This window comes from Amblyomma maculatum, chromosome 3 (assembly GCF_055883805.1).
Source record: "Amblyomma maculatum isolate TAMU_Amacu chromosome 3, ASM5588380v1, whole genome shotgun sequence".
In the NCBI taxonomy this organism is placed as follows: Eukaryota; Metazoa; Arthropoda; class Arachnida; order Ixodida; family Ixodidae; genus Amblyomma; species Amblyomma maculatum.
Genome location: NC_139346.1, coordinates 53,720,120 through 53,864,298, shown reverse-complemented (window position 1 = coordinate 53,864,298; position 144,179 = coordinate 53,720,120). Strand labels below are relative to the sequence as shown.

General features: G+C 46.9%; 1 protein-coding gene and 1 long non-coding RNA gene across 2 annotated transcripts; one reads left to right on the top strand and one right to left on the bottom strand.

Annotated features, from left to right (window-relative positions):
- Positions 1-29,975: 29,975 nt before the first annotated feature.
- Positions 29,976-45,262, bottom strand: LOC146194776 (uncharacterized). The gene is made up of 5 exons (XM_084596636.1): positions 45,128-45,262; positions 41,369-41,549; positions 39,807-39,950; positions 36,270-37,256; positions 29,976-30,172 (listed from the first exon to the last, which is right to left on the bottom strand). Exons 1-5 carry the CDS (start codon positions 45,260-45,262, stop codon positions 29,976-29,978), a joined length of 1,644 nt encoding a protein of 547 aa, XP_084452762.1.
- A 24,702-nt stretch (positions 45,263-69,964) lies between these two features.
- Positions 69,965-91,811, top strand: LOC146194775 (uncharacterized). Its single transcript, XR_014705910.1, has 6 exons — positions 69,965-70,211; positions 73,687-73,766; positions 74,217-74,297; positions 80,914-80,986; positions 87,491-87,598; positions 91,696-91,811. It is a non-coding gene; the product is annotated as an uncharacterized LOC146194775 (long non-coding RNA).
- Positions 91,812-144,179: the final 52,368 nt, after the last annotated feature.

Here is a 144,179-nt window from a genome sequence, read left to right as displayed (position 1 = left end):
GTTTAAGTCGAAAGAGTCAGTTAGGTGATGGTCAGTCGCAGCATTCCACTCATCATGCCATATTTACTGCACAACGCAACGTGATATGGGTATTGTGAACTGCATATCATTCGATGTGTGCGGACAAATTCATATTGGTCCTTTGAAATCATGCTGAGAATTTGTGTACTGGTATTCTTACCAATATCGCATTTTAACATACCGCGACTGTACAGAAACTTCTGATGTTTAGGCATAAAAATAGTTCGGCGTGCCTAAATTCGTACTATCAGTCTGGCATAGCAGAAGCTGTCTCGGCATAGTGAGTATGAGCATGCGGGCCTTGGCAGTATCCTAAGCGGACGTCTGAAATGGTAAACATTCGGCGCCCTGCAAACAACAGTCAACTGTGTAGTACGTTTGCGGTAAAGAATAAACTTCCTTTGTGTGATTTTACCCAAGCGCCGATAGTAAATGCAAAGGTGTCTAATCGGTACGGATCAGAATGTAGTAGTGAGCGCCGCTTAGTATGTGGCAAGGATCATCATCGCAGTTGTCCCGTTCGGCCATGGAGGAATGTCTGAACGCGTTCCAGACAGTTGCCATGAATAACAATAGGGCAATTGATGGATTGGTGAAGGCCATTGCGATGCAGCCAGGTTCAACAGTAAGTTGGCAAACGACAGGGGTAGCTAATACTGTGCAGTGGGTTGAAGTCGTAGATAGCCGCGAAGATGACAGCCCTGTCGAAAGATATGCCGAGAAAAGGCAGGAGCCCGGCAGAGCTTTGTGGGACTGAAACGTCGTCAGGCAATGTTAGTTTGGCGCACGATGTAAGGATATCGATCTGCGTGCAATCATATGAGGAAAATACTCAGATTTCAGCATGAGTTAAAGATGCGGCCAGATGATAGGATAGAAAGTCACAGCCCAAGATGATGCTGTGCGACCATATTGAATGTACGATGAAATCAGTGAAATACGGAACAGCCTGCATACAAGCTCTCGTTATACAGAAAGCCACTTTGTCGAGCTGTGAATTCGGCAGTAGAATGTGAAAATCCAGACGGCGTCCTTATCACTTTCCGCATCTGGAAGGACCAGTCTTCATTCAACACAACACTGCAGCACTAGTGTCAACAAGGAGAAGAGCACTGATGCACTGTACAGAAATTTTTATCAAATTTACAGGCGAAAAACGATAAGTTTGGTCGTTCGATGTAAACACACTTCTTGCCTACGGAATTGCGATCTCTATGGCTTTTACACCAGTGTCAAACGACGATACATGGGAGATACCGAGCGGCGATGAAGAGATGGGGGTCATTCGGACTCGAGGAGCTCGGAATTCGAGGTTCGGGTCAAATCTTGAGGAGGGTCTTATGCGTATAATTGACGGTCGCCTTCGTCAAAAGCAAACAAAATGCGGCAGCGGATGTGACGTACGATGCATTCAATGATGTCACAGGTGTAGACAATCGGCAAGTTATCAGTTGTTCGTCATGGGTCTAAATGTCCGGGGACCGGCCGGAGAGCAGGGGCGGGGATTAATCGAGCGGGAGCTCGAAAAGAGCGAGCACTGGTGGAGGCTTTGTAGCGATTTTGGCGTAAGTAAGGGGGATGCAACTGCGACCGACGCAGCAACAGGAGGAGCTGGAACGGAAGAAACTGCAATAAGCTGCGCGTGACAAACTGACGGAACAGCCTAACACACTTGATCCAGCGCATGTGTGGAAATGTCGGTGCCATTTGATGGCGAGGTCGAACAAGGGGAACAGCGACAGCTGCCAAGCGACGTCCACTCCTTGATCTGCATCATTAGGGAAGCGCTGGCTACAGTCTCCAAACTAAGGCAGGTATGAGTAATGACCTGCGCTTGGGGCCACCGCGAGAATACTCGTCCTTGACGCAGCCAGAAAGAACTCTGGCATAATTTGATACTCTCGCTGACGGATGTGTGGTCTTGGCAACAGGCATGTGGAATTCTTCGTCCTCAATGCCTTGAGCCCAGTTTGATATGGTCAGCTCAGTCACAGATACACTGACGCGCTTGCGGATGTCCTAAACACCCATATAGCTTTTCAAGCTTTCACAAATCTGCAGAGCGCGAGGGTGAAGACGTCGCTTAGTGCGAAGTTTGCGCACAGCTCAACATCCAAAGATGTCATTGAAGGCGGTCTTGAAAGCGTACAGGGTTGCGAAGTCTCATTCGTAGTGTTTGGTTCAGAGGTTGGAACATGGGTGTTATGAATGCGACATTAGCGAGCTTCACGCTGTCGGCCTCCTATCGGTAGTGAGCGCTCAGCCGGTCGTTCGACAGCTAGTCCTCTAGATCGTGCTTGTTGGAGCTACCGAGCCTGACAGAATCCCGTTGGCAAAGCGCAGCAGGGAAGGTTGCATGTAGCGGTGAAGAGGCGGCTAGTGTATTGACGTAGAATGACATTGTGGTATCAAGTGTTAGACTGCGCAGCTCCAGGATGATGCGCTGCACACTCCAAAAAGAATATAACGAGATTGATTGTAGGCGAGCTTGAATTCTTGTCTCGTGCAGGCACGCCGGCGACCGATGATCGTCTTTACAATGTATACGACCTTTACAATATACGACCTTTCTCGAGTTCGCCTGTTCTCTTTATCGAATGGGTTTAAGTTCCTCAGTAGGGCCACCTCGTAGTCCCTTTACGCATCTAAGCGTGGATAAGGGTTATTACACAGCGCACATTCTGAATTCACCAGGTGCGCCGAAATATCTTCAATGCTACTAAAATTAAAACTAGGCCTTATTCGACTTAGTGCAGTTTTAGGTGATGAAAGTCAAGTGATTTCACACTAAAAACCATCGGAGTGGAGAGGATTCGATCCGATCGTTATGAACCGGGGACCGGCTTACAGTAGACGATCGTCATAACCAATAAGCTACTGCGGCAAGTGCTTTCAGTCGCTCTAAGAGTATTTGCATTGGATTAAACCTACGTATCTTCTAGCTCCCCATCTCCCGTCAGGTGGAAACTTCAGTTTCGCGACGAATTGTGCAGCAAAACAAAATTTTCAGTCTATTTTCAGGCAGTCGAAAAAACTACAGAACATTGTCAAAAATACGACAGAATGTTCTGCATTTTTGTCGTAAACTTCACAGTTTCCTGTAGTTCTGAAGTAGTTTTCTGTTGTCTGTAGGTCTGTGGTACCTTTCTGTTGTAACTACAGAAAACTGTAATGTTTCTACAGAAAGTTCTGTTGTCACAACAGGTTTTCTGTCAAGAACCACACAGCAATTCTGCCGTAACAATATAAATATCTCTGTAGTTTTTTCCGACTGGGTAAGCTGCAAATTAAAAATTGAAACGAATTCTAGGACTTGAACAGGTACATTTCTGCTGTGAGGTGTAGTAGCACACAACTCTCAGTAGAGGCGGGTAGAGGTATGAACAGGAGCGACAAACGCATTATGCTGCCAGTAACCAGAACCCATTCAAATATTAAATATTTATTTTTACGGTCACAATGAGTATAAGGCAGGAAACTTGTTGTAGACACCTTCTAGACTATCGGCTGACTGCGTGTGGGTTGATCAGGTGGGCATCAAAGTGTGAATGGCAGATTGAATGGAGGGTTGAAAGCAGAAGGCGAAGCTCTCAAGTATGACGTGCACACATGGAGGTCATCAAGAGAACATTTCGAAGCCTAGCTTTTTAATTACAGATATGATGCTGAGGATTTGTGAAGTATTCATATCTGGACAAACTACCTTGTTCAGCCAACATTGTAGAGAGCCCGTTGACTCAAGTTGGCCGTATTCGTTTTACTATCTCTCTGTGATATCAAGTCTCAATGCGAGTTCCCTAAACTATCCCCAGTATTCTAATTCCCTAACGTACGCTCACCCCTTTTATTCCCGAAGCTTGTTGTGCGCATGTATGCAGACGCACAACATTGTTGAAAAACGGTGCATAATTAGCTACCCACGTAGCCCCCAATGCACTTGCGACATTTCGAAGAACTATAACAAGGAACACTGGTGTATCCTTATCCGTAATCAAGCCTCGCTTCCAAGAACACGTTTTAGAAACCTAGACGAAATTCAGTATCATGTGAACATAAGAGTGTGAAGCAGTTTTATTCTAAACTTCTATTTTACTGTCGAGAATTTTGAGCCGTCAGACTTTTTGAAACTGCTTTTTTTGAGTTCTGCACCACACTTGCAGAGTCGCCTATGGCGGATTTCATAAACGGGTGTCTAATATTTCATACCATGGTAGAGTCCACTCCTTACCTGCTTCAGTGTAGGTGTGGGGAAATATTACGCAGTTATTACAATTCCTGTATGCCACAGTGAAAGTGAAGTACACGCTTGGATCTGGGAGAAATATTGTAAATGTATGCTTACATTGTTCCTCAGGATTTAGCCGTACGAGTAGTAAGCTGTCATTTTTTCAAAGTGCCAGATTACACCACATATTAGTGTGTTTAAGGTTAAACGGTTAACGAATTAGGATCAGAAGCCGTACATGCGAAAATGTGTTCGTCCGCCAGTCTGAAGTGCTCGAAGGCGTGTGATAAGCTGTAAAAGCCAGGTTCCCTGGTAGCAAAATTATGCATATACAAAGACTAGACGCCTAGTGCCTTTTGATCCCCGTATTTTCCCTCATTGCCTGAGTAGCTACGGGAGCTTGAACTGTTTAACATTTTTTAAGAAGCAAAACTGAAACTTTGCAAGTGAAGAGGAAAAGTAGGCTTCATAAGCTCCAGGACTTCTTCACCTGAGTATTACATCTTTATCTTAGCTTGAAAAGTGAAAGTGAAAGTTTATTAGATTGAGCATATTTACAAAATGCATAAAAATACATACGAGGGTTCCATAGTCATAAGACTGCGCCGGGACCCTCGATAGATCACTACAAGAAAATAAATAATAACAGTGAATAATATTATCAGGCAGCGCAGGGGCGGGAAAGTACGTGTGAAAAAGAAGTTCGCCAGAAGGAAGGTAAGAGGCAGCTCGCCAACGTTCAGTGAACGCGCCTGCTAAAATGAAGTAATCTCTGTAAATAAACCTTACAGCGGGATGGAAGAGCTAGCACAATCACCGCTGACCTTTCTCAACCTCGTTGGAGCACACGACTCTAAGGAATTCCGCCTTCGCTTTTAAACATATCCACGAAAACGATGCACGGTAGCAATGCGCAGCGGCACCCGCTTGGAAGCACTAACGTGAGCCGCAGTGGTTTTCTGGTAAGGCAGGCGAAGATGGGGCCAGGTGGCTTGCCAGTTACCAGCGGGTGAGCAAGTACTATCGCTGGAATGCCGCAGTAAAGCTGGCGAATGTTTTTTTTTTTCCTTCGATGCCACAGCTCTGACACAGTTTGAAAACCATTGAGTATCCATAACGAGCTGGGATTGCCTTTAAGTGGAGATTCGCAATGGTTTCGGGGATACCGCAGCAAAACGAAATTGCGCGAAGCTGATAAAACTCACTCCAGTAATCGCAAGTACCGGGAGAAACATGCACAACGTACATTGCAAGGCGTACATTGAAACTTTCCAAAGCGATGAATCCCAGAATGTCTCAAGAAGACAGAGTTGGCCACCTCTGAAAGGGCATTGGGGAGGATGTATATGACATTTAATTACAAAAGATAACTGTGGTGCATAACCTTGAAGTTCGGCCGTTTGCCTATGGTGACTATTGCTGCAAATGTGGATACTCATGAGCCTCTGAATTTATGACACATGATTCGCCAAATTGCCCAGGATGAACTCTCCCGCCATCAAGATGTGAGCCGGAGCTAAATCCCCTTTGATATCTGCTCCCAGGAGGCAGCTGCGATCCATCGCTTCTCTTCTTGGGGTGCTACCATTCCAACTGATCTTGTCCGTGACCCCCCGAACGAGTGCTACGGCCCTGCTCCTCTACTAGCTCATTCCTACTAAAGCGCGCCACCTCCTCTGAACGACACCAGCGGCTACCCAAGTAGCACGCCGTCAATGGACCGCCATCAGCCCAATATTGGGGGACACAGGCACCAATAGTGGGGCCAATAATGCCGTTTCATTGGGGTGCTACCCGTGCCAAGATTTAATCCAATATACTAGACTGGCTTTCCTACAGTGGCTATCAGTGGCAGACTAGGGTATTTATTGGCATGCAGCCTCACTCAACGGCTACCCAATATCTTTCACCCAAGCATATCCACTGGCTCCTATGCAACGTACATCCAGCTACTCTCACTGGCTATCCAATACTTGCAACCAGGCTTACTCACTGACTTTTAAGAACTGCTATCCAGCTGTGCTCATCGGCTGCCAACATCGGCCACCCAAGCTTGGTCACTGGCTTTGCATCTTTGGCATCCAGCCAATCCCATTTATTTTGAATGTTGTTTTTGTAACTATTTTTTATTTGATGGGTGTTACAGTGCAGAGGCAGCTAAGGTCATTATGCGCCAAACACAATGTGTAGTTTGGTTTTGTGCAGGTATTTTACATTCAGCTAATAATATATATACAGCATCCTGAAAGTATACGTGTATTTACACAAAAAAACTAGAATTGTCTGTTTCATAAATATTTATTAGGTGCACATGCGGTACATAGTGAAAAACACTATCGGCAGAATTATTTCAGACTTCCAGGACTTCACCTTTGGCTGGGTCCATTGAAAAAGGTATCGCCAGATCCCAAGTTTTAGGTAGACACCACAATAAAGGCAGCTTCAGGTGTCTGTCAAGCCAGTATCTCTAGCATGCTCCTTTTGCTCTCGGTTATAGGTACAGCAGCTATCAGCAGCCCTCGTCGATGTATGCTCGAGCAGATTGCATGTCACCTCTTGCCGTTTGTACAAACATCTGCAAGCGAAAACACAAATAAGAGACAATATTATGCAGAATTGTTTTTTTAGTACAGCTTGGGCAAAATGTTCATGAGCAGTAAAATTTACCACTGCTAAAAAATAACTTTGTCCAAGTCAGTGTGCTGAAACTGGAATTCATTAAGAATGCATATTTTCTGTTCGGCACAAGAAAGTTGAAGGAAAAGTTATTCTTGCTCTCGATGTAAATAAACACCAGATAAGCACATGCTGTTAATCGTAATTACCAGGTGCCCATGGCTGACAAAATGATTAATTTCCAGTCAATACCTCGCACCGTATAAGAAATGAGTATCTTACCGGTTGTCCAGCACAGCCTTGCATGCAGTATCAACCGAAGCAGCCCAAGAGGAAATTGACACGCAAAGGTCTGTCCTAGCGATCCTGAGTCTTTATTACTGCAGGAAAGTGTAAAACAAATGCTCCCCAAAACAAACTCCGTTACGAACATATAGTAGCGTGTGCAGCTGCTAGGCGGCTGCTCATCGAGAGTCTTTTACGCGAATTTGAAGTAGTGGCCCGTGGCGTTCGATTAGAAGAGGCAGAAGTTGGCTGCTGTCTCTCGGTGCTCCGGACCTGCTCTCCTGTGCTGTTCCTGCTAGACTAACCCCCCATTAAAAACCAACCTTCTGGTTACGGGTCTAAATGGCTACGTCACACTGGTGGAGGTGAGGCCTTGAACTCCGTGTGTCGGATCTCTCGCAGCCGCTCATCGAGTCCCAACCGGCTTCCGCTCGTGTCTACGCCCGTTCATCGCTGTAGCCGTCGCCTCCGTGGTCTGGCGCCGGAATTTGCTCCTCTACCTGAACCGGCGCCTGCTGACCAGCAGTGCTATATTTCTTCAATGGCCCAGGCAAGTCAACATCATTTGCTGCTTCAGCAGCCTCGTATGCCCTCTTTTCATGGCGGTACTGGGGAAGATGTCGACGACTGGATCGACCAGTTCGAGCGAGTGGCGCAGTTCAATCAGCGGAGCCCTGCTCAGAAACTGCGCAATGTATATTTCGCGCTTGAGTACTGCGCTAAAACGTTGTATGAGAATAGGGAGGCCAGCCTTCAAGCTGGGATTCTTTTCGCCAGCAGCTGCGAGATAGTTTTGCCCGCCCCAACCGCAATGATCGCGCACGCCGCCTCCTAGAAGCTCATGTGCAATTACCTAAAGAGAGCGCGGCCATGTTCGCTGAGGACGTGACCCGTCTTTGCCGACGGGCAGATCCCGACATGGCGGAGTCAGGGAAGTTGTGCCACTTGATGCAGGGCAAAAAAGAACCCTTCTTTGCTGGTCTGGTTCGAAGCCCACCGCAAACCATCGCGGACTTTATCAATGAAGCTACCCTCATTGAACGAGCCCTGCAGCAGCGATGCCGGCGCACGGAGTCTGCCTGTTGTCAGCCCTTCAGTAGTGCGACAATATTGAACAGGTCCACTGAACATCACTCTCTGCGTGAGCTGACCCGCGAGGTAGCACGCGAGGAGCTCCTTAAGTTTAATCTTGGAGCGCCTTATCCAACTGCCGCTGCTCTCTCCGAAGCCGTGCGCCAAGAAAGCCGCGAAGAAAACTGGCGAGGCCACATCGACCACTATGCCAAAATGCATTCAATGTACATACGCCAGCTATACCAACAGGATCATATCAATCAATGCATACAAAGATGCGTGCAGTATTGGCAAGCCATCGCAGCTCCCCATAAAATATTGACCACTAAACCCATGATGGATACAATACTGGGAAACCATCTCAACTAGTAGTAAAATATTCACCATTGTATGTCAGTAAATATTTAAAGTTGACAGGCCATCAATGATGCCAAGAGATTATTGAATAATCTATGTAAAATATTAATTACACTTCGTCAGGCAACATCGACCACTGTGATTGCAGATATAAAATATTGGGAAGCCATAACGACTGGCCAGAGGATATTGACCAATGTATGCCAAGCTACATTCGATGCTGACAAGCAATCAATATTGGCATTGCAATATTCCCCAATGTACGCCATGATAGGTGCAATGCTGGTAGTCGCAACAGCTCATTCGGCAATATTGCCCACTAGAACCAATAAGTAAACATTGTTGAGAAGCCACCAAGACAGGTTGGATAACATTAACCAATATATCCCAATATATAATTAATATCGACAAGCCAGCTATAATGGCAGGACAATATTTACCATTGTATGCCATCATCGACCATTTTATCTGCAGATATACACAATGTTGAGAAGCTGTCACGATTGGCAGGAGGATATAGACCAATATATGCCAAGATATTGTTACGGAGCACAGTATATTGAGACGACGACGACGCGCTGATGTGAAGTAGTGAAGAAGACAACGCTCAGGCCTAGCTAACTTTGTTCTGTGGTGTGCGGTGTGTGGTGTGCGCCTAAGAGTGAACTAGCGTTTACCACTGTGTTTAATATTTGGTGGAGGATTGCTGGAAGTAGGTAAGTCGCCAAACCTAGATCTCTGTAGTGGCCAAACCTGGATCTCCGTAGTGGCCGCCAGATCTGTACAATCACTATGCAATCCGACGCGACACCTTCTTCAGCGCCACCATAAGCTCCCACCGTCGTCATGACGCAGCCTCGCGATCCAGGCACCTTTTGCGGCACCGACCACATCGACGTAGAAGGCTGGCTCGCCATGTACGAGTGGGCCAGCAAGCACCACCGTTGGGACGCGACCCTCATGCTCGCCAACGTAATCTTCTATCTGGCAGGTACGGCGCGCGTCTGGTTCGAGACGAATGAAGACGATATCACATCGTAGGAGATGTGCAAGGAGTAGCTTCGAGACCTATTTGGCAAGCCGATCGGACGCAAGTTTGGCGCACAAAAAGACCTCGCATCCCGTGCCCAGTCTTGGACGGAATCGTACTTGTGTTCTATTCAAGACATTCTAGCACTATGCCGAAAGGTGGACAGCGCCATGTCCGAATTAGGCAAGGTGGGCCACATATTAAAGGGAATTGCAGACGATGTTTATAATCTGCTGCTTTGCAAAGATTGTCCAACGGTCGACTCAGTTTTCCAAGTTTGCCGCCAGTTTGAACAAGCAAAACACCGCCGTATTACTCATCGCTTCGAACGCTTGCCAAACACAGCTGCTACGTCCTCGTGCGAAGATAGTCCAACCTTACAGCAGCCATCTCATCCCTCCAAATTGACCAGGATTGTTCGTCGAGTGATAGAGGCTATGACACCCGTTGCGTTCGCTCCTCAACCAGCGGGTGCTACTATAGCCTTAATCCAATCTGTCGTTCGCCAGGAGTTCGCAAATGTGGGCCTCAACGCGAACGTGGGCTTCAACTCCGGCCAACCTTCCGCACAGCCCTCGCTCCAACCTAATGTTCCTGTCGTAGCTGCTGCGGCTCCGACCACGCCCTTTCAGACGCGGTACCGCTACCACTACCGCAACCCGGACGAATGGCGAACCTCGGATGACCGACCAATCTGCTTCAACTGCTCACGTGTCGGCCACATTTCTCGCCATTGCCGCAGCCGTTAGGTTCCGCCACCTCGACCTCGCTACTATTCTGATCGCAGCGCTGAATATGTTCCACACCCAACCTATGTCCGTGATACGCGCACTCGTGACTTTAACTCGCCAGCCCCGCGCATGCCCAGCTGCTCGCCGTCTCCTCAGACCCGGAGGTCCCGCTCGCCCCATCTCGTCGTTCCTCATCTCCCCACTTCTCCGGCTCTCATCCGGAAAACTAACCAATGCAGCTCCCGGAGGTGACGCTGCATTGACGACCCGGCCCGAAAATCCTCTGCTGACCCTCGCTCATCGCCGCAGCCTTCTAGACATCTGAGTGGATGGTGCCCCTGTTACTGCCCTCATTGACACTGGTGCCCAAATTTTAGTCCTCAGTTCATCCTTTCGCCGCCGTCTCAAAAAGGTTGTCACACCCGCCGCTTCATCCGCCGTTTGTGTTGCCGATGGAAGCGTCGCTGCCGTGTGGGACTGTGCACTGCGCGCGTGACTATTTCCGGTCACACTACCCCTGGCTTCTTCACTGTTATCGACCGCTGTCCTCACCACGTGATTCTCGGCAGCGACTTTTTAACGGCCCATTCTGCCCTGATGGATTGCTCAACTGGTCTTCTTCGCTTAGACCTGCCCTACTGCTCCGAAAACACCGATGCCAAGCCCCGCCTCCGATCCGCCGAATTTGTTCGTCTACCACCCGAAGTTGCTATTTATGTCCCGCTGGCCCCGATCCCCGCAGTTCCTGACGGCACATACGTCACTTGCCCAATTGTCGATGTTGTTCTCCGTCGCAACTTCATACTCCTCCATACCGTCGTGACTGTGACTGCTAACCGCACCTATCTTCCCGTACTGAACTTCAGCCGTTCGACTCAAGTTTTACCCCATGGTATCGCACTCGCTGATCTGTTTCCTTTGGCGGACTGCGAAGTTGCGGCTCTAACCCCTCAGTATCTTTCGGAGCAGCATATATCGGCTTCTCATTCGAACCTCTTTTCAGGCATGATCGCCACAGATCTGCCAGATGACCAAGCCAGAGCTTTCTCCGACCTTTTGCTGTCGTACAGCGATATATTTGATTTCGGTGACCGACCATTGGGCCAAACATGCGTTGTGACCCATCGAATCAATACGCGTGACGCCAACCCCATCCACAGACGGCCTTATCGTGTTTCCCTTACTGAGCGGCATGTTATACAGAAAGAAGTGGACAAGATGCTGGCGCAAAATATTATTGAGCCTTCCTGCAGTCCCTGGGTGTCTCCTGTCGTATTGGTCAAAAAGAAGACCAAAGTTGGAGATTTTGTGTCGACTATCGCCACCTTAATCAAATAACAAAGAAGGATGTTTACCCTCTTCCGCGAATTGATGACGCGCTGGACTGCTTGCATGGTGCCAGCTATTTTTCTTCCATCGACATCCGTTCAGGCTACTGCCAAATTGCTGTCGACGAACGGGATCGCGAGAAAACCGCATTTGTCACCCCCCACGGACTCTATCAATTCAAGGTGATGCCATTTGGACTCTGTAACGCTCCTGCGACATTCGAGCGCATGATGGACTCACTCCTCCGTGGCTTTAAATGGACAACATGTTTATGCTACCTGGCTGACGTCGTCGTTTTCTCTTCCACGTTCGAAACCCACCTTGATCGACTTTCTACGGTCCTGGACGTTTTCCGCCGCGCCGGTCTTCAATTGAACACCAAAAAATGAAGCTTCGGCCGCCGCCAAATCATAGTCTTGGGTCATTTGGTTGACGCAAATGGTGTGCAGCCCGACCCTGACAAAGTTCGAGCCGTGTGCGACTTCCCTACCCCACGTAGCTCAAATGACGTGCGAAGCTTCCTTGGCCTTTGTTCTTACTTCCGCCGCTTCATTCGGAACTTCGCAGACATCGCTCGCCTACTTACCTCTCTTCTGCAAAAAAAACGTACCTTTCACATTAGGTTCTGACCAAGCCTATGCCTTCACGACACTTATTTCCGCCCTCACCACCCCACCTGTTCTGGCGCACTTCGATCCTTCTGCACCTACCGAACTGCGCACCGATGCTAGCGGACATGGTATTGGTGCTATCCTTGCCCAGTCCCAGCATGGTTCCTCCCGCGTCATTGCTTATGCTAGCCGCCTGCTTTCGTCCTCTGAGCGCAATTATTCAATCACAGAGCGGGAATGCCTTGCACTTGTTTGGGCGCTGACCAAATTCCGCCCTTATTTGTTTAGGCGGTCCTTCTGTGTAGGGACTGATCATCATGCTTTGTGTTGGCTGTTCTCACTTAAGGACCCCACTGGCCGCTTAGGTCGCTGGGCCTTACGAATACAAGAGTATGAATGAATTTACTTTGATTTACAAGTCCGGCCACTTACAACAAGGCGCTGACTGCTTGTCCCGCCATCCCGTAGATCCTCCCGATTTGTCCGCTGACGACTGCTGACGACTATGTTTTGTCCATCTCGGACTTTATCAATATCGGCTCCGAACAGCGTCGCGATCCTGCCCTGCAACCAATTATTGACCAGCTGCGCAACATCACCGAGTATTCCGCCAGCATGTTTGTACTCCATAACGAGACATTTTACAGACACAATATGCATCCAGATGGCGTGGATCTTTTACTGGTCGTTCCGGCTCATCTGCGCTCTAGTGTCCTCGTCCAACTTCACGACGTGCCTATAGCAGGACACTTGGGAGTCACACGCACTTATGGCAGTGTGCGACGCAGATTTTTCTGGTCTGGTCTCTACCACTCTGTACGTCGCTACGTCGCGGCTTGTGAGCTGTGTCAGTGCCGTATGAGACCCTCGCTTCAACCTAGTGGGCCCTTGCAGCCAATTCTAGTGCCGACAGAGCCGTATTCTCGTGTGGGCCTCGATCTTCTTGGGCCTTTTCCGACATCGACACTTGGAAACAAGTGGATTGCTGAAGCGACTGATTATACCACCCGATATGCTGTAACCAGGGCTATCCCTACCAGATGCGCCTCCGACGTTGCCGACTTTTTTCTGCATGATGTCATCTTGATTCATGGCGCTCCACGTCAACTGCTCACAGATCGTGGCCGCTGTTTCCTCTCTCAAGTGGTTCATGACCTTCTCCGCTCATGCGCTACTCGTCACCAGTTCACCACGGCCTACCATCAGCAAACGATTGCTCCTACTGAGCGCCTCAATCGCACTCTGATCAACATGCTGTCTATGTATGTGTCTGATCACCATCGTGACTGGGATGTCTCCTTACCTTTCGTCACGTTCGCTTATAACTCCTCACGCCATGCATGCTGTCTATGTATGTGTCTGATCACCATCGTGACTGGGATGTCTCCTTACCTTTCGTCACGTTCGCTTATAACTCCTCACGCCATGTCACCGCCGGATACTCTCCCATTTACCTACTCTTCGGCCGTGACCCTCTACTCCCATTCGACACCTTGCTGCCTCTTGACGACTCTTCCTGCAGCTACGCTTCGGATGCCACCGCCTGCGCTGATGCTGCCCGCCACATAGCTCGAGAGCGTCTTGGGGCGTCTCAGCGCTCTCAAAAACGTCGTTACGACCTTCATCACCGAGACGTTCACTACCCTCGTGGTTCCCTCGTACTTCTTTGGCACCCGGCTCGCCGTGTCGGTATGTGTGAAAAACTTTTGCCTCGTTACGTGGGCCCCTACTCCGTCTTGCGGCAAGTCACCGATGTGACCTATGAGATCGCCCCTTTACAGCCCAAGAATCCTTCCACAGCCCCGCATCCAGAACTCGTGCATGTCGCCCGTCAAAAACCATATCATTCGAGTTCTCCTGTGTAGGACGCACCGGGACGGTGTTTCGTCGGCGCGGGGAAAACTGTTACGGAGCACAGTATATCGAGACGACGACGACGTGCTGATGTGAAGTAGTGAAGAAGACGACGCTCAGGCCTAGCTAACTTCGTTCTGTGGCGTGCGGTGTGTGGTGTGCGTCTAAGAGTGAACGAGCGTTTACCACTGTGTTCTTTCCTTAACAATATATTTGATGTTAAGAAGCCGTGAATACTACTAGGCAATATTGACAATATTGACCAATGCATGCTATGATATGTCCAATGTAGGCCAGTGGCCACCACTCGTTGGGAAGTATTGGCCACTCTAACAGTAGAGGCATACAATGTTGGCAAGCCACTAAGACTGGCGGGATGCTATTGACCAATGAATGCCAAGCTATATTCGATGTCGACAAACCATATACACTGGCAGGAAAATATTTACCACTGTATGCCATGATTCGTAATGTAAGGGCGGGACATTGCCGATGGCTGGATAATTTGGCCATCATATGTCATTGTGTATATAATTTTGGCAAGCAATTCTATACGCAAGACCGTTATTGCCCATTGATAGCCCATGAATGCCAGTCATGGGGGGAATTTAAATCACTGGTCCAAGAGTGGTCAATGTTATTGCATGGCTGTACCATTACTGATAGCGCATTGGCAACGCCGGGCCACTGGTGAAGCAGACATCGCCAATCAATTTCCAATATCGGGCCGCTCGCAAGTGCTACCTGGGTAGGCGTTGCTGATTGCTTCGGCCCTATCTCCGAGGGCTATTATTCGGAGGATTCTCATGTGCCATCAGTATGTTACCGCTCTGGTATGCTTGGCCACATATCCAGATTCTCCCGCTACCTGAACCCGGTGCCATGCTACCAGCGCCCGTGGCTATCGAATAAACGATATAATGTCACTTAAGATGCCCGTAACCCAACCTATCCACCTCCTTCGGGTTCCTGCCGCTACGCAGAACCATGAACCTACTCTCCAGCTTCTAACAGGAGTCTGAATTTCCCTACTCGCCGCTGCCGACATTGGCCCTCTCCTCGCGGTTCTTCGCCGCCACCGGGCAACTAGCGTATTCGGCCGATGGAGATGCCGTCACCAGGTAATCAATATTGCCAGTTCCCCTACCTGTCATTAGGCTAAAGAACAGCCCGGAAGTGTTAGTGGACGGTGTTTGTGTTATGGTCTTAGTGGATACTGGTGGTGCAGTGTCCGTGATGAACTTAAATTTTAAGAACCGCCTCGGCCGTAAACGTATGCTTGCTTGGGTTAGAATTGCATATTTCGAGGTGTAGGGGAATCATCATTGGTTCCCATTGATATTTGTTATGTAGATGTAACGATCGCTGGACACGTGTATGGTGTGTGGTGTTCTTGGTGTTGGCTGTTCACAACAGCGTGGCGCAACTCTCGATTTTAACTGTGGTGGGATATCACCTTCAAGAGTGGCGGGATGTCAGTAAGCCCTAGCCTTCGATCAGCCCTTATAGAATTGCCGCGGGCTGTCCAAGCGTTTTCTGTCTTCGACTATACCGTCGTCCCGGCAATGTCCGCCATCTTCGTCCACGTTTTGTCCTCGGACGCGGTTTCCGATTCCTTAGATGCTCTGGTGGAACCCGCTTCCCTTGCCGGAGCTAAACATAATGCGTTTGGTGACCTGCAGCATTGGTCGTGTGAACGAGTGCCGTACCAGGCTTTGGACTGTCAATAATTCCAACGAGCCGGCCGTATCGCCACGTGGTTTGAAACTCTCCGACTTTGAAGAACGCCTTCTTTGTACATCGCCGCATTCAGTGATGGCATTGGTCGACGAACTAGACGTCCTGATCTTACCAATTCCCAGTTCCAGTCGATGATAAATGAGCCGCTATCTACCAACGACCACCGAATATTGATGGAAGTTCTTATGAAAGAAGTGGGCATGTTCAACTTTGCTCCAGATCAGCCACCACCGATTACAACTTCCCGCTCCCACCACATGATCGATACTGGGTCTGCACACCCGGAACGACAGACGCCATACTGTGTCTCACCTTCGCAACTTAAGATAACTGACCAATAGACCCGTGATATGATTCAACGAAGAATTATTCAGGAATCATCAAGCCCGCCGGCCACCCCTGTGATTCTCGTGAAAAAGAAAGATTTAATGAGATTTTGTGTCGACTATCACCGCCTAAATACTTTCACAAAGAAGTATGTTTACCCGCTCCCGCGAGTTAATGTTTTTGACTGCCTGCATTCAGCTTCCTACTTTTATAACTGATATGTATGCTATGCGACTTTGAATTACGCAACTGACTGATATATGACTTAGATGTGATACAATTTGTACAGTGCTTATTGACTTTTTTACGATCATGGCTTCGGCGACACAGTGGCACAGTGTATGCTGTAATTATGTTTCTTTCTCCTGAGATATAGAAGCATTTCCTCTTATTACATTCGACCACTTCAGAATCATTAGCACGTGCTGACATCGCACAACACGAAACTATTGCCGTTTTGCCTCCATTGAAAAGCTGCCGCCGCTGTCAGCTTCCAATGCACATGCTCCATCGCACTAGCTTAACCGCTGAGCCATAGCGGATTCCTCTCCAGGATGTCGGTTACCACTTCGTGGAGTGGCATTCAGCAAACAAGGTTTAGCTTTAGCAGAAATTTGGTCAGTAGACGTGCATTCGAGAGATATTGCGGCTAAATTCGGGAGCGTACTTGCTGTGATTATGTCTCTGACAGGAAACACTTAGTAGCGTAGAAATAAAGTATTTTCTTCCTCCGCAGAGCCCATGTTCCTTTTTACGCGTTTTGCGAACATTTGAACCCGCCGGCATCGGCAGTAGAGGCTTGGCTGCGCCTGACACGGCACGCAATCGCTCCTAGCTCACGTGGCCAGTGATTTGTTGAATGGCGATTTACGTTTTCGGCAGTACTCCTGGTGTTTGGAAGTGGCGCGTTTTATTGGTCGCAAAGACCCATTATGAATCTACCAGAGGAATTACGCTAGTCAGACCATTTTGTGCAAACGATAGGTGTACGAAAGAAGTTTTGGTCTTTCGTTTTCAGTGTCACCGGCGACGTAGCTACTTTTGCCCGGAAATCTTCTCGTAAGATATTCTATTAGCCTCACTCAGCTTGCCATTTACGTTTAGTGTCCCTTTCACAGTGTGATTGCTATGAATATTTCAGTGATGTGCGAAATTAGGTGGCTCCTGGCAAGGTAGATTTCTGTTACCTTGTAGCTGCTTACAAACAGTAAAAATCAGGAACTAATACAATTTAGTTCCATTTTTGTCATTTCAGGGAGATTCAGGTTGAAGCATCATAGTTTATGATTCAGCACTGCTTACTTTTCTTGAAAAACGTTCGGCTAAACAAAAGTGAAGCCTCCTTCCTTGCAGCTTGAAGATGCCAAGGTAATTAACACGAAAATTGCACGCTATTAATGTAGCAGCCGGAATATCATATGTGAAATTACTCATCACTAAAAGGTTATACTTGTCAACCAAAGGCTACAGCCATGGTTTAATATTCTCCACACCTGATCGCTGTATTGCCGAAGGCAGTGAATGAGCCAACGTAAATTTCAGCCTTTTATTGGCAGTTAGCGGTATTGCGAAGACGCCCTTTTTTGTGTATTGCTTTACAGCTACTAAATGTCCTTTGTATGCATTTTATCTTTAACACCAGAAAGATTCATTTCATCACATCCTTATAAGGGAAGCTTGACTTTTTTCATCAACCTGTTCCATATCTCTCGTCACATTACTTCTGTTTAAGCTCCACTGACAACATATTTGTGATTTTTGGACTTCAGTAAACAATTACTCACCACTTCGCTTTCGTAAGCTTGTAAAGCAGGGTTATTGTCTGGCACGTCCTGACTCGCTGAACAGTGTGCCAAAAGTAGGTACATTGTGATACAAAATACTAGAGTCCAATTAATACCAGAGACTGCAGATCGTTTCGAGACAATTTACACGTTCCCAAGCAAATTTTATGTCAGACTATGGGTGTAATATAGGCTGGACAAGTGCCACGTGTCGCGATATAACATAAAAAGATCAGGACTGTACTTACGGCCTGCATCCAACTTTGCGCCAATGTTACCTCAATGACCTACTCTATGTGTTTGGTTAAAATATATTACACAAAATTTATCAGTCGTATATCACCCCGAAAACAGTGCCGCTACTATTTAATATTTTGTTTATTTGCTTTTTTTCATATCACGTGGAGCGTGAGAGTTTATTTCAAGAGCTGATGCTCATATTCGGGCAGTTTTGAGGGTAACTAAAACATGAAGGTATTTAGGCAATCTGAGTGCATTGCAAACATTTTTTATTCATTCCTAATACAGTAAAAACATAAACTGAAAGGTTGCAACTGAAACCATTTGTGAAGTGACGAGGAGAAACAGTCGGTTTCACCATCTCAGCTTTAAAAGAGCCAGTAATAAATGAATGTTTTGATGAATATGTTCACCACCGCTGTGCTTTTGAATTTTAAGGCTATAGTGTGGCTAAACTACCCTCGGTTGCTTCCATAGTGATCTACTCTGCTGAAAGAGTTGAGGAGATAATTTTTATGGTAGAGACGTTACCATCATAGCCGCGCAACTCCATTTCTTACATTCTCCATATTTCGCTCTCACGTCCCTCCGAGTGCACTTAGTACTGCCTTTTTATCTTTTATTCAAAGACTTGGTACATGTCGATGTCTGTGCAGGCTGCAGGTTGGAGTGTACAGTTGCCCCTAAACTAAAGTAGAGCATTAGTGCGCGGTAAAAGTTTATCTACTTCACCAGGTCGGTTGATAAGGCTAAGGTGAAAAGTAGGGAACACTAGGCTGCCGCTTATGCTGCGTGCTGCCTCATTGCATAAATTCACGTTAACTAGTACACTCTAATAAAATGCTTTCGTACACCTGCATTATCTGTTTGATTCGCGCATCAAAAGCACTACGTATGACGCCATTGAGTCAAATTTGTGTAAATATCAATTTCTTTCCTGCACCGCAGAATAATTTTTAAAGGACGAATTAACAAATTATTATCAGAGTGGTTATCACTGTGTTGTATTAAAATAATTTGTTTTAAGGTTTCTAATAAATAATTTATGGTTTTGAAGCAGGGTTGGAAGTATCGATAGGCACCTCTTCAAGGCGTAAGGAAGATTTAGGGGCTTATTGTTGACGAGTGGGTGTAGCACCTCGAAGAAATCCCGGAGGATTACTAGTAACAATATTTGTAAAAATTGGTTTCTCAAAGCGCACACACTTGCAGGCCCATTCTTCTTTATGACATATTGTTACGGGAAATATTCACAGTACTGCATTTGTCTACACCACTGAGGATGATCCGAGCACAGCACTCGCACAGCACAGCCCTCGTCTGCGTCTTCTTCTTCTGGGAGTCTGTCGCACTTCCTTTTCTTCAGCGCGGCCAGCGAATACCGCTCAGTAACACTACCCCCCCTCGGGAAAAGCACAGTCCCGGTGCGTTCTACGTTTGTGAAACAGAACGTGCATAATAGGGCTTCAGGCGGGACACATGCACTATTTCAGAGGATGGCGCTCTGGGCGAGGATTTCGGAGGCACAGATTCAACTTCGTATGTGACGTCTGTCACGGGGCGCAGAACTCGGTAAGGGCCTGTGTAACGGGGCAAAAGTTTTTCACATAAGCCCACGCGACGGCACGGGAGCCACAGCAAGACGAGTGACCCAGGAGTGTAGTGGACATCACGGCGGCGACTGTCGTACCGAAACTTTTGCGAGTCTTGGGATGCAGAGAGCCTGGCGTGAGCTATCCGGCGGGCATCATGAGCGCGGGCTATGGCATCACTGGCGTAAGTACTGGTGGCGTCTGCCGCGGGTAGTGAGGTGTCGAAGGGCAGTAACGGATGTCGGCCAAATAACAGATAAAATGGGGAGTATCCAGCGGTAGAATGTATAGATGAATTTAGGCGAATGTCACAAAGGGTAGATGAACGTCCCAATCCCGGTGGTCGTCAGACACATACATGGACAGCATGTCTGTGAGGGTAAGGTTTAAGCGTTCCGTGAGGCCGTTGGTCTGGGGGTGATAGGCTGTGGTGAATTTGTGGCGGACGGAGCACGAACGGAGAATTTCGTCAACTACTCGCGACAGAAAGCAACGGCCACGGTCAGTTAGTAGTTCACGAGGTGCACCTTGATGTAGAATCACGTTTTCTAGGAGGAAGTCAGCGACGTCTGTGGCGCAGCTGGTCGGGATGGCTCTGGTAATAGCATACCGCGTAGCATAATCGGTGGCGACGGCGATCCATTTGTTCCCTGAGGCGGAAACTGGAAAGGGCCCAAGAAGATCAACACCTACACGGGAAAACGGGTCAGTGGGTATGGGGATCGGCTGCAAATGGCCCGAAGGCAAAATTGCGGGCTTCTTTCGACGCTGACACAATTCACATGCGGCAATGTATTGCTGGACGGAGCGGTAGAGCCCTGGCCAGTAGAAGCGTCGGCGCAGGCTGTCGTATGTGCGAGAGACACCCAGGTGGCCAGCCGTTGGAGCATCATGAAACTGGTCAAGGATGGTGGAACGCAGATGTTGAGGAACGACGAGCAAAAGGTCTGCGCCGTCTGGTCGCATATTGCGTCGGTATAGGGTGTTCTCGTGAAGTACATATAAGGCAAGAGATGGGTCAGGTCGGTCGCAAGTCAGACGGAGGATAATGGAATGGAGCGAAGGATCTAAGTGTTGTTCGTCGGCAATGTTAGAAAAGGCCGACACGGACAAGACACATGCGTCATCGGCAGAGAAGGTAGGACTTGGGGAGTTGACGGGATGACGAGACAAGCAGTCTGCATCTTGGTGAAGCCGGCCGGACTTGTACACGACGGAAAATGTATACTCTTGTAATCGAAGCGCCCAGCGCCCCAAACGGCCTGTAGGATCTTTGAGGGAGGAAAGCCAACACAAGGCATGATGGTCTGTTATAACAGTAAAATGCCGGCCGAACAAATAAGGGCGGAATTTTGTAATAGCCCAAACAAGTGCCAGGCACTCTCGCTCTGTGATAGAGCAATTTTGTTCGGACGTAGATAAGAGGCGGCTGGCATACGCAATCACCCTTGTGCGGCCGTGTTGTCGCTGGGCAAGTATAGCTCCAATGCCATGGCCACTTGCGTCGGTGCGGAGTTCAGTATTGGCAGATGGGTTGAAATGGGCCAAGACGGGTGGAGTTGTTAGAGCAGCAATAAGTTCCGAGAAAGCTGCAACTTGTTCAGGTCCCCAGGAGAATGAAACGTCTTTCTTTAGGAGATTGGTGAGAGGACGAGCTAGCGCGGCAAAATTTGGGACGAATCGTCGGAAATACGAACATAGGCCAATAAAACTTCGAACATCGCTGGATGAACGTGGAGTGGGAAAATTTTTAACGGCACGAATCTTGTCGGGGTCAGGCTGAACGCCGGCAGCATTAACCAAGTGACCAAGGACTTTGATTTGTCGGTGACCAAAGCTGCACTTTTTGGAGTTTAGTTGCAGTCCCGCGCGGCGAAAAAGCGCTAGGATTGTAGAAAGGCGACGGAGATGGCTTTGAAATGTAGACGAAAAAACTATTACATCGTCAAGATAACACAAACAAGTGGTCCACTTGAAGCCTCGGAGCAAAGAGTCCATCATGCGTTCGAAGGTTGCTGGGGCATTGCAAAGGCCAAAAGGCATGACTTTGAATTGATAAAGGCCGTCAGGGGTGATGAACGCTGTTTTTTCACGGTCTCTCTCGTCGACAGAGATCTGCCAGTAGCCGGAACGAAGGTCGATGGACGAAAAGTAGCTGGCTCCATGCAAAGCATCAAGAGCGTCATCAATACGCGGAAGCGGATACACATCTTTTCTGGTTATCTTATTTAAATGACGATAGTCAACGCAGAATCTCCAAATGTTATCTTTCTTTTTGACCAACACAACCGGGGATGCCCAGACTACGGGAAGGCTCAATTATGTCGTTCGCCAACATTTTGTCGACCTCTGTTTGGATGACGCGTCGCTCGGCAAGCGAAACACGATAGGGCAGCCTGTGAATAGGACTGGCGTCACCGGTGTCAATGCGGTGACTGACAACTGTGGTTTGACCCAATGGGCGCGTACCGAAGTAAAAAAGGTCACTGTAGGTGAGCAAAAGCTGTTCTAACTCTGCGGCGAATTCAGGCTGGAGATCAGCTGCAATCATGCTTTTAACAGGATCAGGGTGCGATGTAGTGGACGAGGACGAGGGATGGGTTGTAGGGACGGCATTTGGATTATCTGTAGTCAGAGCTGAAATGGCACAATCGGTCATCGGCGACAGCTCTGCTAGTGAAATTCGCTCGGGCAGAACTTGAGTTGATAAGCTGAAGTTAAGGACCGGGAGAGTGGCACGGTTCTGGGAGATATGCACAATCAGATGAAGAAGGGTGACGTGCCGCTGCAAGATGACATCAGTAATGGGACACGCGAGATAGTCCCATCTGGGATGGGTGGGAATGGTGACATAGGGATGTAGACGGCAGCTTCAGGAGGAAGGCGGCAGAACTGTGCTGATCGAAGGCGGGGTGAGCAGGAGGGGTCTTCAGAGCAGAGCGGAAGGTACAAGCGAAGTAGGCCAGTAGAGCAGTCAATGAGGGCAGAGTGGGCTGTTAAAAAGTCAATGCCAAGCATAACGTCATGGGGGCATTCTTGGAGGATGGTGAACAACACTGGAGCATGACGACCACCAATGGTAACTCGCGCTGTGCACATGCCAACTACGGCAGCAGGGCTGCCATTGGCGACGCGAACTGTGGGCGAGGCGGCTGGAGTAAGAACTTTTTTGAGGCGACGGCGAAATGAGGAGCTGAGAACGGACAGTTGGGCACCGGTATCAATGAGAGCAGAAACGGGAACACCATCCACAAGGACATCGATGCGATTATTTTGTAGGGCAGGGGTCAGCAGAGGTTTTTCAGTCCGGGTCACAAATGCAGCGTCACCTCCGGGAGCTGCATTGGCTAGTTTTCCGGTGTGTGGCTGGAATAGGACGGGGACAAACGGCGGCGAGGAAGAGGAGAACGCGAGCGTCGGGTCTGCGGGGATGGTGAACGGTTGGCAGCACGAGCAGGGACACCGGGGTCAACAGTGGTCTGGTCGGGGCGAGGTGAGTTGTAGCGAGGGGCATAGTCTCCGCGGCGGTCGACGTAGGTGAATTGACGAGATGGCGTGTACCAACGGCTACGGCAGTGACGGGAAATGTGGCCAACGCGGGAGCAAGTAAACCAGATGGGACGATTGTCATGGGTACGCCATTCATTCGGATTGCGGTACCGATATCGGGGCGAGAAACCAGCGGTGGGTGAGGCAGCTGCAATCACTGGAGGGGCAGGTCCTGAATCCACGGTGTCGGTGCGGCAGGTAGAAGGGAGACCCATATTGGCCACCTCTTGGCGAACAACAGCCTGAATGAGTGATATTGTAGCCAAGGTGTTGTCGGGGGTATGCAAGAGTGAAGCTGCAGGAGTCATTGCCTCGAGCTCTTGGCGGACGATGCGGGTGAAAGTAGTGTCATTAGTTGGCGGTCGAGGAGGCGGAAGATCGACACAGGAAGAGCTGGCAGCCGTGTTCGGTAGCCGGTCGAAACGTTGAGATATGCGCCTCTGTTTAGCTTGTTCGAAACGTCGGCACACTTGTAGTACAGAGTCCACGGTGGAACAATCCCTACATAGAAGGAGGTTGAAAGCATCATCGGCAATGCCTTTTACTATGTGGCCGACTTTATCCTCCTCAGGCATGGCGTGGTCGACTTTGCGGCACAGGGATAGGACGTCCTGTATATAAGTGATGTAAGACTCTGTAGACGTTTGCGCGCGAGAAGCGAGCGCCTTTTTGGCGGCAAGGTGGCGGCCAATGGGCTTTCCGAAGAGGTCGTGGAGTTTCTGCTTACAGATATCCCACGATGTGAGGTCCTCTTCATGTGTCTCAAACCACACCCGCGCTGTCCCAGTCAGGTAAAAGATGATATTAGCGAGCATAAGTGTGGGATCCCACCTGTTGTGCTTCCTGACTCGTTCGTACAGGGCCAGCCAGTCGTCGACATCAACGTCGTCGGTCCCACAGAAGGTTCCGGGGTCACGGGGATGGGCCATGACGACAGCAGGTGCGGCGGCAGCATATGTAGCGGCGTCAGTAGTCATAGTGGTGGTAACGATGCGTCGGCCGCTGCGGAGATCCAGCTTGTGATAGGGATCGAAAGATTCACCTCCACCAAGAGATGTTACGGGAAATATTCACAGTACTGCAGTTGTCTACACCACTGAGGATGATCTGAGCACAGCACTCGCACAGCACAGCCCTCGTCTGCGTCTTCTTCTTCTGGGAGTCTGTCGCACTTATTTTTCTTCAGCGCGGCCAGCGAATACCGCTCAGTAACAATATAATCACTGCGTACAAGAAACTGAGATTTAAAAACGGCATATATGTCACATTAGTGGTACATCTCAAACCCTCCTTTGTAAGTTGGCGGAACTGCAGAGAGTGCGGTCAATAAAGTGAGTGTAAACAGCATTACAAACACTTTTGCTAAAACTGACTTGTGCTCATATTTGATTAGGAATTGTGCACTGTCCTAAGATACTGTTTAAGAATGTAAAACTAAATTGGAACCGCAAGTGATTTTTTGGCAGAAAATGACGGTCTGGTTGATACGTTATTGGCGTCATATGCAGTATCAAAAAAGACTCTGGCCCACGCGTTCAGAAAGCATGTGAGATAAAAATCTCAAGTCATGCGATGCAGTTAAGGAAGTGTGTAAGATATATTTATGCGTGCCTTCCTAAAGCATGCACTTTGCATTCCACTGCAGAAATGGGAATGTCCTAGCGTTGCTGGCCCACACGGTGCATCACATCTGCTCTATTGTAATTATCAGGTAAATGCACAGTAGTTATTATTGCTAATGCTATCATTATTATTATCACTAATCACATCATCATTCTCATGGGTACTAACATCCTCACGGTAGCCAAGATAATTATGGCGCGCGTTTCACGATCCCGGGAAGGGCGCAGTTGATTTAAGTGCTCGGCTGGGTATCCGAGGAATGGACGCTCTATTCCCTATGAAGAACGCATTTTTATTTTTCTAATAACTTAAGTTTCAATTTTGTGTGATGACGTCATTTGATAGACAGCCTTAGTGTGACCGAACGAACGAGGAATGTATGAGTCTTTAAAGCTGTAGCCTTCAAATGTGTTTTTCACGGAAGTAGAGGGCAATAGCAAGGCTGCAATATATCTAATGTCACAAACTCTGTGTTGCCTGAAAATTCAACTGAACTAATGCTACTAAAATTGCTCATTTTAAAAGCGTTAGTGCACAAGTGAACTATCGCGAGGCCCCTAATTGTGATAAAATGCGACACAGTGAACAACGGCTACATAATAATTTGCCAGAATACTCGAATGTAAAAACCAACGGAGTTACCCTTGAAAATAAACACATTTGATAATTAGTGCAAAGGGAGTACGAAGCCACTCAGACGATGATACTGTGCCACTTTTTTAAAATATAAATATTGCACTAAAGCCCTTCATTCCGTGAAATATGTTATATTTGTTTCCAAAAAAGAACGATGAAGGCCGCATTGGATGGTGTTAATAACCTTCTTCTGCTTTGTAGCCCTCAGTTGCAGTCACCATGCAGTCTCAATGGCTAGCATTTTCCTTGCAGCAAGAAGCAAACTCAAAGAGGTCACATGATTAGGCAAAAAAGGGCAGGTGGTTTGAATTGGCTGCCCTAGTCAAGGAACCACATCGTGAAAGTCGTGTTTCTACCAAGCTTTCTGAGCCAAATACCCTATAGCAGCTTCTGCCTTGCGAATCCATCAGCTTCGAGCGCTAGGAGTAAATTTTGGGTGCCCCTGCAGCGTACAACAAATACTCCATATATGGTTGTGGATATTATCAGGATTACGCAGCGCTACCCCTGCCCGGAGATTTGCACATATCTCGTTTTTTTTTCGCACTGCAGAGGGCTAGAACGACTTGCCTAGAGCCGTCCTACTCTGTGCAGACCCATCATCCTTATTATCGTCCATAGAAAGTTTTATATGTGCTCAGACGCACTTACACGTGCAATTACCCTTGAAATGGGCCTTTGAGCTACTAATCAATACAAAATAAATAAGCAGCCAACAATGCCTTAATCACTGCTCAAGAATTGAAGGAGGAGCTGAGACTTGACGTGCTTTTGTGCCTCAAACATCAGATGACGGCTGAAGAGATCGGTGCTGCAAAACTGCGTGGCACCTCCGAAGCCCCATCTGATTAACAAGCAGCGCCGACAAAGGACCAAGTTCGCACGGCCCTTGTAGCGCAAAACAGAGGACGACTACTGTTACGTAGCCCTCATGGAGGAAGCGGTTTTTAGTACCCGGTGGAACCATGAGCGCCGCTTATAGGAGCCAGTCAGTTCCGGGTCGGTAAGTTTGGCGTTTTCGTTATTAAGGCCATGTTGGTGCCACTTACACCTAAATCCCTGCTTCTTCACTGCTATATTTTCGAAACCAAGAAATGCAATAGAAGAGACATCTGGGCGAGTTGGTATTGCGACATGATAGAAAAACAGCGCAACAGACGTGGACGGAGGTGAAGAACAGACAGGACGGGCGCTGAGTGCAATAGAGTTGCCTAACGCATTGCGATTGATTGTAGAAATGCTCTTTCAATACTGTCAATTTGCTGTCTAGCAGAGTTCGCTAGGACAGGTGAAAAATGCATTAATTGGGTGTGTAGTGTTTGTACACGGGAGTAAATGTTTGTGTCGTTGTTTTTAATCGAAATACCACTTAAGAATTTTCAGTAACACATGTATTCACTGTGACCATTAAATATGTTCGATTCAATATTTTGCAGAAGCACTTGTAGCAGCACTGGCGTCATTGAAACATATTATATGCCAAGAAGTATGCTTCGCAGTACAAGCAGTCCTGACAGAAACATTAGGCGATGCTCATCCACTGCCTTTAAAGGGACGACGCGGCTACCTTATTTTTTCATTCTGCCAGCTCCGCCTTGGAGTTGAGGTGTTGTTGGGGCGTTCAATTGCTCTATCGAATCCAGGCCGTTGCGGCCGCTTTTCGGTGCACACTAAACCTGAGGCGAACATGTGGTGTGTGTCATTAATGCGCGCTTAAGAGCCCCTGTTGTTGGAAATTTCCTGTGCCCTGAACAACGTTGTCGACAATACCATAAGCTGTTTGGCACTTTAAACCCTGTAAACAAAAACAACCCTACCTGCTTCTCTTGCAGATCCTAGCTGAAGTGCACATACACGTGCTGCCAGTCTTGTATATCGCTAATCATTTATCTCCCGCTTATATCACCGTAGACCTACTCATCTATTACAGAATAGTCGTAATATACCGGATAATATCCAACCTCCTCGCATAAATATTAATTCAAGGAGGCTCCACATCTTGCTTGATATTTATATCTAGAACTTGTTTACCAAGTCATTCGTATGTTCAAGTTACCCATGCACCACAAACGGGCAATCATGGCCTAAGGCCGCATATTCGGCTCGGTTAACATGTGTATTGGGAGAGGGCACTTCGTCCTTTCCCTACTAACTAAGATGTAAAGTACGACTTAGCAGCGCCTACAAACTGCACAATGCCGCATTAGGCGACACGTAAAAACAAGCCGGCGTGCAATATAGAGAGCACGTGTAAACTGAAAAGCAGTTCAGGAAGGCTTGATTCCTTACACCCCTACGAACCCCACCCAACATGTGCCGTCCGCATTTCCTTTCGTGCTATAATACCAGCCATGAACCACATTTGAAATTCGAAACTCGTGTTGACAGCGGCTGTCAACTCTGTCATTCCGTGATCTCTTGACGTCACCAACGGGACAACCAATTTATGCATGCTAATGGCACCTGCCGACTACCATCTGCAGAACGAGGCATGTTATTTGTAGTCCAAATTACCAAAGCTAGATTTCCTGGTAGGATGAGACTTTAACTGCTGGTGCCTTATAAGATACGGGAGGCACACATGCTAAGGTGACAATAATAGTGCATATGCCCAAGTTGCGCACGCGTCGTCTTGCTGTCTCGACAAAACTATTTTTGTTCAGAGGCGGCGAGAGGTGAGTGCTGCTGTTTCTCAGAGCGAGAACTGACCAAAACTATACACTTCTCATAAAATAGAGCACGATATACAAGAGGGCCACTTTTTGGTTCAATCCCCATGAGGAATATTGTCATGCATTCAGGCCAGTAGACGAAAGAAGTCATACTAAATTCTGCCGAGGCAGAGCGCTACGGCAAGTCGCGGAATTCTGCGCAGCAATTTACCGATTTAACAATCCGGCAATATTGATTTCTCAGCCATCACCACTAATACCTGTATCTATTGGTAGCGCCTCAGCTAGATGAAAGCAATGTAAAAATAATACGGCAAGCCCTAATTAATTGCAACCAGCTGTATTATATTTGGTGTCCTGTAGCTGATTCTCCACTGATATCCATTTATCAGAATTTAATAATTTGTCTACACTGCATGGTTACCTATCTTAAATAGGGGTTTGAGAAAAAGCTGCTGCTGTAAAAGTTGTAGACCTCACAAAACGGCTCTCATATGTTGTTTTCTTTAAGGTAGCGTTTACCTAAAGAACTTTTTTTCTGTCCAAAAACTATCTTGCGCAATAAATAATAAGGCAGCGACTCCACTTGAACATCCTGGGGTGCGACATTGACAAAAAAAAAAACCTGCTTCTCTTTTTAACAATTTTGTTGAGTAGCTTTGTTCACACACTGGGCGAGTCATTTGTTTAGCAGCTATTCTCCTGGCACCTTTTTTTTGAAAATCAATAAAAAGATACAAATTAATACTTAATAGAAACACCGTACTTAGCCGTTTTTAGCAATATACAACTTTTGATTTGACTTTGCCTTCCTTAGGCCAGAAAACGAAGCTAATTATTGCTTTTAGCAAACTTGGCATATCACAAGCCACCCAAGATTGGAATAAGCGACTCTAAACGAAATTGAGTGTTTCGTAGAGCTAGGGCTAACCTTATTTAGCTTGAAAATTGCGTATACTTATTGGCTTGTTAACTGTGATATTCAGCGTTCGGATAAATACTCTCACTGAGAAGATGTCACAAATTGCATGATTTATTTCCAAAGACGCATGTTTTTGTCAACTGTATTTGATTAGGTTAGAGGGTTGTTGCATGATTTTAATAATAATGTTTATTGTGAATTTTTCTCGGCAGTATCTTCATTGAAAGAGCTTTGTTTTCGTTGTCAAGAGCATCACCTGCATTGTACGTCTGGCAAAACGACATGGTATAATGCTAAATTCTGCAGAAAGATAGCCGTTGGTCGTCTGCAGTCGCCTTTGGAATAAATATGGGATGACACAAACTTCACCAGTTTATAATAGTAAATAAAGGTACTTCCTCTGTGAACATTGCTCCCTCCCCTGAAGCCTATTTCCCCTTCAGCACGGAACGCCCTAGTTCCGCAGAGAATTCCAACTGCCATTCTGCGCTTCCCTTCCAAAAGCGCTTCCTGCCTTTTAAGTTTCTTTTACTTCATCCCCGTTTGTACGGAGAGTAGCGAGAGCTGTTTGTTTTGCGAGCAGGAGTTTACGTTGTATTGTACATACATTTCGCCTGCGCTTGAAAGTGGTTTCTGGCGTAGGAAGGGTGGCTATCAAATTGGCGCTGCTTTGTTTGGGACTCGTTGCTTAATGCTGACATTGTTGGTCTATGCCATCGAGCACAAGTACAGTTCTGCACATCACAGGTTATCCAGCTCACTTATGGGAAGCCGCTAAAGGGTGCTCGCTATCCACCTGGATCTTGGACACACCGCTTAGTGCACCCTTCTGTCGTCGCGTGCGCGTGCAGTCTGTGAGAAAAAAGAGGCACAGCTCAAGCGCCATAACCGCGTTGAGGGCTGCCAGCATTCGGTAGAACCAGTCGTAAGATCCAATCGTGTCCCGGAAAAAACCTGCAATCGAAAATATTAACCATTTTAAAAAAAAAAACAGATCAAATCCGGCTGGACTTCTTAAGAGCAAGGAACAGAAATGGAATTATTCTTTTTTCTTACAAAGTTTCTCCCACAACCCGCTTCTCATGGCGACCAAAGGCAACGCTAATTTTGAAAGATGTTCCAAAAATGGGTTTCATGTGCGTCCATAAGTGTTAGCAATGTCGCGGAGACGTCGTCAAAAGGGAGAATACAAATGACGATAATGATTTGAATCTTCAAGATTTAATTTACCGTGGTCACCCCCAGTGCCGGGCGTTCGCCTGAGTTGCGCACACTGCATAGTACAGCGCAGGGGATGTCAAAGGGTAAAAGATACCATTGATTTGCAGCGGCAGAATAAAGAAGACGGGGTGCTAAACCGGTGCGGCTGAACACCACATCGCATGCCCCTTTCCTACATTTCCTCTCCTGTGTAAATTCGAAACGACAATAGGTAGGCGAAATAATATGAACAATAGAGAGGGAGTTGTTAGTACAGCTTTCATGAGCGGAACTAGCTACAAAGCAATAGTCTGTTTTTATCGTTTAGGCAAGTGAATTCAAACGGAAAACACGGACGCTGTTTTAAAGTCCTTTATGCCCTTTAAGGTAAAATGGTATATTTGCGAAAGGATGGCGTGCGATTCAATATTTATCGATTACATTGATTACATTGATTCCGCTTAGCCTCGCTGGCCTCGTTTCTGGGCCCCATTAAACCATAACAAAATTTGACCACTGGACTCAGCAGTCGTCCTCTACTATCTAGAACCGACCAAGAACCAAGACATTGAGTGCACCCTGAAATTCTCGGCAGACTTTTGCATAGAGAGCCAAAAGTCACCTAAAGATGGGAACTCCTACATGATCATTTTGTTTTTTGATAAGTGAAATATAATATGAAGATGAAGGATTAAAAAATAGAAACTAAGCTGTAATTCTTTCTTACCTTCGTAGGTAGTGCACCGTTAGGGAAACTTGGATGCCCTAAATTGTGATCCAGTCGGCGGGCATTTGGTTCTTTTTTATTCTACTTTCTATCCATATTTCATTATTATAATCTCACATTATCAACACCAAATAAATCTGCAGTGCTTGTGTGATCGCAGTGGCCGTGGCTCCTTCTGGATGTGTTGTATTGTGAGCGCGTCATTTTACCTTCATTGGTGTGTTGACCCGAAACACATAAGGCGCGGTTCCTCATGGCACATACCTTCAAAGGGACAGGTACCACACTTCAATTTTTCCTTCGCTTAACTTTCGCATGAAATGGATGTAATGTCAACTGCCGCAAGCTTTGTAAAGATCGATAGCAAGGGCATGAAAAAGCAAACAAAGTCAGCCTATTGGGACATTAGTTAGTAATAGTCGTTTTTGTTTCTTATTAGCCAGCTCTGAAAATGTTTTGTGTTTTTCTTTTCAGTTTCTTACAGCATTTACGAGCATATGTCTGGTGCATTTTTCATACATCGTTCTCGCTTCAAAAAGTGACGCGTATTTCTGGTTCATCTTTAGTGTATTTGAATGATGTAGGTTGATAGAAATAAAGTGGCATATTATTTGTATACTTTGTGCTAGTATGAAAGCAAAGGTTTGAGTAGATTAGTATGGCTTAAAACTACACTATCAGGCTAGAACATTTTTCCTCCCTGCATAACAAGCCGAAATTTGTAGGATTCATTTGTAATATGCTACAAATACTCTACGCGGGCAAAAATGTATTTTTAAATTATTTTAAAAAGTAGCCAAAGCTGCATTCTAGTATATTTATAATACATTCATTGTACATTTTAAGCATAGGGACAAAATATTACAACATAAATATGAAATATTTACAATGCATTTGAAATACGTTTTTAGCACAACCTTTAACTCTAAGGACTCAACGGATGGAACGAAATCGGAAGCTCGTTAAACTTGGCAGAAGGGAAGAGCAACGAAATTGACACTGAAAAGAAGTGGTAAAACAGGGGCAAGAAACCTAAATGCATTCTGTATCCTGTGTAGAGGCTAGCCCAACGGCAGAATATAATCTGAAGTTGGCCCTTAAAGAAAACCTCACTATTGGTTTCTTCTGGGCACACTACCTGTGAACCAATTAGGTTGGCATGGATTGTGTATGCGTGCATTGAACATCCCTCTAGGGTGTTTTGCCGCACCGCAACTAATTCGGTCAAGCAGAATATTACTATGCAGCTAAGTTTATTATAGTATTTCAAACTGGAGGATCGGCAGATGAACTCATTGATAATGCAAATTCAACACTTGCTGCGTTAGATGAATGGTCGTGCATAAACATGGTTATTAGAATAAACTCAACGAATGCAAAAGCAGTGCAGTATATGTTCTGCACTGCCAATGTGAAGCTGTCACTGCTATTTGTTTGGGGCCTGCGGCCGAGTCAAGTTGTCATTAGAACCTTTTCTGCTTTGCTTCCTTATACTATGTACACATTTTTATTTTATTTTATTTTTTTAATTATTAGAACCTCAAGGGCCTCCTGATGGGACATTGCATTAGGTGTAAATGACCATGGGTAATATTAATATTTTTTAATATAATTATTATAATTATACATTAGTAAATTCACTCTGTTCAAAGCCATCTGGCTTCTATGTTATTATATCAAAATAACATTGAAGTCATCAAAATTCCAGTAGTATTTTTGTGATGTCGTGAAACTGAAATGTATAGTGATAAATAACATATTGTAAGGTAACGCGAAGGTCGGGCTTGGCGGATCAGGTTTTATTGGAGATCTGAAGCCCTGGTCGCACACTGTAGCGAAGCACAGTCAACAATGACGATACAAGAGAGAGCAGGATGAAGATTAGGCGGCACGTTCACCTGTGTGAAGGATGAAGCGCCACACAGTGCTCACACTATTTCGCCTGCACAGCTGAAGCGGCCAGCCAGGCCGCAATTAGTCCTCAGCATTGCACCGAATAAAAGGCTTCATGCGTGAAACGTGGACAACTTCAGTGCCACGGTAGCGACTGTCCGGAGGAGGGTAAATAGCGAAGATGCGATAGTTGACCGGAGAGGCTTTTGCATGAGCTAAGTAAGGATCAATATGGTAACGCTAGAGCTTGTCACAAAGGCCAGGAGTGCTTAATGGTGTCCAAATTAACACCTCGTCGCCGGAGCGGAACGAAACTTGGCGGTGGGTTGCATCACAGCGGCACTTGGGTGTCTTCCTGGCTAGATTTAGTGTTGATGCGAGCAAGCCGGCGAGAGCTCGCCACTCGGGAAATGAGCTTGTCAGGAAGAGAAGATGAAGAACTGGCATGTGTGGAAAGGAAAGGTGCATCAAGAAGGGTAGCGGGAGAACGTCCGTAAAAGAGGAAAAACGGGGTGTAACTTGTGGTCCGCTGTACAGCCGCATTGTAGGCGAACGTAAAAAAAGGAAGTATAACGTCCCAGTTTCGGTGGTCCTGGTCGGCGTACACTGAAAGCATGTCAGAAAGCGTACGGTGGAATCACTCAGTCAACCCACTAGTCTGCGGGTGATAGCTGAAGGTGAATTTGTGATGTGGGGTTGAGGCCTCTAGAACTTCGGCTAAAATCGCCGACAGAAATGTCCGACCAAGGTCACTAAGAAGCACTTGAGGGGTCTCATGACGTAGTACGAGGGACTCCAAAATGAAGGTCGCGATCTCAGGTGCTGACCCATTGGGCTGGGCAGCGGTCTCAGCGTATCGTGTTAGGTGGTCGACGGCGGTGACGATCCAGCGATTACCTCGCGCGGACAACGGAAGTGGCCCGTATAAGTCTATTCCATCAACGGCGAAAGGAGTAGCAGGGCAAGGTAGCGCATGTAGTAGGCCAGCAGGAGGAGAAGTCGGCCGTTTGCGACGCTGACATGGCAGACAAGAGGCGACGTATTTTGCCAGGCTTGCGGCAAACGGGTTTTCAAGTAGTGGGAAGTTTTATCAAAGCCTAAGTGACCGGCTGTAGCATCATTGCGGAGAGCCGCCAAGATATGGGTGCGAAACGCTCTCGGGATAACAGGGGCCCAACGGGTGCCTTCAGAGCAATAAATATAACGAGAGAGCCCGCTGTTGTCAAGTTTGAAGTTGTGGAGTTCTCTGCGCATCCTACCGGCAGGAGGGTGAGAAGCACCTGTAAGAAGGTCGATTAGGGAACAACAGTAGTGATCTGGCCGGTATGAAATAACGGCGTAGCGATCTGGAGCAGCGGCAGGAGAAGCACTGGTGATGTATGGAGCTCTAGACGACATTGAGACGTCGAGGGTGCACGCAGGAAGGCGCGAAGAAGCGCTAAGTGGTGATTTTGTAAGCGGGCAACGGAAAAGAGCATCGGCATCTCGATGCTTGCGACCCGATTTGTATTTGACATCGAAGGCGTATTACTGCAAACGAAAAATCCAACGGCCCAGGCGCCCGGCTAAATTTTTGAGGGTTGATAACCAACAGAGAGCGTGGTGATCGGTAACGATCGTGAAATGGCGGCCTAGAGGTAGGGGCGGAATGTCTTAACTGCCGAAACTACGGCGAGGCCCTCTTGCTCAGTGACGGTGTATTTTCGTTCCGCTGGTGTTTGAGTTCGACTGGCAAACGCGATTACCTTTTCCCGAGAAGTGGTATCATGTTGCAGAAGTACGGCGCCAATACCGAGGCTTATGGCATCGGTGTGGAGAATGGAGGCAGCAGAGTCGTCGAAGTGAGCGAGAACAGGGTCAGAAGTAAGGGCATTCTTCAGGGATTGAAAAGCTTTTTTGTATTCTTCGGACCAATTGAAAGTAGTACGGTCGGTAGGAAGGTGGTGTAGTGGTGCAGTAATAGTAGTAAAACTGCGAATGAAACCGTTAACGTATGACGATAGGCCAATAAAACTGCATAGATCCTTAGTCCGCTAAGTGCGTGCAAAGTTCAAAACGGCCGCAAGTTTGTCACGGTCGAATGCCATCGCGGCTGACGAGGTGGCTTAGGATCTTGATTTCTTTTTTGGCGAAATTACACTTTTTTTGTTCGGCTGGAGGCCAGCTGATGCCAGGCACGTTAATACTGGATCAAGACAACTTAATGATAAAAAAATTCGCACAAAAGACAACTATGACGCCCAGGTAGCACAAGCATTTTTTCCACTGAAGTCCTTAAGACCAGTGTCAATAATGCGCTCAGTCGTAGCGGGGGCACTACAAAGTCCAAGAGGCATGACACTGAATTTGTAGAGCCCATTGGGAATAACGAAAGCGTTTTGTGTCGGCTTCGTGCGTCGGAATCTGCCAGTAACCGGAACGCAAATCTAAAATGGAGAAATATCGGCGCCCTGAAGACAGTCGAGGGAGTCAATTCGTGGCATAGGGTAAACATCTTTGCGAGTGGCTTTGTTAAGTGCGCCGTAATCAACACAAAAACGCACGGACCCATCCTTTTTTTTTACCAAGACGATCGGAGATGACCAGGGGCTAGCTGAGGGCCGAATAATGTCTCGTCGGAGCACATCATTTACATTATCTTCTATGATTTTACGTTCTGATAAGGAAACACGGTAAGGGTGGCGGCTAACAATAGAAGTACCTTCTGTAGTGAGGCGTTGCTGTGGTGCAGAAGGTCGGCCCGAGGTCGGAGAAGTGACGCCAAACGAGGCTTGGTGTTTTCGAAGTAATTCCTGCAAAGCTTGGCGGTGAGCCGCAGGAAGGTCAGGATTGATGGTGCCAAAGAGAACACAGAGAGAGGCAGCGGAAAAAGCTGCTTGTGAGGAATATGGTACGATAAGGACTGTGAGGGACACCGAGTGATTGTCAAGGGCACAAGGAAAACATGTCCTTTTAGTCAGCACAGTGGGCTCTGGGGAAGTGTTTCAAGCAGCGACAAGCGCTGTGCCGTGCTCAAACCGAACAAGGTAACACGATTCCACGCCACACAATGCTCACAATATAATATTAGTTTAGTCTATCTGCCGTCAATTTGCATCTAATACTAGGGCAACCGCTATAGAAAAGAACGAAAATATTCTCATAAACAGCATGCCAAATGCACATTTGACCCAACTGCGCGTTATCAGGAACCTACTACATACATATCGCTTAAGTGATGGTGGTGCTCACCGATTATCGTTGCACTCCCCAGGGACACAGGTATCATGGCGAGACCAAACAGTCCCGTACAGGTTGCTACTTTTTCGATGCCCATGTAGTGAGCCAGAAGTATACCACGGACGGCGATCACGAAGCCTTGTGCCACTGTCTCGGTGACGCGCAGCGTCGCAATTCCTGGCATAGTGCTGACGTGTGGCATCAATATAGTCGAGGTAGCTTCCATTACAAAGCAACTAGCATAAAGGGTGGACCGGCTTTTCGGGAACCAGTCAGACAAGGGCACAATGAAGATTCGACCAATGGTATATCCAACAGCTCCATATGTTACCAAGTGTGCCGCCGCATGTAGTTCGACGCCTTTGTCTGTTGCATAATCTACAATGGTTGTTCCGAACGAAATCATTGAGTATTCGGCAATCACAGTGGTGCTAAGAAACACGTAGAACGCAGGTGCCTGAAGGAGAGCCACGACAGCACTGAACACGCTGGCAGGGCGTTGATGGTCGTGACTCTTCAAAGCAATTACAGGTTCTTGTCTTCTTTTGGTACAGTGGCTCGTGTCCGGATCCGAACCTACAGCCTCCACTTCAGTGAAATCACTGTATTCGAAAATCGTCGTCGCTGATGTCCTACGATCTATATTATTCTTGCACAAGTTTTCAATGTGGCTACTGTCGCTGTTGGTTGATGGATCATCGAGAGGAACTGAGACCCCCTTTGTTGCTTTAATCAAGGTTTTGAAGCATCGAAGCGATATCAGTGAAGGCTGCCTCATTAGCATGCTCAAGGGAACAGAATGGAACACTGTTGCACTGCATATAAGTAATCCGCCTTGGAGGCCGTATGATTCTCGAAGACGGGTGAGCAGGGCAGGGCCGTAAATTCCTGCGATGCCCCAGGCGAGATACGTCATTGTGAGAGCCGTGCCTTTGTACTTCTTGAAAAGAGTCAAGTTGTAAATGCAGGCGGACATCAGGAACATTCCCACGCCGAGACCTATAAAAAGGTAAACACAGCAAGAAATATGCATTTAAAGCCATCATAATCAAACAAAGATAGCCTGTCTGAACTCTTAAAAGGCATTAGCATGAAACGCTGGCAAGCAAACACTGCGCCCGGCAGAAGCAGCGCTAACGATCTGTTTTAGACTTGATACCATACACGGTAAAGAAACCTGTTTTATTTATGTTTTGAAAAAAATATATATTTCTGTCATTGCCCCAAAAAAAGTGTTCAGGATCATCAGTGGGTTACCGCTCACTGTTGTCGCCGCTAATAATTCCTTCTGTAGCTACCACCTTCCCTACTATGGCAGTAAGGTATTTTCTACAGGGAGGTTCCTGTCAAAGTGTTCTGCTTCACTGTGTGAGACCCTAATGGATTCTGAGGAGCACTACCCCCTGTTCAGCTACTTGCTACTTATTTGCGATATTATTTCATCATTACCTCCTGTCTATTAGCGACATAGAGCACGTGGTCCTTTAAAACTATAGAAATGATTACATGGCCAAACGATAAAACGTTATTTTGTTGAAAGTAGTTTCGGGTAAGCCCACTTTCCAGTTTTAAAGCAAGTGTCAGAATTGCGAGTATCGGTTACACTTTCAGAAATCATTTTGCCATATCTAAACATTTCAACCTAAGATTAACGTTCTATGAATATACGCTTTAACACATCAAAATCGAGCGAGATATACTTGATGAAAAGTGCAGCAATCATATGCCTTTGCGAGTAAGCGCCCTGCAGAGGTATACAGGTATCTCGCCTTCATATTATGAACCAGTGTTGTTCAACCATTGAAAGTAAGGCAATTTTTCTCTTCCGTGGAAATTGCAACTGGTCATATAAGATAAGCCCTGTAATATTGGTATACATAAATATTGGTTTGCAAGTTTATTTGAAGCAGTGATTTTAATTTTACTTTCTCCTTGTTTTCTTTCCAGAGGTCTTTTTGTATGTAACATTGCTGTACGTTAGCTGATGTTGCAACTACAGTGACAATGAAAACATATATTCCCCAATCATCAGAAACCTGCTAATATTTTGCTTGTGAAACGTTCAAGAATTCAATGTTTAGGTGGAGTTCTTACCAAAACGTACGATCTAAAACAGTACGGATATTTAAGACTTCACGTTTACGTGATATGTGTTATATTTAGGCACCAGCATCGGATTCTCGCTGTTCTTTTACCATACTCTGCCAAATTCAATAATGAGCACCATATTATTTATAACGAAATATTTAAAAAAGGAATCACAAATTTCGCAATAACTCTCTCTCTCTCTCCTGCAATATATCGCTACACAAATAAGGCGTTCAAGATAAGAATAAAATTAAAAGACATGTCCAAAGCTAATTTCCACTTTTAACTGAAAGATAATCTGAACATTGAAACGCTTTTTGATGGAGGCGAAAAGCAAGGCGCCCGTGTGCTGTGCGATGTTAGCGCACGTTAAAATAACCTCCGGTGATCGAAATTTCCAGAGCCGTCCACAAAAGCGTCTCCTTACCTTAGTTGTTTTGGGACAATGAACCACCAAAACGAAACCAAATAGCTTGCACTTGCTACTTTAAAGATTATTCATTTTATACACCCACCTGACATATAACCATGCAATCCACTTCTCCAACTAGCACTTACGACATCTGGCGCTGAAGTTTCAAGGCGCGCTACAAAATGTGCTTTAAATGACATTTTAAGGTTATGATGGGATTAGTGTTGTTTGCCTTAGGCGGTTCTTAGGATTTCAAATTCTTCACGTGTGCCTACATATTGTTTTATATTATTTCACTCTACTTTCGCAGCGTGGATGTCACTGTTGTGCCGATATATGTGGCATACAAAGGCGCATTTCGTTTGAACATTTCGCTTGTGAGATTTCTTTGTAATAGCGCGTCAATTTATTTTGGTGAAAAAATTGTTTTGTGAACTGTAATTGCACTGAGGTATCGCTTTTGTCCTCTAATATAGCTCTCTTTGGGCACCACCTCGTATATGATTTAACAAGGCACAATAAGTGCATGCAGAAGGTTTTTGCAGTCATCAAACTATATCCGCGAAAGAAGTGCCAAAGTTTTGAAGTCGTGCTTCCACATCTTAGTACGCATTATTCACCTGCGTAGTGCGTATGCATTAGTATTACCACGAAACAGAAATTTCTTATTTTAATACTCTCTAGATTACAAACAGGAGAGCGCTAATGCTTTTTTTTTTTACTTTCACCTCAAGAATATCGTTTTGATTAGCAAGTTTAGATATTAAATAACAAGGTTTTATCCCGTGTTAAAAAGGTTGATGATTAGTGGCCATAACTGCGGGAAAACCGGCACGCTGATGACAAAAGTGATATTGACGCATTTCAGCATGCCTCGTTTAAGCTGGAATTTATCAACTCGTTCGTGGTACTTGGCTCCTTTTTTTAGTGAAGCCAAAATGTGTTTGGTCTGCAGTTGTCGGCTTCACTTTAATAATGTTCGAATGCTCAGAAGACAACCGCAGAGAGAAAAGCCAGGGATAGCTGCTTGATCGCCAGTAAATGCTCACCATACATAGCGCCCAGCGTGGCTGCAACCCAGATGACGTTCCTCGAAAGAGCGGATGCACACAGACCAAGAGTTGCGATGCTGCTGCTCAGCAAAATTATGTTAGGCACAGAGATGCGGTGCTGTAATGCACCTACCAGGAGACCTGTAATGAGACAATATTCGGCATAGAGATAAAGATATATTTGCACCCTGCGTTTATCTTTCAGATACAAAAGGGTGCAAAAAAGCAACTTTTGCAGCCGCTTCTACTCGCAAAGGAATGAGTTCGCAGCCTTGCATAACATTACACCCGGAGGATGCGTACATGAGCTCTATTCTCACAGCATGAACGATCATGGACATTTTCTACGATTGTTTGGACAGATACAAAGCTCACTGATCCTGAACGCTAGATCCAGAAATGCATATTGAAGGGATCGGGAAACAGAAACTTGAGTGGACGTAATTAAAATTAACACAAACTAGACTCAGAACGATCACACTGACGGTGAGGCTAACTGCTACTGGACGGAGTGTCCAAGTCATTTTTTTGCTCTGTGGAATTGTCATCCGTAATTCTTTAAGGCTGCTCTTCAATTCGTCCATCCCACACATTTTTGCTACTTTTAAGTGCGGGTTCTGGTCTTTCTCCTATAGAAGTGCGTTTTTGAGCACTGCTAGTAGTGGATTTATTTGAAGTCCCGTTCACCGTCTGCTTAAATCTGATCCGAAATGTTGGCTTTTATTGCTTTTAGTGATAAAGGCCACAAAACAGTTGATATCCTTGAGAAAATGTTCTCTAAGCCCGCGTTCATCATAACTGGAGAACCACTTTAACTGACATACAATTCGCGATTTTGCGATTAAAACAGCATTCACAAAAAACACGTTCTAAAGGTGCGGCAATCACAGTTGGGCAAAGTCATGTTCAAGTGTGCTAGAGAAAGCATAAACCTTTTATGCTTTTAAAACACGCTGCTATGAATACTCAAATAAGGATGCTGTTTGCGTTCCGCTTGCATGTCCCTGTTTCTGTTGCGCTGCATTCCTCTTTCATCAATCAAAACGCCAGCGGCTATGTATTAGGCAACTTTTGGTGACATCAATACAAGAAGTTGGCAATAGAATCCTACAGCGATCAAAATAAATTGAATACACCTGTATTTGCTTTTGCTTCGTTTTTCGTGCACCTTTTCATACCAGCGCAGCCTTTGCCGCCTTGTCCTGCTGGCGTGAGCCTAGTTCTATGAGGTTCAATTGCGATTATAAATTTTTCAGCTGGTTATATTGGAGCATGTGAGAAACAAAAGCAATGGCGAGATTAACCCCCATGTTAGATCCTTCTCTCCCTTTCCACCAACACGAAATGATTAGAAACTATATTTAAAGTAACGTTTTGGGCCATCTTTGGCTAAAAAATGTTGAGACTTCAATACCCACACGCGAAACCAGCTGCGAATATTGTGAGTTTTAAAAGCACCTATGCAAAGTCTGAGTGTTGCCTTGTACGAGGAGAATGAAATAAGCAATCGCCAGAGAGACTGCATCCTCAGATTAAAGCATGAACCTTAAAATCCTTACCTGACAAGTGTACAGCTACGATAAGAGCATTCTGGGTCCACGAGGCTTGCGCACGGCTCAGTCCATAATCTTCGATGAAAAATACAAAAATGAGGCCCATGTATGACACAGGCAGGCAGATCACGAGGGCTGTTAGAGCTGCTAGCACTGGCACACTCCAGCATGTATCCATGGCAGGAGCCTGCTGTTGAAGCGCACCAGTTCGCATTGATCAAGGAGGCCTGTCAACGGTTTCCCAAGGTATGGCTGCAGTAATAAGAAAGTTAACTTATTTGTGCCATGGAAGTGGAAAAACAAAGCAAAATGTGCAGGAACAGACACAATGCAGGGAATGACATCACGACTGCTAAAAGTTTGCGTTACACTTGTACGTTGGTTTTTCACCAGCAATGTAGGTCTTCTACATAATTTCAGCCTCTTTGCTCTTTTAATGCCCTCTGCCATCACCTAGAAGACGACTGATGCCTGGACGTTCGGTTTTTCAAGATGCAGTCTTTATGACACCAACTTCGGGAGAGCTGTTTTATTTTAACAGAGCGAGTTTCATTCAACAGAAATCGCCTCTCCATGTCGCCTATAGCAAAAAATATTGATTCTAATATTGAGAAATCGTATAAGCCCGATGACGCGAAATACCGACGGCGCTGTTAACTAGCTCTAAATTATGCTATCGAGTGGATTTATGAGACAAATGCGGCTTTATATTATGGTTAAACCTGCCCATTAACTTTCAAACCTACGTCTCTTTCAAAGAATGCCATAAATACCCTTGCGTTTATATGCCACCTAGCGTTGCCAGGTGGCGCATGACTGAGGAGTGAAGGAAAACGTGAAAAAATGAGTGAAGGAATGAAAGCGCACCCTCTTAATATCTCCCTTGCGTATTGCGGTTCACAAATCCCACAGGTTGAATCCTTAAAGTACTTGGGTGTATTATACCACTCCCAATTTGACTAGCGGCCTCATATCAAAAGTAATCGCCTGAAAGGTCAGCGAGCCCTTGGTCGCCTCATTCGAATTAGCAATAAGACATTTAGTATGCGTAGAGATACTTTTTTGTTTCTCTATGAAACTTATTTGAGAAAAATTCTGGAGTTCGGCTGTGTCCTTTTCTAGGGCAATCCTAAATACAAACTACGACCTTTGTTGCTACTGGAGAGGCGCGCTTTACAACTATGTTTGGGGTTGCCAAAATCAGCTTCAAATGCAATCCCCTATTTAAAGGCCCGTGTACGTAACTTGAAGCCTTGATATGAGCTCTTGACTGTGCGAAGCTCTCGACGAGCACTGGAATCTCTGTCTGGAGTAGGGTCTCCTATATTTATTACACACCAAGCTCAGTTTCTAGATTATCATTGGCGGCAATATAAGCAACCACAATTTGTATTTACTCAGTCCTTGCTGTTCAAAATTGCAGTTCCGCTTATGTCAGTAAGACGTGTTGGCAATGTTCAAACTACTTCTTCACTGTGATTTGAGCAGCTGTTGCCATCTAATACAAAACACTTGACTACCACTGTAATAAATGGGCCCCTTGAAGATTAGTTATTACAGTATCCACGACACGTAGCTGTCTTCACAGATGCCTCACAACGGAATAAAAAAGCAGCAATAGAGATGTATTCCCAAGCACTCGATTGGAGGTTTTCTGTACGGATCCCAGATTACACACCAGTATTTACTGCTGAATTGCTTCCAATTGTTTTGGCCCTTGAAAACGTTCCTGGTAACGTTACTGACATAATCATACTCTCTGACTGCCTGTCAGTCTTAGCAGCAGTAGAAAACTCAAAAATGTGTCTTCCATTACATTTACAGGAAGTACGTCTTCAGTGGGTTCCGGGACACTGCGGCATCGTTTCTAATGCAATGGCGGATTAATTACAACTTCAGCTCTCAATAGGCCTGTTGCCGAGGTTGTACACAATATTATTTTGCTAAATATATCCAGTTTTGAACGGTTTCAAACGTTAAACTACTTGAGCCAAGAGCCACTCCTTGCGACTATGGATTTTAACCATTTAAATTTCCATTGAAATGTCCGATGTTGTACCTCGAGGTAATGTGAGGTCTCCATGACGCTCATGCGTTGTAGAATTCCTTCCCTCAATCTTAATTTATGTCATTCTGGGTTCACGCGTCGAATCTTTGTGCGCCATGTGATGACGTGCAAACAATTGAACATTACGTCCTCTCCTGCCACAGGTATGCTACACAGAGAAGAAATTATTTAGAAATACCTCTTGCTCGCCTAGGATTGCTATTTACAGTTCCTGTCCTCCTCCCCTTTAGTGCAACCGTCAAAGGGTATGGCCTAAAACTGATGTGTGAGCTACTTCATAATTATAATATTGCTACTAGAAGTTTTGTGTGTTAGCGCTGATCTGTCTAAATTGGACTCTTTTTTCTTTTCATAAATATTTTTATTCTTTTAAAATTTTAATCCTTTTTTCGTTGTTTTCTATTACTATCGCTTCAAAATGTAAATCATTTCAGCAACACTAACTCTTTATTATTTGGTTATCTATTACACAATCAAATCGAAATTATCAATTATATTATGTCACCTACAACCAATTCTCGCCAATCCCCCACTGTTGGTATGTGCCATTATAACGAGGGAGAAAAAGAAGAAGAAGACGCATTGTCGCTCGCGCGTTTGAGTCTCTGCTGCTTTGCTGCTGTTTTGCCTGCGCTAGCCCCCCGCCATAAAAGCTATCCTTGATATCCCGATTCATTGTGTACATGTCATTCTGGTGCAGCTGGTGGGTAAAACGATCACCTATGCAAGAGTGTTCATCTGAAAGACGTCGCGCCAACCCTGTGCCATTGGACACCCCGGTGGATCGCTCCAGTCGACGGCTCCAGGGACTGTCTCCGGAGCCGCCAACATGACATCCAGTGCTTCTGCTCAAAAAGTAGCGGGCGTCGCATTGACTTGTAACTAGTAACTACAACTTTGAGTCCCCTCGAGCACCAAAGTCTTTAATGGAGACCTCTTTAAGAATATGGAGGACTGGTTTCTTCCGTTTGAACTCGTCGCTGCTTTTAACCAGTGGGACGATGCTGCCAAACTAAGGAACATCTACTTCAGCCTTGAGGATGGCGCCCGTACCTGGTTCGAGAACCGAGAGTAGCTTTTAACATCGTGGAGGAAATCCGTCGTTACCTGCTTGATGCTTACACCATCGCGGATTGACGTGACTATACAGAACGTGCCCTTCACTCTTGCTTCCAGATGCCGAATGAGAGTGTCCACGCGTACGTCGAGAACATGACGCGCCTCTTTCGAAAACCTTTTCCGCCATGCATGACGACAAAAAGGTAAGGCACTTGATGCGGGGTGTAAAAGCGCAGCTGTTCCAGGCCTTGTACTCAACCCACCGCCCACGTTCAACGGATTCCTTGCTGAGGCTACCACAATGGAAAGGGTGCTACAGCAACGGGTCGTGACTTATGACCGACCTTTTCATTCTAGCACAATCGAGGAATCATTTGCATCTTCCGAGCGGCATTCTGAATCTTTGCGCGAACTGATTCCCAGCGTCGTGGGCGAAGAGCTGAGCAAGTTCTGCAACCCTTTGCAGCCATCGCAATCTTCCGTTTCAGATATAGTGCGGGAGGAGGTGCGACAAGCGCTCAAGAGCCCTCTTTCGCCAGTAGTTAAGAGCCCACCATTGCTTTCAGGGACCGACAACCATCCCACATACGCTATGTTCTGCAGAGTCAGGCTCCCGATTCACCTCCGCTCATACTCACGCCGCCTACACCTCCGCTGCCCTCGGTGCGCCTGTCCGGTATTTCGACGATCGTCCCCTGGCCCGACGCAAAGCCGACATTTGGCGTACGCCTGAGAGCCGTCCGCTCTGCTTCCACTGTGGTGAACCAGGCCATCTGTACTGTGATTATCCGTATCGATTCCTCGGTCTTCACGGCTTCCGCATCGACTCGCCTCCTCCCCGGTTTTGTCAACGATCCGGAGTTATTGAAGAGTACCTGGCGGAGCAGCATTCTTCATCTCGTTCGCAGCGTCACCCCCACTCTCCATCACCAAAGCCTTCGTCGATGTCCACCCACGGTTCCTCACGAGAGGATCAAGGCCGCTTATCTAGTCCTCATCGGGAAAACTGAAAACAGCGACCTTAGGGGGAGAGGCCCGTGGCAGTCGCTGCATTGAAGACTTTCCGTCGTCGCCGCTTCCATATGACCGAGAGCTGCTCTTACCGTCGCCTAGAGAAGCTGAAAGCTTTTTCCTGGACATTCCTGTTATTTTAGACGGTCGTACTACAGACAATGCAGTAGTGGACGCCGGTGCCGATTATTCAATTTTGAGTGGCCGTATGACGACTTCTCTGAGAAAAGTGCTCACTGCTTGACCAGTTGTGTACCTTCGAACCGCCGGCGGTCATATAGTTGCTCCAAAGGGGATGTGCACGGCTCGCATTCAGATTAACGGTTCTACGTTCATCGTTAGTTGCGTCATTTTGAGTGATTGCTCTCGAGACCTTAACATCGGCATTCACTTTCTCCGAGCGTATGGAGCAGTTATTGTTCTGGTAGACTCGTCACACTTTCGATCGGACAATTTACAGAGTACTATAGTAGCAGTCCTCGCGATGTCGCACTTCGCATTTCCGCCGAGAGCTTCTCGCTGCCGCCGCGAAGCACCCTTCTTGTGGAAGTTATCTGTGACTATTTCCTTGAAGGCGATGCTATAGCGGAGGCTAACTATTCAATCTTGCTTGCCACAACGCGTCTGCGCTGCTCGACGTTTATTGTCGCTTCACAATGACCGAGCTGAACTTCCTGTCACAAATTGTTCTGATGAACACCGGCATTTGTTTCCGGGAATTTCTATCGCTTTCGCTGACCCTGTAGGGCACGATCTGGTCTGTTTTGCATCCACGGCTGTCGAAACTAACGAACGCTCTCTTGACAACATCGACAATAACTGCCACTTGTTGAAGGAGAAACGGCTGATCATAGAGCAACTGTTGTTCGACTTCAAGTACTGCTGTGATTCTTCCTCGAAGGTTCCTCAAATGGCCATCACACAACATCGCATCATTACTTATGACGACGCTCGCACTATACGAGAACAGCCTTACCGTGTGTCTGCCAAAGAACGGGAGGTTATCCAGGCGCAAGTTCAGGATATGCCGGATGATGGTGTTGTGCAGCATTCAAAAAGTCCGTGGTCTTCGTCAGTCGTCTCGGTCAAGAAGAAGGACGGCACTCTCCTATTCTGCCTCAACTATCGGAAATTGAATAGTGCATACCCGTTGCCACCCACAGATGACTCACTGGACATATTGAGACGGGCTAAGTATTTTTCATCTATTTATTTCAAAGGCGGCTATTGGCAGCTCGAAGTCGACGAAAGAGACCGAGAAAAAACTGCATTTGTCACTCTAGATGGCCTATATGAATTCAAAGTACTCCCATTTGGATTGTGCTCTGCCCCAGCTACATTCCAAAGGATGAGGGAGACCATCCTCACTCGCCTCAAGTGGCAGTTCTTTCTTGTGCACTCGGACGACGTAGTTGTTTTTTCCGAAAAATTTGACCAACACCTCGAACGCCTTCGAGCTGCCCTGGAAGTCCTCCGTTCTGCTGATCTCATGCTGAAGCCCTAGAAATGCCCCTTCGGGTATACAAAACTCAAGTTCCTTGGCCATGTTGTGAGCAGTGAGGGGGTAAGCACGGATCCCGATAAGACTGCTGCCGTCGCACGGTTTCCCGTTCCAGCTAACAAGAGGGCTATACAGCGCTTTCTCGGCCTGTGCGCATATTACCGGCGGTTTATTGCGGATTTTTCTCAGATTGCGGAACCTCCGATGCGCCTCACAAGGAAGGACTCTGAGCAGCAGACGGCCTTCTTATTGCTTTGCGAGCGCCTTCAAACATCCCCTGTTCTGGAGCACTTCGATCAAGCGGCTGACACAGAGGTGCACACTGACGCCAGTAATAAAGAGATTTAGGTTACCGTGATTCGCGATCGGCTGCCGTAATCCGCCACCGCGTGTTCGACTGCGCATGCAGAGATCCCCTTGATGCCGAAAGATGGCGCCACATATTTAATGTCTGCACATAGACCTGTCGCGTAAGGACCAATCAGCTTGTGCGCTGTAGAGGGTTGCGGTGATGGATCGCGGATCACGGTAAGCTAAATATCTCTATTATCGATCTTGGCGTGGCCATCGTTCAGCACCAAGACGCGATTGAGCGAGTAATATCCTATGCTAGCCGCCCTCTCTCTCCAGCAGGAACGAACTATTCCACCTCAGAAAAGTAACGCCTGGCGGTCGTGTAGGCCACTATGAAATTTCGCCCCTATGTTTACGGCAGACAATTTAAATGCGTGACGGACCATCATTGTTAGTCCTGGTTCGCAAATTTGCGAGACCCATCTAGACCACTTGCACGCTGGAGCTTACGGCTTCAGGAATTTGACATAACTATTGTTTATAAGTCAGGCCGCAAACACGAAGACACCGATACGCTGTCACGAGCACCGGCGTGTCCTTCCCGTTACACTGAAGTAGTAGGCCGAGAATCCTAATCTGCTATGTTGCCTTGATGGTCGCTCCATCGACGGTAACAATCACGTTCGGCGACAGCTTTTTCTTGAATTTTCACTGTTGGATCATAAGCAGCTCTGATTTATGGGGAGCGCTACTCAGTCCGTGCAACTTTGCATACTAGTGCACGGTCGTTGCCACTCTCTGCAAGGCTTCCTCTGTCCCGGCATCAGACGCGACTTGGGCCGTCCACATCGTAATATCGTCGGCGTAGAACGCGTGGTCCTGCGCGGGATCCTACGCGTATTTAAGGCGCGGCGTAGAACGCGCGCCTTAAATTTGCTTGAGTAGATAGGGCAGGGGCCGAGGGCCAGATTTAGGAGCAGGGGCAACAAGATCGATTCCATAGGAGTGCCCCTATTACCGATTTCGATAGGGTTCAACTTTTCCCCAGTTGTTATGGTCGCCGTTTGGTTTGACAGAAAATGTTTTATGGGCCGACTTTCGGCCATACCTGGTCTGGTTCAAATTCTGTTGCACGCTCCCTTGGGATATGTTGTCGATAGGTCCCGTTGTCGCTGCGGCCCGAGTTTCGCGATCGCGGATATGAGCGTTGGTCATTCTCGGAGGTATGCGTTGAACCAGGGCTGAACCTTCGCTTAATTTTCACGGGTAGAGGTTTAGCAGGTCATCGTTTCTTTGAGGAGGGTAGAAGGATTTAAACCTGGTCCCCGGAGGGAGAGTCTTGATTTGGGGGCTCTTAACCGACGACTGACCTTTCCAATAATTGTGTTTCTTCAAAATGATGGGCAACATATCAAATCACTGCAATTTATTTCTGCAAGTAACTAGGTTGCATAATTAGGATGTAGGGGATTTTTTCACAATGTCTTGGTAGCACTCTCGACTTCAAAGTGGGAAGATACGACTCATCGTTGCGAGACAAAAGAAGAACTACGCTCCGCTGACGACCCTTGAAACAATCTACCCTCGGCGAGTTTATTGTACTACGGAATTTATAATAAGCATTTGGGACCAGTAATTTCAACTACGTGTCTATATTTAAGCATCGTAATGTTCACTGTGATTTGCTCGGGCACGTTGAGTGATACATATAGCGAAAGTGGCAAACGTTGTAGCTTTAAATGGTGTAAGGCAGCTATACCTACGCTCTTTAGTCTTAAAATTTCATAATACCGTTCTATATTGGTTTATGCAAGTGGCTGGCGAGGAGAAATGAATCAAAAATCAGTTATAATGATAATATTACGTAGTGGTAATGCTATTGGCGACAAATGAGGAGGCTGGGGCAGCACTCAAGTTAACACTTTATTGTGCTGACTTGCGTCCACGAAAGAACTCCGTAATCGACGGCGACAATAGATACCAGCGGGCTTGGCGAACGTCGATTTGCAAACGCCCGTCGCGCACGTTAAAGCTCAATATAAAGGCACGTAAGAAACATCCTCAAGTAGCACAAAGTGGGCTATGACGTGGGGGCCCGCGTTGGGCACGTGAAGACAGCCCATACGGGCCCCATGCGGGATTTGCAACACGTACCCAGAGGGGCCCCGGTGGGTTGCCCATTTTTGCCGTGATCGGTCCCAATCTGTATGCAAATAGGGCTGCCCCGCATTCAACCCAGGTGGGCGAATGTGGGCAGCACATCAGAATCATTAATGGGTTTGTGCAGGCAGCGCCATCCCATTGATCAAGGTTTTAATTTTTAAGTCGATTAATCCCTCCAATGCCTGAATTGTACAGGCACGGGATTTGCGAAAGCAAGTCCGTTTCGGGCTGACGCACGTGGTGCATTCATGGGTTCAATCTGGCATTTTCGGGGCTGCCCAAGTTCCAAAAATTATAAAGTGTGAAACATTAGGCACTATTTTTGCTTGTATGCGACACTTAGTAACATGAGAGAAATTTATTCGCAATACTACAATACTGTGGGCTGGCCCACATCACCCCCAACATGTTGGTCTGGATATTGATTTCGGTGGTGCGTGTAGAATAGTAATGCCCCAGGAAACATTTGGAGGTCGTTCAGTACATATTCGTAAAGCGGAACAGTTACTGTTGAATATTTTCTGTCGCTACTGCTCAATTAACGCAGTGTTTAGAGTAAAATAGATAGTCTTCATTCATGGCATAGATATGCTAAGGACTGTTATGTGAAACCTCCAGAAGAGGCAATTAGTGGCCGGTATAACATGATTTATATAAATAAAATGGTGCCTTAAATATAGGATGGAGACGTTTTAGAGCGGTAAGCCTGCCTACGGCCAATTTGGGGCCCACTGCAGCCTTTCGTGGGGCCCCCAATTGGGTTGATCTTATTTTTACGCATTGAATACGAATATATGTTGCATTTTCCCGCAAGTACCCCAAGAAATACCCGTGTGGGCAGCGTGGCGGTGTGGTCACTTTTCAGCCAGGCCGCAAACCCTGCGGGAATTATTCGGCTTTTGCGTGGGCAGCCCCAATCGGACTAGCCCGTCTTCTATTTGATTTAGGCCCACATTTGCATCGCATCTGCCCTAAATTGCCCCGCAAGAGACAGATACGGGCAGAAGCGGGAAGGAGCACTTGTCGGCCCCGCTTACGGCCATGCGGAAATTATCTAGTTTTTGGTGGGCAGCCCTATTTGAGGCAGCCCAAGTATTTTCTGCATAAATTCCACATTTTCGTCTGACCTTCCCTCGAGTACCCCTCAAGGGTCCCAGGTAAGCAATGTGCGGGCATACCTGTATTTAGCGCCGCCATGGCCCATGCGGGACTTATTCGGCTTTTAGGTTAGCAGCCCCAATTAGATTAGCCCAGGCTTTTCCTACACAAAGCCCAAATTTTATTTGCATCAGCCCTAATATTTCCCAAGCGGGACTCTTGAGAGCCAGATATGGGAATATGCACTCAGTGAGCCCTTTCCACGTCTATATGATGCCCAGATAGAAAATACAGGGGAAAGCCCAATTTGGGCTTGCCCGCTTGATCCCTGAATGGGACGCTCATGGGTGTTATTGTGGTTGCCCAAGCCCAACTTGCCCATACGAGCAACAGGTGGGCCACGTAATGTGTGCTACGTGGGTCTATAGACAAAGTCGCAAACTGTGCCTAGCATAACCTCGAACATTGTATAAACATACAAGAGTGGCTGGAATCTCTCGGGACACATCTCGACACACCTTGCGCAATAAAGGAAATTGTAAAGCTACGTCTCGCAAGGAGCATGAACACCAAGTACAGAATTGATCCGCGTGCTATAATCACAGCGATAAGTCCGCATGCGGGCGGCTGGCGAAAACAGATTGGAATAGTTGGTGGTAGTATTCAAATGAGCTACAGGAGAAATATTGAGTCATCAAGACAGCCTAAGGCTGTGAGGTAGGTTAAGTCATATAACAGAAGTGAATAATCTATACTCAATCTAACACACGACGTAGGCTTATGATTACGTTTGCGTGCATATTTCAGTACAATGTTTCGTGTCAAATGCTGTCATTCATTCCCAGGAATCGACGCCAAATTGCGGAAGAGTGGTTGTGAGCGTTAGAGTTTCGCATGTATAAATATTGTGAAAAATCAACATATTCATAGGCCCTTCCTCGACATTTCTGTAGTGATGTTTCATTTCATTGGCAAACAAACCACAATGTTTTTCTACAGCCATGTTCATTAACGTTTCTGGGCTCCAGACAAGCTTTAGAAGCATGTCTCGCTACGAATAAGAAGCTTGCACTATTACTGTAAACGTGGTCATCAATGCACCCAAAACCTTTCCGCTGACTACACAATTATGTGCGAATGCATTCAATTTCTTTTCTATGGCAGTTACGCATTGCAAGCTCAGGGTAATAATAAAATGCATTTTTCGGCTCGCCTGATGCAAATGCTATTTCTCAAGACGTCCAAATGATATTAGAATATCCCACAAGCGCCAAAATTATAAGTTGTACCAAGCAACTGCGCTTGGATCACAATTTTTCATTCATCAGGTTGAACAGAAGAAAGATGATGAGTATGCTGGTGCTCGGAAAAACAGGGACATGTTCTTGTCTGTATACAGCCCCATATACAACTTCTGAATACTTTTTCGCAATGCAACATCTCTTTTAAGGCAGTGAGATCAGCTAATACATGGGTGCAGCAGGTGCTTTTACGGCGCGCTGTACATTTAACCAAGTCAGAAACCAATAAGGCTAAGGAAACGAACAGATGACTCAAGGAGACGCGGATAGACTAATTTTTCTCATTTCTCTTCTTACAATCTGGCTTTTGAGCGTGCATTTTTGTTCAAAGATACGATTAAACAAAAGTACCCTGCCCTTAACCCATTAAGCACTCGCAATATTCCACATAGCAAAAACAAATCATATCAATGTAGTTTATAGAGTCTACTCACCAAAATCAAGCGCCTACTTGGCAGCGGCACTTTGACTAGATGAATGCTTAGCTCTTGCTGCAATGCGATGAAACTCTGTCCAGCCTGCCCTGTTATTACGTGGTGCCTGAAGACGAAATATGGTCTATAAATAAATGAGAACAAAAATTCGCGGCTTTCACAAGTTTCCGGATAAAGTAGACGAAACAAAAATTGTTCAAAGGAGAAATATCGCATAACGGTAAAGTAGATCGGGAGTTTTACTTTCAAGGGTGAGGACTCTGCGGCGTACAAATGCAACATACCGCAGCCAGTTCGATGTACGTCTAAGTCTTCATTTGAAAAAAAAAAGCAGTTTTACACTATTTTGAAGGTATCGTCGTGACATAAGATGAGTAAATGGAGCTGTATCGCCGCCACAAAAAGTAAGCGAGTTGCCCAGGTGAGCGTATTATTTAAAAAAGAAAAAAACAAGGAACACTTTTGACAAAACATAGACTACTACAAAGAAACAAAAGCCGGCCCAAAAACCAATTTTCAGAGCCTGTCTCCCGTGCCCTGACAGCAATAAAACGCTTTTGAAGATCGTTGCTAAGGGATCCTTCGTTTCCAACGCTACTCACCCCAATAGAATGTAGCAATGTAGCGACAGAGGCATATGCGAGGAAAAAACTCGACCCCAGGAAATAGCGCAACGCTCCTCTCATAAATAAACCTTGAAAATAGACTGCGACAGTCAGTTCCGCCCCTGACGAAGTGAGGGCGGGTAGAGATATTCACGCAGCGTACTAGATTAGAAATTTAATTCCAACTGTAGAGAGGTCGGAAACACCCCCCCCCCCCCCCCCCCCCCCCATTTTAAGCAAGCAATAACAATAACATGCATTTGGCGTGCACACGCACAGGAAGGTACCAAAAAAAAAAAAGAACGCCCACATGGCTCAGTCACACAGCTGTGAGAAATGTTTCGAGGAAGCATTGAAGTGGAAAAAAAGAGCGACGATTAGGCAACGCTTTTTGTAGTCGTAAAATCCACGTGTACATGCCGTCGGCATGCTGCGAACGTACGGAATTATGATTAATAATATAGGTACCACGCCGAGCGGTTCTGGCGCTTTGTACGCATACATTCTCTGAAATAGAACGTGGTTGTGGGCTCGTCGTTTCCTAGGCGCGTCATTATCTCTGGCCAATATCTTTGCAATTCACTAAATTGAATTTTTGTTTACGTAGTTTAGCGCAAGAAACAAAAGTAACCAGTGTAGGGTGTGGACACTTTTAAAGTAGGATTCCATATGGGCTATGCGGTGCCTATACAGTCGCTTCGAGCTCCACTGGCGCCGACAATCGCGAACGTTTACGAACGCCTTGTCACCATATCCTGCTCTTTAAGACAGGATGTGGTACCAAGCAGTAAGCCTAAGGCTTTAAGCCTTAGGCTTATGGAATTGATCAGCTTTTCGACACACATTTTTGCCTACGCGGTACCAGTTATTAACGTCATGAATACGTAAGAAACTGTGCCTCCCAGTCACAAGCCGGTCCCCGAGCGAGATATTGCAGCTTTCGCTCTATAATCGCGCTGAGACCTGCTTTTAATTTGAACCGCGTACACCTTAAAGTCACCCGCTCATTACACTATACGGCATGCGAAAGGAGTTATTAGGAGATGTCCTTACTTCGCCCATGCGTGGCTTTGATGAGAAGTGTCCGCAACGAGTAGCAATAAAAATAACTTCTCTGGTTGAAGGCGCCCTCAGAGGATGGCAAGGAAGGACGCCGTAAAGGAAGCAGAGAGAGTGCACAATGTATGCGCTACCACTGGCGTCCTGGAGCATTGCGAGAGCGATATTTTACCTTCATAATCCATATTTGCATCAGAAACGCAACTGGCGCATCGCATTCTCATTTCTAACACATCGTGTGCTAATAAGCGGGAATAAAGCGCCAGGAACGCGCATCGAAATAACGCGTTAAGGTGGTTTCATAACGACCAGTGGGCTATTGCCGCACGTGCAAACTGGATTGTGTCGCGTTAGGAAAGCCATTATCGCACACAGTGTGCGCTGGCCGACCACCGAGTACATCTTATTTTCTCCCTTTCTGCTTGGCGCCGTCAGCTATTGTTTTTGTTTGCGATTTTTTAGAGAGTTCGTGTCGAACGTTTGCTGCAGCGAGAGGGCGAGGACTAAGTCTATGTTGTTTCCTAACCTTCTTATAGCTTGTATTTGTTTGTGTGCTGAAGTAGCTTCGTCCTGATCGCATTTAAGTAAACTAACGGTGCCCAAAGTGTGACGGATATGTCTCACGCAAAGTGTGGTAGGAAGCAAAATGGAATATTTCGGGTAAATGTGAATGCAATATCCCTCTCTAGAAAACAAAATTGCCATAAATAACATATAAATTAATCAGCTCAACAGATGCCGTTTCTTTTGATTCGTTCTCGCCGAGCAGTTAAGTCAGTGGACATGAGTTGATAAATCTTCAGCCGCAACGTTACTTTTCCTATGGTACTAGAGAGCAGGTCGCTGCTCTCTAAACCGCTCGTGCTGTGCGTTGCGGACCGAACTGTCAAATCTTACCGCAGCAGCTGTGTTAAGGGCAATGAACTTACGCCTACGCGGTTCGCATGACCTTACGTCTGTGTTAGAGCCCGAGTATTATCAGAAAAATCAATTGTCATACTTGTAATTTTACTTCGTTCGCTCATCATTACTCGAGCGCCCACTGTTGGAATGGCCGACACTGCACGCCACGGGGAGCAACGGTCGGCACATTGTTGTTTGAGAATGAGTGACTCTATTATTATCTGAAGGCGGAGGTTCAGTGGAATGAGCTGACACTGGAGTCAGACAGCCAGCGTCAGGTAAATGGCAACGTCTGAAAAATAACCTTGTTCCTTGTTTAAAGCGCGTATAAATGTTGCGATTTTTTTAAATTTCAACTCTTTGCTGGCTTTTCGCAGATAGCGGAAGAGTGCAAAAACGTTGGGGCACACCGTCTTTCCATATATGTACCCCGGCGCAAGAAGGATTATTTCAGACTTTAGGTTTCTAGGTTATTCAGGCCTTTATTCTTTAGCGAAGAGAATTGTACTTGTATAATATTTGTTTCCCTTCCTGTAATGACCCTCACATAAAAGGTTAGCAGTATGAATAAAAAAGACTCATGTCATCAGACGGATCAGATTTCAGGATGCCTCTTTGCTTCTCGCGTAGCATTGCTCATCGCAGAGCAGCAACTTACAAGAATAAGCCTACGCCGTTTCTGCAGGCATTCCTTCCATCTTCGTAGCGGCGGTCTTCTTTCTGTCGTCCGTGCACACCTCGTTGGTCCGTGACGCTCGCTGGCCGCCCCGCGCTGGCCTCCCTGCCGGAGCAAAATGCCCCGCGCCTTGCTTCCGACGTGCTTATCTACCCTTGGCTCTTTGCCACTAACATCCCTCCCCCAAGTTTAGCTGCTCACTAATGCACACTCGCGCTGCCCATGTAAGCGCACTTTAAAGATCCCCAGGTGGTCGAAATTACTCCGTAGCCCTCCACTACGGCTCCTCTTTCTCTCTTTCCACTTTCACTCTCGCCTTCCTCCCTTCCCTTACGGCACGGTTGAGGTGTCCACAGTCAACAAGTGAGACAGTTACTGCGCCTTTCAATATCTATAAATCAACTATACTCGCTTCCCGCGCCTAACACAATATAAATAGGGAAACGCACGCGCGGTTTAAAACACTTGAAGATGGCAGCGTAGCCCCACAACAATGGAGGAAGAAAAAAACTAGGAGGGAGCGCACACAGCCCCGGCAAGCAAACCTCCTCTGACGCCACACCCTTCTCTCTCTGGCGCGCGCAATGATTCTTGGGAATTTAGCCAACATAGTTGCCAGACTCAAAAGTAGCAGGGTACATGGTATTTTTTAGTAACTTTGGATGTACCGGCGGAAAGCCTACCGGAGTGGTCTGTCGAAAGTTGTGCGTCTCGTCGTAACACTAGAGTTACTTTGTTCACAATTGTTGCATTGTACTCCGTGTTTATAGGCACACTAGTGAGAACTGCGGGCGGCTTTTTCATAACATTACATGCCTGGGAAACTGGCTTCAGCGTAACAATGTGTATTTGAGGCCTGCATTTCTTAAATGAATCAAAGGATTTTCATCTCGAACAATACATACACATGCCCTGAAAAACAAACGTTTCGTTTCTCGAGGAGTGCGCATAACTGGATACTCACCGTTGGAGCGACAGCCCCGAGAGGTATATCCGTGTAGCTCTTGCATCCCGGCACGCAGCATTTCATATGGCAGTACTTTTTGTTGGGCTAGTTGGTTTGAATTCATGCTTGCGGGACTCAGCGCACAAAGACAGAGCACAAAAACACAACGGACGACAGGAAGAAGCGATTATTAGCGCTTCGTCCCCTCGTCTTGTTCTAGCGTGCTTCGTCTTTGTGCGTCGAGCCCCGCAAGCATTTCATATGGCGCAGCTGATGAGGGGACCCAGCCATACTTCGCGAATACACGGGTGCACTGCGCGGCGGCGGCAGCACCACAGGATCAGCCCATCTAAAAGTCCAAAGTTCCATCCATCGCCTGCTCGCAGCGCACGCCTCAGGTTTCTAGTGCAGGCGTCGCATAGCGAAGGCCACGCGAAGGCATTCCTTCGGAGCGAAGCGTGCGAAACCGCAACCGAAACCAGCTACTGGCTACCGCTTGCCGTATCACGTGAGGGCTGAATTCCCATGATTCTTTCCATTATATTTTTTATGACTAGGCTTCACTTTTCCGCTGCGGCGCTCCCTCCTAGTTTTTTTTTCTTCCTCTTTGCCCACAACAATGGAGGAAGAAAAAAACTTCCTCCATGCCCACAACCCACAACAACAGCGTTAGCACAGCATGCATCAGCAGCGTTTGAAATTGATTTACATTACAGAAAAGGTGCAGTATCTGTCACAATTCTCCGAGGACACATGTAACACGCCGAAGCCGTGAGTGCAAGACAAGAGGGAGATAGAGGTGCCGTAGTGGATGGCTACGATCCACCGTGCCTTCTGCCAAGAAACCCCTTCAGGATCTGAAAAGTGGAACTTTTTGGCTCTCCTACACTGTGAGCATCATTATCATTATCATCATCCGCCTGACTGCACCCAGTGCATGGCGAAGGCCTCTCCCATATTTCCCCAATTAACCCGGTTCTGTGTCAGCTGCATTCCTGCGAACATAGTTAGTTTGTTGGGCGAGTTGGTACAGATTCATTATTAATTTAAACAGCACGAACAAGAAAACAAAGGACAAGGTAAAAGGGAGCCACAGTACAAGTGTTCGCGCTGTTCAAATTAATAATGAATGTTGACCCCTGCGAACTTCATAACCTCATCCGCCCACCGCACTTTCTGCCGCCCCTTGCTATGCTTTCCTTCCCCTGAAATCTAGTTTGTTACCCTAAACGACTATCGGTTACCCTCTCTTCGCACTACATATCCTGCCCATGCCCATTTCTTCTTTATTTTCTGTGACCCACACTATCCACGCTTCCTATCTCTTAATATTACCCCTACCATTTTTCGTTCCATAGCCCTCTGCGTTGTCCTCAACTTAAGTAGAACCCTCTTGGTTAGCCTCCACGTTTCAGCCCTATAGGTGAGTACAGGTAAGATGCAACTGCTGTATGCTCTCCTCTTGAGCGATACCGGCAAGCTGCTAGTCAAACCATCAGCAGCAACTTTGGTATTCTTCTCCATGGCTAACTGCTGACTCGTTGCTGCGCGCCGCTAGCCATGTACATACACTGCAAACCACGCGGATGGTGATGCGCAATCGCTACTGCGCATTAAAGAGGGAGAGAAAGGGAGAAGGAGACTGGTCTGCGAGGCGATGAAAATCTTGGTCCTTTGCAGAGCTCTGCGAAATGGCTCAGCCACTAGCGTAGTGTTGTTTTCGCAACGAAAGCGGCGCATAGCAACAACAAAGAAAGTATGAGCGGAAAAAGGCGAGAGTAGCGAAATGCCTGAACAGGAAGAGGGGATGGTGGTGCTGAAAAACTTTATTTGGTGGAACCGCGAAATATTATTACAAGGGCTCAGCCTCCTCCTGATCACGATTGGTTGCCGGCAGGCCATGCCAGGCGGCGACCGCTTTAGCCAAGTCGAGCAGTCTCCCTTTTGAAACCAGTGCTCAACTGGAGACCGCGGTCTCCCAACCTTTTTTACGCGTAAGGCTTCGTTTGGCTAGTGGAACCTCTGAACATAATGTGCTTGAGTGTAGCTCTCGGGGCTCCGCAGCAGGAACCTTCGGATTGACGGCTAGATGACGAGGAGAGTGCCAGCAGTGCTCGGGAGGGAAAGATGCTTGTTTGAAGATGTCTCCATGTGATTTGCTGTGGTTTAGTTAGGGAGGGGTGTGAAGGAGGGCAACGGAGGCTTTCAGAGCGGTAGTATAATGTCATGGTATGTGTTCAGCCAATCTCTGGCGCTGCCTAGATCCTCGGTATCTGTTGCTAGGTCTACTTATGCAGAGGAGCAGAATGGGCGGTTTGGTTACCGGGGTTGCCGGAATGGGCTGGTACCCAGACGAGTTCTATGGGGCGGGGTGGTTGAAATTTTGTATGACCAAATGTTGTATGGCAGTTTTAGAATCACTGAAGATAAGGGAGAAAGTGCAAGAGACTATCGAGATTGTTATACCAAATTCTTCCGCTTCTACGGACGTTGGGGCATGATAGAGCCTGGTGTGTTGTGTTCAAAGCGGCTGGAAGTCACGCATATCGTATATGAGCCGCGTGGATATTCTGCGGCGTCCTCGTAAACAGTGTCACGTTCGTTCGCATGTGTTTTGTGTTAGGCATGTGCTCTCGCCTCCCGTCTGGCCTTGTTTAAAGGGAGTGCATGTTTTTAGGAAGTGGGTGAGCAGTCAGGTGATAGGGGCTTGTCGTTGGAACTGGTGCGCACAAAACTGCTTATATTTAAGAGATGAAAGGTTGTGGCGATCGTTTAGGGTAGTCGAGAGCCGTTTTCATTGGGCGATGCAATAAGCTTCCATCAGTTCGCTTAGGTTGTTGTGAACTCTTATGCTTAAGAATCAAGGGGTTTGGGTGCGTTTAGGTAAGCCGAGGGCATACTTATAAGCTTGTCTGATGAGAGGATCTACCTTGTCTGTCTCTGTTTTTGGTAAGCCGAGGGAATACTTATAAGCCTGTCTGATGAGAGAATCTACCTTGTCTGTCTCTGTTTATGGTATGACCCAACGTTACTAGTGCCATGCCCGACACACGAGCAGTGGCAGGCGGCCCTATAAGAATGGAAAAGAGTAAAGTAGGCGGATTATAATAAATGACTATATTAGGTGTTTAAGGTCATGCTTGCGCATTCCACGGTACTTGTTAGATATAAGTTTGATGAGGCGGGTGATTTAATGTGTTGTGGTAGTGAATCTGGATAGAGTGTCCGTGTTAAGGCCATTGTCTTGCATGAATATGCCTAGCATTCAAAGTTAGTGAACTTGCGGTACAGGCTGACTATAAATGGTGATAAGCATTACGAGGTGTTGGTGCTTCTCCGGGCTTGGGCGCAGTATCAGGACCCTGGATTTTATGGAGGAACGTGCAAGTCCTATTGAAGCTGCTCATCTCGACACCATGTGAGCGCCTCCTCAAAAGGTTCGTCGATGCTACCGATATTCCCAGTGGTGGTCAACAGAGTGATGTCATCTGCCTATAGACAATGGGAGATGTGTGGCAACTGACAGCTTTCGAGCCTGTGAATGGGTGGGATGTTGAATTACAAAGGGGAAAGGACTGGTATCAACGGGGCGCCCCTACTACTAACAGTAAAAGAGGGGATTTTAAGGGAGAAATTTGAATTTTTTAAATGCTGTTCCAGAGAAAAATAAAATATAAGCTTGTTTTCGGTTTCCCATATACCGATTGGATAATACATCCAATATGGAGGAGTGATATACATTGTCATATGTATTTTGCAAGTGCAGAGCCAGCGATTCACTTGTTCGTTTGCATGTCGGGGATGGAGGATGTCTTCGGACATGTGTACCATGACATTATGGGTGTATAGGTGGCTGTGGAAACGCTGAATTGTGTGAGAAAAACGGTCGCGGGTTCGCATGTGTGTATGTAGACGATTCAAGACATATTAAAAAGGTTTACCAAGATATGAAGCTAGCGAGATGGGTCCAAGTTTCGATAGAGTGAGTTGTTTGCAGGGTTTAGGAACAAAGGTAACCTGATCGTGTGCCCACTGTGAGGAAAGAATTCCCTATTTCCAGTGTTTGTTAGAGTTCTATTAGTGCTTGGATCGAGTTCGCATCATGGTTTTTGATGGTTTTGTTTGTGATCTGATTGGCTCCTGGAGCAGACATAGGTGCGGAGTTGGAGCTTGGCTGCTCTGGCTTCACACTTGGTCGGTTAGTTTGTGGGGTATAACATCCCAAAGTGACGCAGGCTATGAGAGACGCCATAGTAGTGGACTCCGGAAATTTCGAACACTTGGGGTTCTTCAACGTGCACTGACATCGCACCCCTTGCAGAAATGCCATATCTGGACTTATAAAAAAAAATCCAGATCAGGTATATCAGGAATTGGGCAGATATGGTATATTAGGACAGATCTTGGCCAGATAAGGCATATCTCCCCAATTCCTGATTTTGAGTACCAGATATGGTATATTAGGACAGATGTAGGCCAGATAAGGCATATCTGCCCAATTCCTGATTTCGAGTACCAGATAAGGCATATCTGGTCAGATATGCTTTATCTACCCAATTCCTGATTTAAAGATCTAGCCCGCATGGCATACAGGTTTTGAACTATAGATCTATATATCTGCATATCAACATAACACTTTATTACTACACACACAAGACAATTTCAGTATTCCAGCTAAATGCACACTCAATCAAGTTTGCAAAGGGAAACCTGAATTTCCCCTTTTATTTCAAACCTTACAGTAAAATAGCTTTGAAACCACAGGTTTTCTTTTTTCCCTTCCTATATGGAATCGCTCAAAGACGGGCCTGAATTACGTGTGTATACCGAGGGGTCAAAGACATGCTCATCCGTTAGTAAATATTGAGATTCTACTCATTTAGGCGCGATACTATAACAAACTAATGGGATATCTGAACAGAATAATGTCTACACGAGAAGCTAAAGTGAAAGACATTAACCTATTAAATTAGATATTACACTTTTATTCACTCTTTTACACACAGAGCTTTAACCAGTAGCTAAATAAAATAAACGGCTAATAATCGAACTAGACTATTGAAAGGGAACTTAAAGATTTGTCGATACGCGGAAAAGGGACCGCTAAACCGCAGGGCGATAAAACACACTGCTGGGACTGCTGATAATACCTAAACCTTAGCGAAGTACCTATAGGCTGTCAGGAAGTACTGGTGTTACCTTAGAAAAAGACTGCAGTGCAAAATGAGCGAACGCGCCTAACTCGTGGTTGCCTTTGAAACTAAGAAAGAAAACAAAGAAAAAAGCATGTCCGATGGCATTTGTCATGACAGCGACAGCTCTGCCCCTAAGCCAAGTCAAGCATTAAGCTCTTAGGTAGTGCAAATAATAATAATAATAATAATAATAATAATAATAATAATAATAATAAACAACGAAGGACCCTATCCACCCACTGAAATTTGTTGAAATTGCTGGAGCGAAAGACAAATTAGCAACGAAATGTATGGAAAAATATCACATACTGGCAATTACCGTCCAATTTAGTGATTGGAAATTTTTTCCATTAAAATAATAAAGTGAACAATATCCTGAGGCTGGCAAGTGCTAACTCCCGACAAGGAGTGTCACGCTCACGGTTTTGGTGATCGGGCGTAAAGATGAGGCGGCACAATGTGGGTGCGATCCGACGCAATGGTGAAGATTTGGCCGGGCCACCCAGGGCAGAAGCCTCGAAAAGCTCAATCGAACATCAGGTTCGCTGCCAAGGCTGGGGAAGAAGCTTCCATCCGCAGGGGCACACAGTAATTTCCTTTGTGCCGAGAGTCAGACTGAAGCTCTTGTAGGTTTTCTGTCGCATTTTTGTTACATGCACACAGCTAATAGCGAACAGGCGCTGGCACACACACACCAGCATACACAACATGCAGCACGCCCGCCAGCCGCATCGAACTCCGATGTCTTCCACCGCGAAAGGAACGAGACAAGTGCTTAGGCGCATGGAGTTGAAAGGTGGAGGAGAAAGAAGCAAGCACACACAAAACGGAGAGCTCGCGGCCTACGCTGTATAGAGCGTGGAAGCAAGGAGGAGAGATGAAATGCGAGCCCGCGACGCAGAGGCCGCCGCTGTTTGACAGGGAAGAGGGGAACGCGGGAGAGGAGGAGTCACTGTCTAGCCAGTGCGACCCTCCATGCAGCAACTGCCAGCCGCCTCTGAGGGTGAGTCACCGTCTAGACAGCTCGGAGGGGGCCGTATACTGAACTGCCATCATTTTCTTGATATTTTGAATCGCTCAATTTAGCCGACCATGCCTTTGGGCACCGGACTGCCGCCGCATTTTAAATGAAAATGCGAGTTAGTAGACGGAAAGAGGAGCATGTAGCCATAACCCAGCGCCCTCCTGGATTAAGGAAGACATGGTGTAATAATTATAGTGCAGCGAAATCTGCAGAATATTTGAAATATTAGGGGTCGTAGCTATTTTCTAAATTGGACACAATTAACACTAAGCATGCAGGCCATGCTGAGTGTAGAAAAATTGAAGCTCGACCACATGATGCCAATATTGGATATTTGCAGAAGGTAGATGAAAGCCATATATTGCTAATAGACAATCACTATGGCGCCTACATAATTAAGGCCCCGATGAGGTTATATAAAGTCCTGTTGATGCCAGGCATATATATGGCCCTGGTATGTCTATATAAGTTCATGACGATGCCATATATTCCCTTTATCAGGCCACATAAGGTCGCGAGGATGCCATATATGCCTCTGATCAAGCCATATAAGGTCCTGTTACCCGTTCAGATATGGAATATATGTTGCATGATATGGCCAAATCTGAGCCATATAAGGGCAGCATTTTGCGCATATATGACCAGATAAAGTCTTACTTGCTGCCTTATATATTTGTTGCTGGCAGCATATGTTCCATATCTGGAGCAGATATGGGATTTCCGTACGGGACAGCACACGGGCACCTCGCTTTTCGCCTAAAGCGAAAAGCCGCCGCCGAGGCCGAGATTCAATCCGGCGTCCTTGGGAACAGTATCCGAGCGCCTTAACCACTGCGCCACCCCGGTGGGGCTTCACACTTTGTGATGTCATTGTCTAGCTCATAATTTTGGGTTTCAATGGACTGCGATAAGGGTGTCTTTTGTGTGGTTGCGATGTACGTATCTTTTAAGCATTGCCTAATTTAGTCGTTGTCCATATCTACGCGTGGAGGCATAACCGCGTTCAAGTAGGCATCGTAAAACTGCCACGTGTTCTTACGTCATAGGTTTCCAGCAAAGCGGTCGCATACCTGACCCCATTGCTAGGGACTGAGCTGTGGTGCGTGCGTCTCCATTTCTCCATCTCCAGCGGAGATGCGCAGCTTCAGGGCACGATTGCGTTTGTTTTTAACCCATCGCTTCTCTAAGCTTAAGTGGGCTCCACACATCTGGAGTAAACAGCTGTCAATCAGCGCCGAGTTTTGCGTGCATGACATTTGTTATTTACCTAAGTTACGTCCCTGTTGAGGTTAGTCAGCCAATATGTAAGGTGGTTTGTTTTCGTTGGAGCCGCGGGCACGAAGACAGCGAAAGCGATCCCAGTTGAGTAATGCAAGCATTGTAATGTATTAAATATAAAGTTTGAAAGATGGCAGAGACCACCGTATGAGAAACTGCATTAAGATTTTACAATGGCGTCGCGGTGACCATCTATAACGTAGATTTTTGAGCCAGTTGAGTATGCTCTTATTTAATGATGTCGAGGTAACATTGTAGGCGGCTGGCAGGAGCAAGGCAATCGGCTACTGTGCCTTGTGAACAGATGAGCAGAAATGGCTTGACTACTCTGCATGCTTGAAGGGTACCTTCTCTTTCGCAGTGAATTGAATCCAGCTTTACAATATTAAATAACTGCATAAATAATTACATCAAGGACACATTTATCACGCTTTCACAAAAAGGCCGTAGTGTTGTGACAAATTAAAAAACAGAAAAACATATTGCAGTAATACATGTGAAGTTCTATAAAAAAGTGAATATTTCTTGGTATTTTTGGAATTGAGTTATGGCATTTAAAAACTGTATACCTCTCTTTTATATCAAATCACTCTGCATTCAAATCCCAATGAGCCGTGTGGCACACACAAATTAACATATTCAGAACCAAATATATTTAGGCTATATATATTTAGATATTTTTATACTTTTCAATAATTTCATGCAAATACGCCAGCACATATATCTGCATGTGCTGAATGCATGAATTGGAGAGCTGCTTTGTTTTCAGCAGCATAATTGAAAGTAGACAGTACATCAATGTTCTTCCGCAGGCTATGCAATAAGAATGGGAGGAGACAGTAGGAAAGCATTGGTAGAATTATTTGTAACCGTAAATTGCGCACCTGAAGAAATTTATGCGCGCCAAATATCGGCACGTAAAAAAGGAACAACATAAAAGCAATAGGCACTTCTTTAAGGCTATTTTACATACAAGTCAGCACGCTCGCCATTTCTGCAGCTACGTCCCAAAAACGTATTACGAGTGCTTGCAGCGACTCAAGCGGGTAAAAAGACGAGGTTCCAATAAGTTTAAAACATTTTGCCGCATCGATGCCTGTTGTGGCGAAATTTGCTCTATTGTGCACCAACGTGCGCAACAGATGACAGGGGACATGGTAAATGTTGTCAAAGCTCGGAAGATCAACATTACTAAAGGCGACAGATGAAACCTATACCACTCGATCAGTGCTGCTTTGCTCAAGAAGTCAAGCTATACATTTCGCGAAAAGAATTGTATATAAACGTTTTTCCAGCTTTTCGTCTCATTTTCTATTAGTGCAGAACAGAAGCCAACTGTCTACAAACTACATCAGTTTCCGAACGATCGACTAAATAAAATGATAAATGAAAGGTATTATTCACAAATAGGCTCTTCCAAGCCGGGGTTCTGAGGTATGCTGGAGCGGTCATTACGTGTCAAACGTGGCCTTTGCTTTGCCAGACTATGAACAGCTTGCTGAGTTGAATAGTGCGACCATGAGTCTTGATGGAAGATGTATTGACTACACGGGGACGCGCTCGTTAAGACAAAGAAAGCTAACTTTTGAAATGCAGAAGAGGTGGTTGGCCAAAGACAGAGAAGAACCTTTTCTTTCTGTCTAAATGCCATCTCTTCGAGGAGCGAAGGAGGACCTCGGTGTTTCGGCGAGCAAGTGCTTTCCTTATCTCTCTATTCCCGCAAGCAGCTACAAACATGCCAACCTCGCGTCAGCTGCAGGAGCACAGGCATGTGTCCTGACTCTCGACGCCTCCGTTCACTTTCTCAACCACTGTCACAAAGGCCCCTCAAGTTGCCAAATGTGCTTCGGGAACCCGTCAAATAAAGGCGGGCTGTAAGCACTATGCTGACCAGAATTCACAAAGCCGTTCTCATCCGCCACCCGCCATTCGGTTCAAATGAAAAAAAATCTCATACACAACATAAACGGTGGAGGATGAACGCGCGTGGAGTGCCGCCCAGTTGAGCTAGTGTGAAAACAGGTTCCGCCTCGCACGATGGAAGCTTGAATTCGTATCTGCGTGGAGCACGTGGAGAAAGAGAAGGGAGAGAGAGAGAGAGAGAAAACTTTTAATTAATAATCAGTAAGAATACGCAGGAGCTGGGTGGTCGGTGCCCCTAGTCCAGGGCTCCGCTGACAGCAGCTGACTTGCGGACTAGCTGGATAATCCAGGCTTCCTGGTCCAGGTTGTCGCTGGTCAGGGCCGCCTCCCACTGCTCGTGTGTCGGGCATGGCACTACTAACATTGGGTCAGGTTTGTCCTGGCATTCCCAAGAGATGTGATAGAGTGTGGGGCTTGCACCGCACCAAGGACAGTAACTCGTGTATTATCTTATTTAAAATGTGAAGATTAGGGAATGTGTTTGTATTTTTCTCCAGTCTATAGCATCCGAAGAAGGAAGTTGTTTGTGTGGTGGTGAGAAAATTCTTCTTTCTAACCGTAGGTGTTCCAGCCTGTCGCCGTAGGGTACTAAGAGAGGGGTGGGGTAGGGATGGGGATCCGCCCGGTTTGTGAGAGCTCGGGCTAGATTATTCGCTACCTCATTTCCTTCTAGGCCTTCGTGTCCAGGTGTCCATGTAATTGTGTGCGTCTGGGGGATGGAACGTAATATTTCACACGCTCTTCTGTGAGGTTTTCCGGCCAGGTAGTCCCTGCAGGCTGGTTGGGAGTCCGTCACTACGTGTGATGACTTCTTTTGGTGGTCTTGTGTTTTTATGGTGACGGCTATTACCAGTGATTTCGCTTCCGCAGGATCCTTTGCATAGATCGAAGCCTAAATAATTGGTCTCTTCTGGTGGTCAACTGCAGCTGTTGTGAACCTTCAGGCTCGCCGTAAGCCCCTATGTCCACGTAGACATAGATGGGGGAAGAGACGGGATTTTTTTCTCAGAGGCAAAGCGTACGTGGCCGGCGTCTTTGCCCCATCACCTCTGCCAGTGCTAGCATCTGGATGGCGGCGGCCGTGGAAAAACCCGCGGTTTTGGTTCTTACTCGCAAATACGATTGGCATAATAAAATCGCGGGCGGTGGTCGCGCTCGTGCAAAGGCGTTGCTATTATTAATTTTACCCGGCCTATACCTTGTACGCTCTCTATCACCTTCTATTTAATTTCCTCATACTGTCTATTTGCTCACTTTTACTGCCAGCCGCGGTTCGCACAAATATTTTCACACTTCTTTGTCTTATTTTTAACTATAATACCTCTTGCTGCAACTACGTTCCGGCGAAAAACATGCCGGTCAGCCACCTGTTTCAGCTCATAACACGCACTAATATGTGCGGCGGTGTGCTATGGACTGTTCGTTCATGGTGGAATAAAAAGGCTACTCAGCGATAACAACAGATTAAATTCAATGAATAAAACAACAATTCAGATTCAGCCTCTTTGATAAACTATGAAGCCACACACTAAAAGAAACATCGTCAATCTATTCATTTTCTTGCAGCCCGAAGAAATTCTATCCTTTTCTAAGCAAAATATTTGTCAGGACGGCCAAGTCGATGACTATATGGCCCATCCATTGGCGTTCTAAGCTAGCTAGAAATAATGCTAAGTGCTGTACAAGGCACTGATTCTAACTATGCTGCAACATCACGCAATCACGAGCAAATTAAATGAAAATAACCAGAAATAAAGCTGATAACGACTGCACAATTATTATTCAATAAATCATGTCATTATAAGGAAAGCATTTCACACACAAGAAACATGCAATCGCATAGCAATAAAACTTCCACAGGAGTGCAAGGATTTACGCCGCAAACAAAATTTACTGCATCACCGTGGGCAGGGAAGGGAAGAAATACCTCATCAAAGAACGCAGGAATGTGCGGTGTTACACACTGCGTAGTCTGGATCGAACTTTTATCACGTCACTGAACCAGGTATTGCACAAATGGCGAAAATGAAAGCTCTAAACGCATGAGGCCACAATACGCAGCGGCCGTCGGGCGACGGCGTCGCGCGGTGGGCTGTGAACCGGCAACGCATTACCGCTCATCCCTGTTGCTCAATCTCTGGGCTTTTAAAAACTTTCGCGGACACTCAGAAGCAGATTTCCAGGAAGCCAATTGCCAAAGGCTTCGGGGTACTCAGTTTCCATTCTGGCTTTCGTTTTTGAGAGATAATATTCTTCTCCTAGTCCGGGTTTATTGAAGGACCTGCAGATGCTCACTTCGTCTCATCCGTGCATATATGACCGCATCGAGACAATTTGGTAAAAGGTAGCACAACGTATCCGAAGGGCAGATTCCACTTGTTGGTTATCACTCACAGGGTCGTTTCTGCCAGGGCATTTACGTGCCTTTATGTGGCTTTTGGAGTAGCTAGTTTGCCTACACGAGATCGGCTGTAGCGATGGGGTTCACACAAATATTTTCACACTTCTTTGTCTTATTTTTAACTATAATACCTCTTGCTGCAACTACGTTCCGGCGAAAAACATGCCGGTCAGCCACCTGTTTCAGCTCATAACACGCACTAATATGTGCGGTGGTGTGCTATGGACTGTTCGTTCATGGTGGAATAAAAAGGCTACTCAGCGATAACAACAGATTAAATTCAGTGAATAAAACAACAATTCAGATTCAGCCTCTTTAGCGTCTTCAGATTCAGCCTCTTTAGCCTCTTTAGGATAGCGCAGTGCCCCAACTGCCCACTTCAAGAATACAATTGTCACATGGCCAGCAATGCGTCGTTGCTCGTGTTTTTTGTAGGGCAGTTCATGTCGGTTTCAGATGTCTAGGTAATAATCGATTTCAGATAAATGGTAAATGTCCTCGCGGTCCCTTTGCACAATTGCTGATTGTACCCGATCAAAACGCGCGACAGAATTTTGTGTCGTGAATATGTCGCGCGACACATATTTTTGTCCTGCGACAAGCGTCTCAGTCGCGCTTTTGTCGTGCGACAGATACTTGTGTCGCGGGTTCTGTCGCAACGACAAAATTGCCTGTAGTGGTTTCTGTCGCAAAAAAGTTTTCTGTCTTGTCCTTTGTCTTGCGACAAAGGTGTCTGTAGTGGGTTTTGTCGTGCGACAAACATTGTTCTTGTCCTTTGTCGTGCGACAAAGAGGCCTGTCGCGGGTTGTGTCGCACGGAAGAAATATCTGTCGCGGGTTCTGTCTTGCGACAGATGTCTGCTTGGGATGTGTCGCATGACTAATTTCTGTCGCGGAATGTATGTCGCGCGCCGCATTTCTTTCGAGAGATGTGTGTCGCGGGACGCATTTTTTTCGCTGATATGTGTCGCGCAAGAGACTTGTTTCACAAAAACATTTAACTGAGTGTCTCCGAACAGGCGCTGTCGGACTGAGACGGTCATTATACATTCAAAACTAATTTACCGCAGTGTACCCAGGATAACATAACCATTACATTCACCGCCGTTCCCAAACTCGGAGGGGAAAACTTTATTGATGAGAATTTGGTTTGTTTTTTCTTCGTGAGAGGACGCTTCCCCTCAAGCCGCCTAGGGGGTGGTCGTCGTTCGATGGCTCTCGGCGACCTCCTTGGCCCAGGCCGTGATGGCGTGTTGCCGGCCTGGATCAGAGCTAAGTAATGCAGCCTCTCACTGTTCCGAATCGGTAATCTACAGGCCCTCCGGGGGTTTCAAGGTTTCACATTTAAACAAAATGTACTATAGGTCTGCCCTCTGATCTCCGCAAAGGGAACATGATGGGCAGTACTCTCTAGGATACCATTCTGCTAATTTATGCGGACAAAAGCACGCACACTGCAACAATCCACAATTTCAAACTTCCCGCGGAAGGGCTGTCAATGCTTACCATTGGTTAAAAGTTAAAGAAAACTAAAGCTTTATTTTGGCTCTCAAAAACCTTTCAAAAACCAGTTTAATTTTTGTTTTAATAATTAAATAGCCTCAAATAATTATTGGCGCGTTTGTATTTATATATATCGTCTGCGCCTTCTCACGAGTCACTGCTCCACAGTTACCGTACTACGCAGCTGTTTGCAAATGGCCGTTTGCTTGGTTGAATCTCGGTGGGCTGGGTCGCGTTTTGTGTTCTCTGCCGTATTTTACTTCTACCTGCGTGTCAAGTCGGCATCAGCTTCTTTCCTAGTCCCAGCGAGCGTCGTTAACTAACAGCGGTGGGTCCGTCGTCGTCTCGAGTGTTTCTGTGTCGTCTCGGTATACGGTCGGAGGCAGCTAGGGGTGAGTACATCGACAGGTAAGCCTTTCTCCACTTCTTTATGCATTCAAGCGGCTGTTATGTCGACATGTCACCATTGTGAATTCAGTTATTTATATTTGAGGTTTGAAAATCAGTGCAAGTAAATATGCAGACACATATTCCACGACATGCGCGGATAAAAAAAAAAAATCATGACTAACTTACAGGACAAAGTGTGCAATATAAACACCGCGGACCCCAAGGGTCCATCAAGAGATTTGCGGGGTTCGTTCGCGCGATAGCTGTAAAAAAAAAAAAAAAAATATGCGTAACTATGGCACAAAGTGTGCAATATACACACTGCGGACCCCAAGGGTCCATCTAGAGATTTGCGGGGTTCGTTCGCGCGATAGCTGTAAAAAAAAAAAGAAAAATCATGCGTAACTACGGCACAAAGTGTGCAATATAAACACTGCGGACCCCAATGGTCCATCAAGACATTTTTGCGGGGTTCGTTCGCACGATAGCCGTAAAAAAAAAAAAAAAAATCATGCGTAACTACGGCACAAAGTGTGCAATATAAACACTGCGGACCTCAAGGGTCCATCTAGAGATTTGTGGGGCCCGTTCGCGCGATACCTCTGAAAAAAAAAATCATGGGCAACTACGGGACAAATTGTGCGCAGTATAAAGGCGGAGTCACACTGCGGAAACACAACAGCGACATCAACCGAACAAGTTCGCCAAACAAGCCGTCAACAAGTTTCCGAACCAACTTGTTCCCCAACAGCATGTCACACCGCACGAACAGTCGGGAAGCCAAACAGGTTGCTGCAGTGTTACCTCGGTGTGACAGTGTTTGGCAACCAAAACAAGCAGGAAACAGTGTCCGTCAACGCTGTTCGGCCTGTTCGCTGGCCGGGCGAATTTCCGGACGACAACAGACCAACCAAAGTACTCATATTTGAGCTGATTGACTCATTCCTGCGAATTTCCTACTTGCAGATACGGTTTTCTTTTTTTGCAGAGTTTCCATGCAAACCATTTCCCACGTTGTGGCGTCTTGCAGGCAGCGCATTCACCCGTTGGCAAGGGCACGGAGCTTCGGCAACGGCGCCTCCCGCGGGTGGCGATGATATGCGCTTGCCTGCCAGCCGTAACGTCGTCGGCTGACTTATTGCGCCGGGAATTCCCGCCTTGGCGGCGGCTGTGTGAACCTTGAACCAAACGTGAGCGTCCCGTGTGTGTGCCTGAGAACATTTAAACTGACAACCCCCATCTGCAGCGTCCCTCCGACGATTCGGTGCCGCGGTGGCTGGCGCCGTGCCATCCGTGTTTACCTTGTTTTGGTAGTGGTGTTTTCTTTGTGGAATGGGCCTAGCGCGCAGCAAATACAGCGTCCATGCTTTGATGCGAGAGAGTGCGATCACGGGACACCGAGCAGCAGTGCGTGGTGCGTCGACAATGAGAGCGGGCACGTGAAGAAATGGGCGAAGGAGTGAGTGGTGCGTCAGCACAGAGAGCGGATGTTTGAAAACTGTGTGCGAACGTGCGTGTGTGAAATGAAGAAGTGTATTTGTAATCGAGTCGTTAATTATTAATAAGGCGTATGACGTGATCGAATCAGCGAAGCTCGCGTGGGCGAGCTGTATGGTTGTGCGGTCAGAACGCCGACTCGTCGTCCGGACGAGGAATTCCACTCGTGTTGTGTTGCAAGCCATAGTGGTGGTCTGTCGGATTCGTGTTCTCACGGTCGAGGCCTCACAAATGCCTCTCATGTGACTTTCCTGTACTCCTGTAAGTATGTAGATAAATCTCATGTAATGACTTCTCTGCCGTAAGCCTCTGCCCATTCCTCCAAACTGCTCATCATTTCTCAGGACGGGACCTGAGGAGATCGCCCACAGTGAGAGCCGAACCGAGGGTCCCACAATAACAGTGCCCTCGTTCATCATTGAAGCAAGCTCAGCTTAATTGGGACAGCCTCTTTGTCTATTAAATTTTTCACAGGCACGTGTATAGCGCATGAATTTGGGCGAAATAGTAGCAAAGTGGGCGGCTCCTGACATCAGCGACTCAACGAGCAGCAAGTTTCCGCGGTGTGACACGGTGTCGCCCAACTGTAGGAGAACAAGTTCGCGGCAGCTGTTGGAGGGCGACAACGACATGTTTCCCAATAGTTCGTGTTGGCGCGATGTGACAGGGTCGCCAACACTGCGCCAACACGCTGTTGACGGACAGAGTTGACCAACTGTTTCCGCAGTGTGACTCCGCCTTAAACAACCCCCTCCTCCCCCCCCCCCCTTTTGTGAAAAACAAATCATGAGACACAGTGCGCAATACCAAGCTATTTGCTGAGTCCGCAACCCCCCCCCCCCCCCCCCCCCCTTACACACAAAGAAGGGTTGCGCGATAGCTGTGGTCTGGCTAGACGCAGTTCTACTGGGTTCTGCAGCGAGTTTCATAGCCTACTTTAGTTTCACAAAGTCAAAGAACCGCAAGTGCAGTGCAGAAGCAGGGAGTGCACGCAAGAGAGAGGAAAGATCGCCCCCACGCCCTATAGAAGCACGAGCTCTGGTTGCACTGTCACACGGGGCTGCAGTGCAAATCGTCTTGGTGGTTCGACGAGCGTGCGGCGAGGTTTTGGAGGTAGTAGAATCCCTGTAGCGGCACGCATACCAGCGGCGACACTCAACGATTCTTTCATTAATTTTTTTTTATCAATTGACTGGGTTATCGCGTGACAACAATTCTTTTCAAAACACAATTCTTTCATTATTCTTTTTTAGCAACTGACTAGCCTTTTGCCTGACAATGATGCTTTCATTAATTTTTTTTTAGCAATTGACTGGCCTTTTGCCTTGCAACGATGCTTTCAATATTTTTTTTAGCAATTGACTGGCCTTTTGCCTGATAACAATGCTTTCATACGATTGTTAGGGTAACTAATCTGCAGAAGCTAAGTTCTTGTGTAACTGCTAAGCAGCAGAGAAGTGCCACTGCTTTACTTGCTTTAACAAGGTGCAGAGGTGCAAACTGAATTCTTTTCTTGAATTGCCACTCTACTGTCCTCATATTGCAATAGCTGTTTCCCACTGACAAGCTTAAAGTTGTTCCTTGCGAGCTGTCATATTTATGTCATTCATGACCGCCCTGAGAAATGTGCCTCTAATGGGGCTTCAGGTTTTTGCCTTAATACAAATATCTTGGTTATAAAGGCAAATATTTGGTACAGAGCATATTTGTTGTCATCTGATGTATGGCAATCAGTGCAACCTCACTCACCATTTCCTTTTAGTGCCCTTTTCAATTTAGTTTTCAGTCCCTCTAAGGTGCCCGCTTAGTTTGAAGGAGTGTAAAATTGTCCCAGTGGTTTTCAACAATTGCAAGTACTCAGCCATGGGAATTAAAAAGCAAATGTAAGAAGCCAAATAGCATACACCTAAGTTGAAAAGGAGTGAATAATTTAGAATGCTGTTTCAGAGGTAGTTGCTGGAAATGAAACCATCTTATGTGCTCCTTTAACTTTCAGTCCCAAGCCAGCCTTAGCTGATACATGCCATAGTTCCCCCAGCAGCACTGCACTGGTCATACTTCCACTGTAGCCACCAGGTGTGAGTTTTTGCTTTTACAGATATTCTCATGTTCTTTACAAATATGCATAACGTTTGTAAAGTACCTTCCTGCTCTAAATCTAAGGATTCAAATGCATGAACCGACTGCATGCTAAACAGGGTGGTATGTACTATAAACTGTAAATGAAAGTAAATGAATAACCAATAAGACTAGCGTAGTGGCTTTAGGGCCATGCTAGTGTAACCTGACTTTTCAGTGTCCTTTAAAACTCATTTGTCAGTGTCTGTGAAGTGTCCTCTTACAGAGGTGGAGGGTAAATTAGTACCAGTGGTCTTCAGAAATAAAAAAACTTTAGATGAGGGGAATTTTTTACTTCCTCCCCGCTTGAGTTGCATAAACATTAGTTGTAGAGTGTGGCAAAATTTCGAAAGTGTCAGAGATATCTGCTAGAAATTAAACAATTCGCTGTATTTCTTTACCTTTCAGTCCCGAACCAGCCTTCAGCTAGTACAAACCATAGGTCCCACAGCAGCACTGTACCACTTCTACCTCTGCCACAGCCATCAGGTAGGAAATGTTTATGCTTTTCAGATATTTGCATGTTCTCACAGGCACAGAATTTTTATGAATTTTGCTAAAATCATAAGAACATAAATGCTTCAGCCTTGTACATACTATCTAGTATATGGTATGTATTGTCGGCTAAAAAACTAAATTGGCCACCACTCATTGCCACAGAGAATCAGTAGTGCTACACTGTTGTTTAGTGCCGCTTGCTTGTGGCCAAAGTGCCATGAGTTATGAAAAATTTCGCTCTCACTCTTGCACGGGGGATTGCCAGACAAGTTTCTAGTGTGGCGTTCGGCAGCTCTGCTGTTCATGGTTGTAATGAAGAGGAGTGCATATTGCACTGTGGCAAAGAAGTGGGACGGCCGTGATCTATCAAACTGCTGAAAGAACGAGGTACTGCGGCCAGGTATGCCGGAAAACTACCCGAGATGCAGCATCGGTGGCTATCGCAATGTGCACTTCAACCCAGTACAGCAAGAGATGGCGTGCTTTGCTGCAGTGCTACTTCTTTTTGGATACTGTCTTTATTATTGCCTCTGCAAATGCGCTTGATATTCTGTTCAGTGAGTCCTCTTAGCACTGTTTAAATTAGGTGCCGTGGCATATTTTTAGCAGCATGTAGATCTCATATGGTAAGTTATAAAGTTTTTGGATGAAACCAGATAGAGAATCTTATCCGTTATAGGAGTATCCTTAGTCCAGTAAAAAGTTACCGTCAGACTCAGTGCCAAGTCTGCTGAAACAAGCCATTGTTTTTGATAGAAGCATATTGTCACACTAAGTAAACTGTTATGCCTGGTTCACACTGCAGAAACATTTGGTCAACCTTTGTCTGCCAACAGCACATTTGCATAGCTTTGGCAACCATCTCGCCACTTTAACAATAACTGTCTGGAAATATGTACCTGTCACCCAGCTACACAGTGGAAATTTCTACGGGAACACTTGGCGAGCTCCTTGTCTCACTGAAAAAAAAAAACTGACAGTGCTCCCTTACTGCTCCTCAAGCATAGCCACTTGTATAGTCCCATACTGCCTGCGTGCTCATTTCTGGGGTCAAATACTGTGCATGGAGGAGAAAGGGAAACATGCGGCACCAGCACAGCTGGTTTCATCGGCAGCCTGTCTGACTGCTTGCAAGGCGCCATGCTACGTCATGCAACAAAGCGATGAAGAAGAGTTTTCTTTAAGTGCTGTCTTGATGCATGGAAACTGTTAAAAAATGGTCAGTTACCTTTAAGTGCATGCTGTGGTGGTGTGTTGTTGCCGGAAGTTTTGCTCAGCTGGCGAAAAAAATCAAATAATGCTGACGGACGCTGTCTCCATTTAGTTTTCGTTGCCCGAGGCAACACCCCAGCAACGTGCCTTGTTTCTCAGCTCTTTGGAAACGAGTTTGTAGTGAAAAAATTTCTGGCTTGCTGGCAAATGTGTTTTGTTCATGCCGCTGATGTGTTCCTCCAGTGTGAACTGGGTTTTTGGTAGCAGATACTATTATTTATCACCTTTCATTTTTCATAATGAAGATTATGTTTGTGATTCATATTCCTAACAATCTCCTCATGACATTTGCATAAGGGACAATGTATCCAGCCATTAAACTGAAGCTGTTGTCAGGGGACTCACTGAAAAAAATGTCGAACACATTGCAGAAACAATGCTGAAGAGAGTATTAAAGAACAAGTGAGCATGTTAATGGCTGATGCAATGCCTTAGGTCATGTTGCCCAAACTGGCAGGATGGGATGTATGTGACTGACAATAACTTCAAGATATTAAAAAAAAATAAACAGGAAAAACATCACTTAATTTCGGCTTTCCGATAGCTCTGCGACAGCACGATGCGCTTTCTCACTGGTGGTGTGCGCTCTTCGATGTCATGACCATCAACATCAGGACAGCTGGATAGCACGCTAGAAATTTATCGAGCTTGGCAGGCGGCTTTGAGAGGGAAGGGGAAGTTTGTCATCACTTTTTTTTTATCGAAAGCTTGCCAGAAGGCATATTATAGAAACTTACGTAAAATATTTTCCGTAAGGAACCGGAGCAGGCGCCCGCTCTTATTGTTGTCGGTGAGCCATTTAGAGAAGTCCTCTTCCCTTGTTGTGGTTAGTCCCACTTTTCGCAGAATCTGTGCTTGATGCCTTTGTCCCTGCACAAGTCCGCAGCAGGTGGCGAATGCTCACTTCTTCAGCTGGTGTGGAACACTTCGGGCATGTGGTTGGTCCGATATGTCTGCTTGAGATTGCCATCGGCATGTTACCGACGGGGTAAGGGCCGCCCCAGCTCTTATCCTCCTAAGGGAAACCTCCTCCAATCTCGTTAAGTTACGAGGGAGGGGGAATGTACACGGGGTTATGAGGGCACATGTACTTCTCCTTAAAGAAGATGCTAAGATGGGAACTTGAGTACACTGTCACAAGCCAGTGGTGCGATGTAATAGTGTCGAGTTGCAGTCTCACTGCTTTGAGCAATAGTTTACTTTTCTGGCTGTTGCTACTGTTTCACCGATCAGTTCAGTTCAGGCGTTCAGTCGTGTCCGACTCTTCGTGACCCTATGGACCATGTCACGCCACACTTTCCGGTCTCTCACTATCTTCTTAACATCACATAGCCTCATCTGCAATGCCTCGAGAATGCCATCTAACCATCGCGTTCGCTGCCTACCCCTTCTCCGGCGACCCTCAACCTTTCCCAACATCAAATCTTTCTCCAGCGACTCCTCTCTTCTCATCAGATGACCAAAGTAGCTGAGCTTTAACTTTAGAATTTGACCCTCCAATGAGCAGTCAGGGTTTATGGTCGACAATATCGACTGATTTGATCTTCTGGCAGTCCAAGGAACTCTTAAGAGTCTTCGCCAGCACCACAATTCAAACGCGTCAATTCTTCGGCGGTCAGCCTTTTTCACAGTCCAACTCTCGCATCCATACATCACAACTGGAAAGACCATAGCACGGGTTATACGGATCTTGGTTGACAGACTAATGTCTCTGCTCTTTACTAGGCGGTCAAGGCTAACCATTGCTCTCCCAGAAGCAGGCGTCTCCTACTTTCATGGCTGCAGTCTCCTTCCGAGGTAATCTTGGCGCCCAAGAACAGAAAATCTGTCACAGCTTCCACTTCTTGTCCATTGATGCTCCAGGACTTGATAGGGCAAGACGCCATGATCTTCGTCTTTTTAAATTTCAGTTTAAGCCCAAACTTCTCACTCTCTTCTTGTACGCGCATCAGAAGTCTCTTGAGTTCCACTTCACTTTCTGCCATTAAAGTGGTATCATCCGCATATCTAAGGTTGTTGATATGTTTTCCAGCAATCTTCACTCCAGCTGAAGACTCGTCCAGACCGGCCTTCCTCATGATGCACTCTGCATATAGGTTAAATAGGCAGGGCGACAGTATGCAGCCTTGCCTCACCCCTTTCTCAATCGGAAACCAATCAGTAAGACCATGACCAGTTCTGACTGTGGCCTCTTGCCCTTCATAAAGGTTCCTGAGGAGACAGATGAGGTGAATTGGAACTCCCATCTCTTGGAGAGCTTGCCACAATCTGCTGTGATCTACGCAGTCAAACGCTTTCGCATAATCAATAAAGCAGAAGTAAATGGGTTTCTGGAACTCTCTTGCTTTTTCCATGATCCAGCGAAGGTTGGCAATGTGGTCTCTAGTTCCTCTGCGCTTGCGAAACCCAGCTTGCACGTCCGGAAGCTCCCGATCCACATACAGCTGCACCCTACCTTGCAGGATTTTTAACATCACCTTGCTAGCATGCGAAATAAGCGCGATCGTGCGGTAGTTGGAACAATCTTTGGCACTGCCTTTCTTTGGAATGGGGATGTAAATTGACCTCCTCCAATCCTGTGGCCACTGCAGGGTTGTCCAAATCTTTTGACATAATGTATGCAGTGTGTTAACAGCGTCGTGGTTGAGGTTTTGAAGCAACTCAGCTGGAATACCATCAATTCCGCTAGCTTTGTTCTTAGCAAGGCTGGCTAAGGCCCATTCAACTTCACTCTTCAGGATGCCCGGCTCGAGATCAGTAATCACAACCGTCCTATGTTGGGCTTGCACATCCGGGTCCTTCTTGTACAGTTCTTCTGTGTATTCCTGCCACCTCTTCTTTATCTCTGAGGCTTCAGCGAGGTCCTTGCCTCGTTTGTCCTTTATCACGCCCAGCTTAGCACAGAAGCTTCCTTTGATATCTTTGATTGTCTTATACAGAGCTCTTGTGTTCCTTAATTGGCTGTTGTCCTCAACTGCTTGACACTGTATGTTCAGGAAGGCATTCTTATCTCTCCTTGCTATTTTCTGAAAATCCGCATTGAGAACCTTGTATCTTTCTCTTTCCCCCATACCTTTTGCCATCCTCCTTTCCTCAGCTATTTGCAAAGCCTCTTCAGATAACTAGTTTGCTTTTTTGCATTTCTTTTGCTTTGGAACTACCTTAGTAGCAACTTCTTGTATTATATCACGAACATCAGACCACATCTCTTCGGGCTCTTTGTCTTCTAGATCTAATTCTTGAAATCGATTCCTCACTTCCACAGCATATTCTAATGGAATCTGATCCAGATCATACCTGAAAGGCCTTCTAGTTTTCTGCGTTTTCCTCAATCGAAGCTTAATTTTGGCAACAAGAAGCTGATGATCGGTGCCACAATCGGCCCCAAGCCTTGTTTTTACTGCTTGTATAGCACTTCTCCATCTCTGCCGGCAAATAATATAATCGATCTGATTCCTGTACAGACCGTCCGGTGAAATCCATGTGTACAGGCGCCTCTTGTGCTGTTGAAAATGAGTATTCGCTATGGTCAGGTTGTTTTCTTGACAGAACTCTACTAGCCTCTGCCCAGCTTCATTTGGCTCACCAAGACCGAACTTGCCTGTAATTCCGGATATTTCTTCACTCCCGACCTTAGCATTCCAGTCTCCTATGAGAAAAACGACGTCTGATGATGGGGTGCGGTCTAAAAGGCATTGTAGGTCCACATAAAATCTCTCAACGTCAGCTTCTTCAGCAGGCTTAAGATACACAGTCGTAAATTTGTTCAGGAGCAGCTGTTCTGGATATGGTGAAAAGAATTTTCCACAAAACGATTGAAGATTTTTCAAAATATATTCTCAATTAAAAGATACATTTTACAGGAATGCATTTGTTTCTTTTAGCACTGGCGTCTCTAGGGTCACCCGCACCTGGTGCAAAGGAGCGGCACCCTTTCTCCCTCCCCATGTTTTAAGCACCAAATCGTAACTTCCTTCTCTGTCCTCATGGTTTCCTTTGAAGTCAAGCTTGCTTTTGCACCCAACCATGCAGAGCAAGTAAAGTGTATTTTTTTAACCCTTAGACGCAGCGATATTGTCCCAGGAATGACAATTCATTAAAACATTACGTCAAAAGAACATATTTCCAAAAAAGGCAGAAGCACTAGCATGTGTAAGTTGCGAGGACATTCAGACTTAACTAAGTGGCTTGATTAAGACAGGTGATTGCCCAGTATGAGAAGTATTGGAAGTCCACTTGTACCTCGAAAAGGTGCAGACTGATTTCCGCATCTAGACTGTAAAGTTACCAATGCTGATTGGTGCCATACCAACAAAAAATGTTGAGCGCCAAATGGCCTTTTGGAGCTGGGAGACAGGGGGCATCCCCAGGCTCAATTTTGTTAATGCTTTCAGTTGAATTTCTCATTTTAACGATGACTTTGCCTTTTCCAGAGAGAATAATGCACTACGTGAGCACCCTTGGGTACATTCTCAATTCTCCTTTTAAAGCACCTGGCCTTTCTAAAAGTGCCCTCCTTCTCATATTTTTTTTTGTGGTCAGCACGTCATGGTCTGACTTGCCATTCCACTCAACAACAGGCATTCTGTGCCTTTCGGCGTTTTGAAATTGTGAGGCGGATGGGACTGGATCGAGTAGCGAGAAAGGCACAGGAGATAAATGAACAAGACAACTGCCTGAGAGATACTGCCAGCAATGCCCGCTTGGGAAAGGAGACTGAACTGCATATAAAAAAAAAGAGGCATGGCAGTACGGCTGCTGACTGGTGTCATCTAACATGCTTTTGTGCAGGGGTTTCTGATGGGTATCAGATTAATGCTGGTGTTTTCAGGGTGCACCCGCATGCACAGGCCCAGTTCAACATTAATTTGGCATGGAGTCTGGCATAAACTAAGGCCTGTGTTTTCAAGAACTCCAAACAGAACAATTAGTTTACGAGAAGGTCGCATTCTCCAGTCAGTGCCTCAGCAGTACCAATACGCGCTTTTACACAATAATTCATTTTGCTCCCCACCACTTCCTTTCTTTCACTGCCCAGCTGCACCCTCTGAGCGCTGCACACTGTGCGGACCACACCTCACGCACCCCTTTCATGAGCCACGTCTTTTAGTATATCATAATTGATGTTATGACGGATCTTAAATATTTCCTTCAAAGTTGTTCTGTTCATGCTAGCTGTTCTGTCACTGCTAAAATTTTCTTTTACTGTAGCTAAAGAAAAACATTTTTTTTTACTAGAATGGGCTGTGCTGTTGTTGCACATTTAAAAAACCTTTTTATGGGTAGAACATTTGTGTGTGCAAAACACTAATTGTTGTTTTTGTTTCAATAACAGTGAACCACTGTGAGTGCCAAGGCCTCTTTGGGTGATGCTGCAGTCTCACAACAGGCAGGAAAGCAGTCAAAAGGTGTGTTTCTGCTTATTATACCGAAAAAAATATTGGAGGTTTTATGGTAATCTTAGATGGTCTTCAGCACTTTTGCACCAGTATTTATTCCTTGGGAGGGAAAAATAAACATAACTCAATAAGTGTAACTTAATGAGTTTGAGCATTTATTACAAATGCAGTCTTCCTGATTCATTGAGCTTTGGCAGCCCACTGACCACAAGTCACTCCTGCTGAGAGGTAGTGTGATGGTGATGTGGGCAGCCTTTCAAGCTCCACATTCTGTCTTCAAGGCTAGCTCTCTGGGCAGTCAATGTAGTTCTCTACTGCACTGTGCAGCTGTCTCATTGATATTTATTTTACATATTTATTTTCATTTCACAAGATAGTCAATCATATACATGCACCTTCATCATCATTATCATCAGCCTGACTACACCCACCGCAGGGCGAAGGCCTCTCCCATATTCCTCCATTTAACCCGGTCCTGTGCTAGCTGCATCCACTTGACCCCTGCGAACTTCTTAACCTTATCCACCCACCTAATTTTCTGCTGCCCCTGCTAAGCTTTCCTTCCCTTGAAATCCAGTTTGTTATGCTAAGCGTCCATTGGTTATCCTCTCCTCACACTACATGTCCTGCCCATGCTCATTTCTTCTGGGCACTTTGCTATTTGCTAAATGACTAATTTCTTATTTTCGCCTCTATCATCTGGCACATATGCATCAGCATGCAGTACTAAGCTACTGCATTGTGTGAAAGCACAAGACACAGATGTAAAGCCCTTTTAACAACCCCTCCAAATTACTCGGCTTAGGGATGGCAGCTCTGATGCCGCTCTGTTCCAAGGGTCAACTTGATGGGTTGATTGCGATCTCACCCTCCCATTTCAGATGAGCTACTCTAGGTTGCAGAAGTGCTTGGCTGCTATAATTTGTTCACAAGTAGCAGTTTATGATTCTCATCATTTGTTGAATTATTTTTGCTGTTAAACATTTCTCATATTTCTCAAGTAAGAAGCCAGCAACAGGAACACTAGCTACTGCAATGCAGTCAGCAAAGTATGTGCCTGTAGGCAGGAAAAAACTATCAACACCTCTCGTCTATCCTTTGCACCACTGAGTTGCCGAGCATTGCACTGCTCAAAGCTAGGTTTTATGAATGCCAATGTTGTATTGACTGGTGTGGAACTAAATGTCTCTATTGAACACCATTGAGTTTTATACACTTTTGCTAGAAACATGCAGAGTCCAAGTTGACTGACTTTCTGAGTTAACATGATGAGTATAAATGTGAGCTCACTACCTTACCTCAAGGAAGTGTGGTGCAACAAAGACAAACACTATGAATTAAACACAATACAGGCATACACTACCAACTGTAATACAAAACAGAATGCAAACTTCGTCTTTAATGCCCAAGCACAATTTCCTTCTCTACACACAAGTCCTTCATATTCGCACACCTCTTCTTTCCTAAGCAGATATGTCTGGCCAACAGTAAATGTTTGCAATCCTCACATCCCAGGTATCGTCCAAGCAGCGAATACAAGACCAAATCCATCACTCACATCATCCAAACAGAACTCATAACTTCCACCACTGAGACACAAACTAGAAAACCAACCACACATCTGGAGCTGCCACAAATTGCGTTCACTCACAATGCATCTAAAAGGCAAATTCAGTTTGACTCTTAACAGGGAAAAAATGCATCAGGGCAACCCTTGCAATCACTGATCACCTTGGCCGATCTGGTCAGCTGCAGTTAATTACATACTGCGATGGCTTTTGATCTACTAGCTTTATTCTATACAAGTACACAATTCTTAATTGCCTGGGTCACCTTCTGTTGGTATTGGCTAGCCGGAACCACTGCAAAGCCTCCAGGGCTGTGTGGTGCATGAGGGGAATATTGGATGGGCTGGATTGTACCCCAAGGACTTCTCAGAAGATGGATCTAGTACTGCAGGAACATACTCTAAATAATGTTTTTAGATGATAACCTTCGTCTTCTTCAAATGGAAAAAGGGGGCTTCAAAGTGGTTCTGGCTGGCCTATATGAAAAGAAGGCTACCGTGAAGAATTTTAGGAAGAATTAAGAATTTTCTGCTTGTGCAGAAGAAAGCTATTAGAGCAAATGTCATCATGTTATGTAAAGAACTGCAGCTGAGCAGATTGGCCAAACTGATTAGCGACTGCAAGAAGGGTTGCCTTGATGTGTTTTTTCCTTTTAAGACTCATGAACTGAACTCTCTTTTTAGATGCATTGTGAGTGAACGTGATTCATGGCAGCTGCAGATGTGTGGTGATCTTTTAGTGTGTGTCTAAGTGGCAGAAGTTGTAACTGTCTTGCGCAGACAATGTGAGGGGTGAACTTTTTTTTTATTTCGCAAACTTTATTTAAAAAATTATGTAAAGCATTTTCTATGTATGCCTTATGGCAAGTTTGGGAAAAAAAAAAAAGTCCACCCCTCACCTTGGATGGGAGGGTTACTAACATCTATTGTTGGCCAGGTATATCTGAGTATTTAGGAAAGAAGAGTTGTTTTAGTGTGATGCACTTGGGTGTGAAAGTGAAAGCTGGGGTTCTGTTTTGTGTTATAATTGGTAGTGTGTGCTTGTGTAGTGTTTCTCTTTTCGTGTTTGTCGTCATTGCACTGCTGTTCTAGGTATCATGCACCATTTCGTCCCACATGCTGTTCAAGGAAGTGCATTTTGCTTATAACAAATGGTGCAGTTTTCTTCATAAGTGAACATTAGAGTAGTACAGCGCATGCGAAATGTGTTCTATCTTGTAAACTGATGGCTCCCTAATTCTACAGGGGTCTGCAGAGCTAGATGCCATTTTGCTCACACTTTTGGTACTATATAGACAAGCGTCAGCCAGTGAAATCAGTGGAGATGCGGTGGCATTGGTGACAGCAGCGACTTTTGGGGTGTAGGCAAAAACCCTAGCCGTCTGTTTGGTTTTCAAGCATAGTTCTGGGTATTCCTGCAAGCTGTGGTGCGGTCAGTTACACCACGAGGCACAAGAAAGAAAATGGCACCTGTTTTCATATGTTTCTTACTGTCTGATAAAGATGAGTGCAAAGGGCAGCATGAGCACTACAAGTAGACCCTTCAGCGACGAATTGCCTTTGCAGCTATCATGCATTGCACTTCTGCACTGCAACTTGATCAGGTAGTTCACAACCCTTAATTGTCGCACCTACTTTTTGGCCGCACAGCGAAGAGCGCAATAGCAAACACCTGCAGTTTGTGGACGTTTTGTTTTATATACTGTCCATTCATAAGAAGTTTAATCAAAACTCCTTGACAACCCATTCACCTGCAGTGCCCATGTGTTCGTACAGAAAAGGACACAAAAGCTGCTGCGAAGGTAACTGTAGTTATCTTAAGCGGACACTCCAGCCCGATATTGCCAAAACAGGCGCTGTCTTCTGATGTAGCTTTTCTGTTTTCACTTTCACGAGTTTCAATGAGTGACTTCATAACCAGCCCTATAAAGCGAGTGAGCATCATTAGTATCCCGGCAAGGTTATGCAGTGTTATTTCTCAGATCAATAAATTTTTTTTTGAAAGTCATCAGGAACCTGCAGAACGAATTCAATATTCACGTAAAACCTAACTCTGATCGAACAGTATATTTAAATATGGTACATATGGTATATGGAGTTTAATGCCCCAAAGTGGATTCAGTTATGAGGGTTGCAAAATAAGCAGTTATAAGATGACTTGAATTTAAATAAAAATGTTCCAAGTATAATAAAAAAAGATGGCAGATTGCTCAAATTTTGCTATGCGCTCATGGAGAACATTGCAGTTGTGCTCATGCACCTCTCCTATACAGCGAAAAGAACAAAATAAGAGCACTCCTAAAAGCCTTCATGTGTATATTAACCTGTGAATGACATTGATGCATCTATACGAGGAAACAGGCGTGACACTTTTTTTATCGACCAAGATGAAAGCTTGGCAGCGCACTATAAGAAAATGTTACAAAGAACTATACGATGAATTTCTGTCTCCTCAGTTTCAGGTACATAGGGCTAGAAATATGATTCCTAGTTCCCTATTCAGTTCAGTTCAGTTGTGTCCGACTCTTCGTGACCCTATGGACCATGTCACGCCACGCTTTCCGGTCTCTCACTATCTTCCTAACATCACATAACTTCATCTGCAGTGCCTCGAGGATGCCATTTAACCATCGCGTTCACTGCCTACCCCTTCTCCAGCGACCCTCAACCTTTCCCAACATCAAATCTTTCTCCAGCGACTCCTCTCTTCTCATCAGATGACCAAAGTAGCTGAGCTTTAACTTTAGAATTTGACCCTCCAATGAGCAGTCAGGGTTTATGGTCGACAATATCGACTGATTTGATCTTCTGGCAGTCCAAGGAACTCTCAAGAGTCTTTGCAAACACCACAATTCAAACGCCTCAATTCTTCGGCGGTCAGCCTTTTTCACAGTCCAACTGTCGCATCCATACATCACAACTGGAACGACCATATAGCACGAGTTATACGGATCTTGGTTGGCAGACTAATATCTCTGCTCTTACTAGGCGGTCAAGGCTAACCACTGCTCTCTTTCCCACAAGCAGGCGGCTCCTAATGTCATGGCTGCAGTCTCCTTCCGAGGTAATCTTGTTCTTTAGAGTAAATTGGTGCTTGGAGCAGCGGAAAGTCTAATAAAAAGAGTCGTCATATGAAAAGCACACTTCAAGTCATTCATATCATTGTCCTCCTTTCATGCGCTAGCAATTGACCCAGAAGTTTAACAGTGTTGACCTTTTTGTTATACATTAAACTTTTTCGTATTCATTTTACTTAATCAGTTACTACAGCCACCCATGTACTGTAGCCACGCACTGTTGAAGTCATGGCGAAGATGCCAATGTAGCTCTTTTCCGGGTAATTCCAGCAGTAATCGGCTTCAGAAGTGCTGAACTAACACCAGTGGCAAAGTACTACTATTTCAGTTCCCCACAAATGTCCACACTGCGAAGAACCCGCTTGCGACACCACTGTCTGGCATCTAATATGGATATGCCCAGGAACTTTGCATATACGCAAGATCATTTTACGAAAAGCTGGACTTGCACCGACTAATGACTCTCATTTCCACTTATGGATAACAAACAACATTTATGCGTGCAGTTTATGTGACTTCTTGCACATGGCCGCACTCCACACATTCCTGTGACTCTACCACCACCTTTTATGCCGTGTGGCAAACTCAGCGCCATAAATAAAATAAAATAAAAAGTGCTGAACTACTCTCCAGGCATAATCCAAACCATTTCTAAGCACAAGCGGCGGTCGGCGCTTTGGTACTGAGCGACGCTTTCCTAATTGGTCTACTCATGAAACTACCTTTGTGAATCCTAATCTGCCATAGTAAAAGAATGATATGGTTAACTTTTGCAAAGCAAAAATCGCAGAGCTAGTACAAGCAGGGCGGTTGAGCCCAATTTGCACCGGCGGCAGCTGGCTTTGGCTTGAGTTGAAACTTACTTGTCGCGGTTATCGCTCTTAGCAGCAATTTGCCACTGGTCAGCGATTCTCAAGAGTGATTCAATTTTGGTAATCTGCTCAGTATTCCAGACACCAACAAATTTTGCTCGCTTCATTTCTGACATTGGCACTAGCGATATGCTGTTTTGTTCGCGTACGGTTTGCGGGAGGAGGGGCCACCGCAATGATGTTTACGGTGGTCGAGGAGGTGCTGCCCTTGTGTGGTGCTTGACCACGCTGTTGGCACCTCGTCGGTACGACACTCCGGGAATCATTTATAAATAGGATATTTGTAAATGCAGCTTCAATCTGCCAATCACGGCGTCGCTTCAGCTGTTGTACTTAATGGGCAATAGCTGTTGTAACTGAGAACGGCAGTGAGCTGTGTAACAGCAGCGAACCGCGATTGGCAGTTAACCATGGTTAAGTTCGGTAGCCGTGATTAAGCTAGCCGAGTAACTAGGGTATAAGAGAAACTTATGGTCAGTTTGAGTAGCAGAGCAGTTTCAGACAGGAGGAAATTGTAAGCTGTGAATAGAAAAGAATTTGGTTGGGAGATATGATTAGTATGCTTGAAGCAGGGCAGATGGCTGCAGGTAAAGCAAAACAGTGATAATTGAAAATCAGTGGAGCAGTACTTTGTCCTACAGTGGAAGTAACTAGCCTTGTGATGTCGATAATTGATGCAGACTTACCTTGCAATCCATATTGCACTAGTTTCTGTAGTATATAGTGCAAACAGTGCCACAATTTCTAATTGCATTAAATTATTTGTTGTCCAAATGGTTATTGTTCCCCATCCCCTTACAGTAATTGTGTAAATAGTCGAGTTGTATCAGTCATTGATTCTGCATGCATTGTTCTTGCTTTCACTTTGTTCCTATATTACTTTGCAGGTTGTATCTGCACTGTGGTATTATGGATGAGTGTTTGTAGTTTTGAACCTAGTCAGATTGTAATATTGATATTTAACCACACTGATATTACCTATTACCTAATATTGCAGATTCCTTGTGGCACTACCTCAAGGCGAAGGCCTGCCCTGCCGATGAGCTGCAGAAGCGCTACATAAAGGTGGCAAGGTACCTGGCGAGAAGTGCTGTAACCTGCGGCGGTAAATATCTTCTCATGGTCATGTTTGATTCTTCTGTCCAGTTTAGGCAGAATTAAGTGGTTGGCTGTTATAATTTGTTCAGCATCACAGTAGCAGGTAATGATTGTCATCATGGGTGTGGTGATCGTCTTCCTCGTCGAGCTCTTCTGATATGTTGCCAGTGAGAGGAGAGCAAAATGATCATCACCTGTTGCAATGCACGGTATAAAAAAGAAGAACCGAATAAGGGTAAATAGGGTACGCCTCAGGTCACATATGAGCCAACGTTTCGACAAGTGGACTTGTCTTTGTCTGGGCATAGCGATCATCACTGGCAGGGGTTTAAATACGCTTTTGCTTCCGAAGAAGAAAAGCTGGGGAGGGGAAAGTGGGTGCGAAAGAGTGGGGAGGAGAAGATGGGTGAGAAGAAAGTGGGTCATGAAGTGGGAAAAAAAAAGACATCTTGAGTATGTACTTATCAGCCATGGAACCAGGGATTTCTTAGCCTGCAAAAGAAGTAAAAGCGGCCATACCAGGAAAAAAAAAAGACTACTATACGGTTAGGTGATTAGTCACAACTAAAGACCATTTGGTGAAGATACACCTTACAAAGGGAGGCTATGCAAAGGGCCCTGATAAGGCATATATCTAGGAGGACAATTCTTAAAAGGAAGGGGTAGGGCGGGGAGTACATAGTCACAGGATAATAACCGCATAGTGAAAACTAATAATAGCCTTAAGTGTGTATCTCAACCTGGAACCGGAGATCCTGTGGCCTACAAAAGAAGTAAAAGCTGCAGTACCAGGAAAAAAAAAAAGAGAAAAAATCATAGTACCCCGTAGATGATTAGTCACCACTTAGGCAGGTTTGGTGCAGATAAACCTTACAGAGGGCCCTGATAAGGCATATATCAAAGGAGGACAATTCTTAAAACTTTCTGCAAAGGGGGGGGGGGGATACAGTCACAGGATAATAAGGGCACAGGGAACCAACACTGACATGAGAAAATAAAAAAAAGAGAGAGAAAATAATAATAATGATAATAAAAAAAATATGTGAGGACAAATTCAAGCAACAAGTGATAAGGAGGAAATGTGTTTAGAGGAACTTGTAGGGTTATGCTATTGCAGAAGGGAATAGGGTGTACGTGCGTTGTGAATAAACTGTACAATTAAGGCTGTGAGATTGTTTTTCCGAATAGTTATGATGGAGAGGGAATATACCTAAGGGATTCTAGCGTTCCCTTAGATATATTTATTCCTGCTGGTTCCAATGTTCTAAATTTATGAATTAGATACGCCTCTCTGTATTTTCTGTCTCTTGCAGATTTAAAGCCTGACTGGAGAATATATAATTTAATTTCGAACTTATGGTCTTTCTGATTGAAATGCTGGGAAACTGCTTTCGGGAGGTTTTTGCCTACGTCTGCCCGATGTCCAATAAGCCGCATGTTCATTGGTTGTCCTGTCTCTCCGATGTACTGTTTATGATAAAAGGAGCATTCTAGAAGGTAGATAATGTTTGAAAATGTGCAGTTAAAGCCTGATTTTATGTGTAAAATGAAATCACTTGCATTGCTTTTAACCATGGTGTCTTTTTGTATATGACTGCACGTCTTACATCTAGGTCGAGAGCAAGGGTGTGGTTGTGTTGGATGCTTGTTGTCGAGTTTAGAATGTACTAGATTATCTCTAAGGTTAGCGTTACGTTTGTATGTCACTCTTGGTGACATAGAACATTTTACGAGTCATCATCCGAGACATTGTAAACAAGGAATATTTGTAGGACAGGCGACATGGCTTAGAAGAATATGTAGCAATGATAGTGACTACCTAAACGAACTACATTCATTGAAAGCAACACTAATCCTGAGGAACTATCCCGGTAACTCCCATGATACGGCCCTCGAAAAAGCAAGCACTTTAAACCGCAACGGTGTGCTCACGAAACGACCAAAGGCCAACAGCGAACGACAGCCTTTTTTTGGTAATAAATACTCCAATGCCCTTTCAAACATAAACAATATTCTGCGGAAATACCATTCCATGCTAACGTGTAATGAATGCCTCAAGAAAATATTTCCGGAGACACCAAGAGTGACATACAAACGTAACGCGAACCTCAGAGATATTCTAGTACATTCTAAACTCGACAACAAGCATCCAACACAACCACACCCTTGCTCTCGACCTAGCTGTAAGATGTGCAGTCATATACAAAAAGACACCACGGTTAAAAGCAATGCAAGCGATTTCACTTATCACATGAAATCAGGCTTTAACTGCACATCTTCAAACGTTATCTACCTTCCAGAATGCTCCTTTTGTCATAAACAGTACATCGGAGAGACAGGACAACCAATGAACATGCGGCTTAATGGACATCGGGCAGACGTAGGCAAAAACCTCCCGAAAGCAGTTTCCCAGCATTTCAATCAGAAAGACCATAAGTTCGAAGAAATTAAATTATATATTCTCCAGTTTGGCTTTAAATCTGCAAGGGACAGAAAATATAGAGAAGCGTATCTAATTCATAAATTTAGAACATTGGAACCAGCGGGAATAAACATATCTAAGGGAACGCTAGAATCCCTTACCTATATTCCCTCTCCATCATAACTATTCGGAAAAACAATCTCACATAGCCTTAATTGTATAGTTTATTCACAACGCAAGTACACCCTATTCCCTTCCGCAATAGCATAACCCTACACATTACTCTAAACACATTTCCTCCTTATCACTTTTTGCTTGAATTTGTCCTCACATATTTTTTTTTATTATCATTATTATTTTTTTCTTTTTTTTTCTCATGTCAGTGTTGGTTCCCTGTGCGATTATTATCCTGTGACTGTATTCCCCCCCCCCCCGCCCCCTTCGCAGAAAGTTTTAAGAATTGTCCTCCTTTGATATATGCCTTATCAGGGCCCTTTGTAAGGTGTATCTGCACCAAACCCGCGGAAGTGGTGACTAATCATCTACCCAGTACTATGATATTTTTCTCTTTCTTTTTTCCTGGTACTGCTGCTTTTACTTCTTTTTAGGCCGCAGGATCTCTGGTTCCAGATTGAGATACACACTTAAGGTTATTATTATTTTTCACTATGCGGTTATTATCATGTGACTATGTACTCCCCACCCTACCCCCTCCTTTTAAGAATTGTCCCCCTAGATATATGCCTTATCAGGGCCCTTTGCATAGCCTCCCTTTGTAAGGTGTATCTTCACCAAACCATCTTTAGTGGTGACTAATCACCTAACCAGCATAGCAGTCCTTTTTTTTTCCTGGTACTGCTGCTTTTACTTCTTTTGCAGGCTACAGAATCCCTGGTTCCATGGCTGATAAGTACATACTCAAGATGTCTTTTTTTTCCCCACTTCATGACCCACTTTCTTCTCACCCATCCTCTCCTCCCCACTCTTTCGCACTGACTTTCCCCTCCCCAGCTTTTCTTCTTCGGAAGCAAAAGCGTATTTAAACCCCTGCCAGTGATGATCGCTATGCCCAGACGAAGGCATGTCCGCTTGTCGAAACGTTGGCTCATCTGCGACCTGAGGCGTACCCTATTTACCCTTGTTGGGTTCTTCTTTTTTTTTATACCGTGCAAACCATCTTCTTCCTTTCGTTCTACCTGTTGCAATGCAGCCAGCAGGCAGGAAAAAACTAACGCCTCTCATCCATCTCGTGCACCACTGATCTGCCAAGCATTGCATCGCTTAAATCTAGGAGTTGCGAAAGCCTGAGATCTGTAATTATTGGTGCACAAATAAGTGCCTCCAATTAACAAGCATTGGACATCATTGGAGCTATGCACTTTTGCTAGCACTAAGTTGACTAAATTGCCAAGTTAACAAGATCAGGATAGGTGAGAGTTCACTATCTGTTATCAAGGAAGCATATTGTGCTTATAAAATGGTGTGGTTTTCTTCATAATTGGTCATTCGAGCTATGCAGTGCATGCGAAATGTGTTGTTGCAGTCAACAGATGTCTCCCGAATTCTGCAGTGGTCTGCATAGCTAGGTGACATTTTGTTGACACGTTGCATACTTATGAGCTCTGGAATTCGTACGTATATTTCTTATGAGCATGCAGTCTCACAGTCTTTCTCTTCTTCAGCTAGGGCATGCTGAACTTGCACAAGCAGAAGAAAAAAGAAAAAGGAACGTCATCAGCCGGGAGTATTGTGCTAATAAATTGTTTCGCCCCAAGTAAGGTGTTTTTGATGTGCATGGCCATACTTAAGAATGCATGGAATGCAGAGCTAGGCTGGTGCTCCGCAGCTGTATGTTAATTTATCAATAGCAACTACTTGACGAGGCAGACTACAGAAATGCACCTCACTACACAAATACTACACACCAGGAGACAGACTACAGAAGGACAACACTACAAAACACACTACAGACTTGCGACACACTACAAAAAACAGACTACAGACATGCGACACACTACATAAGACAGACTACAGAATTGCTACACACTACACAACACAGACTACAGAAATACTACACAAGACAAACAACACAATTACGACATGCCAAAAATACGACAAACTACAAACTACAGGAATTTTTTCTGTAGTATTTCTGTAGTACGTTTTGACTGGGTAGCTGGCGCTTTCGCGTTATGGCGCAATCGTTGTGAGGCTGTCCCATCTAGCCGGCGCCGAAGTGCGCTCGTCCCTATCCTGGCGCATCAACGAAAGGAGATCGTTAGCTTTGTGGCTGAGGAACTTTGCTACCTTGATGAACGAGAGTTCCTCCACCAATGGTCTTGCCCTTATGTTTTCGTGTCGGATAGACGTGTACGGGTGGTTTTAAGCCATCTGTAATATAATGTAAATGTTTATGTCAACTCACTCCTGTATACATCGCAACACACATGTGCATCCACAAATGTCGAATGGACGTGTACTTAGTGATTTTTAACACACCTTGGTACCTGCAATATAATGCAAATATATATGTACACTCACAGCTGTTCGCATTGCAACCGACATGTGCAATACATACTCTGCATAGGATTTCTGAATATGTTTATATTTATTTTATTTGGTAAATTTCCTACACTGTCTATACTGTCATGTACATTGCCATTCAAAATTGTATACATAATCATCACGAACTGCCCAACCCAGGTAGCACAGAATGTGGGGCCCCAGTAGGTCCAATGTAGGCAAGTGGGGCTGGGGCAACCACCATAAAACCTGCATCGGTCCCCGATGGGGCAAATGTGAGCAAGCCCCATTTGGGCTTGCCCCTGTTCCTTCTGCATGGGTCCAATAGCGGCATTGCTCGTGCTAATGCAGCGACATTCCTGCATCTAGACCGCAAGGGTCCTTTGTCGGATATTTAAGGGCAATCCAACCTAAATGTGGGCTCTTTATGGGAAAGCCCTCATAGATCCGAAATGAGGCCGCCCCCATAAAATCTTTGTGGGACCTAAATCGGCGATAGTGGTGCATAAAAAATGGACATGCCCACATGCTGCCCCAATCGGCCCCTTGTAGGTTACTTGAGGGCAGCTTAAATATGAATAAGAGCTCAATTTGGGCAAGCCCTAGTGAAGCCCAAATGAGACAGCCTTAGCTAAACCGCTTTAGGTCCCACATAGGCTGTAATGGGGCTGCAAGGCGGGCGTGCCCGCATGGTACCAAAATTGGTCCCTTGTGGGAAATTTGAAGGCACGTGCAACGGCAGGTTGGCTCTAGGTTAAAACACAACACCCAGCCCAATTGGGGCTGCCCGCACAAAATTGCTTTATATCCCACATGGGCCGTAATGGGGCTGGTAGGCGGATAGGCCTGCGTGATACCAAAATCGGTCCCTTGTGGGGAATTGGAAGGCACCTGCAACAGCAAGTGAGCTTTAGGTTCGAACACAACACCCAGCCCAATTGGGGCTGCCCATACAAAACCGCTGTAGGTCCCACATCGGCCCCAATGGGGCTAGAAGGCGTGCGTGCAATTGTGTAATGATTCTTTCCAACCTTTATTTGCATTAGATGCTGCCCTATATTACTATTATAGATGATTTGTCTAACAGTTGTTGCCATGTTTAGTCGGTTAGAAATATTACCTGGCTTTAGTTCTCGCGCTCATGCGAATTGCGCTAAAAATACTGAAACATACTGATTGCTAACTGTTGCTCCTAATGTGGTTGCTGTGGATAGCCTGCAACACCCAGCACAAAATCACGGTTTAGGAAACTCATCTCCATAGCCTGAAAATGATGTACACGAAGTCATTTAGGCTAGATTAATGCTAAGAATTATTGTAAAATTTAATATTATGGTTGTTTAGAATTGGGCAGACATGCATAAAATAATTACGTAATTATGTGCATAAATAACGATTGGGAAAACTTGGAAAAGGGCTACCCATCAGTTTCCTGCGTCGGACCCTTATGAGAATAATGTGGGCAAGCCCAAGTGTGGCTCGCGCTCTAGAGCCCACATCGGTCCTATGTCATTATTTGAGGGGCTAACCGAAATAAAAAAATAAATGCTAATCTAGAGCGGCTGCCCGAATCTTTCCAAAGTAGGACCATCATGGGGAGTTGGCGGGACGCGTCCTTTTGGCAATGCGGGAAAAATGTGGGCAGCCCCGCAAGGGCTGCCTGCATCGGTCCCTAGTGGGGCCCATCGGGGCTTTGTCGACAGCCCCCTTCATGCCTACGTCGGACCCTCTGCAGCACCCACATTGAGCCCACCGGGGCTGTCCTGCATTGCCTACATCGGACCCACCAGGGGCCTCCCTTCATAGCCCAATTTGTGCTACCTGGGAAATTTTATTCTGTATGTAAATACTGATCTGTGATGTATTTGTTCGTTAGGATGTATTTTATGTACACTTTCCTTTGTTGTTAATCATGTACAATTCCTGTTTTGTTTTTGTTTTTTGTGTCGCCGCTCATGTGAATGTCTTATGTCTAATAAAACCTTTTCTAAACAAAAGGTTGGTAGGATAGTAGTAAAAAACTAAAAGGGCTTTATATTGTTTATTATCGAAAAGAGCAGGAGAAAGCACTGCTTGCAATGCAAGTCTGCATCTCAGTGTAATAGGGCACCGCTGACCTCTAACCGTTTTTTTTTAAGCACAATGCGTTACAAAATATTTCATTGCTGTTTCATTGTGCTTGATGCTCTGTGTACTTCATCTGACCGAACGACGAAGCGGCAGTATCAAAGTAACGCTGAAAACGCTCCTCACTGTCGACGAGTCACGGTGTTCTGTGCTGTGCGCACCATCTGCAAACACAGGCATTAGCATCGCTGTCGCTCGACGAATAGCCAGGGTTTGTCCCTCATGCGGTAACCGCTTAACTCCCTCCGTAGCTTGCGGAAGGTAGAAAGCTAAATTAAGTCACTTTCAAGCGACGGACAGCTGATGTCATACATTGCGTGCGCAGTGCACGTTGTTTCATATGTCAACTCATTTATCAACTATATGCATTTTCGAGGTTAATATACCTTCTGTCTGGTCACAATAAATTTGGATAATAAGCGCATAAAAGCCTGGCGAAACTTCCCGGAACGCTGCATATGAAGCCGCCTTTAAGCGCGTGATGTTGAAGCAATCTCGCTAAAAATATTCCAAGGCAGCTGAATGAGAGTTATATACTCGCTTATATAGCTTTCCAACAAAACATATGCAAAAAATAATTTCGTTGCAGAGTAGCATGATTAGGCAGTAATATTTGTATGAGAAATATTTTGGTGGGGAGCACGTATTTATTGCATCGTGTTTCCTTTCTTTCTTTAACAAAAAATGTAATTTCCACGTGTTCTCTGTCCTCAATAGTGGTGTTGCTACGGTTAAAGCTTCTTCAATATTTTCTCTTCGAAATATTCTTTACCAACAAACGTTAATCCGAACTAGTTAAACAGCTGCCACAACCTGTTGACAACCTGTAGACAACCGCACCTCAAGTGCCACACACTTAATCCTCCTACACCGAGTTCCTCAACTTCGTCACTCATCTAGTCTGTAAAAACATATATATTGTTACGGGGCGGCAAGCCGACACTGTAAAAACAAAAACACCTTATTAGGTGTTTTCGCATGTCTATAACTAACACCCATGCACCCTTGAAAAAAAGTGGCCTCATAGTGCCAGTACACCCTCAAAGACGGTGCTTCGGTTGGTCATAACACCCTTCTATGGGGCCAATGCACTGGGGTGTTTTCATCACCTTTACACCCTATTGCAGGGTGGAAGCAGTGGCATTGCACCCTTACACCCCTTGATAAAAATCAGTGCGGATAACGTCCATATATTGCATTCCCTAATTAGGAATTACTTTTGCCACTACACGTTTCTTAATGCTTTTCCTATGTGCACATTTGCAATCAAGCTTAATGGTATTTCTTTTAACCACCTGCAATGCCAAATGAGCATGTAAAGAGATGCTGCATGCCATTATTTTGACATCTCGAATGGCCCATGCCAGTATGATTGTTTTTTCAAATTCACAGAGCATGTTACAAAAAAATGTCACACAGAAGGAAACTGGAAGTCTTTTATTCGACATAGAAGGGTCAGGGTTCGAGTTAGTGGGTGCTCGGGTGCTGGTGGAGGGGGGGGGGGGCAGGGGGGGCACTTGTGTTCTGTTTCTTCATTGATGCGCGCTATGGAACCTCCTTTATTCAACAATACTGCCACTCTCCACCGAGAGCCTAGCAGACGGGCAAAACATACATGGTATGTACGTAAATACCTAAAAAAATGAAAGAAGCAAAACAGTTCCAACAAATGCAGACAACAAAGTATACATTTTTTTCAAAAAGAGAACCGAACAATGAACACAACAGCATGGTGACATTTCTTAAAAAACAACAACAAAACTTTTCGTCGTATGCAACAATAATCGCAGTACACAATATTAATACCATGCTTTGTCAGTGTCAACGCGTGCGCCTGCATAAAATTCGGCCTTAAGCGATGAAATAAAGCGTGGTGCAGCGCATCTTGGCTTCGACACGCAGACGCCCAAAAAGAGGTGCTCTATAAAGCAGCACAAATTGTCGGACCCCTCGTCATATGTCAGATTGAACAGCCAAAATCGACCCATTATTGGAACAATACCCTAAGTAGAGTCGATGACTCGAAGAAGCTTCCGCTGCTGAATGAAGGGGAAATGCTCTTCAGCTTCTTTGATGCTGCTCCCAGTATATCCGACGCACGGCGTGGCAGGCTCTTCTTCCTGTTCCTTGATAAAATTGTGAAAGAAGTGCATAACAGAGCAGCTGTATAAATATGCACTGCACCTGGCAAAAAGCAAATTCAACATATTTTCTACTCTATATTTAGAATACGCCAATGCCCCTTTAGTGTACAGCAGTATGCTGGAAAAGGGCCCTATCGGAAACCACTGGTGGTTATCTCACAATTAACAATGCAGAGTATACTGTTATGGTTAGTTCAGAAGGCACAAAGCCAGCAGTCTGATCAAGTCATAAATGAGAGCACATAAGATCAACCCATTTTTATTCATGCAGCATGCTGTTGCATGGTAATTTTAGATTATGCAAGCTATTTTTCAAACAAAAATAGCTACACTCATCAAAAGCACCTGGCTTAGAGAACTTCTATGCTGCTCCACGAACTTTTCATTTCACATGAACTGGAATGCTTATTATGATAGTGAAAAATGTAAATAAACAATAAACAGCACTGGAGCACGGTGTTTACTACTAAAATATTAACAGCTGGCTCAATTGAAGGCTTCACACAAGGCCTACAGCATATCCTGCACTGACCAAGTAGATACTGCAGAACCAAACAAAAAATAACGTGGAAAGAGCATACTTAGTGATGGGGCACTACAAAAAAAAACAAAGTGCATGTAATACATAACACATAATGCATTTCTGAACTTTTGCACGTCTTCTTGTGCTAAGTATGAACCAGCCAAGCCCTAGGTCATCGCAATGCTTCCTGAAGTGTTTACATTTAAGGTTTAGTAACAAGGAAAAAGTGTTCTCGCTGCTCTATGTGGCAGTTCTGAAACTTCATCACACATTATTCATTGAAAGTGTACACTGGAGCTTTGAGTTGAGCAACAATTACATGTGCAACAGCAGAGCATTATCAAACAACCAAACAGCAGAAGCTCTAAAAAATGTCAACATTGAAGCATGGCATGTTAAAACATTTTCCACGCGTAGCACATTGTATGCATAGACATCCAGAACATCAGTGGTGAGCCTCAAGAGGCGGCAGGAAGCTCAAGTGTTCAAGAAATTGTAATCGTTATAGCAGCAGGCAGTCTGAGCACTTTGAAATACTAAAGGTTCGAATACTAAAAATATGTTAACTTGAAATGCAAAAATAACAATTTGTATTTATTGAGAATGTTTACTATAAATTAGAATGTCTATGACAGTGCCACATGGTTAATGCATTAAATGTTAGCATCTGTAGTTGAAGGCATTATATTTATACAGCATGAACCTTGAAACACAGCAGTATTTTCTCCCAACCAATGTGGTAAACCTAATCTCACAAGAATTAAAATTATTACATCATTTCAAACTTGGCTAGCAAATTACAGCATTTTTTAAAAACAACTATTAAACTGCATTACCCACCTTCAGAAGCCTGTAGGATAAGACAATGTGGCAAATATTTCTTTTGAAGCAGTCTCAGATTATATATTCCAGACATTAGGAACATGTTAGGTACTATCATGCATGAGCAGGTTGAGAGACCCCTTTCCAGCAAATGCTAAACCCCACCAAGCTGCCTGCAAGAGCCACCTGATAAAGCACTGCTGGTCCACTGCAGCAGAGTGCTTAGTCAAATGGCACACTGCACCAATCTTGACATTACCAGTGCTTCATCAGGTGATTCTTGTATGCAATACGACGTGGTAAGCATGTGATGGCAGAAGTCTCTTAAAATTGCTTTTGATTGTACTTACAGTGCAAATAATCCTTTCACAGCAAAGAATTCACAGTTGTGATGAAAACTTGTGTAGTATTTATATTTGAATTATGAATCATTAATACATATTAGAAGTTAGACTGTAAACCATTTTAGAAACACAGAAAATTCGCTAATAATGTCGGTTTCAAGTAGGCTTCCTGAATATTCAAATGACAAAGAGAAAACTTACAAATGATACAAACAACATCCAGAGCTCCCGGCTGGTTCCCAATGTTTGCCAAGAGTTGCAGAATGCATACTGTCTGTACATCTACACTAGAAATAAGCCACACAACAATGGTGTACCTCATTGCAGGTAAAAAGAGAGAGCCGAGTTTTGAGGCGATAATTTATTGTCTAATTTAGGAAGGCAAATAAACAAAATTGAAAACATGTAGAGGCACGCAAACTGAAAGCCAAACATCTGACAGCAAAAATTAGCAAAGCTTGTGAAGATTTGAATCAGGTATCGCCTAATTCTCTGCTACTAGTTGACCAGATTTGAAAAGGCTGCAGCATTACAATGGAGAAGAACAATAGGTAATTTAAATTTAGCTAATGCGAAAATTGTTACATATGAAGAAATGCACAGGCTAGTTATGGTTTTATTATTCTTTCTGATGCTCAGCCATGTTTTTAGTATATCTATAAAGCAATGCAAAATGGCAAAAATGTAGGCATTTAGCGAAAAACTGCCAATTAGATAGCACATGCAGCAAACAGAAGGAAACAGCTTAATACTTACGCTTCTTTCTCCTTTCACGCATTCCCTCAGAACATACTTCGAGCACCCGGGCAATGTCCTTTTTTCTTGCACGAATGGTGTCCTTCAAAACCAAGACAAGTGTCTTGTAAGGCCAATTTCAACTGCCTCTTTGCCGTCCTTCTTGATCAGCATGTTGACGTCATGTAAGAACTGCAAGTTTGTGTGAATGGTAGCCATAAAGAATTCATTTTACTCAATGTTTCAAGTAACTGAATATTAAAAATCATTGTACGAAAGCTAAGGCAATTGATGCCTTTGTACATATCTGAAAAAAAAAAAAAACTGGCATTAGCAAACAGCAAATACAAATATTTACTAAGGTTAGAAAACTGCAAAAACCATCAGTATTTTGCCACTCATTGCCAAACTGCAAGCAATATTAAGGAAAGTCTAATATAAAAAATAACAAAGCAAAAATTATGATCCTCCTTCCTTCAACTTGGCACACGGCTGAATGGCAATAAAATATGTAATATATCTCTAAACTAAGGGTCCCCACTTAGCTTTCAAAAATAGGCTTCAATTCTTAGAGACAATCTACAGACATGCATCGTTAGCATATGAAAGTCAAATTGTTTTCTGGTCCCTTTAAATCAGTAAACTGCTTTCAACACATACATTACAATTTTTTTTTAATAACAGTAAGTCACAAATTTGCCTGCAATATGCGCACTGTGATGAGCAAAGAAGGTAAACATATGCGACTAAGGCTATGATAACCGCTTCATATGTACATTAAGCAAAAGACAAAAAAATGCAAACATCTGGTCAGAATGAAACTCTGTAATAGCAACATCCGGTACAATATTTGGCCACAGAATTCAAGCTGTCGACCTCTACTTGAATGCTGAGGCATCAGTATCGAATATCCATTTATTCTAGTCTAAAGACACTACAAAAATCAAGTAATGCGATCAAACAGTTATGTTGAAATGTGACCACAAAAATAATGAAAACTGGATGGTTTGAACCACATCAGCTGACTTAGCACGTGTACAAGTGCCGTATTTGAAGTCTTGCTGAAAATAAACTATGTACCTAAATGATTCTTCGAGAGCAAAAGTAAACGCCATAACAAAAGCAGCATAATAAAAATGCAAATTCACACTCCATGCAACCGCAAAATATGGTACTCGTAAAATGAAAACTGCTCCCATTGAGATTAAAAAAGGCAAATCCAGACGCGGGGAAGTTAACATAGGCTGATGATAGCGGCATATAGTTTACGCAGTTTGGAATAAACAATTATGCACCCAGGCCGGCCGGCCAGCGCACTTCGATGCCGAGAGCACGAGCGCAGAGGCGTGCCGCGCTGAACGGCCGCCGAGAACGAACATAGCCTCCTCGAACAAAAAAGTTCAAACAGAAGGGCTGCGGGAGGACGCTCCCCGAGCAGCAGGACGGTGCGCGCCTATGCTCCAAGTAAATAAAAAAAAAGGGGGGCGGGGGAGGGGGAGTCGCAGCGCTCCGAGTGAAAAAAGACGACGAAGCATGAAAGAGGTTTCAGGAGAGCGAGCGCGAAGTGTAAGAGATAAGGGAGGTGGAGGGAGGGGGGAGTCGAGAGTGCTAGGAGAAAATAAGGTAGTACGCCAACATGACCTTGCCGCACGAACGGAAACGGTAGAACAAAACCGAGTCGTTGCAAACTGAGCGCAAGTATCAAACTGTCAAAAAACGAAAATCGTTTTGTGAACCTCCTGCGTGCACAAAATGCAAGGAAACGTAGCACATTCATTATTTCTGTTCAAGAAAGTTGAGACTGATGTTCTTGCGCGAAATCTGCGTAACTCGCCGCGACATCTACCACATGTGCGATGTCATTTTGGTTGTCTCACGTTTTCATTTCAGCACATTCTGGAGCGTTCCGGCACAAAAAGACACAGAATGCAACAATCCGGTAGGACACTGTTCCCACAAAGCGCAATATGCGTGAGAATAGGCTTACCTTTACAGACGATTGCGTCAGCCACAAAGTACGCTGTCCGCCTTCGTATCACCGGCACCGAACCAACCAGTGCGATTTCAGCGCGAGTGCAATGAAGTTGGCGCATATACCTCTTATTCACGCAGAAAAAAAAATCGTCCATGCCTTCTTCTTTCGAACATCTCAAACATAAAGCGACGCAGCAGTCCTTCGGCCTGAGCAAAGCAAAAAGAAGCCCGGGCACTTGCCGACACGATAAATGCCCGTTAGCGTTAAACACCACATGTAGAAGGCACTTCACAAGCGTACACACTTCTGTAACACATATGCATGGGAAATGCAACACATTTCACGAGGGTACACAATCGAAGAAGCACATTCAGCATTCGCCGAAACGTGGTCGAAACGCACCCCACAATGCTAACGGCCATATTGTGAAATTTGAAAAGAGCGTTCGTAGCTACCGGCGGCCTCCTGGCGGTGAAATTTTGTTTCAGTTTCTGTTTCATTTTTAGAAAGCACTCGTGCGTAATTTTAATTTTAGCGTTACTTTTGGTGCTTTATTTAGGTGTTGGGTTATGTTAGCAGCGCCGCTTGTGTATAAAAGGCGACGAAGTTACACAGCCATATACCCCCACCATGTTAGGTGATATTGCTTGCCCGTAACACCCTAAGGCATATTCTCCAACCAAAGCACCCCTTTGGCATGCAAGAGGTGATTTCCAATGACACGAACACCCTAGACTCAGGGTGTAAGGGCGTTTTGAATCAGACAAATGCCCAAAAAGGTGTTTTTGTTTTTACAGTGGATGATGAAGGGAGGCAGAACATGACCAATGGCAAATGACATTTAATGAATAATGGCGGACCTAGCGCGAGCGCGCCTGCCCACGCCATCGTCTGCTTCTTCTTCTTCGCCCGTAACACTACCCGGGGCCACCGAGCGAACGTCCCGATCGGTGGACGAAGAAGTCAAAGTTGATCAGATTTGTGACATGATGGTGATCTTGTGCGGACTGGTGAAGAAAGAAGAGAAAGTAACAGCTTGCCGCCATGATGACCAATGAAGCCTGCCCCAGGAAGCTTTCGCTGAACCGGTCGCCAGGATTTGATGGCTGGGTCCTAAGTACGCATCAAAAGGCACAGGCTTCATTGGTCATAATTGGTTGCAGGGCAGGACCACGACCCTTATGTCCGCCCTCACCACCCCACCTGTTCTGGCGCACTTCGATCCTTCTGCACCTACCGAACAGTGCACCGACGCTAGCGGACATGGTACTGGTGCTATCCTTGCCTAGTCCCAGCATGGTTCCTCCCGCGGCATTGCTTATGCTAGCGCGCCTGCCCACGACATTGTCCGCTTCTTCTTCTTCGCCCGTAACAATATATATAATGCTTCAATTTATCGAGGCTGCACAAGGAGGCATGATCAGTCTCAGAAAGGTACTGGTGTGTAACATCCCACTATAAAAGTGCTACCCAAGTTTGTAGCTTTTTTGTGGTCGCTTCAGTGAGGAATTCGGCAACAGAATGTGGTGGACAGCGCACCAGGCCGGCAAAAAGCTCCTGCTTGACCCCGCGCAAAAGGTGGCGAAGCTTCGCCTCCTCGGCCATGGAGGGGCCAGCACGCTTGAAGAGGCGCGTCATGTTTTCCCCATACATGCGGACGCTTTCTTTAGTCCGCTGGTTACGGGAGTGAAGCGCAGCTTCAGCTTTCTCCCGGCGGCTGGCGTTGGAGAATGTAGCTAGGAGATTTCGGCGAAATGTCTCCCAGGTGGGCAGGTTGCTCTCATGGTTCTCGTACCATGTCCTTGTGGAGTCCTCGAGTGCAAAATACACGTTTTGGAGCTAGGGTCGTCGCTCCAACCGTTGTAGCGGGCAACCCGCTCGAAAGTGTAAAGTCAGTCTTCCGCATACCCGTACACGTCGCCGTGGAACGATGGCGGTGTTCGCGGCGTGTGGGAGAGGATAGGCGCCAGAGACCTCCTATCTGGGGCCATTTCTGGTGGAACAGGCGGTCGAGGCTGCGTCGTACTCTTCGAGGTGGCAAAAGGCCCGAATTCAGGTGACTGGCCGCGGAGGCGGCGTCTTGGGTGCTGATGGACTGGTGTGAGATCCGTCTTTCTATCTTGTAGGCGTAGCAGGTTGGGAAGCGCACCCAGCGCCTCCACCCGATGTCTTCAACGTCCTCTACTACGTCCCATTTCGCTCCTTCTTCTTCTAGCTCTAATGCCCGTGTCAGAATATATATATATATATATATATATATATATATATATATATATATATATATATATATATATATTGTAAAATAGGTATTGGGCTCTGATATGTTCAGCGCCTATTGCTGAAGAGAACGACGACAAGGATGTTCAACGCGCGTGACGGGCAGGAAGGAAAACGACAACGAAGCTCGCTTCGACGCTCGTACGTGTGCTGACACGTCTCACGACCGATCACAGAACGTTCTACTTACTGTTGACGACGTATCGCCCAGGTCAAGGTCTTCTACAACAAGTGGTGGAGGTGCCAGCAATCCCCTCAACCTGGAGCTTCGCAGCCGAGCTTTGCCTACCACTTCCACGATGACTGAGACCGCCAGCCAACCGCCAACCCCATCACCTGTCATCTGTCCCGGTGCAGCGCGTCAGCGCGACCCAGCCATCTTCAGCGGCACCGATGACACGGATGTAGAAGACTGGTTGGCGTCGTATGAACGCGTAAGTGCGTACAAGTGGGACGACACCGTGAAGCTCACAAACGTCATTTTCTATCTGAGCGACGTTGCCAATCTATGGTTTCGAAACCACGAGAGTGACATTTCTACCTGGATGGCTCTCAAGACCAGCCTGACCGAAGCTTTTGGCCGTCCCGCTATACGTAAGCTCAGCGCCGAGCAACGCTTGCGAAGTCGGGCACAACAAACCGGCGAAAACTTCACCAGTTTCATAGAAGATGTTGTAGACCTCTTTAAGCGCGTAAACCCTACCATGAGCGACGCCGAGAAGATCGGACACATTATGGAGGGCGTTGATGATGACGCCTTCCAGATGCTCGTCGCCAAAAACCCCCAAACTGTGTCCGACGTTATAAACTTCTGCCAGAGCTTCGATCAGCTGCGCAATAGGCGGCTTTCCACACGACGTGCTGGCTTTCAGTAGGCCACTCTTTCCAGCTCCGGGGATGGTTCCCAGGACCAGCAGTCGCTAATTCAGCACATTAAACAATTTGTTCGCGAGGAGGTCGCAAGCCAGCTTTCCTTGTCCACCTTCACTTGCCCGCCAGCACCTGAGCCTGCGCCGCCGCTCACTCCCACTCTTCAGCGTGTCATACAAGAGCAGGTCGCTGAGGTTCTGCCTTCACCTCCTCAGCAGCCGTTGGCGGCGGCTCCTCTCACGTACGCTGATGTTTTGGTGCGGCCACCACCCCCTGTCGGCTCTGTGTACAGCCGGCCTCCCCTCCTATACGAGCCTCAGGGACGCCAGCAAAATGAGCAACCTACAATCCCACCTTATCGTCCAGTTCTCCGCCGTCGACCACAGCCACGCCCTTCCAACCCCTGGCGCACACAAGACAACCGACCTATCTGCTACGCCTGTGGAGTCGCCGGCCATGTAGCTCGTTTGTGCCGCTATCGTGGCCCTCTTCCCTACGACTATACACGTGAGCCGATGTACAATCTTCCTCCGTCCCCATCGCCTGTGTTCCCTGAGCCTCCTCCGCAGTCCTCTTCAAGCTACGATCGCCGCTCCCACCGCTCGCCTTCTGGTCGTCGTTCCCGTTCTCCGATGCTCCGCCGCCAATCAGCCGTGAACACGGAAAACTAACGGCCGCAGTTCCGGAGGCAAGAACTGCGCCATCAGGGACCAACTCAAGACCTGTTCATGTACCAGCCAACATTATCACCATATTCATCGAAGGAGTTCCTGTCGAAGCACTTGTAGACACTGGCGCAGCCGTTTCTGTTCTTAATTACGTCCTCTGTCGCAAACTCAAAAAGATGATGACGCCGCTTCCTGCAATTTCTCATCGCACAGCCAGCGCTCAGGATATTCGACCATTAGCCGCCTGCGCCGCCCGCCTTGTTATCGACGACATTCAATACACAATAGAATTCCTCGTCCTCGCCCGTTCATCACACGACGTTATCCTTGGTTGGGACTTCCTCTCCAATCATAACGCCATAATAGACTGCGCCCGTGTTCAACTTCAGTTATCACCCCTCAGTGACTTTTTCGACACACCCGCTGCTGCTGCAGCTACCGTGCACGTCGCAGAGGACACCGACGTTCCGCCTTTCTCCTCAGTGCTTGTGCCTCTTTATTGTGCTGCTCTTTCCGACGCCACTGTTATCTACACAGCTTCGTTACGATGCGCTGACCAAAAATCCGTGTTGCTGCCCCTTGCTGTGCTGACAGTTTTTCGCAACTCAAGTGCTATTTTTGTTTGTAACCCGTGCCCCTGCCCTACCACTTTTCTTCGTGGCCAGTCACTGGGTAGTGTTGCTTTGCTCGATGCCACGCCCACCTATCCCTTTGGCGATACCATCGCCAGCCTTCACATCAGCGCCATAACACATATTCCTGTCGCCACTCTATCATCTCTCGAAGTTTTCCACCGGTCCATCGACGCTGGCCTGACGCCCTAACAACGAGCCCAGCTTGTCGCCATCCCACAACGTTTCGCGGCCTCGCTCGACTCCCAGCAACATTCGTTGGAGCGCACAACTACCGTTACTCACCGTATTGATACCGGCACCCATTCCCCTTTGCGCCAGCGTCCGTACCGTGCTTCAGCCGCCGAGCGCCGCATTATTGACGAACAGGTGACTGACATGCTCCAGCGCAACGTAATCCAACCGTCGCACAGCCCTTGGGCGTTTCCGGTCGTCCTGGTCAAGAAAAAAGACGGTTCCATCCGATTCTTTATAGATTACCGCCGACTGAACAAGATCACGCACAAGGACGTTTATCCTCTACCTCGTATCGACGACGCCCTTGACTGCCTGCTGGGAGCTCAGTTCTTTTCTTCAATAGACCTGCGTTCCGGCTACTGGCAGGTGCCAATGGCAGAGGCCCATCGCCCAAAAACCGCTTTCGTCACACCCGATGGGCTCTATGAGTTTAATATCATGCCATTCGGTCTGTGCAATGCCCCTGCCACATTCGAACGCATGATGGACAACCTACTCAGAGGGCTCAAATGGCGCACTTGCCTTTGTTACCTTAATGACGTTCATCTTTTCCCCAGATTTTCCATCTCACCTCCAGCGCCTTGACACAGTTCTGCGATGCCTGACCGACGCTGGCCTCCAATTAAATTTAAAGTGCCGTTTCGGAGCACGGCAGCTAACCATACTCAGACATGTCGTCTCCAAGGACGGCGTTCTTCCCGATCCAGCAAAATTAAGCGCTGTGGCAGAATTTCCCAAGCCAACTAATGTGAAAGAACTCCGCAGCTTCGTCGGCCTCTGCTCGTACTTCCGCCGCTTCGTTCGCAATTTCGCCACAATCATCAACCCTTTCACCAAGCTTATGTCCAGCCACGATCTCTCAGCCTGGTCTCCGCACTGTGATGATGCCTTCGCGACACTCCGCCACCTTCTGACGACTCCGCCAATCCTGCGTCATTTCGACCCTTCTTCTCCCACGGAAATCCACACTGATGCCAGCGGCGTCGGCCTCGGCGCAGTACTCGCTCAGCGGAAGTCTGGCTTTGACGAGTACGTTGTCGCTTACGCAAGTCGGACCCTAACAAAAGCTGAAGCAAACTATTCCGTCACCGAGAAAGAGTGTCTCGCTATTCTCTGGGCAATAGCAAAATTTCGCCCCTACTTGTATGGTCATTCTTTTGATGCTGTCACCGATCATCACTCCCTCTGCTGGCTGCCTTCTTTGAAAGATTCTTCTGGTCGACTGGCCCGTTGGGCTCTGAGGCTCCAAGAATATGACATTAACGTCATCTATCGCTCTGGCCGTAAGCATGCTGATGCTGATGCTCTTTCACGTTCTCCCTTGCCGTCTGAAGCCATTCCTGCTATATCCGTTCTACATCCCACCGACATGCCCACCGATATGACTTCGGAGCAACGCAAAGACGCATGGATCGCCTCACTCCTTGATTTTTTATCTGGTTGCGCTTCACGACCTCCTTGCCGCACTCTCCGTCGCCAGTCTCACCATTTCGCCATCAGAGACGAGCTCCTCTACCGTAGGAATTACCTTCCAGTTGGTAGAAAGTGGCTGCTTGTAATTCCGACCCATCTACGCTCCGTGATTTGCTCCCAACCACGACGATCCCCAATGTGCCCACGCCGGCTTATTGAAAACCTTCACTCGCCTGCGACAGCGGTACTCCTGGCGTGGGATACACCGTTATGTTCGTCGGTTCGTCCAGTTCTGCCAAGAGTGTCAGCTCCAAGTCTTGACTGAAGGAGGGCCTCGGCTCTTTCCTTTCGGATGATGCTAGAAAAGGCAGTCGAAAACGCCTCCTTGAAAATCATCCAATCCTTCATAGTTGCCTCATCATTTTCGAACCAAACTCGGGCATGTCCCTGAAGAGCACAGTATACCTGCCTCAGTTTCGCAGCGCCGATCCAGCCGGTAAATTCTGCCACACGGTCGAAAAGGTCCATCCAGTCTCCAGCATCTTCATCCGGTCGCCCGTGGAAGCAGGGAGGCTCACGGGGTTGGACGAAAATAACCGGTGCTGAAGTAGGCTGGCCCATTGTCAGCGTCGATGCCTTCCAAGATCGAATGGGGTCAAGCAGCAGACCGTGTTCGGGTTGTAGGCCTTGAAGTCGGCGGCTGGCTCGGTGACCTGTAGGCTGGTCTTCTAAGGCGACAGGAACACGACTTGGGTCTTCGCTTGAAGGATCACAGGCAGTACCTCCACCAGATGTCACGTAGGGGTGACAAGGTCGACGACACAAATGAACGGTCGATGATTGCACTGAAGAAATTCATTATTGGGCTGACTTGCGCAAGCAAAAGAACTAAGCAACTCGGCGGCGGCAATAGCAACAAACGTGCTCGTCGGTTTTCGGACAAAGAAATGCCCGTCACACTCGTCAACGCTCAATTTAAAGACTGCACAGAACAATCTAGATAACGTCGCAAACAGCTACCAGCACGGGCTGGAACATTGTGGAAAGACACCCGAGTGGCCGGAACCTTCTAGACAGATCTGGGTGGATCTTGTGCTACAACAAAACTGATAAAGGTGTGACTCGCGACATCGAGCATTAACAAACAAAGATTACGGAACTGATACGCGGTCCAGAATCAGAGTGATAAGCCTGCATGCCGGCGGCTGTTAAAAAACAACAAATACTGTTTTGAAGGTTTCGCGGCAATATTACCATATCGTCCCGACTACTCCGAGTGCACTCCACTTTCTGACGCTGCAAACCGCACGGAGGAATGTCGCCAGCTGGCCCGCTGTTTAACATCGGAATCTCAAGGCCGCCAAAAGCATCGTCACGACAAGGATCAGACGCCACATGTTTTCCCTATAGGGTCGCTCGTTTGGCTCTGGGTTCCTGGCACCCCACCGGGATTGTCATCGAAATTTCGAACTGAATACCACGGCCCCTACCGCATCGTTCACCAAACCTCCCCTGTAAACTATATCGTAGAGCCACTCACTCCCTCTTCGGACATGCGTCATCGCAGCCGCGAAATTGTGCACGTGAACCGCCTCGAAACATACTACGACCCGCTCGTCTTGCCCTCGCCATAGGTCGCCAGGGTGGCTCCTCTTCGCTCCCGGGATAATTGTAGTGAACGAAGAGCTGATGTCACGAAACACGAGGAAGAGAGCAACGAAGTGCCGCTGCACTGCTCGAGCTCGCTGGTTTTGTGCCTAGACGGACTGTGTTCCTGTGCTGTTCGCCGCGCAGCTTACAGAGGACTATATTCAGTTGAACCCTCAGTAAAACCCATTTCAACATATATATATATATATATATATATATATATATATATATATATATATATATATATATATATATATATATATATATATATATACATATATATATATATACACATATATATATATATACACACACATATATATATATATATATATATATATATATATATATATATATATATATATATATTGTTACGCCCTTAGCGTCGCGACCGAGACGTTCTAGTCGGTTCAGTACGCTAGCGGGGCTAGCGGGGACGACACAAGTGCCACAAGACAAAGGTCGAACGGGCGCGCACACTTCTCCTTCCTCTTCCTTCTTTCTTCCTCCGTGCTCTGTTTGAGAACAAGTCCGTAACACTTCCCCCGTCGCAGGCGAAGCCCTCCGGGCGAGTTAATCGTCAGCACGAGGATGACAGGGTTTCAGACGCGCGACGTGGGCAAGCTCAGTTCATGAAGAACGTCGACCACTTTTGGTAAGGCGCGCAATCCGATAGGTGAGGTCACTAACTGCCTCGAGGATAACATAGGGACCGATATAATGCGCGAGCAGTTTCTGACTTAAGCCACGCTTCCTTAGTGGACGCCAAAGCCAGACCATATCTCCAGGGCGGTAGGTCACGTGATGATGGTGGTCGTCGTAGCGGGATTTCGAGCGCTTTTGTGAGGCGAGAGTTCTCAGGCGGGCTATCCGGCGGGCTTCTTCAGCCCGGCACAGTATCTCAGCAATCTCAGGTTCGTCATCTGTGGAGAACGGGAGGATGGTGTCGAGGATGTGTCGAGGAGACCGGGCATAGAGGAGAAAGAATGGACTGTAACTTGTTTCCTGTTGGGCGGTGTTGTATGCATATGTTATAAATGGTAGCACAGTGTCCCAGTCCTTGTGGTCGGCGGCGACGTACATTGCAAGCATGTTGGTGAGTGTCCGGTTGGTTCGCTCGGTCAACCCATTTGTTTGCGGATGATATGGGGTAGAATGTCGGAAATGCGTTTGGCACAAACGAAGGAGTTCTTCGACAACATGAGCGGTGAACTGACGCCCTCGGTCGCTGATCAACACTCGGGGAGGCCCATGGCGCAGTATAACAAAGTGCAGCAGGAAGAGGGAGACTTGGTGTGCAGTAGCCGATGGAAGGGCTGCCGTCTCACAGTAACCAGTGTGGTAATCAGTGCAGATGACGATACAGCGGTTGCAGGAATGAGACTTGGGAAAGGGTCCCAAGAGGTCTACCCCGACTTTCTCAAAAGGGAATCTTGGAGGCGTCACTGGATGAAGAAGACCAGGAAGAGTGCCGGCGGGGCGTTTCTGACTCGCACATTGAGCACAGCTAGCCACATACTTCTCAGTGGTTTTACGCATCCGGGGCCAGTAGAAACGTTCTTGGATGCGATAGAGCGTCCGCGCAGCTCCCAGGTGTCCCAAAGTGGGGTCGTCGTGCATAACGCGCAAAACAGAGGAGCGTAGGCTGACGGGCACCACCAGAAGGTAGCGGAGGCCAGTGGGAGAATAGTCCTTTTTGTACAAAGGACCACTCCGTATACAATAGAGACTGGTTGGAGATTCTCATCTTTCCTCTGCTCAGTGCTGAACGTACGGGTTTCGGGGAATGGAGGTAGAACCGCAGCGATTAATGATCAAAATTGTCGGCGTCACATTCCGTTGTGGGGAGCGGTAAACGTGAGAGACAGTCCGCGTCAGCGTGCCGGCGTCCACTCTTGTACGAAACTGTATAATCAAACTCTTGTAAACGAATTGCACACCGTGCAAGACAGCCAGATGGGTCACGGAGGTTTATCAGCCAGCACAGGGAATGATGATCAGTGACCACTGTGAAGGGCCGCCCGTATAGATAACAGCGAAACCGCTGAACGGCGAAAACTACCGCAAGGCATTCTTGCACAGTAATTGTGTAATTGCGTTCAGATTTGCTTAAGGAACGACTGGCGTAAGCAATAACATGTTCCTTGTCGCCGTAACGCTGAATCAGCACAGCACCAATGCCAACACCACTGGCGTCCGTGTGCAGTTCTGTTGGAGCAGAAGGGTTGAAATGCCGGAGAATCGGATGTGACGTTAGTAAAAACTTGAGCTGGCAAAAAGAAGAGTCACACTCTGATGTCCACTCGAAGGGAGCGTCTTTGTGGAGAAGGCACTTAAGCGGGTTAGCAATGTCAGCAAAACGGGGAATGAAGCGGAAGAAATATGAGCACAGTCCTAGGAAACTTCGGAGTTCCTTCACGTTCTGAGGTGTTGGAAACGATGCAACGGCCGCGCTCTTTTGAGGGTCAGGTCTGACGCCTTTACGATCGATGAGGTGTCCTAGTACCAAAACCTGAAGCGACACTTCTTCGAATTAAGTACTAGACCGGCGTTTTTGAAGCAGTCAAGCACGAGAGCGAGGCGTTCGTTGTGCTCTTCGAATGTCCGGCCAAAAATGACGACATCATCGAGGTAGCACATACATATTTGCCATTTTAGTCCCCGTAGGATAGCGTCCATAAATCTCTCGAAAGTTGCAGGAGCATTGCAGAGCCCGAAAGGCATTACATTAAATTCAAACAGGCCATCGGGTGTGATAAATGCCGTTTTTTTTTCTTGTCGTCAGGGTGCATAGGGATCTGCCAATATCCCGATCGCAGATCGACGGATGAAAAATATGATGCCGAGAACAGACAATCTATGGCGTCATCGATCCGCGGAAGGGGATACACATCCTTCTTTGTTGCAGCATTCAGATGGCGTTCAGGTCACCTTTGGCAATTAGAAAATTATAAACATCATCTGCGATGCCCTTTAGAAGATGTCCTACTTTATCTTCCTCGGTGATATTAGCGCTTGCTCTTTTGCATAGTTTCAGGACCTCCTCTATGTAAGTTGTACATGTTTCCCGAGGTAGCTGGGCTCTGTGCGTAAGCGTCTGTTCAGCTCGATTCCTTCGTGTAAGACAGTCGCCGAAGCACTGCCGCAATTCAGTAACGAAACGGTCGCAGGTGGTAAGAGAGTCTTCGTGGTTTTCGAACCAAACAAGAGCGGTATGGGTCAGGAAGAAAACCACGTTTGCGAGCTTAGCGGCGGCGTCCCATCGATTGTAGCGGCTCACCCGTTGGTAGTGGGTCAACCACTCGTCAACGTCCTCGCCTGCCGCTCCCGCGAAAGTCCGGGGCTCCCGATAGTGATGCGAACTGTTCGCTGCGCCCGCAGGCCGGTCTTCAGCCTGGATCACCGCGTCACCACGGGCTGTTTGCGGGTCATTGGCCGATTGCATGGCGCTGGTTTGCGGTTCGAGGCCCGCAAGGCGACGACTCCGAGAGGCTCCAGTTGTGTCGGTTCTGTCTATAGCGCCAGGGATCGGTACCCAGCACCTCCACCACAATGTTACGCCCTTAGCGTCGCGACCGAGACGTTCTAGTCGGTTCAGTACGCTGGGTACACACGGCTAGCGGGGACGACACAAGTGCGATTCATGGGCTCCGCTGACAATCTTCGATTGCGGCGGATTAGAATACTGGATCACCATATATCTAGCATCCACGGGTTGCCTTCAACACCTGACATCGCCTGATACCACCAGTGAGCCTGTGAGTGCCACATTTTCGGCTGTCTGACTTCTCGCTACCCCGTGAAGAGCGCTAACCCTAACGGCCAAGGGGTTGGGGTGCCTTACCGCCGCAGAGACGCCGGTGCGCCCGCGGATGCGCGGCATAGCGTTCGCGCAACGCGGGTCTAACGACGCTCGCCAGTGAGTGCTCCCGCTTCATTGATGACTACCACGACCACGATGAATTCTCTAAGAGGCTACGACCCGACGGAGATGGACTTCACTCTTGTACCAACATCCCAGCAGCAGCTGATGCCCCCGCAGGATCTCCCGAAGGAAGACAACAGCCATGGCTGGAACATATGGTCCCGGCGCAACAACGACAGAGCGGCGCAAGCTAAATCCACGCCTCCCAAGAAAGAGCATGGGAACAAAGAACACCGAGAGCCTCCTGCACCGAGACCTCCGCGTCTACCGAGTCTCAGGAATTTTCCATACAAAGTCATCATCCGACCTAAAACCACGGTGGATCTGCAATCTGTGGCTCCACGCTCCTACGATCTCGAATTAGGGATCCAAGCAGCCCTCAACACCCCTCTACAAGAAAAGCCAACGCTGCGCGTTGTTAGCCAGCAGAACATTATAATGGTGTGTACTCACTGTGAGGAAGACGCGTTCCGCCTCGCCAAGCTTAATTGTCTGCACCTCGACGGCAAGAGTATAACGGTCACCGCTTATGTTGCCTTGCCAGATGATGTCTGCAGGGGTGTCATACATAATATCAAGCCTGAAGTGAGTGATGACTCTATCTTCCAAGACGTGTCCTCACCCAGCCATTCCATCCTGGGAGCGCGCCGACTGGGCAAGACTACGTCGGCAGTCATCGTCTTCGCCGGGCAGAAGGTTCCCTTCACGGTCAACTACGGGTGGTCAGAGCGCCGCTGCTACATCTACCGGAAAACAAGGGCGGCTTGTATCAACTGTGGAACGCCAGGTCACCGAGCAGATGTCTGCCCGAAACCCAAGGGGGCTGCTTGCTAAACCTGTGGAACGCCGAGTCCAGATGAGACGCACGAGTGCACACCCGTTTGCGCGCTGTGCAAGGGCCCGCACAAGACTTATGCAAGAGACTGCAAGGAGAAATTCCAGAGACCGCTGAACAAGAACGCTAGTGCCGCGTCATCAAACGCGGCATCAACAACGAAACTTGAAGATGAAGAAGATAGGAGCAGGCCAAGGCAGAAGAAGCAGCCTGCACAGCGACACAGAGGAGCGTCGTCATCAGTCTCCCGCTCTCGTTCCGCCTCCCGCGGCCGTTCCAGCTCAAGACGCCGGGCAACAGGCTCCACCCAGAACGCTAGTCACGTGGAGGCGGGTAAAGAACAAGGGAAAGAGAACCTCATCAAGACCACCGGGGCGCCGAAGAAGACATCCTCGGGTCAGCTTTCAGATTCGAAGGTGAGCTTTGCAGAGTGGCCTCCCCTCCCCTCGTCCTCCCCTCAGAATAACACGGAGTTGGCAGCACTCAAAAAAGAGATAGAAAGTCTGAAAAAACAAGTCAGCGCTTTAACAATCCAAAACCAAGAGCTTAAGCGAGCTACTACTAGCGCAATAACCCCGGTAACTCAGCCGACTCCTCAAAACCAAAAACAGCAGGTAGTACCTAGCTCCCAGCCCGCCTTAGGCGAGGTCTATCAACAAATTATCCAAGAACTGAGGTCCTTCAAGGAGGAGTTTCAAGCTTTTCCAATTTACGTGAACGCCCAATTCCAAGAAATTCGAGAGCAGATTGCAAACAACCGACGATACACGGAGACGGCAATTTCTGCACTTCGGAAGGAACATGCGTATAAAAGACATAAGTCGAAATTCGCTCGTACAATGCAAGTGGACGAGCCATCCGATGCGGATTCAACATGCCAGCCAAACCTAGAGTAAAGATCTGGCAGTGGAACTGCCGGGGATACAGGAGAAAGCAGGCTGCTCTAAATCTACTTATATCTCAGGAGTCTGACCCACCGGCAGCTATCCTAATTCAAGAACCCCACCTAATACCTATTAAACTGCAAGACTATGTCACTTACCAGCAGGACCAGTTAACTGCCACGTTAGTGCACAAATTATACACTGCCATATTGCACGACCCTTTCGAGCCGGATATTGCGCACTGCTATATAACTATTCTTCCTCTCCAATGAGGAGCGGCAAGCACGCACGTATTGAATGTATACAGCCCTCCTAAAGACAGGCACGCAAAATTGGGTTCCCTCATAAAGAAATTTCTGACCTCAGTGGGCCATTCCCCCTGCGTGATTGGGGGCGACTTCAACGCACCACACCCTTCATGGGGCTACCCGGCAGCGACACCAAAAGGCAGAAAACTGGAAGAAGTAGTGACGCAAGAAGGGTTATCGACCCTCACCGATCCCACTTACCCTACGAGGCTGGGAAACAGTGTCAGTAGAGATACGTGTCCTGACCTGACGGTCACCAAGAACATACAAAGCGCCATTTGGAAGAATACCGAACAGCACCTGGGAAGCGATCACTTCATACTCTCTCTGGAGATAAGCACAAATGCGTGCAAGCGCAAAATAGGTATCGCAAGAGTTACGAACTGGGACAGGTGGAGAAAGGCCCAGACATCTCCTGCAAACCCTATTACCGACCTAGAGGAATGGGTTAAAGATGAGGTGCACACTTTGAAAGCCTTTACAAAAGAGGTCTGCACGACAGAGGACTGCCCAGCGGTCGATACGCACCTTCTACATTTATGGGAAGCGAGGCACTCATTGACAAAGAGATGGCGCAGGCAGCGGCTTAACCGCAAACTCAAGAAAAAAATAGAGGAGATAAACAAAAAGGCAGAATCCTATGCCATATCCTTAGCCAGACAGAACTGGAATTCGCTCTGTGATGGTATTCAGGGGAAGCTAGGGGTGTCAAAGACTTGGAAGCTCCTACGTGTCCTAATCGACCCCAGCAGCAGCAAGTCGGCCACTAAAGACAGGCTCACGAAGATCGTACACGCCACCCCGGGTACGGACACAGAGTTGATGGAAAAGCTCAAGACCAGGTATCTGTGCACTGACCAAGTCGTGGAACAGCCGGAGTATTCTGGGCTGCCGAATCCCGAGCTGGACATCCCACTCACGAAAGAAGAAATAAACGCAGAAATCGCGGCCATGAGAAAAAATGCAGCTCCAGGTCCAGATCAGATAACAGCGAAGCTCTTATTTAACCTCAGCGATGACACCATCACCTCGCTGGTGGAATGCTTCAACGAGCAGCATTGGGCTACAGGAACGTTACCAATATCCTGGAAGACAGCCGAGGTTCGGTTCATTCCGAAGCCGAACAAACCCCTTAAACTGGATAATCTAAGACCGATATCGCTGACCTCGTGTTTGGGGAAACTCATAGAGAGGGTCATCAACACGAGACTGAGTAGATACTTAGAAGATAACAACCTCCTACCTAACACTCAATTCGGATTTCGCCCACACCTATCAACACAGGACGCCCTGTTGTACTTGTACAAAGACCTCCTTGAGACACCTCCCAAGTCACAGACAAGGGCCATCCTGGCACTTGATTTGAAAGGAGTGTTCGATAACGTTCTACATAAAAATATCCTGCAAAGCCTCGCCGATACCAACTGTGGCGCAAGAACCTACAACTATATCAAAAACTTCTTATCAGCCAGGCAAGCCACTATAAACTTCGGTGGAATAAAATCAGATCTCATCACTCTAGGCCCGAGGGGAACTCCGCAAGGGGCGGTACTGTCACCCCTCTTGTTCAACTTAGCTATGAAAGATCTACCAGGCCTTCTTTCCGAAATTCCCGGCATCAAACACACGTTGTATGCGGATGATATCACTGTCTGGTGCAACTCGGGGAGTGACGCCGAGATCGAGGAGCGTCTTCAAGCAGCAGCGGACACGGTGGCCCGGTACGCCAGGGAGAGAGGCCTCCAGTGTGCGCCGGAAAAGTCCGAGTTGCTAGTTCTGAAGAACCCGAGGACACCCCTAACACAGAACATCTCGGTGTATATAGAGAGCCACCCAGTACAGAAACCCACGGAGATCAAGATCCTAGGGCAGTATATCCCGCAGGGGCGACAGAACACCACCACAATGAAGAAGCTTACAACATCCACCGAGCAAATCCTCCGGATGATACATCGTATCCGAAATAAACACCATGGCATGAAGGAAAGGGACACCATGCGCTTGGTACAAGCTTTCGTGATCTCGCGGATAATGTACGGGACGGCATTCCTTAACCTCTCCAGGTCGGAAATTGAAAAGTTGGAGACACTCATCAGGAATACCTACAAGACGGCCCTGGGGCTACCGAACTCCACGCCAACGGCCAAGCTCATGGCTCTAGGAGTACATAATACCCTCGAAGAGATGTGGGAAGCACAATGGCTCTCACAACTCAATAGGCTCGCACTTACAACACCCGGCAGAGAACTGCTCGAGAAGATCCATGTTAATCAGCCCTATACAATTGACCAAAGGGAAGAGGTCCCACGCGATGTGAGAAGACGCATCAACGTGTACCCCATTCCGCGGAATATGCATCCCGCATATAACATCGAGAGGAGGATAGCAAGAGGGGAAGCCCTGCAGAAGAAACGGGACAAGCAGACTAACACCCTTTACGTGGACGCAGCAGGACCACACAATGGAGTCATGACTATCGTAGTCTCAACGCCTGCGGGGTCGATGGTGAACTGCGCCTCGGTGAAAACATCTAACCCCACTCACGCAGAGGAGGCAGCTATTGCATTAGCTGTAGCATCTAACCCCAACGCCGTTGTGCTCACTGATTCTCAAAACGCCTGTCGCAACTTCAATCACGGATTAATTCATAAGTCAGGGTTGTCATTGCTAACTAAGCACCCACCCAACCAAGCATCAATCATCTGGTTTCCCGGTCACCTGGAACTACCAGGAGGAAACGAAGCCGCTCACAGGCATGCCCGAGCTCTTCTATACCGGGCGTCTCCCCCTGATGACCATAAAGGGTGCCGTGACCTGATAGGTTTAGCAGTGTATGCTGACAATCTCGCGCCATACAGAACAGCCAGAAAGGAGTACCCAACACCACACAAATCCCTCAATAAGTTAGAAGAGAACATCCTTAGGAGACTACAAACCAACACATACCCAACACCAGCTAAATTACACCTGTGGTACCCTACATTATACTCTTCGCAGTGCTCACACTGTGGAGAGGTAGCTAACCTCTACCATATGGTGTGGGCATGCCAATTTATTCCCTTAGTTGACCCCATTCCCAACCCCTCGGAGGAGCAGTGGGAGGCTATTCTGCTCAGCGATGATCCTGACCGTCAGCACTGGCTGGTGGGGAGGGCCAGCGCAGCAGCAGCAGCCAATGGACTACCGGACTAGGCGGCCCACCCACATGTTCTGAGAATACTGAATAAATAAAGATGTTTTCAATCAATCCACAAGACAAAGGCCGAACGGGCGCGCACACTTCTCCTTCCTCTTCCTTCTTTCTTCGTCCGTGCTCTGTTTGAGAACAAGTCCGTAACAATATATATATATATATATATATATATATATATATATATATATATATATATATATATATATATATATATGTGAAGGAAAGAAGCCAACAGTCGGCGAGGCCAAGGAAAGCGTTGGGGATGATACTTTATGTCTTTTTTTTAATGTTTACTTGGATAATCACAGAAATTAGTAATGTAATCTGTTTAGGGGAAAGATAATTAAACACAAAGTAGCCCTTAATTGATCTGCTTGTAGCTTACAGGGGTCTCGGTTCTGGCAGTCCTGAAGCCATAGGTAACGTAAGAGGGTTCTAGCACAGCGTTCGCCCTCGCTCTTGATCAAGTTCTACGTGACGCTGGCGGTAACAAAGGACGTTCCAAGTCCGCCGCTATGGTTGTGGGTGGCGCTGGTGAACACTCCCAAGGTTCGTATACAGACAACATAAATACCCAAGCAAGTAGCAGGGGGGACAGCGGCCGATGTAGCTCATTTGGAAGAGCACCAGACTCATTATTCGGAGGTCGCGGGTTTAGTTCCTGCCATCGGCACATTGTTTTTCTTCTACTTTGTGTTTAATTATCTTTCCCCTAAACAGATTACATTATCAATTTCTGTGATTATTCAAGTAAACATTAAAAAAGACATAAAGTACCATCCCCAACGCTTTCCTTGGCCTCGCCGACTGTTGGCTTCTTTCCTTCCAGTATTATAACGAACCCCCTCATTTCCCCTAATTGATCTGCTTATATATATATATATATATATATATATATATATATATATATATATATATATATAATGAAGAGGGGTTTATTGGAGGTTATTCGGAGGACTGGAGACGGCGACCGGTGCCACAAGGCGATCGTAGAGCGAGGCACAATATCGTCCGAACAAGACGGTCCGAGCTCTCAGTGCGCGCACCAGCTGATCGGCGTCTTCATCGTCGTTAGTGTCGGCGCTGTATAATCTTCTTCCTTACAATTGCCTCGGCGGAAAGAGGGAGCCATCCTGGCGACTTAAGGCGAGTGTATGACAAGGGGATCGTAGTATGGCTTAAGTCGACTGACGAACAACTTCACGGCCGCGGCGACGGTGGTCCGAACAAGGCGTTGCCGGCTCCACGACGTAGTTAACTGGTTATGTATGCTCTAATACACCATAAGGGCCATTATACTGTGCAGAGAATTTGGAATCAGCCGGAACACACAGCCAAACGAGGGTGTTGGTAGGAACGTCAGCAGCGGGCTTTCTGTGATCGCTCTCATGTCGGCGAAGATCTTGAATGTCCGACGTGAATGACCGCGCCGGCTGACGGCACTGCTCAGCATTACGGGCAACAGCAGAAAGAGAAGTGTACTCTGGACTGTCGGGGTGGTAAGGAAGGATGGTGTCCAGTAGACAGGAAGGCTTACGACCGTAAAGGAGAAAGAATGGGGAAAATTCAGTCGTTGCCTGAGACACTGTGTTAAAGACATAGGTGATGTACGGAAGCACTTGATCCCAATTAGACGCATCAGAAGAAACATACATTGCGAGTGTGTCACCAAGCGTTCGTTTAAACCTTTCTGTGAGGCCGTTGGTTTGAGGATGGTAAGCTGTGGTGGTTCGATGTAGTGTTTGGCAAGCTTCCAACAGCTCGTTGACCACTTGAGATAGGAAGACGCGGCCGCGGTCACTGAGAAGTTCACGAGGAGCCCCGTGACGTAGAACGAAGTGACGCAGGATGAAGGAGGCGGCGTCACGAGCACTAGCCGTAGGCAGGGCTGCAGTCTCTGCGTAGCGAGTGAGGTGATCCATGGCGACTATTATTCAGCGGTTGCCTGATGTCGAAGATGGAAGGGGGCATAGAGGTCGATGCAGACACGATCAAAGGGTCGCGCTGGACAAGGCAATGGCTGTAATGGGCCGGCGGAGGGGCGTGGAGACGGCTTCCGCTGCTGACAAGCAGTACAGGACCGAATATAGCGGCGGACGAAGTTGTACATCCCCCGCCAGTAGTACCGCTGGCGAAGACGCTCGTATGTCTTCAACAGGCCAGCATGTGCGCTTTGCAGGTCGGCATGGTGATGGGCACAAATTTCTATGCGAAGATGGCAGGGAATGACCAAGAGCCATTTGCGACCATCCGGGCGATAGCTTTTGCGATACAGCAGACCAACCCGGATCGTCAAATGCGAAGCTTGGCGATGAAGGGCTCGCGGGAATGAAAACGTTGAAGACGCGGTGAGGACGTCTAGGAGCGATGATATCCAGGGATCCCGGCGTTGTTCAAAAGGCAGGTCGTCGGAAGTGAGGGCTGAAACGGAGGGTTCGGATATCGAGTGCGAGGGTGGAGGAGAAGGCAGAGGCGAGCGCGACAAGGCGTCAGCGTCGGAGTGTTTGCGGCCCGATCGATATATCACGTCAAAGTCAAATTCTTGAAGGCGAAGAGCCCAGCGGCCGAGGCGCCCAGAAGGGTCTTTCAGGGAAGCCAACCAGCAGAGGGCATGGTGGTCGGAGATGACGTTGAAGCGGCGGCCATATAAGTTAGGGCGAAACTTTGTGAAGGCCCACACGATTGCAGGACACTTATTTTCTGTGACGGTGTAGTTAGATTCAGCTTTCGTTATTTGCTCGGCTAGCGTAAGCAACCACATATTCGGAAAAGCCTTGCTTGCGTTGAGCGAGGGCAGCACCGAGGCCGATGCCGCTGGCGTCTGTGTGCACCTCTGCAGGAGCAGATGGGTCGTAATGACGGAGAATGGGCGGGGAAGTTAGTAGACGTCGGAGCGTAGTGAAATAATCGTCGCAGAGTGGGGTCCATGTAGACAAGTCGGCGGGACCATTCAGCAATTTTGTAAGCGGTGCAATGATGGTAGCGAAATTGCGGACAAAACGGCGAAAATATGAGCATAGGCCGACGATGCTGCGCAGCTCTTTAATAGACGTCGGTTTCGGAAATTCAGTGACCGCACGTAGTTTGTCCGGATCGGGCAGGACGCCATCCTTGGACACGGCATTACCCAGTATTGTCAGCTTGCGGGCGCCAAAACAAAATTTATTCAGGTTAAGTTGGAGACCGGCGCCAGTGAAACAGCTCAGTATTTGGTGCAAGCGCCCGAGGTTCGTCGGGAAATCGGGAGAGAAAACGACGATGTCATCCAAATAGCAAAGACAAATGTTCCACTTGAGGCCGCGTAATGTCTTGTCCATCATTCGTTCAAACGTAGCAGGAGCGTTGCAAAGACCAAACGGCATCACAGTGAACTCATATAGTCCATTAGGGGTAACAAAGACTGTCTTGGGTCGGTCAGACTGAGCCATAGGGACTTGCCAATAGCCAGAATGCAGGTCTAGGGACGAAACAAACTCGGCTCCTTGTAAACAATCAATGGCGTCATCAATTGCGGGGTAGTGGGTATACGTCTTTACGAGTAATTTTATTAAGACGGCGGTAGTCAACGCAAAATCTTATGGAGCCATCCTTTTTTTTTCACAAGTACTACGGCAGACGACCACAGAATAGATGAAGGCTGAATCACACCACGTTGTAGCATGTCAGCTACTTGGTCAGAATAACACGGCGCTCCGTAGGCGAAACACGGTAAGGGCGCTGGCGAAGAGGGGCATGACTGCCGGTGTCGATGTGTTGAACAACCTCGGTAGCACGGCCCAAGGAAGTCGTCTGAGCGTCAAACGAAGAACGGAACAGGTTGAGGAGAGCAAACAGTTGTTCAGGGTGAGTTGGGTCGAGACCACTGGCCACATAGGATTGAAAAAGGCCCCAACTTGGTATACCGGAAGACTCAGTAATCGGCGTTACGGAGGCTACGTGGGCATTCTGTGGTAGATACCCATCAACCAAGGCATTCTCCACAAAGTAGCGGGACCACAGCGGTGGAGGAATTCGCAACAACTATGTCAGCGGCACCGCAGTTAATATCAATGATAGCAAAGGGAAGAAGGAGGTGACGGCGAGAGGCGAACATGGGAGAAGGCGCAAAAAGAGCAGTCGCATCGAAAGAAAAGGGTACACACACGGGAACAATCACAGCACAGTTGGGCGGAATGTCGCTGTCGTCGGCGACAACAAGTTTGGCGCACGAAAAAGATGGCGAATGGTCAAGAACCGCATCACAGAGCGCAGAGGAGGCGACATGGGCGCGGGCTCAGTCAATAACAGCATTGTGGCGGGAAAGAAAATCCCAGTGTAGTGAACTAGGCGAGGATATCACAAAGACGAGGAGAAGAACGACGAAGTGCCGCTGCGTTGCTCGAGCTCGCTTGTGGAGGCATAGACTGGCTGTGCTCTTGTGTGGTTCTCTGTGCAACTTGGAGAGGGCTGTTATCCGAGTTAAAGGACAGTGGTGGAGGTCACTTGGTGGAGGTCAGGATTTTCTGCCGTCCTGGAGCTTCGAAGCCGCACACTCCCGACAACAGTCATGACCGATGCTACCTCTCCTAATCCAACCGCCTCCTCGTCCCCCGTCTTCTGCGCTGGAACTTTGCGCCAACGGGACCCTCCTATCTTCAGCGGAACCGGTGACCACGACGGGGAAGATTGGCTGTCATCAAATGAGCGGGTCAGTACGCACAACAAATGGAACGACGGTCTCAAATTAAATGACGTGATATTCTACCTAACGAACGTTGACAACCTGTGGTTCCGCAACAACGAGGCCGATATCTCCTCGAGGTCTGCTTTCAAGACCACTTTTTCCGATATCTTCGGCAGACCTGCAGTGCGCAAGCTGCGCGCTGAGCAACGCTTGCGCGGCCGTGCACAGCTACCCGGCGAAAATTTTACGAGTTATATTGAAGATGTTGTAGACCTGTGCAAGCGCGTGGACGCTTCAATGACAGAACATGCCAAGATTGGTCCTATTTTACAAGGAATCGACGATGACGCGTGCCAGATTCTTCTGGCCAGAAACCCAGCAACCGTGGTCGACGTCATCAATGCATGCCAAACCTTTGAGGAATTACGCAAGTGCCGTCGAATCACTCGTTCTTTGCTCTCACAACAGGAGCCTCTCGCAGCTTTAACAGCTGACGCAGAACTGTCCCCCTTGCTGCAAGAAATCAAGCAGTTCGTTCGAGAAGTTGCCCGTCAACTGTCCTTTCCCCATCGTCCTGACGCTTCCTCTCCTTTGGCGCCAAAGTTGCAGCAAGGCATCCGCGAACAAGTCGCAGAAGCATTTCCCATGCTTCCTGAAGCTCCTGCTGTCGCTCCCTTGACATACGTCGGAGCACCACTACAATATAGCCAACCATCTGTCCCAGCCCCTTTGACCTACGCGGCAGTGGCTGCGCGGCCTCCGCCTGAGCCGTTACCACCCGTGCAGCCTGTCCTACGCCATGCACCGCTTCCTCAGACGGCTCCGCTTCATCCTGCGACTCCGCGCTATTAAACCCGTGGCGCACTTCTGACAATCGCTCAATTTTTTACTAATGTTGTTGCCCTGAACACGTGGCCCGTCGGCGCCGTCGCCGTATGGCTGCGCGTCCCGAGCCTGCGTCTTCGGAGTACTCCACACCCCTGCTTCGTTCTGTGCCGTCTTCGCCTGCATAAGCCGCCAAGCAGCGTTCGTACACGACCCATCGCTCTCCTTCTCCACGTCGCAGGTCACTGTCACCAATGCGCCGGCGACCACCCCCTGCTGATGAGGGAAACTAAGTTACGCGGTTCATGAGGCGATAACTGCGTGCTCTGCGAAAAGCTCAAGGCCTCATATTTTGCCCACGAACGTTATAGTAATCTCTATCAATGGTCTGTCTGTACATGCGCTGGTCGATACAGGTGCTGCAGTGTATGTGATTCATGAGCGACTTTGCGATGATTACAAAAAGTTACAACGCCATTTAACGGTTTGTCGCTCCGCACTGCCAGCGAAGAGAGGATTGCACCGTTAGCAGCATGTAGAGCGCGTGTCGTCATTGAAGGTCTTTTATACAGTGTCGAGTTCGTAGTTTTGTCGTCTTGTTCTCACGATGTGATCCTTGGATGGAACTTCTTGTCTAAAAATAACGCCGTGACCGATTGCGCCCGAGATGAAGTGGAATTTTCTGCACTGTGCGACGTACTGCACGACGACAACCATTCAGTGTGTCCTCAAAAGCTCACCATCGCTGAAGATGTCGACGTAGCTCCAGAAGCTTGTGCCCTTGTACCTCTTTCCTGCCCTGCCATGTCAGCCGTTAGTGTTCTATTTACGCCGTCTGCATCCTTCATCCACCGCAAGCGCCTGCCGCTGCCGTCTGCTGTTCTCGATGTTCACAGTGGCTTCACGAAGGTACTAATCTACATTCCCTCTCCTTGCCCGATTACTTTACTACGTGGGGAATCTCCCGGTTCTATTGAACCAGCCCACCTTCTCTCTGACCTGGATGCCTCCGAGACCAACCGTGGTAACTACATCGATGCTCTGCAGTCCGATCCGACGCCCGATTCATTGCCAGACGACTTCTTCTGAACCGCCATCGATCACGCCCTTCCTTCCACCTACCGGACGCAGCTTGTGGCCCTTTTACAGACGTTTCGCTCCGCGTTCCACACCGCCCACACACCTCTCGGCCGCAATTCCACAGTCGCGCATCACATTCAGACCGGCTCTAACACGCCTTTTCGACAGCGCCCCTATCGTGTGTCAGCTGCAGAGAGTCGCGTGATCAATCAGCAAGTTGAGGACATGCTAAAACGTGGTGTGATCCGTTCATCTCAAAGTCCCTGGTCTTAACCAGTGGTGATAGTAAAGAAGAAAGATGGCTCAGTTCGCTTTTGCGTTGATTACCGGCGCTGAACCAAATTACCCACAAGGACAATTACCCCCTGCCGCGTATTGACGACGCTCTTGATTGCCTCCAAGGTGCCGAGTACTTTTCGTCTCTTGATTTACGTTCCAGCTACTGGCAAGCACCAATGGCCCCCTGTGACAGAGACAAGACTGCATTTGTGACCCCAGATGGCCTCTATGATTTTAATTTAATGCCCTTCAGTTTGTGCAACGCGCCCGCCACATTCGAGAGGATGATGGATAATATCTTGCGGAAGTTCAAGTGGCACATCTGCCTCTGCTACCTGGACGACATCCTTGTCTTTTCCACCGACTTCGCCACGCACCTAGAGCACTTGCGGTTAGTTTTGGTTTGTCTTACTGACGCCGGCCTACAACTAAATCTCAAGAAGTGTCACTTCGGTGCCGAGGAATTGACCATTTTGTGGCACATCGTCTCTAAGGAAGGTGTTCGTCCTGATCCGGCCAAGCTGCACGCAGTGGCGGAGTTTCCTAAGCCGGTCTCGCTCAAGCAACTTCGAAGCTTCATTGGTCTATGCTCCTATTTTCGGCGCTTCGTGCGGAATTTCGCTTCTATAATTGCACCCCTTACGAAGCTACTCGGGGGAAACAGTGAGTTAATTGACTGGTCGGCCGAGTGCGACGAAGCATTCACCGCATTGCGCCATCTTTTGACATCGCTACCAATCCTTCGCCACTACGACCCGACAGCACGCACCGAGGTCCATACTGATGCGAGTGGCGTTGGCCTCGGAGCGATATTGGCTCAACAGAAAAATGGCTTTCAAGAATACGTCGTCGCGTACGCGAGTCGCGTCCTCACCAAAACTGAATGCAACTACTCAGTTACGGAAAAGGAGTGTTTGGCCATGGTGTGGGCACTAACGAAATTCCGACCCTACCTGTACGGTCACCAGTTTGACGTCGTCACGGACCACCACGCGTTATGTTGGTTGTCCTCTTACAAAGACCCGTCCGGCCGCCTCGCACGATGGACTCTCCAGCTTCAGGAATTTGACATCCGAGTTATATATCGGTCAGGCCGTAAACACACGGACGCCGACGCTCTGTCTCGTTCTCTCCTATCCAGCGAACCTGCTTGCTCCAAGGCGGCTGATCCCGTCCTCTCGTCTCTAACAATCGCTGATATGCCTGCGGAGCAGCACAAAGACCCGTGGCTCGCATCTCTTATCGACATCGTGTCCACTTCTCCCAACGCTGCGCCTTCTCGGACTTTACACCGACAAGCACCACACTTTGCCCTACGAGCCGGTCTTCTCTATCGCCGCAATTATATGACTGGTGGTCGACGGTGGCTTCTCGTCATTCCCCCCAAATAAGGCATGAAATCTGCGCCTCTTTTCATGCCGACCCTCAGTGTGCCCATCCTGATGTAGTCAAGACGTTTCAGAGAATTTCTCAACGCTACTATTGGCGCGGCATGTACGGCTATATTCCCCGAATACGTCCGCTCCTGCATCGCCTGTCAGCGCTGCAAGTCACCCACACCTCGTGCATCTGGCCCCTTACAACCACTTCCATGCCCGGCCCGCCCTTTTGACCGCGTTGGCGTTGACCTTTATGAGCCACTTCCCTGCACGGTCTCTGGGAACCGGTGGATTATCGTCGGCATCGACCAGCTCACTCGGTATGCCGAGACCGCCGCTTTACCCGCCGCTACTTCCCGTGAAGTTGCCCTGTTCTTGCTACATCATTTTCTTCTTCGCCACGGCGCGCCGCGAGAGCTGCTGAGTGACCCAGGACGCGTCTTCCTTTCCAACGTCGTTGAAGCTCTACTGGCCGAATATCGCATCATACATCAGACCACAACAGCCTACCACCTTCAAACTAACGGGCTGACTGAGCGCTTCAATCGTACTCTTGGCGATATGCTTACAATGTACGTTGCCGCTGATCAGACCAACTGGGACGCTGTTCTTCCTTTTGTGACGTAGGCATACAATACCGCCACGCGATCAACCACTGGATTTAGCCCTTTCTTCCTGCTTTATGGGTATGAGGCATCGTCCACGATGGACACTATTTTACCATATCGTCCTGACTCCTCCGAGTGGACTGTCCTTTCAGACGTTGCCAAACATGCGGAAGAATGCCGCCAGTTAGCCCGCAGTTTAATATCGGAATCGCAAGGCCCCCAAAAGTATCGTCACGACAAAGATCAGACGCCACACGTTTTCCCTACAGGATCCCTTGTTTGGCTCTGGGTTCCTGGCCCCCCACCGGGATTGTCATCAAAACTGCGAACCGAGTACCACGGCCCCTACCGTATTGTCCGCCAAACCTCCCCTGTGAATTACGTCGTGGAGCCACTCACTCCCTCTTCGGACATGCGTCATCGCGGCCGCGAAACTGTGCACGTGAGCCGCCTCAAAACATACTACGATCTGCTCCTCTTGCCCTCACCATAAGTCGCCAGGATGGCTCCTCTTCGCTCCGGGGGAAATTGTAGTGAACTCTGCGAAGATATTATGAAGACGAGGAAGAACTAGGCGAGGATATCACAAAGACGAGAAGAACGACGAAGTGCCGCTGCGCTGCTCGAGCTCGCTTGTGAAGGTCTAGACTGGCTGTGCTCTTTTGTGGTTCTCTGTGCAACTTGGAGAGGGCTATTATCCCTGTTAAAGGGCAGTAAACAACCCCTTTCACGAGCCAAGAATTATGTCATGCGAGCATGACGCAAGCACTAAAAACTCGACGACGTATAAGACGCCCGCGATAACTACACGCGCTGTGTAAGCAGCAGACGGACGAACGGAATCGGCGCTGGCGATGCGAAGAGAAAGTCCAGAAAAAAGGTGACTTTATAAAGCGAGCGTCGAAAACTTTCGCTAATAACTGACAGAGTGGCCCCGGTATCGACGAGTTCAAGGGCACGAACACCGTCGGCAAAAACGTCGAGAACGTTCGGTGGAGACAGCCGAGGAGTTGTGGTAGGCGAAATGTGCGCAGTTCGTGCCCCAGGAACTGCGGCTACTAAGTCTTATGCCACGCTGCGACGCCGCATCGGCGACAAGGACAGATGGCGAGGGGACGGCGAGCGGTACAATGGAATGTTCTGGCGGCCCGATGAGCTGTGGGGCTGCCCTGGAGATGTCCCCGAAGGTGAGCGCAAAGTGTCGTATTGATAATTGCTGTCACCGATAGTGCGTGCAAGGGCAGAACGCAGAGTACGACGGTACAGGCGGGCAACGTGGCCTGGAATACCGCAGGCATAGCAGATAGGCCGGTTGTCATTCGTGCGCCAAGGATTGTAAGGACGCGGCGTTGATAGGTACCGTGGAGCGACAGTCGGTGGCGCCATAGTCGGCGCGTACGCAAAAGACTCTGGCGGCGGAGGGCGGGCGGTCACTTTTGCATATGTGGGAGGCATTTGTATCGGTGCGGGTAGAGGCGGCACAACCACAGGGGGGTTGTAACTAAATGGTGCAGAAAGAGGTGTGGGCTGCAGTGGAATAGGGTCGACATGAGGTGTGACAGGTGCTGGCTGGCCAAAACTGGGAAGTGCATCGGCAACCTCCTACGTGATGGTGTGTCGGATCGCAGGGGTATGTAGCTGGGCTGTAGACGACGGGCGTGGACCAGACAAAAGCCCAAGCTATCGGGAGTCCTCATCTCGAACAAAATCTTTGATGTGAGCCAAAAGGTCACTGCTCACAGCCAGGCCAGAGATGGACGCAGCAGGTGCGGGAGAGCGACGAGTACAGAGGCGTTGCTTGAGCCTTTCATGGAAACTCTGGCAAGGTTGTATACTGATGCCACTGTGGTTGGGCTCATTGCCCACATCATGTGAAATGCATTTACATCAATGCCCTTCCTTATGTACTTTATCTTGGCAGCCTCATCCATAGACGGGTCGACGCGCTTACATAAACCCACGAAGTCTTCAATGTAGCTCGTTAATGTTTCCCTTTCATGCTGAACTCGTACCCGCAAGGATTCTTCAGCGCGTAGTTTTCGCACTGTGGGTCGACCGAAAACATCCGTGAAATTTGCCTTGAAGTTGGCCCAAGTTGGCATGTCTGCCTCATGGTTTCGATACCAGTGGTTAGCAACGTCAGTCAGGTAGAAGATGACGTTAAGCTTCATGCAATCATCCCAGTTGTTATGACGACTCACCCACTCGTATGAGGCCAACCAATCTTCAACGACCTGGTCGCCCTGCCCGCTGAAAACTGCGGGATCTCGCTGCCGAATGGTACCGGAACATGAGATGGACTGCGAAGGGGCTGCCACTGGCTGTTGGCCTACCTCGTTTGTCGCCATATGTATCGTACGGCTGCAGAGCTCCACGGTGATCGTTTAAGGCTCGTACCTCGGCAAGTTCCACCAAATGAAAAGGCGTGTATTGGGGGTTATTCGGAGGACTGGAGACGGCGACCGGTGACACAAGGCGATCGTAGAGCGAGGCACAATATCGTCCGAACAAGACGGTCCAAGCTCTCAGTGCGCGAGCCAGCTGATCGGCGTCTTCATCGTCGTTAGCTTCGGCGCCGTACCATCTTCTTCCGTACAGTGTATATATATATATATATATATATATATATATATATATATATATATATATATATATATATATATACATATTGTAAGATGGGGGGTTTATTCAGCTGATCAGAAGGACTCGATTAGCAGGACTGCGCAGGTCAGCGGCGAACACAGCGACAACGAACACAGTCACGCGCAGCGATCACGATGCCACTGGCTGGAATGTTCCTCGTGCACTTCTTCCTCTTCACAATCACCCGCGGGAAAAAGAGGAGACATCCTGGCGACTTACGGTGGGATTGAGACGGCAGGGTCGTAATAGGATTTGAGGCGCTGAAAGTGTACAATCGCGCGTCCGCGCCGGCGTAGATCATGGGACGGCGTAGCAGGCTCCACCACATAATTAACCGGAGAGGTGCACTCCAGAACTCGGTATGGGCCATGGTATTTAGAAAAACATTTTGAGGACAATCCAGGAGCATTAGAAGGTATCCAGAGCCACACAAGGGCGCCAGACGAAAGTCCGGTGTCGATTGTTGGTTTTCATGGTTGGATTTATGGCGGTACTGGGTGTTAGCCGTGAATGCGCGGGCAATCTGTCGACAGTCTTCGGCATACTGGATTGCTTGAGACGCAGGAGTATACTCTGATATGTCTGGCTGATACGGGAGTATGGTGTCGATTGTAGCAGAGGGGTGACGGCCGTAGAGGAAAAAAAAGGAGAGAAGCCAGTAGTAGACTGCATCGCGGATTGTATGCGTACGTGACATACGGAAGGTCGAGGTCCCAGTTTGAGTAGTTGGGGGAGACGTACATATAGAGCATGTCGCCAAGGCTACGATTGAAACGCTCAGTGAGGCCATTTGTCTGGGGATGATAGGCGGAGGTGGTTCTTTGAATAATGTTGCACTTGGTGAGCAAGGCTATCACAACTTCGCTCAAGAAAACGCGTCCTCTCTCGCTGAGCAGCTCTCGAGGTGCGCCATGGTGAAGAGCAAATCGCTGCAAAATGAAGGAAGCTACTTCTGACGCTGTGGCAAATGGAAGTGGGGCAGTGTCTGCATACCTCGTCAGATGATCAACGGCTACGATAGCCCAGCGGTTGCCGGCCGCAGTGTAGGGAAGCGGCCCGTACAAATCAATGCCAATGCGGTCGAAAATGTGTGGCAGGCTGGGTAATGGCAGCAACTCTCCAGCACAATGTTGAGGAGATGGCTTGCGACGTAGACAGGTGAGGCATGAGCGAACGTACTTGAGTACGAAGGTGTACACGCCCCGCCTGTAGTAACGCAGCCGAAGACGAATGTATGCCTTGAAGACGCCCGCGTGGCCGGATTCCGGGTCAGCGTGGAAACAGTCACAGATTTGCGAACGTAGCTGCTGGGGAATAACAAGCAACCACTTGCGGCCATCTGCGCAGTAGTTGCGGCGGTAGAGGAGGTTATCACGAATGGCGAAGTTGGAAGCATGGCGGCGGAGAGCACACGATGGAGAAGCAGCTGTAGGATTGGAGATAAAATCGAGGATAGAATTTATCCAAGGATCTTGTCGCTGCACTGACGGCATGTCATTTATGTGAAGTGATGGCAGGGAATCGTCGGAAGAGGAAAGGCTCGCGACCTTTCCTCTTCCGGGAAAGTGCATCGCCATCGTGATGCTTGCGGCCGGAGCGGTAAACAACGCGTACATCATATTCCTGAAGGCGAAGATCCCATCTTCCAAGTCTGCTGGACAGGTTTTTGAGTGAGGAAAGCCAGCAAAGTGCATGGTGGTCCATCACTATGTCAAAATGGCGACCATAGAGGAAAGGGCGGAATTTAGTAAGAGCCCAAATAATCGCTAAGCACTCTTTTTCAGTGACAGAGTAATTAGATTCAGCCTTCTTGAGTGTACGGCTAGCATAGGCGACCACGTATTCAGTATAATCTGATTTGAACGGAGCGAGCACAGCGCCTAGACCAATACCACTGGCGTCTGTGTGGACCTACGTAGGCGCTGTTGGGTCGAAATGACGTAGGACAGTAGCGCCGTGAGGATGTGGCGTAATGCACTGTAGGCATCGTCGCACGCTGGTGACCACAACGAATGGTCGGAACTGCCGGAAAGAAGATCTGTCAAGGGAGCAGCAATGGAAGCAAAATTCCTAATAAAGCGGCGAAAGTAAGAGCACAGCCCGAGGAAGCGACGTAGATTTTTGATGGAAGTCGGTTTGGGAAAGGCTGCTACGGCACGAAGTTTGGCATGGTCTGGAGGTACACCTTCTTTGGAAACAACGTGGCCGAGAATGGTGAGATGGCGGGCGGCAAAACGGATAGCGGATAGAACCATCATTCTTCTTTACGAGGACAACAGGTGACGCCCAAGGGCTGCTTGAGGGCTCAATCACGCCATTTGGATCATTAGGTTGACTTGCTCTTAAATAGCCTGGCGTTCGGTTGCAGGCACACGATAGGGGCGCTGTCGCAGTGATGAGTGGGTGCCGGTGTCGATGCGATGAGTGACTGTAGAAGTTTGACCCAAAAAACTATAATGAGAGTCGAAGGAGGCGCGAAAGTGATGTAGTAGGTTCAAAAGCCGAGTGCGCTGTTCTGGAGGAAGATCGGCGCCGATGGAACGGAGGAACAAGTCTGTAGAGGGGGGAGCGGGCGCAGGTGAAGGGGGGCAGAGCGTAGTCACGGCAGAGTGCGGCGCGTCGTCAGGTTCCTCGGATATCAAAAGAGATGCGATTGGCTGGCTACTATCGAGGTACTCACCATGGCTCAAAGCACTAGGGGACTTATACGGTTTAGGAACCCATAACATGGAAAGGCCAGCGGAAATAGAGAGCACTGCGTAGTGCAATGGAAGACACTTGCGGCGCAGGGAAGTATGGGCTGGCGTGAAGAGAATGGTGTCATCGCTAACAGAGCCACAAGCGACACCAACACGCCCTGAAGAGCAGGGAGGAAGGCCGATATCTTCGGCGACGAGGGCTTTAGCACAGTAATTTGATTGATCAGCATCTGGTAAGGCATCGGGCACCGTCGAGAACCCCACTTCAGCTCGAGCACAATCGATAATAGCAGCGTGATGCGACAGGAAATCGCAGCCTAAAATTACAGCTTGTGAGCAACTTGGCAGCACGATGAACTCAATCGTATAAAGGCAATTCTGGATAACTACTGAGCGGTGCACGCTGCTAAAGGCTTGCTATGTTGAGCGCTGGCCGTTCGCAACGAAAGTCCCGCAATTGGCGTCTTCACGTTCTTCAAAGTGCTACATAGTTTTGCGTCCATTACCGAAATTGCAGCACCGGTGTCAATTAGAGCCATAACAGCAACACCCTCGACGAAAACTTCAATTAGGTTTTCCGGCGACAGATGAGGACTTGGCAAGTTCGACGGGGTCGCAGTTCTCGCCTCAGGACCTGCGGCCATTAGTTTTCCTCATATGAAGCGTTCTGTCGACGTCGCATCGGAGAGATAGAGTGGCGTCGCGGCAATGGTGAACGGCGGTCGTACATGGCTGAGCGGTATGGGGAGAAATGACGGCGGGCTGGGGGCTCAGTAGGCGCGGAATACTGAGGCGTAGGAGTCCAGTACCCAGAACCATGAGTAGGTGGTGCCGACATGGGAGACGGTAGCGGCAATAACGAGAAATGTGCCCAGCAATGTAAAAAATCGGCCGGTTATCCGTCGTGCGCCAGGGATTACGTGGTCTTGTAGCCGGTCGAATAAACTGCGCAGGCTTTCGCGCAGGCGCTGGAGGCGGCTGAACGTATGCACGTGACGGCGGAGCATATGTAGGTGGTGGTCGGGCAGCAACAGCCGCATATGTTAAAGGCGGTGCGACAAGCATGGACTGAGGGACTGAAGCAAGGGATTCAGCTACCTGTTCTCGAATAGTTTGGCGCAAACTGGGAGCTAGGTGTGAGGAAGGTTCCTGATGGCAGGACATAAGGGAGAGCTGTCGAGCAACTTCTTCTGAATGAAGCTCTTAATTTGTGGCAGGAGCGCAGAATGTTCGCCTGCATCTGTCAGGCCAGCAAGAGACTCAGAGTGCAAGCTGTTTGCGCGAGTTATGGCCCTTTGTTTCCGCAGTTCATCATAACTTTGACACAGTGTGACCACTTCCGCGACGGCGCGGATATCTTGAGCCGACAGCATCCGAAAGGCGTCGTCATCGATGCTTTGCAGCATGAGAATGTGCTTCATCTTTTCGGCCTTTGATATCTGTGCGTTAACGTGCTTGCACATGTCGACGACGTCCTCGATATAACTCGTGAAATTCTCGCCAACCTTCTGATATGGCGCACGCAAGCGCTGTTCAGCACGGAGTTTCCTCACAGCGGGACGGCCGAAAACTGTAGCGAAGCTAGCTTTGAGCACGGACCGTGATGAAATGTCTGCTTCGCGGATTCGAAACCGGTGAGATCGAAAATCGCGTTGCTTAACTTCGTTTCCGCGTCCCATTTGTTGTAGGCGCTCACTCGCTCATAGGATGTGAGTCAGTCCACCAAGTCGTGGTCCTCAGTGCCGCAGAGGATGGCGAGGTCTCGCTGGCGGAGGGAGCCGGGACAAATGATAGCCGAGCCAACTTGTAAGGCTTGGTCGTTAACGTCCTTAGGCATCGCAGGAGGTGGTAATGTGCGGCTGCGGAGTTTCAGGGCGAGAGGATAGATCTTAACCGGCAGTTCCACCAAATGTGAGATGGGGGGTATATTCAGCAGATCAGCAGGACTCGATCAGCAGGACTGGGTAGATCAGCGGCGAACACAGCGGCAGCGAACACACTCACGCGCAGCGATCACGCGCAGCGTTCCAAGGATCTTCATCTTTCACGTGTACATACCATCGTCATCTTTATTATCCCGCGCCGCCACCGGTGGCACGCGCTTCGGTTGTCTATCGGAATAAACGCCAGACACGGCTTCCCTTGCCGTGCCGTCTCGACCTGGCCTTCTTCCATATGTTGTGGAGGTGAGAGGTGATCCCCTTGCTGGCTTGCCCCTGCCTCTCGCTGGAGCTACGTTCCGGTCACTGCTTACCACCTGCCACCATCGTTATGTCTACCGAGAGCACCCACAAACCGGCAGGGCCCCCTAACTCGGCTGAACCACCCCCTCCGACTGTGATCACACGACAATGCGACCCGCCGAAGTTCGCTGGTCGTAGCGATGAAGACGTCGATGACTGACTGAACTCCTATGAACGCTGCAGTGCCTACAACCGGAGGGACGATGGTATAGAACTTCTCAATGTTTATTTCTGCCTGATTGAGGCGCCAGAAATTTGTTTTAAAACCGCGAACTTCCCACCACAAACTGGACAACATTCAGGCAGTTCCGCCAAAACTTCGCGGACCTGTCAGTTCGGACTGAGATCGCAAAGAACAAGCTCTTTTCCCTCCTCCAAGGTTCCGATGATTCATATGCGTCTTACATAGAGGCCATACTTGCACTTTGCCGGCGCATTAGTCCCACCTTGACGGAACCTGAACGCGTAATCCACGTCTTGAAAGGAATTTATTCTGTGGCTTATTGCGTTTCGCACCGACTAAAAAAACTGGCGGCAAGGTGCGACATTGACGTTGTATTTACAGCAAGAAACAAGATAGGAGGCTTGAGTGCCAGAGATAGAAAGGGGCTCGACAATGTAGCTCGCGATAGCTTTCGTTGTGCAGTGTCACATAAGAAAAGATTCACCAGCTGCAGGAAGAATGTGGTTTATCGCATTCCGCTCAATTTTCGCCGGTGCTGCTACGGGCAGACAGGCCGATGTCTAAATGTGCGCCTGACGGAGCACTATAATTCTCTCAGAGGGCAGGCGAGTTCTAATCTGGCGCTACATGTGCAATCCCGAGAGTGTAAGTGGGAGCATGACCCGTCCCTTTGTGCGCTTGATTTCAGTAATACGGTTGTAGTTTACAGTAAAGGTAAACAATTTTGTCGACAGTTAGTTGAAGCTTATTACATTGCTAAGGCTGAGGACAAGTGTGTGGCTAAGGCATCGGTTAGCCTTCATTGTAAGGAATTCGCTCTATTAGAAAAGTTGTTAGTTAGGCCTTTACTTTGAATTGGCTTTGAATTTTCTTTTTCATCTTCTCAATTTCCTGTCATTCAACCGGTTGGGTCGTGCGCCTGCTTTTCAGAAGGAGTCTTTGTTGTTTTCTTCCGTTCAATAAACATTCAGTTGCTAGTCTAGCCTTGTTCTGCCCTCTTCTTCCCTGTGTCTCGTCCTTTGGCTGGTTAAATATGAGCAACGTATTTTGACAATGACAGTGATTACCTCAGAAGCACCAATTATACTTTTTCTGTGTCTGCCTATTTTCATTTATACATTCTGCAATCACGTGCAGGGGTTTTAGCACAGCGAGAATACATAAAAAAGAATACAGTTCAAGCGAGAGGGATAAATGAAAACAACACCGTGTTCCAACAATTGAAACAAGGTAACAAAGAGCACCAAGCAAAGTAAAACATCTAATTACGAAACATATAGATAATCTAGAGGTGGCATTCAAATAATTTCAAGGATGACTAGAGAACTGGATTGTTGGTGAATAAATTCATTGAGCGACAGTTCTGAGCAGAAGTGGGTATTTAAATGTGTTATTTGTGCAAAGAAGTGGTTATTGTAAGATTATGGCGATGACTTGAGGTATACCCATGTGAAAAGAAAGTAATGTGTGCAAAATCAATGTTTTATTGTCAGTAATTACTTGGTACAAAAGTTAATACACGACGCACAATTTGTGTTAAGTAATGAAACTAATCAATGAGAAGAGAGGAGTCGCTGGAGAAAGATTTGATGTTGGGATAGGTTGAGGGTCGCCAGAGAAGGGGTAGGCAGCAAACGCGATGGTTAGATGGCATCCTCGAGGAACTGCAGATGAAGTTATGTGATGTTAGGAAGATGGTGAAAGACCGAAAAGCGTGGCGTGACATGGTCCATAGGGTCACGAAGAGTCGGACACGACTGAACGAAGGAACTGACTGACTGACTGAATGAAACTAAAGCTGCTCGTGCTTAGTAATGCGCTGCCCATGCTTTCTATAAGGTTCTGTAAGCTGTCCTTGCACACTTTCAAAATTGTTTGAAGGTTTTTGCTTTCATGTGTGGGTGCCAAATTATGGCAGCATAATCTATTACTGGAAATAAGATGAAGGAAAGAAGCCAACAGTCGGCGAGGTGAAGGAAAACGGTGGGTTTTTAAATTTTAGTTTAGTATGGACCTCGGTTAGTAATGTAATCAGTCAGGGAGAAAGATAATAAAACACTATGTAGAAAGAAAAACAACGCGCCTATGGTGGGAACCGGCGGCTGCGTTTCGATGGAGGCGAAACGAAGTGGTGTCCGTGTGCTGTGCGGTGTCACTAAACGTTAAAGATCCCCGGGTGGTTGAAATTACTCCTTAGCCTTCCACTAAGCTCCCCTTTCTCTCTTTCCACTTTCACTCTCACCTTCATCCCATCCCTTACGGCGCGGTTCAGGTGTCCACAGAGCAAGTGTGACAGATACTGCGGCTTTCCCTTCCTGTGAACCAATCAATCATATGGTGGGAACTGAATCGACGACCTGGTTTCATTTATGTGTTATAACGAGTCCCTTGTTTCTCCTTCATTTATCTGAAAACAGGATGGACGTTTATGGAATATGCGAGCACTAAGAGTTTATAGTATAAGGGCCCTTCGAAGAAAAACCAAGTTTACGTTGTGTTGGCTATCACATAATATAGTTCTTTTTTATTTTCTTTTGCCTCAGGGCATAAAGGAATATATAAAAATAAAAAGGCTACAAGCGAAAGAAAACATTTGTAGTTCTAATAAAGCACAAGAGGGAAAGATGTGGCCTCTGCGTCCATGCAGTGTAACAAGGCGGGTTGTTTAGGCAAGACCCCCTACTGTCAGGTGTCAAAGTCTCTCATCAGGTTCAGTGCTGGGCAAACCCACAAAACGTTATGAATCTCTGCCTCACTATTCTGTTATTTACAGACAGGACACCTTGGATGTGGATTTAGATATCAATATTGAGGCCATGTTTGAGTTACAGCAGGTTTATTTCAGTTAAGATTGTTCGTAATCAAAAGTTCTATAACTTAATTTGGGACACCTCCTTTAAATGTTTTGGTTTGCTACTGGTATTTTAAAAGTACTTTCTTTCGAGTTAGTTCCATATTTACAGTGTAAACATTTAAGGCATTCGGCAAGAGTCACTTATTACTGAATTCATTACTTAAAATATTTGGTCAGTAGCATATTTAACCACAAATTAAAGAGCACAGACATCAGCATACATATTAACCTTATCGGGAATGTGTTGTAGAATAACGTTAATATAGAAACGAAATAAAACGCGTCCAAGCACCGAGTCCCAAGAACGCCGGAGTCAACCAATACTTCATTGCACCCGAATAATAGAGGTAGAACTGAAGTGATGATACTAATGAAATTCACACCGCAAACCAAACTGTCACTTACCTGTGCATTCGCACACAGTTAGTAATCACATAGAAAAATGTTCTGTAGCGGTGCATAGTGCAACATTTGCAGCATTCTTTATAAAAAGAAATGTGTAGTTGGTGTAAGAAATCTGGTCGCGCTACACTCAATGAGGTCATATTTACATCCACAGGTGACAGCCAGATGTCATTGCAGTTTGCATTTTACGTTGCCCACAGCATCATTTCGGGCATAGCATTTGAAGTTTGCAAGTCCTTCTACCATGTTCGCTCACCAAAGATCGTGAAGGTAAATAATTTTCACATTTCTTTTCAGTTATGGCTCTGATGTACAGCTGCTTGAGGTGCGCGAGTTCATCGCACAGTGTAAAAACTGTAATGTCCCTGGAAGTTGGGCAATAGCCATACACACCTTTATGAGGCATGGTTTGCGTGATAATGCAAGCAGTAATTAAATCTCTCTGTTGCAGCTATGCACCTCTCTCATTTCATAAACAGAACATAATTTAGGCAGGCATCCTTTGTATGCTTATATTTTTGCCCATCCCAGGCTACATTATTGACCGATGTTAGGGTGGGCAGATAAAAAGAATTAGTGGCCTACCCTACCATATTGAAAGGTGATCTTAAATTACCTTCACCAGTACACATTGAGGTGAATGTAATGTGTGTACAGCATGGTAGGTCCATGGAATCTTTTCAGTATGCAATGTGCACATTTCATTCTTTCACAGTATTGCTTGATTGATTTTACTAAAACAACCCAAGTCTTCTTTTAGCCTCCCACAGTCGAAAAATACATAAGCATGCATATTTTGTGGACGGCCCAAGTAAATTTAAGAGACGTTCCTGATTTTGCCATAATCAAGTTAGGTTGAAAACGAATTTTGGTCAAATTCAGACGCGGTTGAATTCTGGTGTTCCAGGGATCACATTTTGGGGGTGGCTCACTCAAATTTAGAGGTCACCTATGAATTGGCTGCCCTCAAATTAGGTTGGACACCAAATTGGACCATATCGAATTCTACACGGTGCTTGTTAGTGTGTCCAGAGGGCAAGTTCTGGGGATGCAAACAGGTGCTTTGTTTACACACTTTCTGCAGATACTTATTTTGCACAAGGGGCTAATAACTGTTATGCATTAATAGAGATATCTGTGTTCCAGACTCCAGAAACACACGATTAATGGTGAACAGTGGCTCGCGGTTTCAAAGGCTTATAGCAAATCACAAATTGCATTGATGCTCTGGATGACAAGCATGTTGTCATACGACCACCACCTAAAAGTGGAGCTCAGTTCCGAAACTACAAAGACACTTTCAGCATTTGGCTGATGGCCCTTGTTGATGCGGAGCTAAACTTCATGTTTGCATATGTAGGAGAAAATGAACGGGTTAATGACAGCGGGGTATGATTGGCTGCAGACCTTCGCAAAAGATTGAACACAACCTGGAATTTCCACCACCACCAACAGTTCTCCCACACCCGTCTACTTCAGCACCATACGTTATTGTGGGAGATAAAGGCTTCGGCCTCAAGCCATTATTAATGAGGCCGTACGCTGCTGCCAGCTGCAGCATTAAAAGCGAATTTTCAACTACAGGTAGCAACCTTCTGTACTAAAGATCAGCTTTCAGTTCTTGTATTCATTTTTATTCTTCTTCTTCATGATGTGTTGAAGAATTTAATTCTAGCATGAAATTGCAAAGGCAGAATGCTAACAACTATGTGAAGCTGCACTGTTATAGGGGAATATCAGAAAACTGCATCTAACACATTTTAGGCTACACCAAGATCTATGCGCAGGGTTAATAACGTTTTTTTCGCCCAAATGTACAGCCTTTGTCAAAAGTGTAGAGCTCAGAGTGTCTGCTTTGGAGCCACATCGTGCGTCGTGTAATGCACTATCAGTGTTCCAAATCTGTTGATGGAGAGATTTTTTATTCCACCTTCTCCAATTTGAAGGATCTCCACTGATGCAAACTCATTGCCACTACACGGCTCGGAAGCGGACCCCCCGAGCTCTACATTTTAGACAAAGGCTGTACTTTTAACATCCCACCGCAATGATATAAGATGGTGAAGTCTTTACAGCGCTTACTCACTCGTCAGTTAAGCGCAGCTGTGCTGCCACATCTTTTGCTACCATGTTCAGGCTTCTATCAAAGGGTACACAGAGATCCCTTTCACAATCTGCGATAACAAGTATGATGCTATTAATTTACTTTTTACAGACAGCCTTGAGCCAGACGTACTGCAGAGAATGCTTTTGGCAATGCTTTTGGCATCCTTGCCAACTCGTGGGAAATGTACAGGGTACCATTACGGCAGAGCCCCACAAGATCGAAGTATCTTGTACTAGCCACAATTGTCCTCCACTACTACTTCCTACGGCTAAGGAGAGGGACTCGGCAGCTCTACATGCCTTCTGAGGGCTTAGATGTTGAAGACATCTCGACTGGTAAGGCACTCTTTTTACTATTACCAACATACTTGCTCAAGAGAAGCAGCATGCCCATTAAGTGCTACATGACGTCCAACTCAGCGCGGGGGGGGGGAGTTGGAATAGATCATAAAATATAGAAGAAGGGTTCGAAAAGAATGTTCGCATTGAATATGGTTTTAGCATATTAGTTCTTTATTGAAAAATTATCAAGCTGGCACTGCACCAGATGTGATCGCAAATAAAACGAATTGCAAATAAAAGAAAATGGCAAACTCCAAAGAGAAAATTTAGGGAAAGCGAATTAGCAGAAATGGAAAACTGTGGCGGGGGGGGGGGGGCAAAAGTAGTCTTTAGGGCTGAAATACCCCTCAGCAAAATCACTTATTATAGAGGCGAAAAAAAACAAACACAAGGCTACATCCAGTGTGCCAATGAACTTCCGATGTTCTTGCAAGTAGGCACGACGAAGGAAGGTGCAGGGAACAGTGGAAAGAAAGAGAAGTCAAGAAACGAAGACGAGGGGAATAAAAATAGAAGGAGAGAGGGGGCATCTCAGTAGGGTAAAGAAGTCCCAAGAAACAAAATGTCATCTAAAACTGTGTTAATGGTAAGAAATGGTTTGTGCAATGGACCTCGGCCACCCCAACATTTGTGTACAACATGATGCAGTTTGAGAATCAAAATATGAAAATTCAATCGACCAAAGTTCAAAGAAGCTTCACACAGTGCAAAAAATGTGTGTTGACCACTGCCACCTAAATGGGCTGCAAGCCTTTAAATCAATCAATCAAATCAGATTTATCTTCCAATACCATTTACCAATACCTTGACTGTCCAATAACAATGGAGAGTCAAGATTTGGATGCTTTCATCATGGTACTATGTTGGTTCACAGCATTCTAACATCTATCTTTTTTTACAATATCCAGAATTATGATTTGCCATCATGAAGGCAAAATAGGCAACTTGAATGCTGCAGCATATGCCATTATGTATATTAAACAGTGATAGGATGACAGGGCAATAAGGGCTGCTGCATCTGGTACATATATAAAGCGTGCTGTCAGCAGGTAGGGAAAATATTCAGGCTTCGCACTCAGCTGGAGATGCCTTTTGTGTTTTCGACCGTTAGTGGTTGCAACAAGCATTATAACACAAAGCCACATAATCTGTTTGAATATTACTGTCACGCATGCCCGCGCATAATGGACTACTTGTATGACTGCAACAAAAATAGTGTGCGTACTGGTTTTCACATTGTTTCAGTCATTTCCTTTCTCATGTTTGAATACTAATAAATTTTGCATTCCATATCTCCTATTATGTGCATTTCGAATTGCAGGTGTTTTTGCACAGCAGCTAATCATGGAAAACATACCCTCATTAATTAAGGGTGCACATGTAGCCGTATCATGAGGCAGTAAGTAAATGATCGGTGTTTACCGTCTAGTGCAGAAAAGGTCATCAAAATAATTATTTTTAAGACCATGCTAATCGAGGTAGACAAAAAAAGCATATGTCGCCAGAACACTCGTTGCTTATTTCAAAAGCCATAATAAACACACCTTTTCTGGGTTCATGGCAGCTTTAGTTGCATGCAAGCAAAGAAATAAATAAAACCTACCACGTGCACCATTGCAGAATTGTTCCTTGGCTGTGGTTTGAAATTCACTGGCTTCAGGTTCTATCCGAGAGATTGATCAAAGGTGGCTTCACAGGATCCGCAGCAAGATCTAGGAATGCGGATAGTGATGCTTCTGCAATAAAAATATGTACTACTTCTGAGCTGGAAGATGGGAACTGTGGACACCTTATATGTGGTTCAGCAGCTTATGTAGATGTTATTAATCTGCAAGCAACCAAATTAGCATGCACTATTGAGCTCGATTTAAGTACTGATGTACTCCATGAATATCTGTAACCCAATCTTCATATTATTTGGCTTGTGAGAAATTTCTAGTGTCGGTGAATAAGTATTGTTACCCAGCTGCATTCAAAAACAATAATATAAGTGACCACTTAGTAAAAGGCTACACTGCTTTCTATAGAGGACGTTTGAAGCGGAACATGGCGAGAAACAGGCAGCAAAGCAAGTGCCATACAGCCACTAGACTGGGACCAACTCTTACAAAACTGCTCAAAACGCCAGAGAAGACTTCAAGGAGTACTTCAGCAAAGGGGGACAAGTCAGCTGACAGGTGACTTGTGTGTCTGAGTACGACTTGTATGTTTTCAATAATTTATTATAGATCAATAACACTCACGTCGGTAGTGGTCCCGTGAAGGGATGCGCTGTACTTAAGTTCAGTTCAGTTGTTCAGTCGTGTCCGACTCTTCGTGACCCTATTGACCATGTCACGCCACGCTTTCCGGTCTCTCACTATCTTCCTAACATCACATAACTTCATCTGCAGTGCCTCGAGGATGCCATCTAACCATCGCGTTCGCTGCCTACCCCTTCTCCGGCAACCCTCAACCTTTCCCAACATCAAATCTTTCTCCAGCGACTCCTCTCTTCTCATCAGATGACCAAAGTAGCTGAGCTTTATCTTTAGAATTTGACCCTCCAATGAGCAGTCAGGGTTTGTGGTCGACAATATTGACTGATTTGATCTTCTGGCAGTCCAAGGAACTCTCAAGAGTCTTCGCCAACACCACAATTCAAACACGTCAATTCTTCGGCGGTCAGCGTTTTTCACAGTCCAACTCTCGCATCCATACATCACAACTGGAAAGACCATAGCACGAGTTATACGGATCTTGGTTGGCAGACTAATGTCTCTGCTCTTTACTAGGCGGTCAAGGCTAACCATTGCTCTCTTTCCCAGAAGCTGGCGTCTCCTAATTTCATGGCTGCAGTCTCCTTCCGAGGTAATCTTGGAGCCCAAGAAGAGAAAATCTGTTACTGCTTCCACTTCTTGTCCCTTGATGCTCCAGGACTTGATAGGGCAAGACGCCATGATCTTTGTCTTTTTAATGTTCAGTTTAAGCCCAAACTTCTCACTCTCTTCTTGTACGCGCATCAGAAGTCTCTTGAGTTCCGCTTCACTTTCTGCAATTAAAGTGGTATCGTCCGCATATCTAAGGTTGTTGATACGTTTTCCAGCAGTCTTCACTCCAGCTGAAGACTCGTCTAGACCGGCCTTCCTCATGATGCACTCTGCATATAGGTTAAATAGGCAGGGCGACAGTATGCAGCCTTGCCTCACTCCTTTCTCAATCGGAAACCAGTCAGTAAGACCATGCCCAGTTCTGACTGTGGCCTCTTGCCCTTCATACAGGTTCCTGAGGAGACAGATGAGGTGAATTGGAACTCCCATTTCTTGGAGAGCTTGCCACAATCTGCTGTGATCTACGCAGTCAAACGCTTTCGCATAATCAATAAAGCAGAAGTAGATGGGTTTCTGGAACTCTCTTGCTTTTTCCATGATCCAGCGAAGGTTGGCAACTTGGTCTCTAGTTCCTCTGCCCTTGCGAAACCCAGCTTGCACGTCCGGAAGCTCCCGATCCACATACTGCTGCAGTCTACCTTGGAGGATTTTCAACATCACCTTGCTAGCATGCGAAATGAGCGCGATCGTGCGGTAGTTGGAACAATCCTTGGCACTGCCTTTCTTTGGAATGGGGATGTAAACTGACCTCCTCCAATCCTGTGGCCACTGCAGGGTTGTCCAAATCTTGTGACATAATGTATGCAGAATGTTAACAGCGTCATGGTTGAGGTTTTAAGCAACTCAGCTGGAATGCTATCAATTCCGCTAGCTTTGTTCTTAGCAAGGCTGGCTAAGGCCC

Excerpts from the sequence above, each read along its gene's own strand:
- LOC146194776 (XM_084596636.1), bottom strand. The coding sequence starts at position 45,262 with ATGGCCTGGTTCACCACAGTGGAAGCAGAGCGGACGGCTCTCAGGCGT. Across the intron at positions 41,550-45,127 it reads GCAGCGGAGGTGTAGGCGGC|GCTCCTGCCATGGATACATG; the intron begins GTGAGTATGAGC and ends CTTCAACAGCAG. Across the intron at positions 39,951-41,368 it reads CGTAGCTGTACACTTGTCAG|GTCTCCTGGTAGGTGCATTA; the intron begins GTAAGGATTTTA and ends GTCTCATTACAG.